The sequence below is a fragment of the Nansenia antarctica genome (assembly GCF_963989245.1).
Source record: "Nansenia antarctica genome assembly, chromosome: 1".
NCBI classification, from domain to species: Eukaryota; Metazoa; Chordata; class Actinopteri; order Argentiniformes; family Microstomatidae; genus Nansenia; species Nansenia antarctica.
Window position 1 is genome coordinate 113,234,090 of NC_137674.1, and position 120,065 is coordinate 113,354,154.

General features: G+C 45.4%; 5 protein-coding genes across 5 annotated transcripts; 2 read left to right on the top strand and 3 right to left on the bottom strand.

The window, feature by feature from the left end:
- Nucleotides 1-4,552: 4,552 nt before the first annotated feature.
- LOC308156877 (N-acetyllactosaminide beta-1,3-N-acetylglucosaminyltransferase 3-like) lies at nt 4,553-6,749 on the bottom strand (the record flags this gene model as incomplete). The annotated part of the gene is made up of 3 exons (XM_080530325.1): nt 4,553-4,568; nt 5,478-6,127; nt 6,429-6,749. The coding sequence occupies 3 exons, from the start codon at nt 6,747-6,749 to the stop codon at nt 4,553-4,555; spliced, it is 987 nt and encodes a 328-aa protein (XP_080386451.1).
- Nucleotides 6,750-39,244: 32,495 nt separating this feature from the next.
- Nucleotides 39,245-40,390, bottom strand: LOC308156887 (N-acetyllactosaminide beta-1,3-N-acetylglucosaminyltransferase 3-like; the record flags this gene model as incomplete). The annotated part of the gene is made up of 1 exon (XM_080530337.1): nt 39,245-40,390. The coding sequence occupies one exon, from the start codon at nt 40,388-40,390 to the stop codon at nt 39,245-39,247; it is 1,146 nt and encodes a 381-aa protein (XP_080386463.1).
- A 15,835-nt stretch (nt 40,391-56,225) lies between these two features.
- On the bottom strand, nt 56,226-104,619 carry LOC308156898 (low-density lipoprotein receptor-related protein 8-like; the record flags this gene model as incomplete). Its single annotated transcript, XM_080530348.1, has 14 exons — nt 104,532-104,619; nt 89,963-90,085; nt 81,201-81,527; nt 75,582-75,701; nt 74,645-74,770; nt 73,498-73,669; nt 71,957-72,172; nt 65,755-65,873; nt 64,259-64,398; nt 60,434-60,575; nt 59,095-59,220; nt 58,082-58,174; nt 56,923-57,062; nt 56,226-56,261 (listed from the first exon to the last, which is right to left on the bottom strand). Exons 1-14 carry the CDS (start codon nt 104,593-104,595, stop codon nt 56,226-56,228), a joined length of 1,944 nt encoding a protein of 647 aa, XP_080386474.1. The 5' UTR covers nt 104,596-104,619.
- LOC308167746 (E3 ubiquitin-protein ligase TRIM39-like) lies at nt 86,506-88,149 on the top strand (the record flags this gene model as incomplete). The annotated part of the gene is made up of 1 exon (XM_080542224.1): nt 86,506-88,149. One exon carries the CDS (start codon nt 86,506-86,508, stop codon nt 88,147-88,149), a length of 1,644 nt encoding a protein of 547 aa, XP_080398350.1.
- An 888-nt stretch (nt 104,620-105,507) lies between the features above and the next one.
- Nucleotides 105,508-111,137, top strand: ndufa7 (NADH:ubiquinone oxidoreductase subunit A7). The gene is made up of 4 exons (XM_080542355.1): nt 105,508-105,584; nt 106,546-106,595; nt 108,124-108,261; nt 110,978-111,137. Exons 1-4 carry the CDS (start codon nt 105,534-105,536, stop codon nt 111,066-111,068), a joined length of 330 nt encoding a protein of 109 aa, XP_080398481.1. The 5' UTR covers nt 105,508-105,533; the 3' UTR covers nt 111,069-111,137.
- The last annotated feature ends 8,928 nt before the right edge of the window (nt 111,138-120,065 follow it).

Sequence of the window (120,065 nt, forward strand, 5' to 3'; positions counted from 1 at the left end):
CTGTAGTACACTGGTACTCTGGTGCTTTAGTACACTGGTACTCTGGTGCTTTAGTACACTGGTACTCTGGTGCTTTAGTACACTGGTACTCTGGTGCTTTAGTACACTGGTACTCTGGTGCTTTAGTACACTGGTACTCTGGTGTGGGGATTTTTTTTATTTGGACCCAGAAATTGCAAAACTTGTTGAGCGACCCTTTGGCGCCCCATTTGATGTGTATTTATTCTCTGTCTGTCCTGATGTCGGTGATTGATAACAGCTGTGAGTGATTAGTCTGGGTCTGTTTATGTTCCCCTGTGTTTCCCTCTGTGTCGGTTGTTCACTTCAGGTTGGTGAGTTGGATGCGTCATCGTTGTCTTAGCGTTCCTCGCCTGTATAGGACGTTAAGTACTGACTGACTGACTGTGGCTGAGGTCGTTAAACTGCTTTGTGCACTTATTGGTATTTTGGAGACTAGGCCTTCTCCTACTTTTGTTTTTGCCGTTTATAGTTCGGTTGAGATATTGCCGATTACTCAATAAAGAGTTCCTTTATTTTTGAATTCTACTTCTGCATTCCTCCTCCTGTGTTCTGCATCTGGGTCCATTACATCACTCAGAACAGATCACCACTCATCTCCTTGTTGCATTATATGGAAGCAGTTTACCATGAGAGGAAGGGGGTTGTGGACTCATTTACCACTGGTACAGGGCTGTGGCACGAGGCAAAGCCGAGTAGGAAAACCCTGTACCGTGGTAAATGAGTCAACAACCCCTGCCCTCCAATGGTACATTGCTTTTCTACAACAGCCACCACATAATATAAAACATAAATACACAGTAGTAACATTAAATTCATGTATTTACATTCATCATTAATCGTTTCAGAATACATATATCCTTCCGCCACAAAATACAGTCCCATAAACAAGATCAACCATTGCATTGTAGGTCAGCACAGGTGTTCTTAATCAGATTGATTGGGAGGCGCATTGATACTGGAAATGTGGTCTGAACTGAAGGTTGTTGGGATATTTACCACTGTTGCTAGCCAATCAGAATCCAGTATCCAAACATGCTGTTGTAGAAATTTGCATTTTCTGTGTTTTTGTGTACGTGTATATGTGCTGCAGCTACAGCGCTGTGCTGGTTGTTATGTTTGCAGTCTGTGCTGAATGCTTTGTTAGTTCCAGTGTTAAACCAGGTCGTTAGGCTGCTGTATAAACGAGAGAAGAACTGAATGCTCAGGTTACTAAGGAAGACGTCAGATGACATCAATAGCCCAGCCCACCACTTAAAGCCTGAGTGATTTATAATTTATGATTTGATATGTTAATGCCTTATATATATACACACATTCTTTGAGTGGTAAAGGAAAACACACCTATCTGTAGTATTAAGCATGGAATGAGTAGTCTACTAACTGGACACTGATTTCAAAGGGTTTAATCTGGTACAGTAACAAAGCCGTTTGTAAATTAGCCTGCCTCCTACACAGAAAAACTGCAAAATAGCTTTATACTAGCTTATCCTGATGTGATGTTGAAAATGTCAGGATACTGGGTGGTAGAATGCACATATCTAGGAAAAGTCATGAAAGGAGGGTCCTGAAATTTGATCGAGTGCAAAGATATAACATGTTTCTTTACTCACACTCAAATGACCCTCATGGCTGTTCTTGTGTTAAACTGAGGGACTCAAAGTGATGAATAGGGTTAGGGTTAGGTGTGTTAGGTTATAGGTGTGTTATAAAGGTGTTACAAAGGTTATAGGCCTGCTGCATTAGGCTACACTCCTACCTCTCCACTTTACACCTTATGACGTTTTTAATGATGGTGGAAAGGTAATTATTCAAATCAAATCAAATCAAATTTTATTTGTATAGTGCATTTCTTACAAGATGCAACTCAATGCGCTTCACATACTGACAGAACCGCAAGCAGGCAAAAGTAAAAACCTGTAAACCTGTACACTATGTAGCCAGGAAAATTCCCTTGCAGCCCTCTACTCATAGAGCGACTACTAGCCAGTTTGCCTACCAGCACCCAGCGGTGGGCCCCCACACCCCCCCCCCGCCGCCCCACACACCCAGCCCGCCCCACCACCAGCACACCCGGCCCAGCCAAGCAAGCACAGACCACAAAGGCCCCGCACAAGGACGGCCAAGCAGGTGCCCCGGCGGCAGAACAGACCAAGCACACGGGGCAGCCGGGGGCCCCCAAGGGGAGGCCCAAGGACCACCGGCGCAAAGCAAGCAAGCAAGGGCACCATGTATCCAGGAAAAGTTCCTTGCATATTATCGGCGTACACACTGTCCATAAATGTAGTGTTATATCTGCATCGTTCTGCATCCAGCATGGGCACAGGTCCTGCCAAAAGAGAATCTCAAGCGCAGTTATGATGCAACAACATACATTATTATGTAATGGAGGTAATTATCGTCTGTCGCTACCTTTGGTACCATTGGATTAGATTAGATTAGATTCAACTTTGGAAAGGCAATATTAGATTAGATTAGGGTAGATTCAACTGTTATTGTCTTTGCAGAGTATAAGTATACCAGACAATGAAATGCAGTTTAGCATTTAACCAGAAGTGCAGATAGTGATATAAAACATAATAGTGAATAGGGATAGCTACTGTATGGCAGGTACAATAGTTAGAGGTATTATGCAAGGTTATCCTGAAGCAAAAGCAAAAGTACAATGTTTCCAAGGTATTGGCTTTCCAAGCAAAAAAAACAAGTTATACTCAAAATGAAAGGCTGTAAAAAAAAAATATAGTACCAGTTTACATTTTGTCACAAAATGCAGTTAGAAGTTAACTAAGACATATTGAACTCTAAATATACAAGCTATATATAATGTGTGAACATTTTCTACCTATAGAAAACAATGCAGGCTTAGTTTTCAAGCAATTCATTGTAAATGGTAAATGGACTGCACTTATATAGCTATGCCTTTATCCAAAGCGCTTTACAGCGGTCTCTCATTCACCCATTCACACACACATTCACACACCAATGGCGGCAAGCTACCATGCAAGGCGCCGGCCCGCTCACTGGGAGCAATTGTAAGACAGGTGTGAGCTCATATGTCTTTGAAACTTTATATTCCTCAAGAATTAATGGTTATAGATCAAATTAGATCAAATTTCATCACATCGAATACATGAACACTTTGTGATTTAAGCCTAATTTCATCCTTCTTTTGTAATTATTCATCATCCACAACATAATTGGGTGGAATTTCAGTTGTGAATGATACTCCATCACACAAATACGGTTATTCATACATCTGCACCCATTAATATTATGTTAGCACTTTTTTCATTTTCAAAAACAGAATATCACAAGAAACTCGCACATAACAATCATATACATGACAATCATATACATGACAATCATATACAGGTGCAACTAAAAAAAAAAGAATATCGTGCAAAAGTTCATTTATTTCAGTAATTCAACTTAAAGGGTTAAACTTAGATATTATATAGACTCATTACATGCAAAGCGAGATATTTAAAGCCTTTATTTGTTATACATTTGATGATTATGGCTTACAGCTTATGAAAACCCCAAATTAAATATCACAGACATTTTTAATATTACATGAAATCAATAAGAAAAGGATTTTAAATACAGAAATGTCAGCCCTCTGAAAAGTATAATCATGCATATGTACAATGCAATGAGTCTATATAATATTTAAGTTTAACCCTTTAAGTTGAATTACTGAAATGAATGGACTTTTGCATGATATTCAAATGTTTTGAGTTGCAAAAAAAAGAAAAAGCATCAAGTCCATCTCCAGTACTTGAAAAACTATTTAACAAACAATACTGTACTGTAGCAATGACAAATAAAGTCCATTCCATTCCATTCCATATTTTTAAAAATACTTACATTTACCCTGTTTACATGACATTTACATTTTTGGCATTTAGCAGCTCCGCCTTATTACTAAGCAACTTACAATCAATACATTTGACTAAGCAAGTGAATCATCAATTCACCAGAATCATCAATTCTGTCTGCAGTTTTGTGGCCAGGGATACTCAGATGGGGGGGGCGGTATAATTGTAGAGACCCCCAGTGTGACACGTCTGAATGACTTGTTGAATCACATTTCACGCTTTCTGAAATACGCAGGCCACAAACAACTGAGAGGTGTTTTATTTCACAGTTTGTGTAGCAGGCCCATCAGAGACCCAGACGTATGTGTGATACGGTACATGTGGGAAAACTAGGGTTAGGTGCTAGGGTGACGTGGTACATGCTGGCATGTCTAACCCTAATCCTAACCTTAACCCTACCCCTAACCCTAACCCTAACCGTAGCACCCTAGCACCTAACCCTAACCCTAGTTTTCCCACATGTACCGTATTCCCACATGTACCGTAACATAACGCACTGAAATATTAGTTGTCCATAACATGGAATGTTATGGCCCATAGACCAGTCTTAACTGGTCTTAACTATGTTTACGCAACTGGCCCCAGGTCTTATTTGCTTGCATAGCAGTCACATGACTTCAGACACAGTTGTATAGGAGGAGGTTGTATATCATAGGCTAATGGGGGTCATCCCTAGGGAGCGGGGACCATAGGACCTGGGGAACATAGGACCCTTTTTCAGGGGGGAGCTAAGGTACCTGGGGAACATAGGTACGCTCCCGGCTAATGCTACCTATGTATCTTCTGATTCCTCCAGTCTTATATTTAGTAGACATGACCCTTTTTTCTTGTTAAGTGTGCTTGCAGTAGCAAGCAGCACTTATTAGGGTGCTTGCAGGATGCAAGGCACACTATGGGCCGGTTTCAGAGACAAGGCTTAAGCCTAGTCCTGGACTAAATCACACTTTCAATGTAAAATCTCCATTGAAGATGTTTTTAAGTCTAGGATTAGGCTTAAGCCTTGTCTGTGAAACCGGACCCAAATGTTCTTGTACATATATATTTATTGTTATTATAGCAAAGTTTGGCCCGGCTACTCGTCCCACAGTTTTGGCACTAGGTAGACATGAGAGGTGTCAAAACGTGCTGCTCATTCCAACTTGCGTTGCTTATGTCCGACGGAAGGTTACGGCCTACGGGTTACCCACAATGCCCTGTTTAGCGGACAAAAAATCCCATGGACAATGAATGGGGCGATATTCAAAACGCCACAGCTCGGCCTCTGAGTGACGTAAAGACACGTGGTCTTCGCCGGGGGTGCAGGGGAGTTAGCTAACTAGCGCTAACTAGTTAGCTAGCGCTAGTTAGCTAGTGCTAGTTAGCTCGGCCCCTGGGTGAGCTTAGAGAAAGGCGATCTTCCACAGGAAGGTCTTTCCACAGGAATTGTCCACAGTCTAGTTTCTAGATAACTTTGTATCTAGTTGTCCACCTTTGGCACCACATTTCAGGTTCGAGTCGTGTATAATATTCCAGATGATATACGTCATAGGTGGCAGATACCGATGCGCTAAGATAATCTCCCTGTAGAAACAAACGCCGTACGTGTCTATCCCTATGGGCAGATACAGAGTATAGACCCCTATATGGTGCCGGGGGCTGAGGCCGGCCTTGCGCAAACACATCCCCATGTAGACGTCATCGATGGGCAGAATCTCAATGCTGTGGGACATCTTGTAGACAACTGCAGCAGTGTACCCTGAGAGGAGGAAGCCCCCCCCACCACAGTAGGGGGGGTAGGAGTCTGACACTTGTACCTGGACAGGAATATAGTACTTGCTGTTGGGCTTTCTGATGGGTCCGACAGATTCGATTAGCTCTCCCACAAAAAGGTGCTTGCTTCCATCGTTGTCCTCTAGACCCTGTAGATACGCGACCATGTTGTCTGTGTTGGCGAAGATGTCGTCGTCACCGTTGAGGAGGAAGCGGGCCTTCGGGCAGTTCCTGTCCATCCATTCGAGGAACAGTATCTGCTTCATGGTGAGGTTGAAGAAGGAGTCTCTGAAGTCCCACTGCAGGATGTCGTTGTGCTCCCGTTGCTCCAGCTCCAGGAGTCTGTTCATCTGGAAGGTTTCCAACCCCGCGGCTGTCGTTCCGGAGATGAATATCCTTCTGATCCAAACGCCGTCCTGCAGTCTCTCCTTAGCCCAGGTTTTGCGTAAGACCTCACGGCGGTCGTAGTTCCAAGGCGAGGTCTTGAATGAATGAATGAATGAATGAATGAATGGTCTTTATTGTCATTAATACAGTACAGGCACCATACAACGAAATGTAGGAGGGGGGGGCTCCCCTGGTGCTTGGAAAAAGACTAAAAACAAGAGGGCCAAGGGTAAAATAAAGAAGGGAAAAGTGCTGGTTTACATAAATAAAGGCTATGTACACTATCTACTATACTATACTACTATACTATACAATAAAACACTGTGCTGTACTCTATGCTATGCTATAAATATCCAAACTTTTCCTATATCTGAACCTATGTTGTAAATTATGTACCTTGATGACGAGCAGCAGGAAGACATCGGCAGATTTGTCACGCCCTCCACATTTATCGGGCACGTCGAGCAGCATGGGGAAGTGGCGACAGTGACGATAGAAGAGGAAGTCTCTGATGTGACCGGGGAGAAAGTAGAACCCTGACACGTTGGCTGCAGAGTCGTTCCGTTGACATGGGGGCCAGAGGTAAACATCTGACTCCTCCCTGGTTGGTTCTGGGGGTCTGCTTTGGTTGGTTACTTGTCTTGCGTTCCCCTTGGCGAAGATCGACAGAGGAATATCTCTCTTACCAAAGATGATGATCAGGTAGAGTCCTGCCATCAGAAGTAAAACCGTTGCCTCTATGTAATGTATCTGTCTCATCTTTGTTGCTCTGTAACGATAGAAAAACAAATACACAGGTGTTTATATTGGCAGTGGATACATGTTGTCACAGTGCCCATGTTAAGTACAGATCATTATCTGGCATGTCAGGTGTGTGTGTGTGTGTGTGTGCGTGTGTGTGTGTGTGTGACAGGTAAGTTTAGGTTTCTCCATCCCAAATAGTAACGGATACGGTATGGTAAGCATGGCCCTAGATCTGCACTTTAGATGTGTGTGTGTGTGTGTGTGTGTGTGTGTGTGTGTGTGTGTGTGTGTGTGTGAACAGGGTAATGTTACAGTGGCCAGTGTATTAGGACATTATGCTCCTAACCTTTTGTCAATAGTAGGACGCTTACCGTTGTTATCAGATGCCAATCAACCTTTACTGAAAGCGGTTTGATGCAAACACACATTTTGAAATGAAAGGCTCTAATATTTACGCTAGTTCCTTATAAAGTTTCCTTATAAAGTTCCATAAATATTTGCAAATTACACTTAGGCCTACAGTTTGTCTCGATTGCTAAAACGCTTTAAATGAAACTGGGGTTCACTTGACCTGCTGCATTTTGTTATCTGACCTTGCTGTTTTTATCCGACAGCTGTGTTGGTTTTATCAGATGAACTTTGAGGTTTTAACTAGGTTTTAATTAGGTCTACGTCTGATAGGGTGTCCTTCAGAGCCTCGAAAGGCGCCCATAAATAAAATTTATTATTATTAGTAGTAGAAGAAGTATCTTTTATTATTAAGTAATTTCTCATCACAACTCTCAAACAAAAGACGCAAAAATCAGTTGAGTAAATCATCAATCAGTAAATCATGTCAAACAGAATTAAAACATTTGGTCACAGCTGCTACCTCTTCTGCACGTGTGCAAAACGTCTTCAATCAACAATCAGTACTTGACATTCTTTCTGCATTGGTCATCTCTGTAAAAAAATAAAAAATAAAGATAATATGTTTACTTGCCTTTTATAGTAGCCTACATACTATAATTATAGTATCAAATGGCACAGAACATAGGGTTAAAATGGCCACAGAAAAGGGGTAGAAAAGAGGGTATATTGATAGCATTTCGTGAGCTTACTGATAAGGAAATGTCCGTTTAGGGCAGTTCAGAGATATTGAGTTTTTACATTCCATTATGTTTTGTGAGATGGAACCTTTGTATTTTATTAATTACTAACTAAAAAATGTCAACATTTAAAAAATAACACCACACAGGCATTAATAAACACCTAATGGGTCAGATTATGTGAAAACCTAAATTTTGACAAAAATTGAGATAGAACCTTATAATTCTAACGTCACGATTTATTGAGTTATTGTGTAAGGACTGATTTAAATAACTGTTAATTAGCTGACAAGTTGTATGTTTTGAAGCAGGTGGTTGATTTTGTCTGATGCATTTAATGTTTTGAGAGTTTTAGTGCATTTTGCAAATGAAATGTTGTAATGTCCTGTAGGTTTGGAGAAGTCTGAACCCTGACACGGAGAGCAGGGGATTATTATATTTACTTAAATGAGCGTCATGCTTATTTAGCAAAACATAAAATACAAAAAAATACAAAAAACATTAAATAGCCTAATGAATAGACATTTCTTGTCAATATGTTTGTATTTGTTTTGATTGAGTGACTGCTTTAGAGTTAGGCGTACATGCTTTATGGTCTGTCAAAAACAGAAATTGGTCGAAACATAAAGACGTTGGTTTGGCCAAAATCAGTAGACTTCCACGCTTTGCATCCTAGCAGGGCCCTATTATAGGCATAATATATCATAATATAATATCATATTGTAGTGCCGGAGGAAAAAGGAAAGACGTAGGCAACGTAATGATAACTGTTTAATCAAAACAACAACTTGTACTCTCAGTACAGGACCAGAAAATGGTTACCAAAACTCGTGTATCTAAACAGGAAGGTGCAACGTTAATAATCCTCCCCTCTGCCCCTAGTGCCAGAACTGGTTCCCTCCCACTACACAACCAACAGTAAGAGGAGAACATGAACCCATAATGTAGTCACTACACCAGCCCCCCCAGTGTTCACCTCAATATTGGAAATCCTCACGGCGAGGAGGGCGTATGGCCCGGCCCCTACGATCGTAGGTAAAGTCAGGAGGTGCGGGAGGAGGTGTGACATCGCCCATCACGTCCTCCTGCAGGGAAGGACGGGGGGCAGCGACGACCGGGGGCTCGCGAGCTGCGGGGGGTTGTCGGGGTCGGAGGGGGGAATGGCCAGGGCGCGGCAGGGGAGGTAGGACTGGAGGCCGGCCTCTGCGCGGTGGCAGGGCCAAGTCCAGGGGCAGTTCAAGGTCCAAGTGGGCCGGTTTGAGGCGATCAACGGACACACACTCAGGCCTACCCCCCATGTCAACCATGAAGTTCTTGGCTCCGGCCTCGATGACACGGAAAGGCCCGTCATAAGGAGGACGTAGTGGAGTCCTGTGGCCATCATGACGAATGAAAACGAACCTCGCTGAGTGCAGCTCCGGGGGCACCCTCGAAGTAGGGACACCATGCTGCGTAGTCGGGACCGGGACGAAGGTCCTGGCGCTGTCCAGCAGGGAGGCGCGCTGAGCGGCGGCGGACCAGGGCTCCGTTGACTTGGGAATGAAGTCACCGGGGACCCGCAGCGGCTGTCCAAACACCAGCTCAGCGGACGACGACTGGAGGTCCTCCTTAGGCGCTGTCCTGAGCCCCAGCATGACCCACGGCAGCTTGTCAAGCCAGTCGCTGTCCGTGAGGCTGGCTCGAAGGGCGGCCTTCATGGATCGATGGAAACGCTCACAGAGCCCGTTCGCCTGCGGGTGATAGGCGGTTGTGCGGTGGAGCTTGACCCCCAGATTCTCCGCCACCGCTGCCCACAGCTCTGAAGTAAACTGTGAGCCACGGTCAGAGGAGAGATCAGCAGGGGTGCCGTAGCGGGAGACCCACACCGCGATGAACGCCCGGGCCAGGTCGGGGGCTGTCGTTGAGGAGAGCGGAACTGCCTCCGGCCAGCGAGTCGTCCTGTCCACCATGGTAAAGAGATAGGTGTATCCGTGCGAGGGGGGCAGCGGCCCTACCAGGTCCACGTTTACATGATCGAACCTCCGCTCAGGCACAGAGAACTGCTCCAGGGGGGCCTTGACGTGTCGATGCACCTTGGCGCGCTGGCAGGCGATGCACGTGTCAACCCAGGCCCTCACATCCCTCTTGAGCCCATGCCAGACGAATTTCTCTGACACCAGCCGTGAGGACGGTTTCCTACCAGGGTGAGACAAGCCGTGTATCGCCTCGAAGGCGGGGCGCCTCCAGTTGGCGGGGACCACCGGTCGTGGCTGACCCATGGAGACGTCGCACAGGAGCGTGGCCCCTGCGTCACCGAAAACCACCTCTTCTAGGCGCAGTCCTGTGTCCGACAACTTGAGAGCCTGGACGGCGGGGTCGGCGGCCTGGTCTGCAGCCATGCGCGCGTAGTCCAAACCCAGTTGGACCGCACCAACCACCGCCCTGGAGAGACAATCCGCGACCTGGTTGGACTTCCCAGCAACGTGCTGGATGTCTGTGGTGAACTCGGATATGTAGGCGAGCTGGCGCTGTTGGCGGTCGGACCACGGCTCCGCCACCTTGGACATGGCGTGCGTGAGTGGCTTGTGGTCCACGTAGGCCGTAAACTCGCGGCCCTCCAGTAAAAAACGGAAGTGTCTGACAGCAAGCCACAGCCCGAGGAGCTCCCTGTCGAATGTGCTGTACCTTTGCTCTCTGGGAGACAGCTGGCGGCTGAAGAATGCAAGAGGCTGCCAGGCGTCCCCAACCCACTGTTCGTACACCGCTCCCACAGCAAAGTCAGAGGCGTCCGTGGTGAGAGCAGTGGGTGCCGAGGGCGAGGGGTGGGCCAACATGGCAGCGCGGGCCAGGGCCGCCTTGGTGTCCTGAAAGGCTTTGACACGCTCCGCCGTCCAGTCCACCGGCTGCTTCAGAGTCTTGCCCTTCTGGGCATCGTACAGAGGCCGCAGGATGTGAGCGATGTGGTGGAGGAAGCGATAGTAGAAGGTTACCATCCCGATGAACCCCTTGAGCTCGCTGATTGTGCTGGGGCGCGGGAAAGCAGCGACAGCTTCCACCTTCGAGGGGAGGGGGGTCACCCCCTCTGCGGAGACCCGGTGCCCGAGAAAGTCGATGGCGTTCCGTCCGAACTCACACTTCGCCGGATTGACAATCAGCCCATGTTGGCTGAGCCGTGTGAAAAGGGCCCGGAGGTGGGACAGGTGCTCCTCCTCCGTGGTGCTTGCGACGAGGATGTCATCCAAGTAGACGAAGAGGAATGGTAGGTCCCGGAGCACCGAGTGCATGAGGCGTTGGAAGGTCTGCGCCGCGTTCTTCAGGCCGAACGGCATCCGCAGAAACTCGAAGAGCCCAAATGGCGTAATTACGGCCGTCTTAGGGACGTCCTCGGGGTGCACCGGCACCTGATGGTACCCCCGTACCAGGTCCACTTTGGAGAAGAAGCGTTTGCCTGCCAGGTTCGCTGAAAAGTCCTGGACATGTGGGACCGGGTAGCGGTCAGGCTTGGACGCGTCGTTGAGGCGGCGGTAGTCCCCACATGGGCGCCACCCGCCGTCTGACTTAGGGACGATGTGCAGGGGAGACGCCCAGGGGCTGCTCGAGCGCCGAACGATGCCCACCTGCTCCATATGCGCAAACTCCGCCCTGGCGATGGCCAGCTTCTCCGGGTTGAGGCGCCTGGCCCTGGCGTGGAGGGGAGGCCCCTCGGTCTCGATGTGGTGCTCCACTCCGTGTTTCACCGTGGGCGCGGAGAAGGTGGGCTTGGTAAGGTCGGGGAATTCGGCGAGCAGCCGAAGGTACTGGTCACTTTCGGCGAGCGTATTGGACCACCCGCTGTAGACCGCCTCCCCCTGCGTACAGGCGAATGAAGCGAAAGTCTGTGAGTTGACCAGGCGCCTGTTCCCCACGTCCACCAACAGGTTGTGGGCGCACAGAAAATCCGCACCAAGGAGGGGAAATGTGACAGCCGCTATGACAAAATCCCACGAAAAACATTGCCCTCCGAAGCACACGTCCACCGCCCTAGTGCCGTAAGAGCAGATAGGTGTGCCGTCCGCGCCTGCCAACTGCGGACCACGCTCCTCCTTCGCCATATCCGATCTCTCTGCCGGAATGATGCTCCACTGGGCACCTGTGTCACAAAGGAAACTGCGACCAGAGGCGGTGTCTTGTATGAAGAGCAGCCTGTTGGTGACGCCAGCGCTCAGGGCCACTACTGAGCGCCGGCCCCGCCGTTTCCCGTCGGTCCGAAGGTGCAGGGTGAGCGGCACCGTTTGGCCTTGGCGCCAAAAGTGGCGTGGTAGAAACAATGGCCCGCAGCGTTACCCTGCTGGCCAGAAGGTCTGGCGTCATCCTTCGCTCTCCTGCGACGGTCGGGTGGCGGGGCGGCCGCGGGAGCGAGCAGGTCGGGGGACCGTTGAGGCATGGCCAAGACGAACCGGTCCGCCTCCCTGGCCAGGGCGCGGGGCTCCATGATGGCGGTGTTGGCCAGCGCCATCCTAACTTGAGCTGGCAATGTGCGCATGAACAGCTCTGTGAAGAGGATCATGGGGTCTTCTGTACCGAGCAGGTTTAGCATCCTCTCCATGCTCGCAGAAGGCCTCTCGTCACCCAAGTCCGACATGGCAAATAGGCGACGCACCCTCTCCGCAGTGGACAGTTCAAATGTCTCTAGAAGCAGGGCCTTGAGGCGCTCATATTTGTTCGTCGTCGGGGGAGCAGACAAAAAACCTACCACTCGAGCCGCGGTGGAGCTGCCCAACATTGCCACAGCATGGTTGTACCGGTCGTCGTCGTCATCGATGTCACTTTTATTGAAATGTGCCTCTACAATAGCAAACCATGCAGCAGGCGTTGAGTCCCAGAATTCTGGTAGCTTGAGAGTGGGAGTGTGCGCACCACGCGTTACCCTGACAGGGGATGGTGATGGCTGCCGCTGGTTTGAACGTCTTCCTCGCCCGGACATTTTGCAGGATTGTAATGTTCGTCGCTGGTTTTCGTACACAATTACGTTAACAAAAATCCACGTCGGGTCACCAGTGTAGTGCCGGAGGAAAAAGGAAAGACGTAGGCAACGTAATGATAACTGTTTAATCAAAACAACAACTTGTACTCTCAGTACAGGACCAGAAAATGGTTACCAAAACTCGTGTATCTAAACAGGAAGGTGCAACGTTAATAATCCTCCCCTCTGCCCCTAGTGCCAGAACTGGTTCCCTCCCACTACACAACCAACAGTAAGAGGAGAACATGAACCCATAATGTAGTCACTACAATATCATATAATATAATATAATACACGGGCATCACGCGCTGTGCGCAGGGCACCACATGCCCGGACGGGGTACCAAGTGATGTCACATGATGCATTATTTAAATATAAGATAAAGCACAACTACAATATTTAACTATTAAAACTACTACGCTATTTCTATATGTTCCCTCTACATCCACATCTTGTAGTTGATTATCCACACATACATACAGACACACCGGTGTTTCTTACCTTCAAAGCGTCAACGAGGGGAAAAGAGTTTGTAAGGTGAATTTCTGATGCCACATGATGTACTAGGGAGGGAGGGAGAGGGACTGAGGCGGGCGTATGCCACTTGTGGCTTCGTTCCTAAATTCCCTCTGAGAGCGCCGGAGCGCACACTGGGTTCAACGTCACAAAGGGAACAGGTCATTTGATTGGACAAGAGGCATTCTATGAGTGCTGATCAGATTTCCAGAGCGAATTTACGAACGCAGCATTTATTAGCGCAACGCAGACAGCACTATCCCGACTGACGCTCTTTCCAACACAGCATGAATACGTTGTTGTGTTAATAATCTTATACTTTGCGGAGATTGTGGGTTATTATTATATTATTTTTGCAGAATTGGTTGAATGAATAAGTGTCGTCATCCTTTAGGCTAATTGTTTAAACATCCCGCCTGTATGCACACTAAGCATTACAATCATCTGCAATTCTCATCATCAATCGTCTTGCATAAGTAGCCTATAACACTGTGATGTTGTTATTGTTAAGTAATATTTACAGTGAAGTACTATGATAAACCAACAAAAATAAAAATTGTAGATTTTGATCACACAGAGTACATTGGACACATTCAGAAGGAATTACAGTACCACATCTTTTAATTCCATTTATTTCGTTTATTTCACAGGAAGTTCCACTACAACGCCTACAAGCAGTCTGTCATGTCGTGTCTATAGGACAAGCATTGGTTGGATGGGTGGATGGATAGATAGACAGACAGACAGACAGACAGACAGAGACAGACACATACAGACACAGACACAGACAGACAGACAGACAGACAGACAGACAGACAGAGAGAGAGAGACAGACAGACAGACAGACAGACAGAGAGAGAGACAGACAGACAGAGAGAGAGACAGACAGACAGAGAGACAGACAGAGAGACAGACAGACAGTCAGACAGACACTGAGACAGACAGACAGACAGACAGACTGAGACAGACAGACACACAGACAGACAGACACAGACAGACAGACTGAGACAGTCAGACAGACAGACCGACTGAGACAGACAGACTGAGACAGACAGACAGACTGAGACAGACAGACAGACTGAGACAGACAGACAGACAGACAGACAGACTGAGACAGACTGAGAGAGAGACAGAGAGACAGACAGAGAGAGAGACAGAGAGAGAGACAGACAGACAGACAGACTGAGACAGACAGAGACAGACAGACAGACTGAGACAGACAGACAGACTGAGACAGACAGAGAGAGAGACAGAGAGACAGAGAGACAGAGAGAGAGACAGACAGACAGACAGACAGAGACAGACAGACAGACAGACTGAGACAGACAGACAGACAGACTGAGACAGACAGACAGACTGAGACAGACAGACAGACAGACTGACTGAGACAGACAGACTGAGACAGACAGACAGACAGACTGAGACAGACAGAGACAGACAGACAGACAGAGACAGACAGACTGAGACAGACAGACAGACTGAGACAGACAGACAGACTGAGACAGACAGACAGACAGACAGACAGACAGAGACAGACAGACAGACAGACAGACATCCATCGATCAATCGATCAATATTGATAATGGCTAGAGGAGAAGTATAAAGATCAATACAATTAAAAGGTTAATCAGTATGGGTATTACTCGGTAAAACCACAGTGACAGGAGAGAAAGAAATGATTTATTATGATCAAAATCAGAAATTGTACATACTTTCCGTTACATCATATTTTAGTGATGTAAAGTTTCGTTTTCGCGAAAACGAGAGCAGACCTCTTGTTGTGGAGCTGGATAGACTTGGGTTATTGTCGTTCAGAGACACACGTTGCATTAAAGAAACTAGTCCACAGCATACAAGACACAAATTAATAATTTAATCAATTAATTTAGTTAATTAATAATAAATTGTCCACAGCATCCAAGACACACATTAATTAAGACATGACTCCTGCTGTGGAACACGGACATGTTCTCGTCACATTTGCGATTTGCCAGCCATAATAACACTTCCGGGTTTCGTATTTTGCTTTCAAAATAAAAGTCCTCTGTAAAACTTTTTTGCAGCTTTGCATAGTGCAAACTACATTGGATTATTTTTTATTTTTTTTAATATTTATATATAAACGAACGACATCACTGGTAAAACATGATGAGCTTTGGATCACAATCCCACTTCTCATGTTTACCCTGTCCCCTCGTGTTGGAGTGGCACTGCACTTGCTTGTTGGCCTTGCTGAAGGGGTATAGTAGTGGTTGAACATCTTCCCCTATGAAATGGGATAACCCTGACGTCATCAGTAGTGTCATAGAAAAGCATGGACGGTCACGATTCCTTCACAACTTAAGTTTCACGCTATCAATCAATCAATCAATCAATCAAACAAGTCATCAAATAAAAAAGATCAATGCTTCATTACCAGGCCAGTTCATGACAGGATAGATAGATAGACTTTATTTGTCATTGTTACAGTACAGGTACCAAACAACGAAATTTAGGAGGGGAGGCTCCCCTAGCAGTGCTCTGTAGGCTAGCAACCCGTGCATAAATAAAGCTGCTTATTATTGTTATTGTTATTGTTATGATTATTATGATTATTATTATATTTGTGTTGGAGTGGAGATTCTGCTGGTGTCGTGTATTCTTATTGGTTATGAATCAAAGAACAGTTAGTTTAAGACAATTTAATCAGACAGATATATACATTACATGCGTTCCCCATGGACTTCGGCTGGAAAGAGCACGCTCTCTCTCTCTCTCTCCCCGTTCCGTTCCAGAGGGGAGGGGCCAGCGTGTGTGTGTCTTTGCCCAACCCCCAAAGGTCCAACATTTCAAGGATTCAAGGATCCAACATAGATCATACATACTACAGAAATATACGACACATCCCCCCTCGGACCACCCAGAGGGTGTTCCGAAACTAAACTACCATAAAACAAAAACAAAAACACAAAACCCCACAAAACATCCCCAAAAATTTTTTTTTAAAATAAAATTAAAAATTAAAAAATAAACAACAACAGACAGAAAAACTACACCAACACACAACACAAGAAGCACAATAACACAGACCAACCCAGGACCAGTATTAGGAACCAAAGATATCATAAACAAAAAATAGAAAACAACCAATAATAAAAAGAATTTTGAAAATAACAATCACAATTAAACTAAACACAGTTCATCATGCACAAATCAATACAGAAACTTCCAACGACCGATGTTTTCTTTGTCCTTGAAGCGTCAGGGTCAGAGGTTACTAGCACTTGTACCCAGTTGGAGAACAGCCTTTACCGCTGTCTCAGATTGATAACACTTTCATAGTCAGGAGCTTTCCATTTTCGTTGCGCTAGGAACAGAACCTCTCTCCTAGCTTTGTATAACCACCACATCACTTCTCAACTGACCTTAATCACACGATATAGAAACAAACAAACAATACACAAATAATGACATTCAGTTATCATAACACATAATTCTCCAACAGTAAGCATAGGACAAAGGGAATGCATTAATGCATAGATCTTCACCTCAGGTGAGGACTAGTCTTCTGAAAAGTTCATTAACGTGGACTGAGTGACTGATTTTCCAAAAACAGTCAATGAGGCCCTGCCTCCTAAGAAAGTCAAAAATCATGTCTGCTATAATAGGTGCTCCTATCTTAGCAAAATAAGTTTCCCATGCCCCTAAGACCGTTTCCAGCCATGCTATCATCTGCTGTCCATTCCCGTCGTTCCCTTTGATCTGCTGCTTCACTACCCTATTCATAGTCTTTAATCTTTTCCTAACTGGTCGTCGTCCGTCAGTGTCATTGAGGTTCAGGCAGCCGCCTGGTCCCCTCCCACGCTGATCAAGGTCTGGGGAGTCGCCCTCAGCATCATCTGAAGCATGGTGCAGGCACTCGCCAGCATCCCCAGTCGCACAGGTGTCCAGGCTTTGGACACCCCCAGGCTGGACCTCCAGACTGTCAACACTCTCTGCTTCGTTGGTTTCTGGTTCATTGGCATCTGGACAGCTTTCCGCTGTCCCCTCGGTTTCAGGCACTGCCGGTAATGTCACTGGCTGTAACACTGGCATTGCCACTGGCTCTGGCAACACCACAGCATCTCCTCGTAGCTCCTCCTTCTCAGGTTCTCTGGGGACCTCGGCACCTGTTGGCACAACATCCTGCCTACTCTGTACATCCACCCCCCTGTCCACCACCCGTGGCCCTATTGGGGTAGGGATATGCCCAGACACCACTGGTGTACCCACTCTGATGTTGTTTCTCCAACAGACCCCACATTGACCTAAAGCATGGTCAATCTGTTCCATCAAATATGGACTCCAAAACCCATATTTCTTGGTGATCTTGCGTCTTACCTCCCCCCTAGCCACATGTGCTAATCCATGAGCTTCCTGTATTAACATGCCTAATAAATCTGAGGGTGCTACAACCAACCCCTCATGATTCCTCCATAGACCTGTGTCATCCTGACTTGCCCCCCTTGCTAGCCAAACGTTCTTGTCTAACGTAGTTACTCTACTCTGTAACATCAATAAATCCTCAAGTGTGACCATGCCCTGTAATTGCTTTTCATGTGTGACCAGAAGACCTTTACCTGCCTTGTCTGCTCCTGTAATGGCTTTGGCTGCATCTTCTGCAGCCCTGTTACCTTGTGTGACATGTGATGAGTCAGACCTGTGTGTGGCACACTTCACTATGGCTAATTCCTTTGGCTTCATCATGGCTTGTAACAGCTTCATGATCTGTGCGTGATGCTGTATAGGCGTACCATCAGTTCTCTTAAAACCCCGCCCCCTCCATACAGCTCCATTAAAATGACAAACATTATGTGCATAGGCAGAGTCGGTGTACACTGTCACTCTCCGTCCGGTTCCCAAGTTGCATGCTTCTGTGAGGGCAATCAATTCAGCCAACTGGGCTGAGCAAGGCTGAGGAACTGCCTCAGCCTGTTCTACAATAAACTTTGAATTCTGTGCTTTAACTAAGGAATACCCAGCGCACAACGTTTCTCCTACCCCGTAACAAGACCCATCAACCCAATATTCTATATCAGCTCCCTTTAAAGGCAAAGCTTGTAGGTCTGTTCTATGCTTAATCACTCTGGCTGTCGATGGAATCTGAGCACCGGATGGCACCGTCACCTGACAGCCGTCAGGTGTGCATTTTACTGTACAGTTCAATTGGCATAGAGCATCTCTCCCTAGCAGCCCTGTTGGCGTGTGTTCTGACACAAGTGTTGACAGAGTTGCTCTCTGTCCCTTGTACTCTAAGTCTACAAGCTCAGTTGTAGGAATCAGCTGTTTAATTCCCTCAAATCCGATTGTCTTCACATATTCTCTAGACATAGGAAGGTGCGTGGCGTCTTCAGGCTTCTGTGTCACCACCAGCTGGCACCTCCCACTCGGATCTTCCGGGCACCCCTATAGGCCAGCTGCTGGGCCTCCGTAAGGGTTCATCACTCCTGGAGCAGGTGTAGCAGGAGGCCAATATCCTCCTCCTTGGCTCCCCCCTGCGCCCCCCTGGGGCCTGTTGCAGCAGGTACAGGCTAGATGTCCATTCTGGTCACATTGGTAACACGGTTCTAGCATCTTCTTCCCTGCTGCTGTCCATCCCCCTGGTGGTGGTCCTTGGCCAGGCTGGTTGTACATCTGGTATGGAACCGCTTGCACCCCTGGTGGCCCTTGTGGGTATGGATACCCCCCTTGTGGCCCCTGTGGGTAGGACTGGTAAGTAGCAGGATACCCCCCTTGTGGCCCCTGTGAGTAGGACTGGTAAGCAGCAGTCTGCACTCCAGGTGGCTGTTGCTGTGGGGCTAAAGCCTGCACTCCCTCTATGTTCCTCTCGCTTTCAGTCAATTGCAAATGAGTCAATATTCTGAGGGATTCTTCGTCTCGTGCCTTCTGTATCTGAATGTTCTTTCGATATAACTCAACTTGATGAGCTACGTGGTCTATATAAACAGCTTTGTTCATGTGTCGTAGCCCCACCACTTCTGCTAGCTTATCCTTAACTGGGGTAGGAAGCCCTTCTTGTATTTTTTCCCTGATTATGGATTTTTCTAAGGGGTTATCTTCAGCGTCTTTCCCTGTCACACTTCTCCATTGAGAGTGCACACGGGCAACATAACCCCTGGGATTCTCATCCCCCCCCAGTGGCTTCACAATGATATTGTCTGGGTGAATGTGAGTAGGGTAGGTCTCTCTGATTGCTTTCCACAGCCTGCCTCTGTTTGCTGCGAAGAGCTCTGGATCATAAACTGATGTATTGATATATCTATGAAGTCCTGCCTTCATCAATATTTCCTGCATTGTATCCAATCCTGCAATAAAAGCTAAGAGTCTTTTCAGGTCTCCCATCGCGGCCTGCGTTCCTGTCAGTATCACGTCGACCTCTCGCGTCCACGAATGTCCTCCCTCTTGAAGAACTGGGAGTTTCTCGATCACTTCAGACAGATCTGTATGATGCCACGGATGATATTCCATCTTGTTACCCCGAATCAGCACTGGACAGTTCTTTAATGTATTTGATGACATTCGGTGACAATCTCCCTCTTTCTCCGGGCGTCTTCTCCCACCTTTCCTTTCGGCTGTGGCTATCATCTTCCTGACCTGCGCGTTGTAGCCTCCATCTGCATTGTCGTCATCACTTGAGTCTTCACTGCCATCTTCGCTGTCATCTTCCTCGTCACTCCTGTCGTCCCCTTTTCCCCTTGGCTCCTTCTTCTTCTTCTGGGAATGATCCTCCAGTGCCTTAGCATATGGAGGGGGACTGGAGGCAGGACACAGGTCTGGGGATGAAATGTTCAGTTTCTGTTCCAGTGTTCTGGCCAATTCTTTTTTCTTTTCCGGTTCCATCTGAGCTATTTTCTGTCCCTCTACCTTAAATAGATCTAAAATAGCTAACTCTAACTTGCGTTTCTCTGATCTAATCTTTCCTCTTTGATGTGCTTTGTGCCCATTGATAAGTATCTCCAATGTTGCAATTAATTGTAAATTAAGGCTGCCCTCTTTCGGCCACGGCTGTTCAATGTATGCCCAACGGCTATTCCATTTCGTAGACATTTTGCTAATTTCCCTAACAAGAGGATTCATTTTTTCCACTACAGCCATAGGGGATAACGTAGCCAACATTCCACGATGTTCACTAATATCTTTTAACAGCTTCGTGGAATTCGACCCCATTCTACTTGCTCAATATGCTGACAATATTCTATATTAGATAAGGTGTACGCTTCTTACAACCCACCTTCCTATTGTCTTGTTTGCTAAACAAATGCTAGTCCAATATAACTGTATTAACCATCCCCACAAAAACCCTGCAACTTCAGAATAACAGACTTGCCTCTTGTGTATGTCAGTGCAGTATTAACTTAAATCTAATAGCTGTGTAAGTACTTTATACTTAAATGTGTTTCCTAATTGTTTATGAATATGTGTCACTTAATTACTCATTCAATACTAATTACAGTTCTGGTCAACACAATTATTAAATCACAAAGGCTGATCAACACCTAAGTATTCACCGATCCACAAAAACCCTTTTACTGCTCAACTATCAAATATGTACTATTCTGCTATTCCTTAATCAAACACTGTGGAAATGACCTAACTAAAATAAAATATGTAAATTACAAATATTAATTACAACCTGTAAATAAATCGACTTGTTATTTGGAAAAGAATGAATGATTAATTATTAATTACAATCTGTAAAGAAATCGACTTGTTAAGTGAAAGGAATGAATGATTAGTTAGAATTATTCATTGACACTTCATTGATGTAAACCTGTGGAGTCAATTAGCTATTATCAACATATCATTAGATTGTCACAAAACAATTGATCAAAGTTTTGTGAAAACAGAGAAATAAAATGATCTGAATAATTAATTCAATCAATTTGTAATTAATTAAATTAATTAAAGTAATGTAATACATTACAATCATCTATAACCATCTATTTATTAATGTATCGGACTGTTTCATCGACCTCAGCTGTATCTCCCTGAGGATTTAGTGTTTTAAAATGTCTCGTCGTATTTTGTCCAGCAGGCGGCGCCAAGCAACCGACTTGCGTATCGATTGCGCATGCGCCAGCGCCTCCGTGTAAAATGAAGTAGGGGAAGGAGGGGCCTTCTCCTCTGAGGGGAAACCCGCTGTGGACTCCCAGATCAATCCTTACAACATAACATTGCTTTTCCACAATAATGCCATCTTCCACGACACAACAACCTCACGATTATCCCTCAATCCAGTTAGACTATTATTTATCTCATTCAAATATTCTACAATGTATTCACGTTTCCCACACAGAGATGGCCTCTGTGTGTGTCCTTCCCCAAGGACAAAGAAAAATGGCGTCTAAGAATGGACTCTCTGACACAGTTCCGAAGAATCGACTTCTTAGTCCATAACAACAATGCTCTTTTCAATGCAATTTAACCATTAGTTACCAAACTAATTCTCATTCAACAATTTATATGCTTCTACACAGACACGCACGATATTCCAATACCATACAACCAAATCACATCAAACACTATACTTTACAAAAAAACGGGCTTCAAAGTCCGGCTCTCACCACCCACCCATCAAAGATTATGAAAAGTTTGTTTCTATTCCAACAAGATTACCGTTACACAGATTCTTTTGACTATAACTTATCTGAGATTTACAGTCTATTTTAAACACACCAATCGACTAGAGAGCGATCTCTGCAGAAACCTACCTTCTTCGTTAGATTGAAGTTTGCAAAATACTGTAAATTAAGCTATATTATCTCCGTTGCTTGCTCGCCATTACTGTCGTGTATTCTTATTGGTTATGAATCAAAGAACAGTTAGTTTAAGACAATTTAATCAGACAGATATATACATTACATGCGTTCCCCATGGACTTCGGCTGGAAAGAGCACGCTCTCTCTCTCTCTCTCCCCGTTCCGTTCCAGAGGGGAGGGGCCAGCGTGTGTGTGTCTTTGCCCAACCCCCAAAGGTCCAACATTTCAAGGATTCAAGGATCCAACATAGATCATACATACTACAGAAATATACGACACTGGCAGATGTTAAAGTTAGATTGGTGGTGGGGTTCGATGGTCAGGGATGAGGATCTTCTGGCATAATATCCACTGCTCTACTGAATCCACTGAATTACGGTATGTGGAAAAAGACACAAAAAATAAATAAAAGAAAGTATGGGGGCCTAATTAAGGTAGTGCTGGGGACACATGGGATGGGGAGGGGGCGAGAGTTAACTGGTGAAGTTTAAAAACTGTCTGATGTGGTTGGGGAGGGCGTTCCAGAGGGACGGGGCTGCGGCTGAAAAGGCCCTATCACCCCAGGTCCGGAGCTTGGTCCTGGTGGTGGTTTGGTCGTCAGACCTGAGGCAACGGGAGGGGGTGTGGAGGGGGACGAGGTCGGGTCTTGCAAGCCCCCCCCAGCACAGCTTTCAGGGTCTTGGAAGCACGCAAGCCTCTCCACCATGACAAGGTCACAGCACAGGGAGAAGGGAGAACCTGTCTAGAGATTCCTACCAGCTCACAGCACCAGACAGGGATGTGGCATCACATTATGTTAATGTTGAGGTGCTTTTGTACTGTGATGGATGATGGCTTTGACACGTCGGTGACACACAGCTAGAAACAGGATGAACTGGTCGATACGATTACTTATTATTTCATATCCTCTACTAAATCCTGGTTATCTGCATAGCTCAATATTTGTACATGAGATGACCAAGTTCTGGCCAAGTCATTCTTCAGATTTAATGCAATGGATTGGGTGTGTAATCCCCACTGCTACCTAGCTAACTAGAACACTACTTTACATTGTTAGCAGGCTCACAAAACAAGCTGTGTTAGTTGACTAGCGATGTGTCATTGATTTTTAACAACGCAGCAATGTGTTCACTTTTTTTCAAAAGAAAAGAATCCTATGATGAGCGACTATTTCAATAAAAACGGCAGCTGAATTTGAAGTAAGAAACTGAAATTGAAATGTGTGCACCAGTGCAAAGGGTTATCAAATAACATTCATTTGTCGTTTAGCCCACTGCCAAGGGAAAGCCACCAAGTGTCTGCCTGTGTACTTATTGTGCTGTGTACAATAGCTGGAATGTTCCATGCTTTTGAAAGGTCAGTTTCTATCATACCTGTTAAGTGGGATTAGATTGTGAAATCTAATTGGGACTGCATTGTGTGCAGGAAAGATTTCACAATAAGACACATGTTCTGTGGATAGTTTTGACAAACAAAGACACTCCTAGAAGGTCCTGGATGTGTCGGGAAGCAATGAGTCAGCTTGTGTCACTTGTCAAACTCACCTGATTTAAATGGCCTGAAAGTGCTTTACAATGGCCTCTCGACAATGGCACGACGACTGCCAATGGCCCCGGGCCTGAGCTAGATTACTCTTCCTGCTACGACTGGTGAACTGATGATTCACTTGCTTAGTCAAATGTATCGATTGTAAGATTGTAAGTCGCTTTGGAATAAGGCGTCTGCTAAATGCAAAAAATGTAAATGTAATGTAAATAAATGCCTCTCATTCACCCATTCACACACCAATGGCGGCAAGCTACCGTGCAACGCGCCGGCCCACCCATTGGGAGCAATTTGGAGTTCAGTGTCTTGCCCAAGGACACCTCGACATGCGGCCAGCCAGGGTTTGAACCGCCACTCTGCGATCATTAGACGCCGGCTCGACCTCCTGATCCACAGCCTCTACCTCCTGAGACACAGCCTCTACCTCCTGAGCCACAGCCTCTACCTCCTGAGACACAGCCTCTACCTCCTGAGACACAGCCTCTACCTCCTGAGACACAGCCTCTACCTCCTGAGACACAGCCTCTACCTCCTGAGACACAGCCTCTACCTCCTGAGACGCAGCCTCTACCTCCTGAGACACAGCCTCTACCTCCTGAGACACAGCCTCTACCTCCTGAGACACAGCCTCTACCTCCTGAGACACAGCCTCCACCTCCTGAGACACAGCCTCTACCTCCTGAGACACAGCCTCTACCTCCTGAGACACAGCCTCTACCTCCTGAGACACAGCCTCTACCTCCTGAGACACAGCCTCTACCTCCTGAGACACAGCCTCTACCTCCTGAGACACAGCCTCCACCTCCTGAGACACAGCCTCTACCTCCTGAGACACAGCCTCTACCTCCTGAGACACAGCCTCTACCTCCTGAGACACAGCCTCTACCTCCTGAGACACAACCTCTACCTCCTGAGACACAACCGCCCCTCACTTTACTGGTTCTGTACAGTCCAGTTTATACCAGTGGTGTGCCGTCAGGGCCAGCAAGGCCTTCTCTGCTGGCCTAAACATCATCAGAATATACATTTTATTTTAATATATATTTTCCACAAATATGTATTAATGATTCCCCATAGTCTATTCTCTTCATTTCATAGCTTTCCTCTTGGTTGCGCTGCTTCCAGTCTCCGATTGAGATTTGGAGGGCTGGCCTTTATGTTAGAGCTTTTATCCAATCAAAATGTGTTGCTAGGGGGCTCAAAAATCTGCCCGCCTTCACATTAAACGGTGCTGCGGATTCGACCTGTAACTTAACATTGGAACGAGAAAACCTGTGGCGTACCTAGTAAACCTACGTAGATGCGAGCAAAAGCAACAACGGCGCCTGCTGTAAGGCTCAATGATGTCAGCACCCAGCACGTCTTTTGATTGGATACGCACTATTGCTACGCACTATTGATACGCACTATTGATATTCACTATTGAGATGCGGAACTATGCCGGTAGATGTGAAACTTTTGAAAGTGCGCAGGGAAACGGAGCCTCACAACGAATGCTTTCGTTGACTGATCGATAATACTGATCGATTGTGTCCTGTTTTTGGGTAAACAATAACTTTCATTTAGGGGACACAATGAAAGCGCCAAGTCCACAAACAGAGGAAACTACGTTGAGCTTCTTTCTTTTCTGGCTGAAAACAACCCAGATTTACATTACCACCTGTCCACAAACAAAGTGTTTACTGGGACGTCAGGCAAAATACAAAACGACCTGATTTTTGCTATTGCTGAAGTGATGGAAGAAGAGATCAAAATGGAGATTAAAAAGGCACCCTTTGTCGCTATTATGGTGGACGAGACGACAGACGTGGGTAATGTAGCGATCTTAAAGATGTTAGTTTAACACTCTTCATTGTAAATGCGGATTTATTGATTAAAAATGCTTCGGAAATATTAATATAACTCTGTTGTACTTGTCTGACTATGTTAAGGTGATGCAACGCCCGGTTATACTGTGTTTCTGTCTAGTTTCTAGAGCCATGGCGTCATAACGATGGTATTAAGAGGTAGAATAATTCAGGTAGGAATGTGTCGGACATCACTGAAGGCCTAGGTGTGAAATGCACCGCCCGCCACTGGTTTATACAAATATAATAAGTGTATAAATGTGTAAAAAAGTATTAATTAATGTAATTCCACACATTTCAAAGCTCACAATTACTTCCTGTTACGTAATTTGTGCTTGTTTCTGAAGGGTATACCGCCTGTCCACTAGGTGGCAGTATCTCGTTTGCTATGCTGTCCGGCTCAGTCAGGAGTCGGCCATGTTATTATTTGTTTAGTGTCAGACGTTCATGTTACGGTGGCCGTCTATTGAGCTGCCCACTTAATTCCTGTAAGTTGGTTATTCGAATGTTTCTGGTTAAGTTATATATTTACCCTGCTTATACTTTATCTCAATTCATGCTTCTATTGTTTGTATATTTGCAGGGCGTTTTCATCTTTGTCATTAAACACTTCATTGACATTGAGGAGCGTATTTCTTCATGAAAACGCCAGGAAGCCATGGTCGTCGTTGCATGCTCTGTCCCTGGCTGCGCTTTCGGAACTGAAAACGTGTCCGAAGCACTCGCCATTGCCCTGTTGACTAATCATGGATTTGCCCATCAACGCACATCGCCTGTCACAGCCGCGCCGACCCCCCGAGGCCCGAAACTGGATCGGCCTAAAGTCGACGTAGGCGTATCGATTGAGGAATGGAACGTGTTCATCCGTCGTTGGGACGTCTTCTGCACTGGCTCAGGCATAGGAGCCGCCGAGGCCCCTTTCCAGTTGTTTCAGTGCGCTGGGCCTGAACTTGGTGACAGCCTGTTGAAAGTCAACCCCAACGCCGCTTCCGAACCTTTGCTACACCTAATTGCCGCCTTACGTTCACTAGCAGTCATCCCAGTCGCCACATGTGTCCTGCGCACCGAGCTGCTCCAGCTACGCCAGGAGCGTGATGAGACATTCCGCGCCTTCACTGCCAGAGTACGGGGGAAAGCGGAGACATGCGCCTATGTTACAGTATGTGGGTGTGGCGAGGATGTGGACTATACCGACCACATCATCCGCGACGTTCTAGTCAATGGCATCTCTGATTCGGACATTCGCTGAGAGGTACTAGGGACGCCAGACATCCTTAAAATGCCAGTGAATGACGTGGTTGCACTCGTCGAAAATAAAGAGATGGCCCGCAATGCTCTCCCGTCATCCGCCCTTTCGGCCATGTCGTCATTCCAGCGCTTAAAAAAGAGTCCACAGGCAAGCCCCACCCCGACCCCAGGCCCAGCGGACGTGGCTAAACGAGCCCCGTGCCCAGAGTGTAAGAGAACCTTTAATGTCTTCACAGAGGGATCCCGCGGATGGAATACCAAGCCCCACCAGCTTTGTATCGACTGTTATAGGGCCCGCCGACGCAAGGGGCGACCGCAGCCATCTGCCAGCAGTCAACAGGCCGCCGTGGAGTCAGAACCGATCTCCCAGATCTCGTCGGTTCAGTCTGATGCCCGCCCTGGCCAACGTCGTGGGAGTCACCACCAACGCCACGCCCCCACGCCCATCAGACTTGAGCACCACATTTTCTCCAAGGGCGAATGGAGAAGGGCCAGGCAGAGAGACCATCCCTGAGCGCTGATCACTATCTCGGTTGACATGCCTGTCGGACTGAGTGCAGGCACCGGCGACCGTGGCTCGGTCAACGGGGCGAGGGTATCCGCCATCGCGGACACTGGTGCACAGTCGGACCTTTGGTCCCTAGAGGAGTTCATTGCCTGCGGATTCTCACGTGACGACCTGCGTCCCGTCCATCTCAGCATGTCGGCCGCCGACCGCTCCCCCATAGCTGTCGAAGGCGCATTCTTCGCTAGACTCTCGACAGCCTCCAGCAGCGGTGGAGTGGCGTCCTGCCGCTCCATGGTGTACGTGAGCAGCTCAGTCCGGGCCATGTACCTGTCCTACGAGTCGCTGCTCAACCTCGGCCTCTTGTCTATGGACTTCCCATCAGGTGACATCGTAGGGGGGCCCAACGACGAGCGTGGGTCTTACACGCCAAACCAGCCCCTGTCCGTCAATGCTACGAGGTCCACCAACGGCGGCTGCGGCGACCCGAGTAACCCCCACAGCGCCCAGTGCTCATGTCCCCAGCGTACGGTCCCTCCGGAACGCCCTACGGCGCTACCTTTCCCTGTCACACCAGAGAACAACAGCCGGATGAAGGATTGGCTATTCGGGAGATACGCCTCATCCACATTCAACACTTGCCCTCATCGGGCGCTGCCGTGCATGGAAGGGCCACCCATTGAAATGCATGTGGACCCCGCAGCCACGCCGAGAGCATGCCACACCGCGGCCGTTGTGCCTCTACACTGGCAGCAGAGAGTCCACAATGACCTTCTCCGGGATGAGGCCCTCGGTGTCATTGAACGTGTGCCATACGGCGAACCAGTGACATGGTGCCATCGTATGGTGGTCACTCGGAAGCACAATGGCTCCCCCTGCAGGACCGTGGACCTCTCACCTCTCAACAAGTTCTGCCTACGTGAGACTTTCGCCACTGAGTCCCCATTCCACCTCGCACGTCGTATCCCAAAGGACACCTGGAAGACTGTCACGGACGCCTGGAATGGCTACCACAGTGTGCCCCTGCGTGAATCGGATCGTCATCTGACCACATTCATCACGCCCTTTGGCCGCTGGCGTTACACCAGGGCGCCACAAGGTTTCCTATCGTCGGGGGATGGCTACAACCGCCGTTTCGATGCGGTCCTCTCGGACTATGAGCGTAAGGAACGTTGTGTGGATGACACCATCCACTATGACACCGACCTGGAGCAGCACTGGTGGAGGACCATCGACTTCCTTACTCGTGTCGGCCGGGCAGGCATCGTGTTGAACCCGGACAAGTTCCAGTTTGCGGAGAGGGACATCGAGTTCGCTGGCTTCAGGGTGTCGGACACTACTATCGAGCCACTCCCCAAGTACTTGGACGCTATCCGAGACTTCCCCACCCCGGACTCCACGACGGATGTCAGGAGCTGGTTCGGCCTCGTCAACCAGGTGTCGAACTATGCCCAGCTGCGCGACACGATGGCTCCATTCAAGCCATTCCTCAGCCCACGCTGTAAATTCTCATGGTCACCCGAACTGGAGGAAGCCTTCCAAACGTCCAAAAGTGCTATTGTCGGGGCTATCCGTGAGGGCGTGGAGATCTACGACATGCAGAAGCGCACCTGCCTCCGCCCTGACTGGTCCAAGCGCGGTATTGGTTACTTCCTGCTCCAACAACATTGTAGCTGCGCCTCGGGCATACCAGACTGCTGCCCGGGAGGATGGAGGATCACCCTCGCTGGTTCACGCTTCCTGTCCCCGGCCGAACAGCGCTATGCGGCCATCGAAGGAGAGGCCCTAGCCGTGGCCTGGGGTCTGGAGCAAGCACGGTACTTCACGCAGGGGAGCGACAACCTCGTCGTAGTTACAGACCATAAGCCCCTGGTGAAGATCTTTGGCGACCGTACGCTAGATGAGATAACAAACTCACGCCTGTTTAGACTCAAGCAGCGTACCCTCCCATGGTGCTTCGACATTGTGCACCTGCCTGGAAAGAGCAACTATGCCGCTGACGCAACCTCAAGACATCCGTCTCCATCAGGCTCAGCGAACGGCCTCTCACTGGGATTGCCGGGCGTGCCTGACGCCGTGGAGTCAGCACTTATGGCTTCCATCCGCGCCGATGCACAAGAGCTCGGAGCCGTCTCTTGGACCGTCCTTGCACGAGAAACAGCAAGTGATGCATGCCTCAGCCACCTTCTGCACCTGATCGAACATGGGGACAGGGTTGATATGAACGACCCCGCCCTGGCGAGTCTATCACCAGTCTGTGAGTCCATTTACGCACAGGACGGCGTCCTGCTATATCATGACCGCGTCGTGGTCCCTCCATCCCTCCGCGACAGCGTCCTTCGACACCTCCATGCCGCCCACCAAGGGATCTCGGCGATGGGGCAACAGGCCCGTGCCATAGTCTACTGGCCAGGGATGTCAGAGGACATCCGAGCCGCCAGGTACGGATGTGCGGACTGTAACCGGAACGCTCCGTCACAAGCAGCCACGCCCCCCCTACCATCCTCGCCACCGTCCACCCCATTCGAGGCAGTGTTTGCTGACTTCTTTGACTATGGAGGTCGTCACTTCCTAGTTATCGGAGATCGACTATCGGGCTGGGTGGAGGTCCTATGCTCCACAGCAGGCACTGATATGGGAGGCTCAGCTGGGCTGGTTCGCCACCTCCGAGCGTTCTTTGGCTCCTTTGGCGTGCCGGAGGAACTTTCGAGCGACGGTGGTCCGGAGTTCACAGCAGGCCAGACACAGGACTTCCTCCGTTTGTGGGGCGTCAAACACCGTGTGTCCTCTGTTGCTTTCCCACAGTCAAACGGAAGAGCGGAAGTTGCAGTGAAGTCTGCGAAGCGCCTCCTGATGTCCAACACTGGCCCGACTGGCAGTCTCGATCATGACCGCTTTCTGCGTGCCATGATACAGTTACGCAACACGCCTGACCCCGACTGCAACCTCTCACCGGCGCAGATTATCTTCGGTCACCCCCTTCGAGGTTCGCTTTCCTTCGTCAACAGGCTTGAGAAGTTCTCGAACCCACATATCCGACCGCTCTGGCGCCAAGCATGGGCGGCAAAGGCGGATGCCCTTCGGACTCGGATGTCCCGTACCACTGAGTCCCTGCAGGCTCACTCGAAGCCACTCCGCCCATTGGCACTTGGTGAGAGGGTGTTCCTCCAGAACCAGCAGGGCCCTAGCCCTAACAAGTGGGACAGGTCAGGGGTGGTGGTGGAGTCACGTGATCACGATCAGTATCGGGTTAAGGTTGATGGGTCTGGACGCCTGACTTTACGCAACCGGCGGTTCCTCCGTGGCTACACCCCCTATGCTCCTCAGCAGCCAGCTGCTATGTCCCCTCCACCCAGTGGCGTGTCCAGACCTTTTTCACTGGGGTGGCCCAGGTGGGGCACCTTGTTATGCATGGGTGGCACCATTTTGAGAATTTAACACTTAATTCCCTGCATTCTGGTGAATTTGTACACACCATTTTGTGCTTTTTATTACCATTTCTGTCTCCACTCCCCATTGTATACTTTAATTGGGCTACTAAGGTCATGTTCTTACATGAACATCTGAATCATGACCCAGAGCAAGCGGATGAGTTTGCAACATTTAAACAAAGTAACATAGGCAATTGAAGCAACAGACGTGGTAGTTGATTGGTCAGGAAAATAGAAAACTGCCCGTTCGTCCCCCTCTTATCCAGATCAACACGCATGCGCTGTTGTTTTACTATGGACAGCCTCGATGTGTCGTTTCTAACCGGAGCGAAACCACCCTTTTTAAGCGGAGCATGTGTTGGTTGTTTGCTCCGGGAGTGACTTCGAATGTGCGTTCTCACAGCTCCAAACAACGCAGAGCAAAGCGAATGTTATCCTAAACTCTGATTCCAAGTTAAGCAAAACGTTTTAACCACTAGCACAACACCGTAGCCTATATGTAGCTATGCAAAAGTCTAACGTTATTAATGGTACTCACATTTCTTCAGGAGCGCCAAGACCACACCTCACCGCTGATCAAAAATGTGTTCTGTTCGAAAAGTTCGTCTCGTGGCGCGAAGTGGCCTCTGCTCTGAGTGACTAGGCAGATAGCCAATCAATCAGGGTGGCACCTAGGGTGGCCAATCAGATTTCAGGGGTGGCACGAGCCACCCCTGGCCCCCCCCTGGACACGCCCCTGCCTCCACCTGCGCCCTTGGTACACCGCTCCCTACCTGTCCAACCGTGCCCGGTGGTGCCCCAGGGGATCGTCCAGCAGCTGGCGGATGGACCCTGTGGCGCGGCCCTGGGTTCCTCCTTGCCGGCGTCTGCTGGTGAGGCGGCCCCTGGCCTCGGGTCCCAGGGCGACCCTGTACCCACTGATGCCACCCCGAACGCTTCGCTTCTAGTGTCGCAGTCGCCACTGTCGCTGCCCCGTCCTACGCGACCTAGCCGTACAAGGGAGCCACCCAAGCACTACGAGCCCGAAACAGGCCGTTGGACGCGGGACTGAGTCCGGTTACCTATTTCAGTTTATAGCTTTCCGGACTGGGGGGCATGAAGGGTATACCGCCTGTCCACTAGGTGGCAGTATCTCGTTTGCTATGCTGTCCGGCTCAGTCAGGAGTCGGCCATGTTATTATTTGTTTAGTGTCAGACGTTCATGTTACGGTGGCCGTCTATTGAGCTGCCCACTTAATTCCTGTAAGTTGGTTATTCGAATGTTTCTGGTTAAGTTATATATATTACCCTGCTTATACTTTATCTCAATTCATGCTTCTATTGTTTGTATATTTGCAGGGCGTTTTCATCTTTGTCATTAAACACTTAATTGAGGAGCGTATTTCTTCAGTTTCAGCAAACATATTGGGATCCCATCATTTTCCATTCTTGTTTTAACTCGCGCTTTTATTTTGAAGCCGTGAAAACGACGATAAGCGAAACCAGAAGTGTTAATTGAGCTTGATGGAGCTCAGAGAACACAGAACACCTTAAATCCACACGTTGACGCTTAATAAAATGAGATTACATCATTTGATGAAAGTACAGACCATATTATATAATATTATTATTATTGTTATTATATAATATTATTATTATTGTTATTATATAATATTATTATTATTATCCGGTTTTTAATCCCCTGGGGGCCATTCCACTAAAGGTGGATCAGTATAGCGGCGATTGAAATAAATGCGGCGATCAGGCAACTCGAGGTTGGAATTCAAGCCTCAGGTGATTCCTCGAACGAGGATCAGCCTTGTGTCATCAGTGTTCACAGACAACCTGGTCTCACACGGCAGCCGTCAGGATTCGACGTCTGTCGTTCGTCTCCAAACGTCGAATTCCAACGAGAAAACGAGCTCTGAAAGCGCAGGGGTGTGCCTGTTATGTGCGCCTGTCGGGCTGCACGCCACATTTTGAGATACAAGCGCTTCAACGTTCATTCATTTGGAACTGCGAGAATGAGTAACGTTAGCCCGATTGCACTTGCATTAATAAAGCGTTATATAAATATAATTAATTATTATTATTATTGCCTACAGCTAATTGTTACAAGGTGAGAGCTAAAATAACATACGTGTAACGTTAGCCAGCAATAGCTAGACTAGATATATATAGCTAGATATAGTCACTATATAGTCTAAATGCAACCTGGTCTCACACGGCAGACGTCAGGATTCGGATGTAATATTAAACTCCCATATTTATTCTTTAAACAAACAAATCTGGGGGAGTGGTCGGAGTTAACGAGATATTGTTCCAATCCATTACCTGGCCATTACCTGCCTGTGAAAAGTATGAAAAGTTTGCATTGCCTAGCGTGTAGGCCCGTGAGAAATTGAGAGCATATAAATCACTAGATGCCTACAACTACGCAATCTGTGGTCATGTGCAGTACATCAAATACCATGACATAGATTCTAAATAAGAACAATATTCCATTTGCTTACAGATTCCGGGGTGGCGTTATTTGCCGATGTCCGTGTGAGTCGTCCGCGAATACATGCGTCTTCCTCTTTGCTGGATTTGTCTGCTTGACTGCATCACGTTGTTTAATTATAAATAAGAACAATATTCCATTTGTTCATTTGCTTTAATGAAATGACAATAATTAAACAAGTCCTGAGCAGGGCGAACGCAGGTGTAAACATTAGAACAGTAGTCTATCTATTTCCCTTTCCGGTGCGTGCACCTAAACATAATATGACCGTGTAATATTAGTGCAATAGTAGTGCAATATTCCCTAGATTCAGACTTTTATGTCTTGAAATCAGAAGTCCTCCCAAGCCAAAGACAAGATAGGTTGTCTTACAATCCGTGTGTTTAATTGCAAACTAATTGCTCTCCTTTCCTCAACGCAACACCCGCCCCCCCCGTGACCTCCACCAATCACAGGAATGCATTGGCACACAACACAGCTCACAGTAACAGTGCTAACATTGAATTTCTGAGCATTAATTGCAACATTAATGAACATATTATTACACGGTTGCTACAATACTTTACCTGATATAAATGGGCGGCACATGCACAAGCATTTTTTTGGATCTTGTCCTCAGTCCAGTTGACGCCGCCTGTTGCTCTGAAATGGTCTGATCCTGATGGAATTCGGTAGAACTTGAGTCCGATAGTCGTGGAATATCGATTCTGACAACCGAACACGCAACAATCAGACATTTCTTTATGCTAGTAGCCGTTGTAAGCTATTTTAAGCGTACCTAACTCTATGGAGGGTGGATCGTGCCACATTTAAATGCAATACACACATCGGAATGCAATACACACATCGGAATGCAATACACGTGTAACACTAAATACAATGCAAAAATACGGCATATTTGTGCCAAAATAAAATCAATGTGTATTACATTTGAGCGCAGCGTATTACATTTGGTCATGAGTGTATTCCATTGAGCATGTGTATTACATTTGGTCACGAGTGTATTCCATTGAGCATGTGTATTACATTTGAGCGCAGCGTATTACATTTGGTCATGAGTGTATTCCATTCGAGTGTCGGTGGAAGAGTTTGAAGCAGCGGAGACAGGGTTGCCAGATGGGCTGTTTTTTTGTGGATTTAGCTGTTTTTAGACTGGTTAGGCTCGAAATTGTCAATCCCATCTGGCAACCCTGAGCGGAGAGTCTACAGATAGTATGTTTACAGATATCGCACTGCTGGAGATGCACTCCACACGTTCTTAAAATAAATAAAGCTTTATTGTACTTAAAACAATATTTCGTATGTGTTTTTTGAGAGTTCTTTACATCAAATTATATACATCATGTCAGCTGTGTGCCAATCAATCAGGGGGGTGGCACCTGGGGTGGCCAATCAGATTTCAGGGGTGGCACGTGCTACCCCAGGCCACCCCCTGGACACGCCCCTGGCTGCACTTGCATTAATTAGTTAGGCCACATCATTAGTTAGGCCACATCATTTTGAGATACAACCAACGGAGAACAGATTTTAATAGGCCACATTTTGAGATACAACCAACGGAGAACAGATTTTAATAGGCCACATTTTGAGATACAACCAACGGAGAACAGATTTTAATAACAACAGCAGAAACAATTGTCATCTTCACTGTTTTATTCGCTGTCAATAGGCCTATCAAACTAGGCTATTTTACAACCCGACGGCAGTGCCCCTCCATGTTCATTCATTTGGAACTGCGAGAATGAGTAACGTTAGCCCGATTGCACTTGCATTAATTATAGGCTACATTTTGAGACCGGTCGGATCTATTCATACAACAAGGGACACAGCACTTTCCCGTTTTCCCCATATTGTCAGGGTATTTGAGCCTCGGAAAAGCGCTATATAAATATTATTTATTTATCAAAGTGGGTGTGGCTTAGACAGTTAGGGGGAGTGGCTTGTATCAAAGTGGGTGTGGCCTGTCGGTGGGGCCGAGTCGAGTCGGAAAATATCTGAACCGTGTCTGTGGCACCTACGGTTGCGACGCTAAAGTCCTTTAACCTTTAATGTCACACTAGACTAGGCCCAAAAGCCTGAATTAAAGTGCTGGGGTACGTTTGGGCCCAGGGAACGGGCTGCGAAAGAGTCACACTCACCAAACTTGACACACTCCTTCCCCTTCATGGGACATTGTACCATGTCAACTTTCACCCTCCTAGGCCATTCCCTAGAGGCCTTCATAGGTCTGTGCCCTTTGACTGAAAGGTGCTCCTGCTGGGGTACGTTTGGGCCCAGGGAACGGGCTGCGAAAGAGTCACACTCACCAAACTCTACACACTCCTTCCCCTTCATGGGACATTGTACCATGTCAACTTTCACCCTCCTAGGCCATTCCCTAGAGGCCCTGCACGCGACTGCTATATATTAGCAGGGACCTGCTATGCTAGGAAGCAAGTTGCCTAATGGCATGAAAATGCAACATGTTGTACTTGTTGTGTGCCTGTACGTGTGAGAAGATGTCTTTTTACAAACGGCACTTCCAATCAAGCACTAGAGCTCCCTACAGTTTTCCACTTCGTCGCGTGCAGGGCCTCTAGGGAATGGCCTAGGAGGGTGAAAGTTGACATGGTACAATGTCCCATGAAGGGGAAGGAGTGTGTAGAGTTTAAATATTCATTTGCTAATATTGCTTGATAGAATTCCCTCCCTACCCTTCATATGTAACTTTCTCTGAAACTATTTTACTGAAATAATAACAAAGAGAGCATCATCATCATCATCATCATCATCATGAACGAAAAGGAAAGACAAACTGTACATACTCTCAGTAACACTCTCAGTATACAAGCTCGGCCGATATAATGTGTGAAAGCTGTGTTTGTCATTTACTCAAACCACAAAGGAAACGTGCGCCGCTGCAGACTGTTGGTGTTGAGGGCTGTGATGCTGTGCAGACTGTTGGTGTTGAGGGCTGTGATGCTGTGCAGACTGTTGGTGTTGAGGGCTGTGATGCTGTGCAGACTGTTGGTGTTGAGGGCTGTGATGCTGTGCAGACTGTTGGTGTTGAGGGCTGTGATGCTCTGCAGACTGTTGGTGTTGAGGGCTGTGATGCTGTGCAGACTGTTGGTGTTGAGGGCTGTGATGCTGTGCAGACTGTTGGTGTTGAGGGCTGTGATGCTGTGCAGACTGTTGGTGTTGAGGGCTGTGATGCTGTGCAGACTGTTGGTGTTGAGGGCTGTGATGCTGTGCAGACTGTTGGTGTTGAGGGCTGTGATGCTGTGCAGACTGTTGGTGTTGAGGGCTGTGATGCTGTGCAGACTGTTGGTGTTGAGGGCTGTGATGCTGCTGCAGACTGTTGGTGTTGAGGGCTGTGATGCTGTGCAGACTGTTGGTGTTGAGGGCTGTGATGCTGTGCAGACTGTTGGTGTTGAGGGCTGTGATGCTGCTGCAGACTGTTGGTGTTGAGGGCTGTGATGCTGTGCAGACTGTTGGTGTTGAGGGCTGTGATGCTGTGCAGACTGTTGGTGTTGAGGGCTGTGATGCTGTGCAGACTGTTGGTGTTGAGGGCTGTGATGCTGTGCAGACTGTTGGTGTTGAGGGCAGATGCAGACTGTTGGTGTTGAGGGCTGTGATGCTGTGCAGACTGTTGGTGTTGAGGGCTGTGATGCTGCTGCAGACTGTTGGTGTTGAGGGCTGTGATGCTGTGCAGACTGTCGGTGTTGAGGGCTGTGATGCTGTGCAGACTGTTGGTGTTGAGGGCTGTGATGCTGTGCAGACTGTTGGTGTTGAGGGCTGTGATGCTGTGCAGACTGTTGGTGTTGAGGGCTGTGATGCTGTGCAGACTGTTGGTGTTGAGGGCTGTGATGCTGTGCAGACTGTTGGTGTTGAGGGCTGTGATGCTGTGCAGACTGTTGGTGTTGAGGGCTGTGATGCTGTGCAGACTGTTGGTGTTGAGGGCTGTGATGCTGTGCAGACTGTTGGTGTTGAGGGCTGTGATGCTGTGCAGACTGTTGGTGTTGAGGGCTGTGATGCTGCTGCAGACTGTTGGTGTTGAGGGCTGTGATGCTGTGCAGACTGTTGGTGTTGAGGGCTGTGATGCTGTGCAGACTGTTGGTGTTGAGGGCTGTGATGCTGTGCAGACTGTCGGTGTTGAGGGCTGTGATGCTGTGCAGACTGTTGGTGTTGAGGGCTGTGATGCTGTGCAGACTGTTGGTGTTGAGGGCTGTGATGCTGTGCAGACTGTTGGTGTTGAGGGCTGTGATGCTGTGCAGACTGTTGGTGTTGAGGGCTGTGATGCTGTGCAGACTGTTGGTGTTGAGGGCTGTGATGCTGTGCAGACTGTTGGTGTTGAGGGCTGTGATGCTGTGCAGACTGTTGGTGTTGAGGGCTGTGATGCTGTGCAGACTGTTGGTGTTGAGGGCTGTGATGCTGTGCAGACTGTTGGTGTTGAGGGCTGTGATGCTGTGCAGACTGTTGGTGTTGAGGGCTGTGATGCTGTGCAGACTGTTGGTGTTGAGGGCTGTGATGCTGTGCAGACTGTTGGTGTTGAGGGCTGTGATGCTGTGCAGACTGTTGGTGTTGAGGGCTGTGATGCTGTGCAGACTGTTGGTGTTGAGGGCTGTGATGCTCTGCAGACTGTTGGTGTTGAGGGCTGTGATGCTGTGCAGACTGTTGGTGTTGAGGGCTGTGATGCTGTGCAGACTGTCGGTGTTGAGGGCTGTGATGCTGTGCAGACTGTTGGTGTTGAGGGCTGTGATGCTGTGCAGACTGTTGGTGTTGAGGGCTGTGATGCTGTGCAGACTGTTGGTGTTGAGGGCTGTGATGCTGTGCAGACTGTCGGTGTTGAGGGCTGTGATGCTGTGCAGACTGTTGGTGTTGAGGGCTGTGATGCTGCTGCAGACTGTTGGTGTTGAGGGCTGTGATGCTGTGCAGACTGTTGGTGTTGAGGGCTGTGATGCTGTGCAGACTGTCGGTGTTGAGGGCTGTGATGCTGTGCAGACTGTTGGTGTTGAGGGCTGTGATGCTGTGCAGACTGTTGGTGTTGAGGGCTGTGATGCTGTGCAGACTGTTGGTGTTGAGGGCTGTGATGCTGTGCAGACTGTTGGTGTTGAGGGCTGTGATGCTGTGCAGACTGTTGGTGTTGAGGGCTGTGATGCTGTGCAGACTGTTGGTGTTGAGGGCTGTGATGCTGTGCAGACTGTTGGTGTTGAGGGCTGTGATGCTGTGCAGACTGTTGGTGTTGAGGGCTGTGATGCTGTGCAAGTCTGTCCACATGCAGCTTGCAGGACTTCTTCGCTAACAGGCTAACATTATGGTAAAAAAGAAAAAAGAAAAAAAAGGCAAATATCATTGAGTACTGTACAAAAAGTGCAGGCTTAGTTGTTAAGCATATCACATCTTATTTAAGAAGCAACATCATCCCATCCCGCTTGGTAATTATTCAGGGGGCGGCTGTGTCTCAGGAGGTAGAGCCGGTGTCTAATGATCGCAAGATTGGCGGTTCGAGCCCCGGCTGGCCACATGTCGAGGTGTCCTTGGGCAAGACACGGAACCCCACATTTCTCCCACTGATCGGGCCGGCGCCTTAGCATGGTAGCTTGGCCGCCATTGGTGTGTGAATGTGTGTGTGAATGAGAGGCCATTTTGGAACAAGGCGCTATATAAGTGCAGTCCATTTATTTATTATTCACACAACTTGATTGGGTGGTATTTCAGTTGTAAATGATACTGTATCACACATTGTACACAATACATACAAAATATTCGTTTATTTACCATGAATATGTATGAACACACAACACAGTACCCTGGGGATCATTCAACATCTTTTTAGAGTCTTGTTGTATCCTTGAGGTTCGTGAAGATATTGAGGATCCAGTTTGATCCATCTTGTATGACCTTTTCACCAGGATCTTAGAAACATCTTAGAAGAATCAAGATCTTAAAATCCTAAAACTGCCACCAGGATACACCCCTCATAGTAAACTTCAACGCTTGAAAAAATAAAATAATAATAAAGAGAGAGAAGGAAAAGAACCCCAGAGTTCATGCCAGAGTGGCGAAGGACTAAAGCGAGGTTAAGGGTTTTGACGCTCCACATTTGTGGTTCGGGTCGCGTATTCCATCCCACATGACGTATATCATATGGGGCAAGAACCTGTGTACCAAGATGATCTCCCTGTAATAACAAGGGTCGTACGGGTCTACGTTCCCAGCGGGGATGTGCAGTCCTGCAGTCCTGACGCCGAAATGGGACTCAGGTCCGAGTCCAGCGCTGGCCAAACACATCCCCATGTAGACGTCATCGATGGGCAGAATCTCAATGCTGTGGGACATCTTGTAGATAACTGTAGCTGTGTAGCCAGAGAGGAGGAAGCCCCCCCCACCACAGTAGGGGGGGTAGGAGTCTGACTCTTGTACCTGGACAGGAATATAGTACTTGCTCCCTGCCTCTCTAATGGGTCCCACCCATTGGATGAGATGACCCGCAAAAAGGTGCTTGCTTCCGTCGTTGTCCTTTTGACTCTGGAGATACGCCACCATGTTGTCCGTGTTGGCGAAGATGTCGTCGTCACCGTTGAGGAGGAAGCGGGCATTAGGGCATTTCCTTTCCATCCATTCGAGGAACAGTATCTGCTTCATGGTGAGGTTGAAGAAAGAGTCGCTGAAGTCCCACTGCAGGATGTCGTCGTGCTCTCGATGCTCCAGCGCCAGGAGCTTGTTCAGCCTGGCCTTTTCTACCCCTGTGCTTGTCGTCCCGGAGATGAATATCCTTCTGATCCAAGCGCCGTCCTGCAGTCTCTCCTCGGCCCAGGTTTTGCGTAAGACCTCGCGGCGCTCGTAGTTCGAAGGCGAGCTCTTGATGACGAGCAGCAGGAAGACATCGGCGGATTTTTCGCGCCCTCCGCATTTACCGGGGACGTCGAGCAGCATGGGAAAGTGGCGACAGTGACGATAGAAGAGGAAGTCTTTGATGTGATCGGGGAGATCGGAAAACCCCGACACGTTGGCTGCAGAGTCGTTCCGTTCACAAGGGGGCCAGAAGTAAACATCCGACGCCTCCCTGTTTGATTTCTTGGGTCGGTTGTGATTGGTTAAACGTCCCGGTTGCTCTTCTGAAGGATTGTCTTGTTGGTTGAAGATGATGAGGAGGCAGAGAGAGGCGATCAGGAGTAGGATCATCGCCTCGAGGCAACGACAGGACCGCCTCATCCTTCCAGCTCTGTAAGGAAAAACAAAAACAAAAGAAACATTTCAGAAATAAATACAAAGATACTGTTTTTGTTTTTATATCTGCAGCAGATCCATGTTGCCGCAACCATGCGGATCGTCAAACAATATGTCAGGTCAGTTTAGCTTTTTCCTTTGAAATGATAAAGGGTACAGGGGCGGCTGTGGCGCAGGAGGTAGAGTCAGCGTCTAATGATCACAAGGTTGGCAGATCGGCGGTTTGAGCCCCGGCTGACCACATGTCGAAGTGTCCTTGGGCAATTTGGGACACTGAACCCCAAATTGCTCCCAGTGAGCGGGCCGGCGCCTTGCATGGCAGCTTGCCGCCATTGGTGTGTGAATGTGTGAGTGAATGGGTGAATGAGAGGCCGTTGTAAAGCGCTTTGGAATAAGGCGCTATATAAGTCAGTCCATTTACCATTTACATTTGAGGTATCAAATCAAATCAAATCGAATTTATTTGTATAGTGCATTTCTCACAAGATGCGACTCAATGCGCTTCACATACTGACAGAGCCGCAAGCAGGCAAAAGTAAAAACCTGTACACTGTGTAGCCAGGAAAACTCCCTTGCAGCCCTCTACTCATAGAGCGACTACTAACCAGTTTGCCTACCAGCACCCAGGACACCAAAAGAAATTAGACAATTGGTGTTTCTGGTAAGTCAGGTGTGTACCATCACATCATTTGTGCAGGCGTAAGAGAGCTCTCAATGTCTAGTGTTGATTCTAGATTGCCTTGAGTCTGCTATTGGTGTCTGTCAACATGAGTACCAAAGAGTTGTCAATTAATGATTAAACTTTATTGAGCTGAAAAATCTGAAAAATGTGTCAAATCTGAAACATAGCCAAACATTTTGGAACATCATTAAAAAGAAAACAAAAAAACACTGGTTGGAACAATTGCAAATGGGCTGGTACGCCAAGGAACAGTAGATGACTGAAGAACGCTCACCTTTGTTAAGTAAAATCCCCAAATAACAGATCAGTAACACTGTTCAAGAGGTAGGAGCGATTGTGTCATTGGACGGTGCTTCATCATAAAGTACGACAATGAGCAACTCCCTCAAAGAAAATGTGGGCGTTCTGTGCACGCACAAGATCAACCACCAAGCCCTCATTCTGACCCAGGAAAAACCCTGGTATGTATAACACGATAGCCATCTATGAGCAATGCACTGTGTATAAGATGATGACCAAGGGTCTTTCTGCTGCTGACCAAGGGGCTGAGTCCTGTTGATGGGGCCCAATTTTCTTTTAGAGTCTGTAGGCTACTGTATTTGTTTATTAAGATTTCATAAATATATAATATATTGTCTGAATTTTTGTCTTGTTTTATAAAATGTTAATTATTTTCATTTCTTGTGCTGGTTTATTATGAACAACATGTAAAATTGCAGGAAACTAGCACAAATAATTGGGTACTTTTTGTAGTAGCCTATAGAGCTCAAAGAGGAAGAAATGTGCACCATTACTTATGCAGGAGGGCACTGTATGAAATTAGCCTACCAGCAGCTGCCCTTAGTGAAACCAGTTTGATCTGGAAATATGAGAAATGAACGGCTCTAATATTTACACTAGTTCATTTGCAAATGACAATGGAAGAAGTGATTAATGTTCTACGGTTAGCCTATGTGGGTAATGTGAACAAGAAGTGAAAGTGTGCGGTGGCGTTAATCCTGTGGAACATTTATTTTACTTGTTTGTTCTCTGTAACCATGCACTACTGAAGAGGAGAACACGGTCTTCCCTGTAGAAATAAACCTTAAATAAACATATAATAAGCATTTTATATATATATATATATATATATATATATATATATATATATATATATAATATGTATATACAAATAAAAATATGTACCGGTATATGTATATGTAAACAAAATATACATATTATATAAATGCTTATTAATGTTTAAGAATACAAGGATAACATGCTGTGTATTCATGATGAGATTGAGTAAGCTTATTTACCATCAAAAACGGACCATAGACTCAAACTCAAATTTCAATCTTTGAACAATTAATGTTCAGTTTGGCCAGAGACGAACGTAGAGTGTTTCACTCCAACAACACGGAGATTAAGAGGAGATTGAGTTGGCTAGACATAGACATGGGCTACAGTATGTACATTGTCACTTTTGCATCATAGAGCTGTAGTAGTGGAAAGTCACGGGGAAAAAGGGTGGCAACTAATGAAATGTTGTCATGTCTGGTGAGAACGAGTGGAACAAGCTATGCAACAGTCCTGGACATTAGGGTTGGGGTTGGGGTGGGACAGGCATGTACGATCAAAAGACACATCTGAACAAAAGAAGTACCGGTTCTATTTGTCAACTCGATGACTTAAGAATGACAAAAATGTTCTTATACCAAAAATTACATTGTGAGTTTTGGGAGAAAGCGTGTTATTTACAGTGGATGACTTTGACAAAGTTGGATCGTTGTGATTTTTTTTTTTTTTAAACGACAGATTTCTGTCAGATTTCTGTAGGGTTGATTTCTTGTAAAAAGATCCGGATAGTTTATTATGTAGCCTAATTAATCTGCTTTGACAATAACAGCACAAATATGTCAGCTTTAATAGGACTACCTATAACCTTAACTTGTAAATTGTCTACCTGCTCTAAAAGGTGTTAAATTGAAAGTTACATTTGCCCTAAAAATCATCAATAATCATATTTCATGTCCCTTCTAAAAATGTAACACAGACAAATGCATGATAATGATTAGGATATCAATTACGGTGACTTGTGACAACGGACGGTCAGATTCAGTCAATTCAGACATCGACAAGTTGACTAAAGTTGACTAAACTAAACTCGTGATATTTCTCCAATAACACGCGGTGGAAAACAGGCACAATGTTTATTATACCTGTATTGCTTTTTTATGTAGGTTTAGGCGGGCTATACAAATAAAATAAATAAAAATAAAGCTATCGACAACATAGGCCTATCCCACAAAATTAAAATTAAATTAAATTAAATTAACATAACATTTCATTTACCTGAAGACTTTGGAGTCAAACATCTTGATTTGGAGCTGTCGGCACCGGTCCCGGGTACGCACCACGGCCAACTCACTAACGCACACCAGGTAACGCATCAAGTCCATTAATACATCCATATCCTCACACCCCCCTGTCCTGGGACATCACGGTGTACTGGGACATTACTACGGTGCCACTGGATCCACTCTGGTTACGGGTGGCACTGGTTACCCTACTTCTGGCTGCGTTCGTAAATCCGTTCTCCACACTCGGGTTCAACGTCATAAAGGGAACCGTGTAATTTGATTGGACCAGAGGGCCTCCCATGAGTGCTGATCAAGATTTCCAGAGTGACTCTACGAACGCAGCCTTTGTGTACTGAAGCCTGGGCGTTGTTGACAGGAGTCATCAAAGTTCCTGCTCGAGCGACCCTGACGTCACCACCGGGGGGGAGGTATTACCCAATTACTATTACCCAACTCAGTGACTTAGTGATACAGAAATTAAAAATTCAGTGACTTAGTGATACAGAAATACAGAAATTCTAACTTCTAACTAACTGTTTTCCTTTATTTTAAACATGGTCAAACATCTCCATCAAGGATGTTGATATGGGTTATGGATATATTGGTCATGGGCTGTGATATCTTCCTCTGCCCCCAGTGAGATACACACCCTGGGTAGTGCATGGGAGGCTGTTATTGTTTTGGTGTCTACTTTGGTGTCAATGGGGCACTTTTTTTTTTTTTTATAGGTGGAAAAAGGGTAATTATAGCAACAAGATAAGATCAGAATGCCACATTCGAGTCTGTTGCGACACGGTAATGTTGACAGAAGGTACGAACATTTTGCAATGTTTTATTACTGTGAAGCACAAGGAAACTAGTTCTACTGGAAATGAAAGACTGCTGTAGTAGGAATGTAGTAGGACCCGTTTCCATGTCATTCCTGTATTGCAATGCCTCCATGTTATTACTGTATCGCCAGCAGTACGAGTGTGGTGTATTGCCCAACTGTATTACCCTATAGACATGGTAATACATAATCAGTATTGGAAATAGGAAGCATTTCTCTCCTCTATACGCCAACAGTGTGGATATTAAATCAAAACAATTACTTTGAGGTTAAAGTAAAGATTTTAATTCTCGGTTTTAATTCAGTGTTTCCAGATCGGTTTCACCATTTAGAAATGACTACCCTTATTATACCCGATCACGTCTCTTCACAACACTGGCTCCCCGCTGGTGGAATGAGCTCCCCACGGCTGTCAGAACGGCTGAGTCACTACCCATCTTCCGTCGTAGACTGAAGACCTCCATCTCTTCAGGTTACATCTTAACTGCTCCTCCTGAGACATCTACTACCCCCCCAGCACTGTGTCTCCTGAGACATCTACTACCCTCCCAGCACTGTGTCTCCTGAGACATCTTCTGCCCCCCAGCACTGTGTCTCCTGAGACATCTACTACCCCCCCAGCACTGTGTCTCCTGAGACATCTACTACCCCCCAGCACTGTGTCTCCTGAGACATCTACTACCCCCCAGCACTGTGTCTCCTGAGACATCTACTACCCCCCAGCACTGTGTCTCCTGAGACATCTACTACCCCCCAGCACTGTGTCTCCTGAGACATCTACTACCCCCCAGCACTGTGTCTCCTGAGACATCTACTACCCTCCAGCACTGCGTCTCCTGAGACATCTTCTACCCCCCAGCACTGTGTCTCCTGAGACATCTTCTACCCCCCAGCACTGTGTCTCCTGAGACATCTACTACCCCCCAGCACTGTGTCTCCTGAGACATCTACTACCCCCCAGCACTGTGTCTCCTGAGACATCTTCTACCCCCCAGCACTGTGTCTCCTGAGACATCTACTACCCCCCAGCACTGTGTCTCCTGAGACATCTACTACCCCCCAGCACTGTGTCTCCTGAGACACCTACTACCCCCCAGCACTGTGTCTCCTGAGACATCTACTACCCCCCTGTACTGTGTCTCCTGAGACATCTACTACCCCCTGCACTGTGTCTCCTGAGACATCTACTACCCCCCAGCACTGTCTCCTGAGACATCTACTACCCCCTGCACTGTGTCTCCTGAGACATCTACTACCCTCCAGCACTGCGTCTCCTGAGACATCTACTACCCTCCAGCACTGCGTCTCCTGAGACATCTACTACCCCCCAGCACTGCGTCTCCTGAAGACACCCGCTTTCCCCTCCAATGTGTCCCTAAGAACTTCTATTGCCCCCCTTGTACTGTTTCTCTGTTTCTCCAGTGTAAAAAAACAACAACTAGGTTTTAGAAGAAGGTGATAGGAGAAGGTTTTTCCTTCTATCAGTGGCCCCGGGCCTGAGCTGGATTACTCTTCCTGCTACGACTGGTGGACTGATGATTCACATGCTTAGCATTCAAATGTATTGATTGTAAGTCGCTTTGGAATAAGGCGTCTGCTAAATGCCAAAAATGTAAATGCCAAAAATGTAAAATTATACATAATCCCCTGACCTCAGGGAACCCGTCGTATTGGAAAATTGGCCTGACAGGTGTTTGACAGGTGTTTCTGGTTCGTCAGGAGTGTTAAGTCACATAATCTGGCCAGACATAAGAGAGCTGTCAATGTCTAGCCTCTATTAATTCTACCCTTTACATTTTCCTTTGTAGTCTGCCCAATTGGTATCAGTCAACATAAAGACCAAAGTGTGTTGTCACTGCAAGTCAAGGAAACCATTATTGGGCTGAGAAATCAGGAAGAAAGAAAGAAATCATGAACATATCCAAAACCTTCGACTTGCCAACAACAACAACAACAACAACAACAGTTTGGAACATCATAAGGAAGCAAGGCAGAAAGGCCCTCGTAAGGCCTGGTACCTGGTAGGCCAAGGAAGACTTGGGTAAGACTATCCCAGTGGATAACGGAAGAATGCTGTTAATTAACACCATCATTAAGAAAACACCCCAAACGACTGTCCCACAGATCAGGAACCCCAGGACGTAGTCATGGGCGCGTGGTAGACTAACTGTTATAGAGGCTACACTACAGGGTGTAAACCACATAAGCAACAGAAACCGTAGGACCAGATTACCTGAGCCAGCTGAGGTGTGGAGAAAGGTCTTGTGGACAGACGAGACAGATGAACATGTACCAGAGTGACCGCAGATATGAAGTGTGGAGGAAAGAAAGCAGCTGCCCTCGTATACCACCGTCTGTTAATTTATGGTGGAGAGTGTGTTATGGGTTGTTATGGCGGAGAGTGTGTTATGGCTTGTTATGGTGGGGAGTGTGTTCAGACTGCTTCTGAACCTAAAACTCTATGGCTGACACTTAAAGTCATCACTGGTGAAAATGAGAAGAAAAAGAATGACAACATTCAAATTCCTCTACTCACTCTGATCACTGAAGCCAATAAAATTGCAAGAGCTTTGAATTATTATTTTGTTACGTCTGGTAATGAACTAGCACCTAAAGCCCGGTACACACCTACAAGGATTTTCAAAATCTTAACAGATTTTTTTTTATCTGAGACAGACCCCACACATGAAGATAACATCTCCCTCTCACTCTCTCTTAATCTCTCTCTCTTACTCTCTCTCTTACTCTCTCTTACTCTCTCTCTTACTCTCTCTCTTACTCTCTCTTACTCTCTCTCTCTCTCTCTCTCTTACTCTCTCTCTTACTCTCTCTTACTCTCTCTCTCTCTCTCTTACTCTCTCTCTTACTCTCTCTTACTCTCTCTCTTACTCTCTCTTACTCTCTCTCTTACTCTCTCTCTTACTCTCTCTCTCTTACTCTCTCTCTTACTCTCTCTTACTCTCTCTCTTACTCTCTCTCTTACTCTCTCTCTTACTCTCTCTTTTACTCCCCTACCGTTCTCTCTTACTCTCTTTCTCTCTCTCTTACTCTCTTTCTCTCTCTCTTACTCTCTCTCACTCTCTCTCTCTCTCTTACTCTCTCTTACTCTCTCTTACTCTCTCTTTTACTCCCCTACCGTTCTCTCTTACTCTCTCTTACTCTCTCTCTTACTCTCTCTTACTCTCTCTTACTCCCCTACCGTTCTCTCTTTTCCAAACACCAGGTCTCTATCTCTGAGATCACACAGAAGCTGTCTGATACTTTGAACTCGTTAAAAGATTCCTTGTGATACTTATGGTTTAATTATGCATTTTAAGGTCCTGACAGCTTCACGCCTCCTCTGCACCGTATGATCAGGCGTTCCATCTTTCCCCCATACACACTCCTCATATACAAAGTTTCATGTCAAATACTAAACTTGATTGCTGTATTTGGACATTATATGATTTAAAACATGTTGCACTGTTCACTAAATGGTGAAGCCAATCTGAAAGGGGAAAAAAACCTCCATAGTAATTGTTTGTTTTCAAAGCGATAACTCAATGTGACAGTCTTATTCGTTTACATCAAATAAATAATCAGTTGTTTACTACTGTATTTGTATCACAAATAAGGACGTTTCCAGAATTCCAAACTGTTTTATTATGTCTCTGAAATGAGGCTGGGATGCGGATGTGTACTAAACGTTTTTTACAATGAAAGCAAAGTCCATTGAACCAAATTGTTAAAATTAAACATTGATTTTTTAAATAAATATTTCACTAGTATCATGGATGGCATGAAATCAAACAATGGTAATATCAAACCATTTATTGATAGATAATCTATTGCATAATAATATGATATTGTAAGGAAGGGGCAGGACCAGATAAGCTTTGCTTCTTTCTGTCCCTTCTCGAACAAAACCATTGTTGACTATTACTTCCATGTCTAGGAAGATATATTTTATTTTAATTTATATCTTATTTTATTTGTATTTGTATTTTATTTTATTATTATTTTATTTATTTTTGGTTATTTTTTGTTATTACAAATTTGTGTGTTTTTATGTTTGAAATGTTCGAGATAAATAAAGATCAAATCAAATCAAATCAAACCATAAGAATACTGCTTCTAGTCTTTGATGACGCCTTTAAAGGTTTGTTCGTTGGGTCATCCACCAACATCTTCAAACAATCATAGGCAATCACTTATTATATCACCACATCTTTCATATGTCAGTTATATTAACAACAACCCACAAGTGAGATAACACACACAGTGCCGGTTTACAGTATCGCTGGATACAAGATAATGTATCTAATATAAATCTAAATCTAAAACATCACACATGCCCATGTTATTATGACGTTTGGACTGGTTGTAACTGTCTGGTTGTCCAATAAAGTGAAATAGTTTGGATTGGAGATTGATATTGATGTCATTCAGGTCTTTAACATCTTTATGGAAAATAAAATTAGATTAGATTAGATTAGATTAGATTTATTGTCCCCAGGGGGAAATTCATTTTCACACCACTGTACAGTATACACATATACAACACCGTATAACACAGACAACAACAGACAGTACTACACACGACAGACACACAAGTACACACACTCAGCGCGTTCTGTTATTTAAGGCAACAATGGCACCATTTGCAAATCAAATTCTATGCATATTCTACAGTTCAGTGATAACTAGCCCTCTTGTGTGTAGGTTAGCCTGATGCATTTACATACCTGTGTCAATGACGTGTTTGTGGAGAAAAGCCAAATAACATGTTGAGAGAAGTGGACAGCAGCCTGTAGAACCATGTACATCCTTATATACTTCTATACGGCAACATCTAGCAGCTTTGTCTGCACTGTGTGTGCGCAAACAGATTGAACAAAGATTGCTCCATGATGCTCTGTGTTTGCAATGCGGTTTATGACCATCTGTTCGGTAGACTTTAAACAATGACACACCACTACCCTTAAAACTGTGTCTTTTGCGGGAAGTGCTCCTCGGTAAGAGGAAGTGTTTCCAGATGGCTCTATCTGTCCCTGACCTTAGGGACACCCACATCCTCCACTGTACATCCTCTAGTCCAGTTTCCATGCTCTGTGTTTTTTATGCACTTCTGGCAAATAATTCCCGACTTATCGCACTTGGGGAAAATGACACCCTCTGGTGATGAGTGAGTTAGACAGCGGCTCTACCTCCTCCTGAGACACAGCCTCTACCTCCTGAGACACAGCCTCTACCTCCTGAGACACAGCCTCTACCTCCTGAGACACAGCCTCTACCTCCTGAGACACGGCCTCTACCTCCTGAGACACAGCAGCTCTACCTCCTGAGACACAGCCTCTACCTCTTGAGACACAGCCTCTACCTCCTGAGACACAGCCTCTACCCCCTGAGTCACAGCCTCTACCTCCTGAGACACAGCCTCTACCTTCACCAGCCTCTACCTCCTGAGACACAGCCTCTACCTCCTGAGACACAGCCTCTACCTCCTGAGACACAGCCTCTACCTCCTGAGACACAGCCTCTACCTTCACCAGCCTCTACCTCCTGAGACACAGCCTCTACCTCCTGAGACACAGCCTCTACCTCCTGAGACACAGCCTCTACCTCCTGAGACACAGCCTCTACCTCCTGAGACACAGCCTCTACCTCCTGAGACACACCTCTACCTACTGAGACACAGCCTCTACCTCCTGAGACACAGCCTCTACCTCTTGAGACACAGCCTCTACCTCCTGAGACACAGCCTCTACCTCCTGAGTCACAGCCTCTACCTCCTGAGACACAACCTCTACCTCCTGAGACACAGCCTCTACCTCCTGAGACACAGCCTCTACCTCCTGAGACACAGCCTCTACCTCCTGAGACACAGCCTCTACCTCCTGAGACACAGCCTCTACCTCCTGAGACACAACCTCTATCTCCTGAGACACAGCCTCTACCTCCTGAGACACAGCCTCTACCTCCTGAGACACAGCCTCTACCTCCTGAGACACAGCATTTACCTCCTGAGACACAGCCTCTACCTCCTGAGACACAACCTCTATCTCCTGAGACACAGCCTCTACCTCCTGAGACACAGCCTCTACCTCCTGAGACACAGCCTCTCCCTCCTGAGACACAGCCTCTACCTCCTGAGACACAGCCTCTACCTCCTGAGACACAGCCTCTACCTCCTGAGACACAGCCTCTATCTCCACCAGCCTCTACCTCCTGAGACACAGCCTCTACCTCCTCCTGAGACACAGCCTCTGCCTCCTGAGACACAGCCTCTACCTCCTGAGACACAGCCTCTACCTCCTCCTGAGACACAGCCTCTACCTCCTCCTGAGACACAGCCTCTACCTCCTGAGACACAGCCTCTACCTGTCTCTACCTGTACTAGTAGAAGGAACTACTGGCCTACAATATACTCCAATTGAGACACACACACACACACACACACACACACACACACACACACACACACACACACCGTAGAACAAAGTGAGAGTGAAAGAAATGAGGAAGGCGCAATTACCAAATGACATCTGAGAATCAGGGGAATAATTCCCACTTAGCTTTCCCACGTTCTCAAGTCCAGAACACTGTGACTGAAACACCGTCACAAACATTCAGATTGTGTTTCACGTGTCCTCAGATTACAACTGACACAGGACCTTCAAAGTATTTAATCTGAACTGAATGTATGTCGGAGCAACATGCAAACATAATAATGATGATCCAGTACGGTGTAATGGATTTGTTCATGTTGTATTCATTTTCACACAGAATGTGACAGTATGTTTCCATGGGGTGAGTTCCTGTGGGATTGTTGTGAGTCTGACTGTCCTGTTTGTGAACACAGAGCTGTTTGGGCCTTGTGTTCGTAGGCAGTTCGTTTAGGACTCGCTGTCGGTCCCACAGGAACTTACTCCATCAGCAGACTCGTTATCAATGTTATGACTATGTCGACAATATATCAAATGTACTATGTGAGAGTTTGGTGTCAGTCCTCGAAAGCCTTCCCATTGAGAAGTTGACTGTCCGCTCGAGCTGTAAAAGATCATTTTCTTTTTTTAAATATTATACCTAGATTTAAAGCAAGTTCCTATCTTGAGTCTCGTTAATAATCCACGACAACGGTCACAAAAGAGAAACACTTGATATGTGACATATATAGGGAGAACTGTTATGTAACAGGGCAATCTGGGATTCAAACAAAAGACAAAGCAGTCACCCTGCCTCTTATGTTTTGGTAAATAGACGAGGGATGAGACTGCAGAAATGTAACCAGTCTCAAAGTCAGAGGCCTAGAGATGACCTATGCCCTAGAGTCTAGACCATTCTATTCTAGAGCTATGACCTAGTCCTAGACCATTCTATTCTAGAGCTATGACCTAGTCCTAGACCATTCTATTCTAGAGCTTTGACCTAGACCATTCTATTCTAGAGCTATGACCTAGACCATTCTATTCTAGAGCTTTGACCTAGACCATTCTATTCTAGAGCTATGACCTAGACCATTCTATTCTAGAGCTTTGACCTAGACCATTCTATTCTAGAGCTTTGACCTAGACCATTCTATTCTAGAGCTTTGACCTAGACCATTCTATTCTAGAGCTTTGACCTAGACCCTTCTACTTCTGGTAAACAGCAGAGCGATGGGGAGAGAGAAATATAATTCAAACAAATTCATAGACAGAGCTATGGATGCGAGGACCGACCATCCATGAGATCAAAACGATAGTTTGAAGGTATCACAGTGTTTGTCTACAATCACATTGATTAAAAACAATGGAGCGTGTGAAGTTTCCGCAACGTTTGTGTTGCAACTTGAACAATGAACAATGTTTATCTGTTCTTTGTTGTGTTTGTGTTTTGTGTTGGCAGGTGCATATTTCCCCTTTCGTGTTCCTGGTTCCTGTTCTGTCTCCGTCTCGCTGTTGTGTCTGTGGTTGGTGGACGCAACCCAGTTCCACTTTTTGGGAACAATAAATGAATGACCGTCTGTGTGACACACTGTCGAAAGACAAGAGCTCGACTGTGCTGCAAAGACGAAGGTGGGAGGCAACCAACTCTGTGTAATGATCAAGTATTGGTCCCGGTGGCCTGGGGTGGTCCAGTGGTCTAGCACCATGGCCTGGGGTGGTCCAGTGGTCTAGCACCATGGCCTGGGGTGGTCCAGTGGTCTAGCACCATGGCCTGGGGTGGTCCAGTGGTCTAGCACCATGGCCTGGGGTGGTCCGGTGGTCTGGCACCTTCTCCACCTTCTCTTCAGGAACACGATCCTGCAGCAGAGCCGGGGGGTGTGTCTCCCCAGGTGGGTGTGTCTCCCCAGGTGGGTGTGTCTCCCCAGGTTCACGCCTCCTCTAGTATCGCAGCATCTCCTCCTCAACGTTAGGGTTACCGTTATACGGTATAAATAAGGGAGGTTGGATTACTGCCCAAAGTTGATTATATTAGAGATTCAGATTCAGATAACGTGTATTGCCATTATGCTTGACACATATAGGAATTTGTTTTGGCATTACAGTAAGTGTGTTTATACTTTTTTCACATGTACACATGAACACAAACAAATGCAAAAACAGGACAACACAGGACAGACAGGACAGTGCATTGAATAGTGCTATATATATATACAGAGTTTTTCAAAGGTCCAGTGCATATTCAGTCCTGAGCAGACTTGGGGGCAGGGGGAAGCCAGTCATTTAGCAGCAAAATTTAGAGATTTTGAAGAGGGAAAGGGAATGCTTGGCTGACTGCTTGGTGCCATTTGGTGACAATGATGACTCATCAACCGAGTGAATCTTTTCTCGTTGCACCCCAGTGACATACTTTTCACTTCTCACATCCTGTTACAGACCACAAGCTCTTTCTCTTTCTCCACACATGATCTTATCATTCTGATTGGGTAGCTACACCGCATTTCAAAAGGTTTAACGTGTTTTGCACCAGAGCAATGGAATGGAAATACGTTAAATGTTTTCCGTAAAATGATGTTTTCCCACTGATCTACACAGCCTACTGGACACTTTCAAAGTGAAAGAAACATTACAAAATTGTTATAAAAAATGTAAAAGAAGATAAGACTTGCTATGGCTCACTAAAAATAGCTTGTGTTTGATGTCACACCTCATGAACAGAAGCAGGAAGTACTCAGGCGTACTCACAATGCGGTGAAGAAGAAGAGGATGTGATTGCAGACCCCAGCCTCAGCCTCGCAGCTCATAACAGGAAGAGTCATACTTCACAATACTTTCGTGAATTCACGAGAGCTGCAGACCGGAGAGGTTAGGTGCCCTCCTGCTTCACTTTGCACACTGACAATGGGCCACAAACAGAACTACAGTAACAAGTTTGGAGGTCTTGGCAAGCGAAACACAAAACAGTAATTTGCTAATATTGTTGTCTATAGTGCGATTAAACCAGAACCGTACGAGTTGCAAAGCAAGCCGTTAATCATGGAGGTTAGACAGTATCAGACATTAACTCTGAGTAGTTACGGCAGGTCACTGTTGATCCTGAGGCAGACAATATCCACTATTTATTCAACAGTTAGTTCCGACCAAGTAATTTGATTGGACAAGAGGCATTCCATGAGTGCCGATATACAGTATAACAGCACTGGGACTTTTAACTGTATGTATCACTCCGCCGCACAGATGTTCTACTAAATGACCGTTAATTAGACGACATGTTTGTGTTTAGGTTACTAGGCAACAGTCCATTTGAAGTTCAGTTGCGGAACAATTTTTTGATTATTTTTATGATTAAATAAACAAACAAATCATAATCTGTTGTCGCTTATTACTGTTAACTAATAAATCGCGCTGTAGAACTGTTGTATGAAAGCAATATCACACTGGAGGTCGTGCTGTTATACTGAATATCAGAAAGGCTGTGATCGTCTTCGGTACTCGTCCGACGACCCAATCACAGCCGTGCTGATATTCAGTATAACACACTCCCTCTCGTGTGATATTGCTTAAATAAAGCACTTACAAAGACACAATCAAAGCAGGACCTCGGCCCTTATGAACCAAAGCGCTAAGATGGAGATGTGAAGGTGTGGCCTAGCACGGTTGCACGGCAATGAAAGTCAATGAAACAGCTCATGTATATGGAAGACACATTTCTTTTTATTTCATTCAATTTCAAGCGTTACTCTGTCGACGAGTAAAGATTCAAAGAAAGAGCACCAACAAACTATGTCAGGCTTCGATAACCGCAAACCTACAGAAAATAAATACAATCTCTTTTCGTAAATAAATAATATAGCTCACTCGATATTCAGTAGTTTCAAGGTTCCATGGATTTAAGCTTCAATTTAGACAGTTCATAACCATTTTATCATCGAAAACATACGTACTTCTCACCACGACAAACAGAAACAAAAACATTAAATAAAGACATTATCTAGAAATTCCTAAATCAAACAATTTCAACGAACAAATCATTTACAGTTCTCAAAGAAAAAGGCAAATAATTATTGGTCAACGAAGGTATAGCAACCTATCTAAGCAAGGCAGACCAGTCACAAGAATGACATTTGACCTGTCAGGATAATTACAGTGCTCGATTATTATTCAAGTGTCAGAGCCACATTGTGGCCCTTGGTGTCCATTGTACAATAAACACAATTTTCACCTGCTGTTTCAATGACAATAGATAAGAGCAAAACAAAAGTGCATTTATATTATAAACTCCTCCCAAAAAGTTCGGAAATGTTATTTCGGTCGATTATTCCTCCCCTTTAATAATATCCTTTCCTTATGACTGTGGGAGAGTGCAATCATCCAATCCACCAAGCAACTCAATACCAACAGAAGAATATTGCAGGGGATTTTGGCAATTTTTTTGGGGGGGGGGGGCGCTACCCACAAGTTTAGCTGTGTCGCTCATTTCACGAATGCATGATCCTTACAAGTCTTACCTCGTTGTAAAGGTGACTAATCAGGCTTTCCAACGATATAAAACACAATACCAATTGGTATTATTAAAGGGGAGGAATAATCGACCAAAATAACGTTTCCGAACTTTTTTGGAGGAGTTTATATACATATATATTTATATAACCATTTAACAAAAGGCAGTAAGCACAGCCCATGTACCTCGAGTCAGCAGATTTAGATTTTGTGCACATCTAATGGAGCAATATGGATGATGCCTCTGAAATCATAATACTGAATGTTTAAAGGGAGTCATGTCATGGAAAACAATCTAATCGGAATTAGTTTAAACAAAGCTCACAGAGTGCAAACAGACATCAAGATCATGTCACGATTGGGTTGAGTGCTTAAGTGGGGCAGGGCACCACTGAGGACCTTTGAGATGTGTGTCTTCAGATCTTGACAGACGCAAACTGATGATATGATACAAGGCCACCAGGATAGACTAGAACACTGTCCATGCTCCATGTTCCATGTTCAACTCATCAATTACATTTCAACTAGTTTGCCGTGACTAATTGTCAGATGTCTACCAATCACTTACCCCCCTATTTTTATTTATATCCCCCCCTATTTATGTCTCATTCTTGTTTTTGTTTTTTTTATCTTAGGACTGTGTTTGTTTGTTAGCACCTAGGGTTTGCATTTACATTTAGTTGTACCTGTTACAATGACCATAAAGATCATTCATTCATTCATTCATTCATCCATCCATCGTGGTGGAATTGACCCAGGGATGTATAGGGCACCGTTCAAATAAAACCAGAGGCAAGGAGATAGGACAGGGGTGTCCATAGGTCACAGGGAAGGCCTGGCAGACTTACTCCTCTCACATGCTTGCCAGGGGGGTATTCCATCAACGTCGCAAAAGGAAAAAAATCCAGGCTTCATTTTGATCTGAAGTCTCGCGAGGCTTTCCTTTAGCAACGTTGATGGAATACCCCCCTGGGCTCTCCCCTCATACACTCTGAGCAGAGCAGTGCATGCTGGGATAGGGGGAGGCTGCTGGTCACCGTGGCGTCGTACGCAAGGCCTGGACTCAGTCACGGTCCACGTCCAGCCTGGGCAGAGAGTCCTGAGAGGGGGAGGGGACACAGATCACATGACACATTGAAGCCTTTTGATTGGACGTCACTCTGGTACCTGTGGCCAGGTTGACTCACCTGTGCAAGGTTGTTGGGGTCAATGAAATATATTAATATGGCATTCATAAATACAATAATTAGCTAATTACTTTTTAATTAGGGTTGAAATTCTAGAATTTCTAGAACTTCTTAGAATTGAAATACCCACACTAAGATCTTTCACAGAGGGGAGTTATTACTGCTACATATACAACACGTAGTGTAGTGTAGCTGTAGTGGCAGGCAGACAGGTAGACAGGTAGACAGGTAGACAGTGGAAGGTAGACAGGTAGACAGGTAGACAGGTAGACAGGTAGACAGGTAGACAGGTAGACAGGTAGACAGTGGAAGGCAGACAAGTAGACAGGTAGACAGGCAGACAGGTAGACAGTGGAAGGTAGACAGGTAGACAGGTAGACAGTGGAAGGTAGACAGGTAGACAGATAGACAGGTAGACAGGTAGACAGGTAGACAGGTAGACAGGCAGACAGGTAGACAGTGGAAGGCAGACAGGTAGACAGGTAGACAGATAGACAGGTAGACAGGTAGACAGGTAGACAGGTAGACAGGTAGACAGGCAGACAGGTAGACAGGTCAGGAGGCAGCAGGTACCTTGCCCCCCCCCCTGGCCTGGATCAGAGGGTCCTGGGACTCCTTCAGAGAGATGTCCTGGGAGGTGAGGGTCCTGGCGGGGCGGAACTCCTCCCTGCACCACCACACAGCCACGCCCCCCAGCACCACGCTCAGGAACACTGCAGCACACAGACACAAACCAGTAAACAAGTCACCTTTCAACAGACGCCTTCTCAGCAAACCCTTCTACTCTCCCCGCCTCTACAGGGACGCTAGCAGTCGCACACCCTCTGGAACTCTCTCTCTGGAACTCTCTCTCCCCACAGCGATCCGCAACGCCAAGGCCTTTGGCCTCTAGTCTAGTTTGTCACTCTCACTGTCTTTGTTTCTTTGCTTTGTTTCTCTGTTCTGTCTGTCTGTCTGTCTGTCTGTCGATGAAATCTGTTAAGCGTCCTTGGGTTTGAGAAAGGCGCTATATAAATCTAAGATATTATTATTACCACCTGATCACGACTTTTTGCACTCTTTTTTTACATGTCTTTTATACTAAGACAAAACAAAACAGAAGCAAAAAATAAATAAAAAATTTGCAAAAGTTTCATTACACAATAATGATCATACTTCAGTTTTATATGTATTAATCGTTATTTACTTTGACTTTAAGTTTTTAAAATGTGCATATTGAAAAGCGTATTAAACATAGCATTCGCACAGTCGTGCTGCCCGATCACGTCTCTTCACAACACTGGCTCCCCGCTGGTGGAATGAGCTCCCCACGGCTGTCAGAACGGCAGAGTCACTACCCATCTTCCGTCGTAGACTGAAGACCCATCTCTTCAGGTTACACCTTAACTGCTCCTCCTGAGACATCCACTACCCCCCAGCACTACGTCTCCTAAAGACACCCGCTTTCCCCTCCACTGTGTCCCTAAGAACTTCTATTGCCCCCCTTGTACTGTTTCTCTGTTCCTCCAGTATATATATTTTTAAAAAAAACTAGGTTTAGAAGAAGGTGATGGAAGAAGGTTTTTCCTTCTATCAGTGGCCCCGGGCCTGAGCTAGATTACTCTTCCTGCTACGACTGGTGGATTGATGATTCACATGCTTAGCATCCAAATGTATTGATTGTAAGTCGCTTTGGAATAAGGCGTCTGCTAAACGCCAAACATGTAAAAAAATGTAACAGAACCAGACCCACCGATAAGCGAAAGGATTCCAGCAAACGTCGTATCAGACAGACCTGGCGCTCTGACTGGACCTGTCTGAGACACGCCTGTGTGATCTGCATGATCTGGAAAGTTATGAGGAAAAAAGGAAAGTTAAATGGCATTTCAAAACTCCAAAGAATGGCATTGTTTGTAAACAAACACTGTACAGCTTCAAACCATGGTTAAAACTCATCACTCTGATCTAACGGACGGGACATTCTTTGTTTTTACAAGGTCTCTAATTTGCATAGGAATCAGTTACGTCAGCGGTTCCCAAACTTTTTCAATCAGGCCCCCCTTGGGTAATTGGAAATATTTTCGAGCCCCCCCTAACCCGGTCCCCACCTAGATTGATATAATTAATTGTATAAAGTTGTACAAACATTACATTTTCTCTTCTAATAATAACAAGACACATATATCCAACTATAGTTTTATATGTTATTATGGGTTGAAAAGGAACATAAGTGCTTGGCAAATGATCCTGTGCCACTGAAATATTCAACATATCAACATTAACTAATTTCTACTGCATCACTATTCTTACTCCACACATTCCTATCACAATTACGATCAATGACTTGTGTGTGTGCTTGCTTTGCCTTGCAAATCTTCTCAAAGCGGGGTTGTTGTTTTGAGACTGCCACTCTCAGTTCATTCTCAATGTTCAACTTCGACCTGTATTTGCTTTTGATAGCAGCAACAGCAGAAAAGCCTATCTCACACAGGTACGATGTTGCAAAAAGCAGCAGTATTCCCACAGTTTTAATTTATTTTTATTTATTTCTGCGCCCCCCATGCAGTACCCCCGCGCCCCACTAGGGGGGCGCGCCCCACAGTTTGGGAAACGCTGAGTTACGTCATGGAAGAAGTGACGCGATCTGAATACTTTCTGAAGGCGTTTTTGTGTCTTTCTGTAAAAGGGTGGTGGGTGACTATGGCCTGAGGCACCGCTGCTGTCAGGTTCTAGTAAGGAGCGTCTGGGTGGAGCATCCTCACTCACCACGGCCGTTAGCGTCACCTTTGACTCTGGGTATGCAGATGAACTGGGGTTGGCGCATCTCAGCAAACAGGTCTGGCTCACACCGCTGTGAACACACCGTCTGCAGACTGCCACACGCGGCGGGACCTGGGAGAAGAACACAACACTGTGTCTTAAACAACAACACAGACAGAGACACAGACACAGAGACAGAGACAGAGACACAGACAGACACAGAGACAGAGACAGAGACACAGACAGAGACAGAGACAGAGACACAGACAGAGACAGAGACAGACACAGAGACAGAGACAGACACAGACAGAGACAGAGACAGACACAGAGACAGACAGAGACACAGACAGAGACAGACACAGAGACAGACACAGACAGAGACACAGACAGAGAGAGAGACAGAGACACAGAGACAGACACAGAGACAGAGACAGACACAGACAGAGACAGAGACAGAGACACAGACAGAGACAGACACAGAGACAGAGACACAGACAGAGACAGAGACAGAGACAGAGACAGAGACACAGACAGAGACAGAGAGACAGAGACAGAGAGACAGAGACAGAGACAGAGACAGAGACAGACACAGAGACAGAGACATACACAGAGACAGAGACACAGACAGAGACAGACACAGACAGACACAGAGACAGAGACACAGACAGAGACACAGACAGAGACAGACACAGAGACAGAGACACAGACAGAGAGACAGAGAGAGACAGAGACAGACAGAGACAGAGACAGACAGAGACAGACACAGACACAGACACAGACACAGACACAGAGACAGAGACACAGAGACAGAGACACAGAGACAGAGATAGACACAGAGACAGACACAGAGACAGAGACAGACACAGACAGAGACAGACAGATACAGACACAGACAGACACAGACACAGACACAGACAGACACAGACAGAGACAGACACACAGACAGAGACAGACAGACACAGACAGAGACAGAGACAGACACAGACAGACACAGACAGACAGAGACAGACACAGACAGAGACAGACAGAGACAGACAGAGACAGAGACAGACACAGATAGAGACAGAGACAGACACACAGACAGAGACAGAGACAGAGACACAGACAGAGACACAGAGACAGAGACACAGAGACAGAGACACAGACCCAGACCCAGACCAAGACACCCCCCCCCCCCCCCCCCACACACACACACACACACACACACACACACACACACACACACACACACACACACACACACACACACACACACACACACACACACACACACACACACACACACACACACACACACACACACACACACACACACACACACACACACACACACACACACACACACCTCGTGGTTGGAGGACGGGGTGGACCAGTGCCAGCCCCCCTGGGGAGGCCAGGCTGGGGAGCAGCACTCTGAACAGGCTGCCGTTGTGTTTGTCAGCATTACAGAGGGACTGGGTGACTGCATCTGTCCAGTACACATGACCCTGGGGAGAGAGAGAGAGAGAGAGAGAGTCATCTACTCAGCCTTAAGAGAGAGAGAGAGAGAGAGTCATCTATTCAGCTATGAGAGAGAGAGAGAGAGTCATCTATTCAGCCATGAGAGAGAGAGAGAGAGTCATCCACTCAGCCATAAGAGAGAGAGAGAGAGAGTCATCTATTCAGCTATGAGAGAGAGAGAGTAATCTATTCAGCTATGAGAGAGAGAGAGAGAGAGTCATCTATTCAGCCATAAGAGAGAGAGAGAGAGAGTCATCTATTCAGCTATGAGAGAGAGAGAGAGAGAGTCATCCATTCAGCTATGAGAGAGAGAGTCATCCATTCAGCTATGAGAGAGAGAGAGAGTCATCCATTCAGCCATAAGAGAGAGAGAGAGAGTCATCTATTCAGCTATAAGAGAGAGAGAGAGTCATCTATTCAGCTATAAGAGAGAGAGAGAGAGTCATCTATTCAGCTATAAGAGAGAGAGAGAGAGTCATCTATTCAGCTATAAGAGAGAGAGAGAGAGAGAGAGTCATCCATTCAGCCATAAGAGAGAGAGAGAGAGAGTCATCTACTCAGCCATAAGTGAGAGAGAGAGAGAGTCATCCATTCAGCTATGAGAGAGAGAGAGAGTCATCTATTCAGCTATAAGAGAGAGAGAGAGAGAGTCATCTATTCAGCTATGAGAGAGAGAGAGAGTCATCTATTCAGCTATAAGAGAGAGAGAGAGAGAGTCATCTATTCAGCTATAAGAGAGAGAGAGAGAGAGAGAGAGTCATCTATTCAGCTATAAGAGAGAGAGAGTCATCTATTCAGCTATGAGAGAGAGAGAGAGTCATCTATTCAGCTATAAGAGAGACAGAGAGAGAGAGTCATCTATTCAGCCATAAGAGAGAGAGAGAGAGAGAGTCATATATTCAGCTATAAGAGAGAGAGAGAGAGTAATCTATTCAGCTATAAGAGAGAGAGAGTCATCTATTCAGCTATGAGAGAGAGAGAGAGTCATCTATTCAGCTATAAGAGAGAGAGTCATCTATTCAGCTATAAGAGAGAGAGAGAGAGTCATCTATTCAGCTATGAGAGAGAGAGAGTCATCTATTCAGCCATAAGAGAGAGAGAGAGAGAGAGTCATCTATTCAGCTATAAGAGAGAGAGAGAGTTATCTATTCAGCTATGAGAGAGAGAGAGTCATGCATTCAGCCATAAGAGAGAGAGAGAGAGTCATCTATTCAGCGAAAAGAGAGAGAGAGAGTCATCTATTCAGCTATAAGAGAGAGAGAGAGAGAGTTATCTATTCAGCTATGAGAGAGAGAGTCATGCATTCAGCCATAAGAGAGAGAGAGAGAGAGTCATCTATTCAGCTATAAGAGAGAGAGTCATCTATTCAGCTATAATAGAGAGAGTCATCTATTCAGCTATGAGAGAGAGAGTCATGCATTCAGCCATAAGAGAGAGAGAGAGAGAGTCATCTATTCAGCTATAAGAGAGAGAGTCATCCATTCAGCCATAAGAGAGAGAGAGAGAGAGAGAGTCATCTATTCAGCTATGAGAGAGAGAGTCATGCATTCAGCCATAAGAGAGAGAGAGAGAGTCATCTATTCAGCTATAAGAGAGAGAGAGAGTCATCTATTCAGCTATAAGAGAGAGAGAGAGTCATCCATTCAGCTATAAGAGAGAGAGAGAGTCATCCATTCAGCCATATGTGGAGAGAGAGAGAGAGAGAGAGTCATCTATTCAGCCATGAGTGAAGAGAGAGTGAGAGAGAGAGAGTCATCCATCCAGCCATAAGAGAGAGAGTACATTGGGGTCATACAAATAAAGGGGTCATGCCAGCATTAATGTTTTGATTCAAAGGCATGATTTGCCAGATTCTCTAGGCATGACAACATACCCCGCACTCCCCTACTCAGCGGACATAGATTGTTTGACAAGGCAGCTACATGGACAAGGCAGCTACATTGACAAGGCAGCTACATTGACAAGGCAGCTACATTGACAAGGCAGCAGACATGGACAAGGCAGCATACATTGACAAGGCAGCAGACATTGACAAGGCAGCTACATTGACAAGGCAGCCACATTGACAAGGCAGCTACATTGACAATGCAGCTACATTGACAAGGCAGCTACATTGACAAGGCAGCAGACATTGACAAGGCAGCTACATTGACATGGCAGCTACATTGACAAGGCAGCAGACATTGACAAGGCAGCTACATTGACAAGGCAGCTACATTAACAAGGCAGCTACATTGACAAGGCAGCTACATTGACAAGGCAGCTACATTGACAAGGCAGCAGACATTGACAAGGCAGCTACATTGACAAGGCAGCAGACATTGACAAGGCAGCTACATTGACAAGGCAGCAGACATTGACAAGGCAGCTACATTAACAAGACAGCAGACATTGACAAGGCAGCAGACATTGACAAGGCAGCAGACATTGACAAGGCAGCTACATTGACAAGGCAGCAGACATTGACAAGGCAGCTACATTGACAAGGCAGCATACATTGACAAGGCAGCAGACATTGACAAGGCAGCAGACATTGACAAGGCAGCAGACATTGACAAGGCAGCAGACATTGACAAGGCAGCAGACATTGACAAGGCAGCTACATTGACAAGGCAGCATACATTGACAAGGCAGCAGACATTGACAAGGCAGCTACATTGACAAGGCAGCTACATTGACAAGGCAGCAGACATTGACAAGGCAGCTACATTGACAAGGCAGCATACATTGACAAGGCAGCTACATTGACAAGGCAGCATACATTGACAAGGCAGCTACATTGACAAGGCAGCATACATTGACATGGCAGCATACATTGACAAGGCAGCATATATTGCCGGGGCAGCTACATTGACAAGGCAGCTACATTGACATGGCAGCATACATTGACAAGGCAGCATATATTGACAAGGCAGCTACATTGGCAAGGCAGCAGACATTGACAAGGCAGCATATATTGACAAGGCAGCTACATTGACAAGGCAGCTACATTGACATGGCAGCATACATTGACAAGGCAGCTACATTGGCAAGGCAGCAGACATTGAAAAGGCAGCATAGATTGGCAAGGCAGCATACATTGACAAGGCAGCATAGATTGGCAAGGCAGCAGACATTGACAAGGCAGCTACATTGACAAGGCAGCTACATTGACAAGGCAGCTACATGGACAAGGCAGCTACATTGACACGGCAGCTACATTGACAAGGCAGCTACATTGACAAGGCAACAGACATTGACAAGGCAGCAGACATTGACAAGGCAGCATACATTGACAAGGCAGCTACATTGGCAGAACACCGGCAATAGTGCTGGTGTTTCGTCCGATGACATTTAGTGTTTCCTGGCTTTTCCTGGCACCTGGCCAGTTTTAGGTGCTTGAAGGAACATCGTGCTTTGCTGGCTTGAGTAACGTGTCGGTTTCTTTCAATCTTTCTTCAATCTTTTCCTTCTATCACGGAGACTGCCAATGGCCCCGGGCCTGAGCTGGATTACTCTTCCTGCTACGACTGGTGGATTGATGATTCACTTGCTTAGTCAAATGTATCGACTGTAAGTCGCTTTGGAATAAGACGTCTGCTAAATGCCAAACATGTAAATGTCGATGTTGGGAGCTGCATGTGGAGGTACCAGTCAGTACCAGTCAGTATCAGTCAGTATCAGTCAGTACCTCAAACACGGCCAGGCCAACGGGCCGGTCCAGGTAGCCGTTGGACTCCAGGACGGTCTTGCGGTGCTGCCCGTCGTACCCCACCCTGGAGATGCTGCGCAGGCCTGAGTCAGCCCAGTACAGGAGCTGGCGGGTCATGTCTGGAAGAAAAAAAAGAAGAAAAAAATACATTTCTATAAATCAAATCAGGGTTCCCACACCTTCTGAAACATCACATTCAAGCACCTTTCAAGGACTTTCAAGACTCAATTCCCTCAAATTCAAGGACCCAACATGGCATAGTTTGAGACAGAACTAGTTGACGAGCTAAGTAAAACATTTTAGAAAAAAAAAAAAATTGAGAGAGAGAGAGAGAGACAGAGAGAGAGAGAGAGAGAGAGAGAGAGAGGGGGGGGGGGAATTCAAGCACTTCCAAGGACCCGTGGGAACCCTGCCAAATGTTACAATCAAAGCATTTCCCAACCATCTGCCTTTGAAAGTCCCAAAACAAAAAACAGTTAACCAGTTGTTTCATTTGTCTAGGACACGTGTATAAAAACAGCCAGACATACTGTAGAGGATTTTATCCTATTATGAATTCTGTAAAATGCCTATGGGCATTAAATCCACAACAGTAAAAAATAAATAAAATAATTCATTGTATTTATAAAGCGCTTTTCCGGGGCTCAAAGACGCTGACAATATGGGAAAAACAGAAAACACAGAAACAACAAGAAACAGATAACATGAGCACATAGAACACAGAGTTAACGAACAGGCACAGGGAACAATTAACACAGCAATGTCCAGGGGGGGAGGGGGGGGGGTGGCAGGGTTAGGGGAGATGGTTAGGGGTAGGGGAGGTAGTATGCATGTCCAGGGGGGGGGAGGGGGGGGTGGCAGGGTTAGGGGAGATGGTTAGGGGGTAGGGGAGGTTGTATGCATGTCCAGGGGGGGAGGGAGGGGGGTGGCAGGGTTAGGGGAGATGGTTAGGGGTAGGGGAGGTTGTATGCGTGGGAGAACAGGTGGGTGTGAGGGAGAGAGTTCCAGAGGGGGGGGGGTGAGGGAGAGAGTTCCCGAGAGGGAGGGGGGTGAGGGAGAGAGTTCCAGAGGGGGGGGGGTGAGGGAGAGAGTTCCAGAGAGGAGGGGGTGAGGGAGAGAGTTCCAGAGGGGGGGGGGTGAGGGAGAGAGTTCCAGAGAGGGGGGGGTGAGGGAGAGAGTTCCAGAGAGGGGGGGGGTGAGGGAGAGAGTTCCAGAGTCTCTGATAGGGCTTTCACACCGGCAGTTCCGAACGCCGGTTCCCGTTCGCGTTCGGAAACCTCCGAACGTTGGCGCTGTCTGGCGAACGATACACTGGTATGAACGCGGGCACGTTCGCCAGACAGCGCCAACGTTCGCAGGTTTCCGAACGCGAACGCGAACGCGAACCGGCGTTCGGAACTGCCGGTGTGAAAGCCCTATGAGTGGCTGAGGGAGAGAGTTCCAGAGGCGGGGTGCAGCGTGAGATAAGGCCGTACCCAGAGAGATGGCGACGGGGGTGCGTATGGCGGAGGTGACCAGCGCCTTGCTGCCCTGCCCATCCAGGTACGCACGGCCGATCCTGGGGGAGCCGCCACCCTCGGCCCAGAACAGCAGCCTGCAGAGAGAGAGGAGTGCTGCGTTAAGGCCCTTGCACACCAACGCGTTTTTTACGCGCGTTTTTTACGTCCGTTAAAAAAATAAATTAGAACTCATGTTGTGTCAACCACGCTTGCACACCAATCCGTAATTATTCGTCTGTCAAAAAAAAAAACGCAACAGGTTCGATTTTCTGCGTTTTCGCGTCCGTCAAAAGCCTTTTGAGAGTAGTTTTTTATTTTTTACTCTGGCCAACTCTGGCCACCGTACGAATGTACACTGAGGTAAACAGTGAGAGACATCTCTGAGGTAAATAGTGAGAGACACACATCTCTGAGGTAAATAGTGAGAGACACACATCTCTGAGGTAAATAGTGAGAGACACACATCTCTGAGGTAAACCTGGAAACGATCTGGATAATTCCTCAGATATTTTATTAGCAGTTGAAACTCCCCTTGCTGCCGACGAGTTCTGAGGATGGGGTGGATCCAATATTTCCTTTTCCTTTTCCTATTTTCAAGAAGTGAGAGGAGCACAAAATCATCCTCACTGCTTGAAGACTCCATGTTGCGTATTGCGAAAGGGTTAGGAGAGGAGAGGAGAGTAGGAGTGTCAACTGACCCTGAAAGTTCGCAACGTAAAAAAACGCAACGGACTCCGCAACGGACCGGTGTGCAAGGTCTCTGTGCGTAACGTTTTTTTTTCGGATGACGGATTAAAAATACGCAGGCGTAAACGCACGCATTGGTGTGCAAAGGCCTTTAGTCCAGGACAGAACAGCAGCCTAGAGAGAGAGGAGCGCTGCGTTAGTCCAGGACAGCAGCCTGCAGAGAGAGAGGAGCGCTGCGTTAGTCCAGGACAGGACAGCAGCCTAGAGAGAGAGGAGCGCTGCGTTAGTCCAGGACAGAACAGCAGCCTAGAGAGAGAGGAGCGCTGCGTTAGTCCAGGACAGGACAGCAGCCTAGAGAGAGAGGAGCGCTACGTTAGTCCAGGACAGAACAGCAGCCTAGAGAGAGAGGAGCGCTGCGTTAGTCCAGGACAGAACAGCAGCCTAGAGAGAGAGGAGCGCTGCGTTAGTCCAGGACAGAACAGCAGCCTAGAGAGAGAGGAGCGCTGCGTTAGTCCAGGACAGAACAGCAGCCTAGAGAGAGAGGAGCGCTGCGTTAGTCCAGAACAGGACAGCAGCCTGCAGAGAGAGAGGAGCGCTGCGTTAGTCCAGGACAGCAGCCTAGAGAGAGAGGAGCGCTGCGTTAGTCCAGGACAGAACAGCAGCCTGCAGAGAGAGAGGAGCGCTGCGTTAGTCCAGGACAGGACAGCAGCCTAGAGAGAGAGGAGCGCTACGTTAGTCCAGGACAGGACAGCAGCCTGCAGAGAGAGAGGAGCGCTGCGTTAGTCCAGGACAGAACAGCAGCCTAGAGAGAGAGGAGCGCTGCGTTAGTCCAGGACAGGACAGCAGCCTAGAGAGAGAGGAGCGCTGCGTTAGTCCAGGACAGAACAGCAGCCTAGAGAGAGAGGAGCGCTGCGTTAGTCCAGGACAGAACAGCAGCCTAGAGAGAGAGGAGCGCTGCGTTAGTCCAGGACAGAACAGCAGCCTAGAGAGAGGAGCGCTGCGTTAGCCCAGGACAGAACAGCAGCCTAGAGAGAGGAGCGCTGCGTTAGTCCAGGACAGGACAGCAGCCTGCAGAGAGAGAGGAGCGCTGCGTTAGTCCAGGACAGAACAGCAGCCTAGAGAGAGGAGCGCTGCGTTAGTCCAGGACAGCAGCCTAGAGAGAGAGGAGCGCTGCGTTAGTCCAGGACAGGACAGCAGCCTGCAGAGAGAGAGGAGCGCTGCGTTAGCCCAGAACAGCAGCCTAGAGAGAGAGGAGCGCTGCGTTAGTCCAGGACAGAACAGCAGCCTAGAGAGAGAGGAGCGCTGCGTTAGTCCAGGACAGAACAGCAGCCTAGAGAGAGAGGAGCGCTGCGTTAGCCCAGGACAGGACAGCAGCCTAGAGAGAGAGGAGCGCTGCGTTAGTCCAGGACAGGACAGCAGCCTGCAGAGAGAGAGGAGCGCTGCGTTAGCCCAGGACAGAACAGCAGCCTAGAGAGAGAGGAGCGCTACGTTAGTCCAGGACAGGACAGCAGCCTGCAGAGAGAGAGGAGCGCTGCGTTAGCCCAGGACAGAACAGCAGCCTGCAGAGAGAGAGGAGCGCTGCGTTAGTCCAGGACAGAACAGCAGCCTAGAGAGAGAGGAGCGCTGCGTTAGTCCAGGACAGGACAGCAGCCTGCAGAGAGAGAGGAGCGCTGCGTTAGTCCAGGACAGAACAGCAGCCTAGAGAGAGAGGAGCGCTGCGTTAGTCCAGGACAGGATAAGCAGGGTTCCTACAAGTTTCAACAAGTCAGATTTAAGACCTTTTTAGACCTTTTTTAGACCTCTTTGAATAGAATTATAGCTTTTTGTCATCCTCGAGGTGATGAAATTAGGGATTTCACTGCCATACAGACAAAGAATTGGCATTTTTTTGGTTCCAGCTTGATTCATTTCCGCGTAAATACATGTGGTCGGACTGATTTCCTTACAGGATCTCAGCAGGGTTCCTACAAGTTTCAACAAGTCAAATTTAAGACCTTTTAATACCTTTTTAAGACCTCTTTGGATATGGTTTTTGACCTGTTCGCGACACCATATGATAGCTTTTTGTCATCCTCGAGGTGATGAAATTAGGGGTTTCACTGCCATACAGACAAAAAAAGTCTGAAGGATAATTAATATAAAATAAATAAGTCCCATCATAATAACTCAAAAGTAAATGTATTAACATTAACATATCATATATTCCATATTAACAGTTAACTGTAGAAAGTCACTTCACCGTGAAGAGAACAAAGTGGACAAAAGCTTCCTTGCAGGACAAGCTAACCTTTTTGGGCCTTATAAATCGGATCGCTGGATTTTAGACTTTAAGGCTTTTTAAGACCAGCGTGGGAACCCTGGATAAGGCTCCTATCACATCCTGCAGACCTCTCCCAGGTCAGAACAGTGTCGCCAGATGGACACAAAAGGCCCTAACTTTCCAACAGGTTTTTGACAGTTCAAAGTTCAACCTGTTAAGAGCTCTACAAGGTCTCTGCATGGCCATGTGGTGATGTCATTTGTCTGGTACTCTGAGCACACGCAGCTGCAAAGACAAATGTGTCCTTACCTACCGCCTACCTGGAACCACATATACTGAAACATGTCTGCATTCACTGCAACGTAAGTGGCTTTGGATAAAGGCGTCAGGTAAAAAGGTATTATGGTAAATGGCGTTTATTATTACCTCAGCCATTAGCTAGCACCCTTTATGGATTCAAAGATACTTTATTTATCCCCGTGGGGAAATTCATTTTGCCGCGCCACTCCACTAAAAACCACACATAACAACACAACACAACATAAAGGACAGACAACAACACTGGGCCAGCCATGTACAGTATATAAAAAACAGTGAGATCATGATATAAAAGTGGATTAAAAAGATGGCTATAGTTATTATATTAAAATACTAAAAAGTGATGATGATGATTAAAATAAATAATAAATACAAATTCAGGAGCCTTGACCCCGACTGCTACTTTAGTTGCCATTGAACAGTCTTAGTGCAGCCGGGATAAATGATTTTTTATATCGCTCCGTCCGGGAGCGGATCGTAATGAACCGCCCTCTGCGGCGGATGTGTTGGTGTCCTCTGTAAGTAATGGGAAGAGAAGCATTTTGTTCTTATTTTGGCTCTATACTTTTTCACTCGCTGTATTTTTTATTGACCGCATTGGATGCAGAGATATACGCATCATTTGTTATTTTCTTGCTTTTGATCGCTTATATACTTTTTGGATCCCAGCGAATTGTTTGGCGCGTCATACATCTACTCTCATGACCCTCCTATGACCCTCCTCCTCTCATGACCCTCTCATGACCCTCTCATGACCCTCCTATGACCCTCCTCCTCTCATGACCCTCTCATGACCCTCCTATGACCCTCCGAATGAATTGTTAGGCGCGTCATCCAACTACTCTCATGACCCTCCTATGACCCTCTCATGACCCTTCTATGACCCTCCTCCTCGATTCCCTCAAGCGACTATTACTTTCTGGTTCCATCTAGTCTACAAGCTACAAGCTTGACTGGCGTTTCTGGTTAGTCAGGTGTGTTCCGTCAGATGAGTTGTGCGTTCAGACAGATGAGTGGTGCAGCGTTAAGACAGCCGTCAATGTCTTAGTATCTATTCTAGGCTTCGCGGTTGACCTCTGGGGTCGGCGATTGACGTCTGCCAACATGACGACCGAAGAGAGGTGTGAAGAGAGGTGAGAAGAGAGGTGTGAAGAGAGGTGTGAAGAGAGGTGTGAAGAGAGGTGTCAGTGAAAGTCAAAGACGCCGTTATTAGGACTAAAAACTGAAAATATAGAACCAGAAAATAGTTTGGAACATCATTCAATACTTAAAAATAAAAAGCCAGTGAGCTCAGCAATCTCAAACTGTCTGGTCGGCCTGCGGGTATGGGTGTACAGTACATGAGGGTTTGGGGGTACAGTACCTGAGGGTTTACAGTACCTGAGGGTTTGGGGGTAGCTGAGGGTTTGGGGGTACAGTACCTGAGGGTTTGGGGGTACAGTACCTGAGGGTTTGGGGGTACAGTACCTGAGGGTTTGGGGGTACAGTACCTGAGGGTTTGGGTGGACAGTACCTGAGGGTTTGGGGGTACAGTACCTGAGGGTATGGGGGTACAGTACCTGAGGGTTTGGGTGGACAGTACATAACTAGAACCTCCAGTATCTGGAATGTTCCATTGTAAGAAAGTCCGCAATCCCTTAATTATGACTTATAACGACGATGATGATGATGATACCGGTTTAGTGAGGGCACGACACTGTGGAAACTGAGGAGGAGGATGAACTAGTTTCACCAGTAAAAACCCACAGGAGGCGTAGAGAACACATTCTTACATGATTACACAACAACACACTCTCTATGCTACCAGGTCTACCCCACTGAAGGCTCTGAGGAGGGCAAGGAAGATCATGGCCGACCCCTCCCACCCCCGGCCACGGCCTCCTCACCCTGCTTCCCTCTGGGAGAAAGTAAAGGCCCGCCACAGGCTCAGGTTCTTCCCCTCAGCCGCCAGGCTGATAAATGACTCTGGCTTCCCCCTCCCCCAAGTCTACCCAGGACTGAATATGCACTGGACTCACTGTAAAAACTCTGCACTGCACTTAATATACAGTATGTATCACTATCCAATGCACTGTTGCCTGTCCTGTGTTGTCCTGTTTTTTTGCATTTGTTTTTGTATACACGTGAAAAAAAGTACCGGTATAAACGCACTTGTAAGAGCCAAATATGGTCCTGTCATATGTGTGGTAATTCACTGTGTGGGCATGGGGTGGCGCTGTCACAATACCTGAGGCAGGTCTTTATAAGGTAGTACAATTGTTGTTATCGTCAGGTGTTGACCCCGGAAGGGCAAATAGGTTTGACCGCAATGGCGCTGAGTTTGTTGTTGTTATCGTTTTTATACCAGTGATTAAGCCAAATGGAATGTGGCACATTCGTAACGTAATAAAGGTTTTTTGTGCAGCAAACCAATGACTACGGATCGTGTATAACCAACAGAACACATCAAACTAGAACGCACGGCGCGTCAACCAGAGTCCGCGGGTTAGCATCTCAGTAGCACAGTATTAGACTGTGCTCCTTTAACAGCACTTACTGTAAGTGCTGTTATCTGAATCTGAATCTGAATCTGAACTAACATGCTCTTCGTCATTCCTACTGTGTGTTTCTGTGTGGGTTCGGTTTGTTTCTTGTGTTTCTGAGGAGGAAGGTGAGTGTCCTTCATCATGCCAATGAAAGGGTCATGCCTCGTGACATTACATGCCTCGTGCTGCTGGTCTAATCTACACGTGGCAACCCGTATCTCTGCATGTCTCGCTGACATTTCAACATGGATGGCTGACCACCATCTCAAGCTCAATCTTAACAAGACCGAGGTCAAGGAGTGAGACAAACAGTTTAAAATGAATGACTTAAAAAAAAATAAAAAAAAATCCTTTAGCGACGTTGATGGAACACCCCCCAGGAACTCACCCCAGTAAGGGCTCCACGGCCACCCCGGTAGGCTGAGCCAGCCCTCCAATCAGAAGGCGCCGTGTGGACCCGTCCAGCGGAGCGACGTTGATGGACTGAGTGTCGGAGTCGGTCCAGTAGAGGAGGTCGTGGATCCAGTCCACCGCCAGTCCTGAGACGGACCCACGGCCTTCTAACACCAGAGAAGGCTGCTGGGAACTCACGTCCATGGAGACCCTGGTGTGGGAGACGCAGGGGTGGGTCAGACGTACGCAGGGGTGGGACGTATGGGAGCTGAGAGATATGTCTACAGTGTGGCAGTAATAGGGGGCCAGATATAGAACGTTTTTAGAACATTGGAAGCAGTTTATATGACTTATATGTTTATGGGCCGGTTTCACAGACAAGGCTTAAGCCTAATCCTAGACTAAAAAACATCTTCAATGGAGATTTTACATTGAAAGTGTGATTTAGTCCAGGACTAGGCTTAAGCCTTGTCTGTGAAACCGGCCCTATATGACTTATATGTCTCATGTAAGTTGAAAAGGCTAGCTAAGTTGAAAAGGCTAGCTAAGTTGAAAAGGCTAGCTAAGTTGAAAAGGGTAGCTAAGTTGAAAAGGCTAGCTAAGTTGAAAAGGGTAGCTAAGTTGAAAAGGAAGTTAAGTTGAAAAGGAAGTTAAGTTGAAAAGGGCTCATCCCTATGTTCCCACAGCACAGAATTCTTAAGAATGTTGTTACAACAGTGTTGCAGCACACAAGGGTTGTTAAGCTGAGGAAACACCACCACACAGGGCTGTGGGGAAGAAAGCTATCTAAGAAGTGACCCTCTCAGGTGTGTTACCTATAGATGGAGCCCCGCCCCAGCCCAGCCCAGACCCGTACAGAGTGACCTCTCAGGCGTGTTACCTATAGATGGAGCCCCACCCCAGCCCAGCCCAGACCCGTACAGAGTGACCTCTCAGGTGTGTTACCTATAGATGGAGCCCCGCCCCAGCCCAGACCCGTACAGAGTGCCCCTCTCAGGTGTGTTACCTATAGATGGAGCCCCGCCCCAGCCCAGACCCGTACAGAGTGCCCCTCTGAGGTGTAGTCAAATGTATTGATTGTAAGTCGCTTTGGAATAAGGCGTCTGCTAAATGCCAAAAATGTAAATGTACCTATAGATGGAGCCCAGTGACCCTCTCAGGTGTGTTACCTATAGATGGAGCCCCGCCCCGGCCCAGCCCAGTACAGAGTGACCTCTCAGGTGTGTTACCTATAGATGGAGCCCCTCTCAGGTGTGTTACCTATAGATGGAGCCCAGTGACTCTCTCAGGTGTGTTACCTATAGATGGAGCCCCGCCCCTCTCAGGTGTGTTACCTATAGATGGAGCCCCTCTCAGGTGAGTTACCTATAGATGGAGCCCCTCTCAGGTGTGTTACCTATAGATGGAGCCCAGTGACTCAGGTGTGTTACCTATAGATGGAGCCCCGCCCTCTGAGGTGAGTTACCTATAGATGGAGCCCCGCCCTCTGAGGTGTGTTACCTATAGATGGAGCCCCGCCCCTCTGAGGTGTGTTACCTGTAGATGGCGCCCCGGCCCGGCCCGGCCCAGTACAGCGTGTGGTTCCTGGTGTGGGCGGCCAGCGGCCCCGGGCCCAGCAGCTGCGGTGCCACCTCCCTGTACCGGCCGGCAGACGTGGAGACCTGCCGCACCCCCTCCCCGCTGCTGAACACCAGCTGAGGCACGGCCCCTGGGAGCAAACACACACACACACACACGGGAGCAAACACACACACACACACACACACACAGGAGCAAACACACACACACACACACACACAGGAGCAAACACACACACACACACACACGCACACACACAGGCTGTTAGAAACACACTCACCCCTGACTGACGTCTCAATACGGTTCAGCGTGTTGACATTAAGACGCTTGCACCACCACAAACTGGGCACACAGCACACACACGCAGGCGTACACACACACACGCAGGCGTGCACACACACACGCAGGCGTACACACACACGCAGGTGTGCACACACACACACGCAGGCAGGCAGGCACACACAGACACGCAGCTATGAGTCACACACGAAATACTATCTGACGCTACGATATCTCAACCTTGAGGAAGTACATTCCTCTCCACTGATGAAAGAAAGGTCTCAGCAATTAAGAGATAACCGACTACTACGCAGACAGACGGCCCTTCCCTAACGAGTTAGACTTAAACGCACCTGGTTTTGGGTTAACAATGCTACAATGCTTTTTGGCCGATCTCCACCACAGCTAGGTCGTACTTCTTTATGCCTTTGATGTTCTTAGAAAGGTTGCTACGCTACATGTTTCACGCTTCGATCAGGCGTGATGACAAGGCCTATTATCCTGCCAGGGGTGTGTCAGCATTCAGCAAAGTCCACGTCGTCTATTCATCTGTGCCAAGCGGAGAGCAAACACACACAGGTGTGTTACCTGTTACCGTCGGTTGACATTGCTCTTCAAACTATTGTGTCTTTCCTCAAGTGGAGACAGTTTACAATACTACTATTTGGCATCGACTTCTATCAAGTTCTTTTAATGCATGCTAGGCTATTTGATATCTGTGTGGGGAAATCCCAATGGTTCGAGAGCTGCTGATAATCGGCTGGTAATCAGTTGACTTGAGATTTGGAAGCAACTCCAAAGAATAGAATTTAGAATGTCACCTCACCTTTGGCCTGACACTCCCCTGTCCGGGGGTTCAGCAGGTAGCCCTCGTGGCAGAGGCAGGACAGGACCCCGTTGTCATGGACACACAGCTGACTGCACATGTCCGTGTCTAGGCACTTGTCAATGTCTGGGGGGAAAGAGCAGATATTTATATGTATGATTTTTTCAGAGGTTCTAAGACCGGCAAAGAACCGTGCCAGTTCGCGTTCGCGTTCGGAAACCTCCGAACGTTGGCGCTGTCTGGCGAACAAGCCCGCGTTCATACCAGTGTATCGTTCGCCAGACAGCGCCAATGTTCGGAGGTTTCCGAATGCGAACGTGAACCGGCACGGTTCTTTGCCGGTGTGAAAGCCCTATGATTGAACCTGCCCGGGGTGACAGACAGCGTTTCCACTTAGGGGACTAATCCACTGTTACCACTGCGGTCAGGCAGGCTTAATCAACCAAGAAAACAAATACTATTTCTATTAAACAAATACTATTTCTATTAAACAAATACTATTTCTATTCCTCCAGCTGCACCACATGATTTGTTGACTCCCAAGTATAACAGAGTAGTGAACAGCAGAGTCATGGTGGGGCAGGTGCTCCGGTCCGACCGGCCCCTCCTGAGACATCTTCTGCCCCTCAGCACTACGTCTCCTAAAGACACCCGCTTTCCCCTCTACTGTGTCCCTAAGAACTTCTATTGCCCTCCGTGTACTGTTTCTCTGTTTCTCCAGTGTTAAAAAAATAAATATATAATAATAATAATAGTGATAGAAGAAGGTTTTTCCTTCTATCAATGGCCCCCCGGGCCTGAGCTGGATTACTCTTCCTGCTACGACTGGTGGACTGATGATTCACATGCTTAGTATTCAAATGTATGATTGTAAGTCGCTTTGGAATAAGGCGTCTTCTGCTAAACGCCAAACATGTAAATGTAAATGTAAACTCACGTTCACACCGGGAGTCCCCCAGCAGCCTCATCCCCGCGGGGCAGTCACAGAGGAAGCCCAACGGCAGGTCCACACACAGGTGGGAGCAGCCGCCGTTGTTCTCCAGACACTCGTTCTGATCTGCCATGGGAGAGTGAATACAGACGGTGAAAGTTGGGGTTAGCATAGGGTTAGCGTAGGGTTAGCGTAGGGTTAGCGTAGGGTTAGCTAGGGTGAGCGTAGGGCGTAGGGCGTAGGGTGAGCGTAGGGTTAGCTAGGTAAGCTAGGGTTAGCTAGGGTTAGCTAGGGTTAGCGTAGGGTTAGCGTAGGGTTAGCTAGGGTTAGCGTGTGACCAGGGCCGGTCCTAGGCATAGGCGAACTAGGCGGTCGCCTAGGGCACCAAATGCCTCGAGGGCGCCAAATGCCAATTTCTTTTTTTCTTTTACATTTGAATAATTGTATGTCTCTATGAATTTCATGTCTCTATGAAAATATGTCTCAGCCTACTCTATTAGCCGTCTGTATTATGCTTCGCGATTAGTCCCTCCGCCTCTTGCGAACCTCCCCCCCCCCCCTCCCGCCCACCTGCCCGCAACTATAACGTGCGTGCCCTCTCTCGAAGGTGGCTTACTGTTGAATGTGTGGGTGGTGATGAGGCAGTACTGGTGGTGGCGCTAGGGATGGGACGATTATCGTGTTTATCGTTAATCGCGATAAAAACACCCGCGATAACTTTATCGTGGAGAATTTTAATTAGTTGAATAATCGTCATAATCGTTTTTTTTTAGTTTTTTTTAATTATTATTTTTAAATGACTGGACTTTTTAAATAGGCACTACATTTTATAAACACTGCTTTTTCTGTCTGTTTTTATTGTATGTATTAATGTATGTGACCTATGTGTGTTTTTTTGGGGGGGGGTTAATATTTTTATTGAGTTTCACAGAGACATGTACACAACAGGACATAACAACAACAACTAGTATCCGTGGGGGAGGTTATTGTCCCATTAATAGTAGAAAACTAGTTTTGCACTTTGTTATGCAGTACATTGTCCATAAACAGAAAATGTTTAAAAACGAAACAAAAACAAAAAAACAGTGGGGGAGGAGGCAATGTCACATATCAGAAATAAACAGAAAAGAAAATGACACAACAAATGCCATAATATATGGGGGGGATCACCCCCATCGGAGACAGCATCCATGTCTTACAGTCCTAAACACAGCGGCAGCACAACACCAGCACAGTAAATAATATTGTGACCCATACATTGTAGATCTGTTACACATTAGTCTTGTGTACTTTCTTGAGTGTAATCCACCAAACCTTTCATTACAATGGCAGCCAGTCTGGTACCAATATAATCTAAGAACGGAGACCAAATCTTATAGAATGTCTTTATCTTACACTTAGACCTATATGTCAGATATTCCATAGGAATCATATAAAAAATTACCTTGTACCATCCAGCTATTGTAGGCGGTTTGCAGTCTATCCATTTCAGCAATATATTTTTCCTTGCACAAAAAGTGAAGATACACAGAAGTCTTTTGGAATGCATACTTTTAAGTTGTTTGTCTGGCAACCCAAACAATAGACACATGGGGTCCTTATCCAATGTAACATCTAGAATTAGATGAATTTTATCCACTATACCTTTCCAGTAATCATCTATATATCTACAAGTCCAAACACAATGAACAAAGCTCCCAACCTCGGTAATACACTTTGTACACATTTCCGATTTGTTATGATCCATTTTATGTCTAAGTTGGGGAGTAATCTGCAAACGTTGTAGTAGTCTAAATTGCGTTTCCTTCGTCCTATTACAGATTGAGATGTCGTTTGCCGATTGCCATATTAGTGACCAAGTTGCTTCATCAGTATTAATGTTCAGGTCATTATTCCAGTCTTTGGGCGTAAATGCAGGTTTGCCTTTATCATATTTTGAAAGTGCTCTATACCCAAGCCCCAGAATGCCTCTCGTCTTTCCAGCAGAGACTATCTCCTCCAGCGGAGAGGGTTGGTGACAGAGGCCAGTGTCTTTTTGGCTATTTAAAAAACTTCGTATCTGAAGGTATCTGAAAAACTCATTTCGTGGTAGGTCATATTTCTTACATAATTGGTCAAATGAAAGTAGTATTTCCGTATCATATAAATGTCCGATAGTAACCATCCCTTTGCTGTCCCACCGCTTGAAACCCCTATCCGTGGCACCAGGGGAGAAGTCTATGTTGCCCCAAACTGGCGAGAGGGAGGATGTCATAATCGTATGTTATAAATAAATAGTAATATAATTGAGATTTCTCACATGAGCCGCGCGCGAATATCCTCACAGAAATGTGTCTTGCGTGATTGTTCAGCCTGCATGGGTAACGTGACTGTCAAGTCAGCCTTGTCAGTCAGTCACTAACGTATGCTAGCCTTCTCACCATGGCTGCATCGGCCCCGTGTCCATTGCCTCACCTTTCCAGGGTTGCCCGCAGGCTTCTATGCATACCTGCAACTAGTGTTCCTTCAGAGAGAGTGTTTAGTGCCAGTGGGCACATTTTAGTGCCAGTGGGCACATACTCACACCTCTCCGAGCACACCTCTCCGAAAAAGTGAACATGTTGACATTTTTGCACTTTAACCTATCTTGAAGCTTTCAAGTCTCTAAGCCACAAGGCTAGCACTCAGTTTGATGACAGAAAAGTGTCAGTGTTCAAGTTTTGTTTGACAGTATTTTTTTCCTTTATTTATGCAGTGATACCTTATAATTTATCATTACCTTATTTAAGATTTTATTAAAGATTTTGATTTTTGTCAAGATGTTTTAAAAATGATGTTAATGTTATTAACATGATTCAATAAAAATACAACAAAATCTAAGTTAAAGTGATTACAGTGTGTTTTATTGGCATTCTAAAAAACTTTTTTTTTTTAATTTTTTTTTTTAATTCTCGCGATAATATCGTGGATCGCGATTATTTTGCCCTCGATAATCGTGACATGACATTTTCTAATCGTCCCACCCCTAGGTGGCGCCAAAAAGAATTGGGGGGAGGGGGGGCATCAAATCATACTCTCGCCTAGGGCACCTAAATGCCTAGGACCGGCCCTGCGTGTGACAGCTCAGAAACATTGGACCGACACATCAGTAAGGGGCTACGTTAAGATAGTGTTATAGTTTTATATCGTTGTATACTGAGAAATGGAAGTCTCTCTACAGTTTGGTGAATCTAGCAGCACTCAAGGAAGGCCCATTTTCTTCCTGTAAGGGATGGGCCAAGATCTGTGGCGCAATAAATAATTCTGACTATGGACAGAGCCCATAACTTGTGTAATCACAGATTTGTATAATATGATTGGTTCCCAAGAGTAGTGACCTCATGACCAAGGACAGTTCTATAAATATGAGTCCCACCCATCGTTGGGGGCTTTTGGCTTTTGGGCTTTCGCTTCTTGGTCTGCTCGTTTCTCTCTGCGCTCATGTAACTTTGCTTAATAAAAGGCCTCTTTGGAGACAATTGATTTAAGCTCTTCGTGCTTTATACGTTTTACTCAATCCAGTGTTTCCTCCAGGAATTTTGACAATGGTGGCGGATAGCCCTGGCCGCGAATTTTTTCGCGTGCACGCGCATGAAACGCGCACGCGCGCTCAAAACAACGATCTAATCACAGCCAAAACTAGAGGATGGCCCAAAAAAATAATATGAATATACAGAATATGAACTTGTGACTGACAGTCACATACACACACACAAAGATCATCAGCTATAATATAATACGAAGTAGGCCTACATGAGCACAAAAGCGGGGTTAGGAAAATAATTCCAACGTGTCCGGATACATGGGAGGACAGCGAATCCAAAAGTTTTTGAATGGAGTCGATCCTCCACTCCCATCACCGTGGACACAGCAAGGAGCGAATTCCCGGGTAGAAATATCCCCTCGACCCGCTGTCAGCGGGAGTTCCGTCCAGCAGCGGTAGAACTCCCGAACGCCCGGTTGATCGAGTTTCGTATTAAAAGTATATGTTCTCGGGGTGTCAGCGCGGTGGGTAAGGGCTCAAAATGACCGTATACCGATGGTGAATTTAGAGAAATTAAAACTGTGTTTGTAGCACCTCCATAGCCGGTGTTATTCACGGTCCAGCCCTTGTGTCACGTCGTCAACTGAATGTCATTAATCTGATTTTGGATCAGCGGTTAGAGAGAGATGGGCGTGGATTTAGGTGCACTTTTAGTCAACATCCATTATAGCGCTGATCTAGGATCAGATATATTTTAATCAGCTAAAATGTTCAGATTATTATTTTTATTTTTTTTAGAAGTTTTTTTTTTTTTTTTTGTGGACTGAATCAATTCGTGGCGGAGGAAATTCATTCGTGGCGGCCCGCCACCAATAAATGCATGTAGAGGAAACACTGCAATCTATTAAGAATCAATTATATCCAGACAATAATATCCACGGTCAACAATCTATATACGGTCAACAATCTATATACGGTCAACATAAAAGAAGATCCCTACATTATACATGTATGTCAGTGCCTACCATTAGTAACATTACAGAGTGCATTTTCTTTCAAAGAAATCTTGTAAGACACACCTTTGCAATACTTGGCATGCTTGTAACACTAATGTACCGACAAACAAACAAACAGCACTCGCTCTTTCTCAAATGTCGTCATCCATCAACAAAAGCAACAACTACGACTGTAAACAATCTTATGAAATAAGAAAGCAGGCAGGTAGGACCACTTTCTGTAACAGAACAAAAACCAAATGGAAAACAAACAGCGCTACTTGGCGCTCTATCGCCCTCTGCTGGCCGACCACAAGAACTACTGCGCCAGACAGGATACACAGGGTGCGTTCATAAATTTGCTCTGAGTGAGCCGGAGCGCACACTGCTGGGTTCAACGTCATAAAGGGACCCAAAGTAATTTGATTGGACAGGAGGCATTCCATGAGTCAGGGTTCCCACACCTGAAACATCACATTCAAGCACCTTTCAAGGACCTTCAAGACTCAATTCCCTCAAATTCAAGGACCCAACACGGCACAGTTTGAGACAGATCTAGATGAGAATGTATATAATAGGAACTATCCGTTCACAGACAACAATTACAAAGAGAGGCTTGAATGTGTGACTAGATGGTCTCTTCTCTATCACAATTCTTTTTTTATTATACATATATTTATTTATTTTTGAGAGAGAGAGAGAGAGAGAGAGAGAGAGAGAGAGAGAGAGAGAGAGAGAGAGAGAGAGAGAGGGGGGGAATTCAAGCACTTTCTATTTTCAAAAACTTTTAAAGACCTTGATTTTTTCTTTATCAAATTCACAAACTTTCAAGGATTTCAACGACCCGTGGGAACCCTGATGAGTGCTGATCAGATTTCCAGAGTGAACTTACGAACGCCGCAGCCTTAGTAGCACAACAACAACAACAGAGTAGCCTAGCAACAACACTAGCATCTTAGTAGAACAACAACAACAACAACAACAGAGTAGCCTAGCAACAACACTAGCATCTTAGTAGCACAACAACAACAGAGTAGCCTAGCAACAACACTAGCATCTTAGTAGTACAACAACAGAGTAGCCTAGCAACAACAGAGTAGCCTAGCAACAACACACACGTCGTCTCACCACAGTCGTCCTCGTCGCTGGCGTCGGCGCAGTCGGGGGAGCGGTCGCACCTCCAGGCGTGAGGCACGCACTGGCCGTCGCCACACCGGAACTCAGAGGAGGCGGAACACAGGGTGGGGGGAGGAGGAGGGGTGGGAGGGGTCAGCGGCCGAGGAGGGGCGGAGTCCCCACAGGAGGCCTCGTCACTGCCTCCGTCACCGCAGTCGTCCACGCCGTCGCAGCGGAAGCGCAGGGACACGCAGCGCCGCATGCGGAGGCAGGCGAACTCATCCTTCCTGCACTGGAGCGGTTCTGGTTCTGAGACGGTCCGTCTGAGGTCGTCTTGGTCTACGATGGGAGAGATGAGGGGGGGAGAGAGGGAGAGATGGAGAGATGGGAGAGATGAGAGAGGGAGAGATGGAGAGAGGGAGAGAGGGAGAAAGGGAGAGAGGGAGAGATGGAAGAGATGGGAGAGGGAGAGATGGAGAGAGGGAGAGAGGGAGAGATGGAAGAGATGGGAGAGATGGGAGAGATGGAGAGATGGAGAGATGGGAGAGATGGAGAGAGGGAGAGATGGGAGAGGGAGAGGGAGAGAGGGGAGAGGTGACACGGCCGGTGAAAACACAGGCTTAGTGTGTGACAGTTGAGAAACATTGGAACAATACATCAGCATTGTGGATGTGACCGCTGACAGATTCAGAGACGTCTAAATAAACTCTGAAACATCTTTGAGCTGCCACAGACTGGCATGGTCCAGGTCCTGCAGACTTGGCTTCGGTCCAAAGGCTATAAAGCTGCAGACTGTACTCTGGCATTGTGATGACGGACATAACAAATGTTTTGGTGAGAGGTACCTGTCTCATTATTCATTGTTTATGCATGACACAAAAGCATGAATACAAAGGCAACCGTTCACACCATGGACTTCTTTAGAATCTTATTTATTTATCTTGGAGAAACTATTCATTGTGAGACTGAATAGCTTCATTGAGAAACACAACTTGTTAACTGACAACCAATATGGATTTAGAACAAATAGATCAACAACTATGGCACTAATGGATTTGACAGAAGAAATAACTAACTGTATTGACAACAAGGAATATGCATTAGGAATATTTATAGATTTGAAAAAAGCCTTTGATACTATTGACCATAACATCTTACTGTATAAATTGGAAAGATATGGGATGAGAGGTGTGGCACTGAGCTGGTTAAAAAGCTACATTTCCAATAGACAACAGTTTGATAAGATAGGCAATCATACTTCATCTAGGGATGTCCCGTTTCACTACCGATACCGATACCTGGGCTTCAGGTATCTGCGATACCGATATCAATCCGATATTTGTATTTATTGTTTTACTCCTGAATAATAACAAATACTTCCCCAGTATATAGTCCACAACAACAGTTGGCTATTAAAGACTGCCAGCCTTTATTCAAGCAACAAAAACAGTACTCTGCAGTACTCAGTGACCAACTGGTTAAAACAATTTAGACAGCAGCATTCAGCATTGTAGAAAAAAAGAGTTACTGTCTGATTTCTAGTTTTAGTGCCTTCAGGTTTTTATTCTATTTATCTTCTCTTACAAATGGCAAATCAATTATAGGACCCTTTTTAAAAGTGTAGCCTAGTGACGCCCGCTGGTGAGACCAGAAATCGAAGGGGTGTCAACAATATCTGGTTTTCTTTTTTTTCCAACTCAAGTTTTAAGTACCCAGTCCATATAATAAAAAACAGTTATAATCTGTGGATTGGATTAACTATTCTCGTTTTTCGGAGGCTACCAGTAAGTGATAATGACTTGTAAACATACTCTCGTTTTAGGACGTGTTCAAAAGCAAGGACTGTGTGTTCATCTAGTTATGTGTAGTTATGTGTTTTTAGCATGTCCATGTTTTTAGCATGTCCATGTCCATGTCCATGTTTGTAGCGATGTACCACTGTTAGCCGCTAGCAGCGTTTGTTGTTGTGGTTTGGTCAGTCACTTTTCTCCTGTCGCATTCCCATTCGGTGCACCAACATTCAAATACTCGTGTCACCTTGAATTTGTTTCCGATTTCAATGTCTGACGCATAATTTGAAAGCTTACCATCTGTAGTTTCAGACTATGTAAATAACGAAAAATTACTAAAGCAAATGGTTTATGATTTCACCAGCTAGCATCATGACATTGTCAGACTTATTACAAACAGGTAGCAACTAGCCAACTCTACTGTTGTCATCACGTGAGTGACACGCCAGATCGGCCACGCAGATCGAAGCCTATTTTTTTTCTGGTGCGATCTGCGATCCAGCATTCAGGACCGATATCGCAGCGATATCCGATATCGATATCGGATCGGGACATCCCTAACTTCATCATACTTGACATTACCTGTGGAGTCCCACAGGGGTCAGTGTTGGGCCCGTTATTATTTATTTTGTACATAAATGACATCTGTAAGGTATCAACTATGTTTAAATGTATTATTTTGGGGACGACACAAACATCTTCTGTTCTGGAGATAATTTAAACAAACTCTTGGAGATTATTTCAACTGAATTGTCCAAATTAAAACTATGGTTTGACATTAATAAACTCTCACTGAATGTGGACAAAACCAAACGGATGGTCTTTGGAAACCGCAAAATAGATACACAAGTGCAAGTAACAATAGACAACGTCAATATTGAACAAGTATATGAGATCAAATTTCTAGGAGTAATATTAGACAGTAAATTCTGTTGGAAATCTCATATAAGATACTTTAGATTCAAAGTACGGTATCAAGGAGTAATGCAGTATTGTGCAGGGCAAACAGTCCCACTCATATTTTCCTTTTTATTGTGATAGAGACAGTAGAGATTGACAGGAAGGATAGGTGAGAGAGAGAGAAGGGATGACATGCAGGATATGCCCGCGGCCGGAATCTAACCAGGACGCTTAACCCGCTACGCCTCCAAGCGCCCCACACCCTGGATCTCACGGTAGTGATCGTTCGCAACAACTCCAGCTAGCTCTGAAGGATGTTCATATCGCTAAGATGAATGAATGAATGAATGGTCTTTATTGTCATTAATACAGTACAGGTACCAACGAAATTTAGGAGGGGGGGCTCCCCTGGTGCTTGGAAAAAAGACTAAAAACAAGAGAGCCACGGGTAAAACAAAAAAGAGAAAAGAGCTGGTTGACATAGATATGGCTATGTACACTAACTACTATACTATACTACTATACTATACAATAAAACACTGTGCTGTACACTATGCTATGCTATAAATATCCTAACTTTTCCCTATATCTGAACCTTATGTACACATGGGTTGTCATATTGCACATAATATTTGTTGCACATTCATTAAAGTGTAAGATCAGATCGTTTTGATAATCTAGATCCACACTTTCTGAAACTTGCTGCAAATGCTATTGCTGCACTACTAACTGATATTGTTTACCTAACCATATAACTTAATACTACTCTAGAGGTATGGAAACCTGCTTTTGGAGAGAAATTTAAAGTCTCCACAGATTGATCCAGACCCTCCAGACCCTGCAGACTGAGCTCTGGTCCAGAGGATTAAACAATGCAGCCTGTAATTACTGTACTAGGCTCCATACCTCAAGGCATTACGATGACATCACAGGTTTTCCATAAGCTGTACTTTTCCCCTTATAGTTTATAGTTGAATAGTATAATTGTTTTTTAAACATGGCCTGGGGTGGTCCAGTGGTCCAGTATATTGACAAGGCAGCTACATTGACAAGGCAGCAGACATTGACAAGGCAGCTACATTGACAAGGCAGCAGACATTGACAAGGCAGCTACATTGACAAGGCAGCTACATTGACAAAATGGTAAATGGACTGACTTATATAGCGCCTTATTCCAAAGCGCTTTACAACGGCCTCTCATTCACCCATTCACACACACATTCACACACCAATGGCGGCAAGCTACCATGCAAGGCGCCGGCCCGCTCATTGGGAGCAATTTTGGGGTTCAGTGTCTTGCCCAAGGACACTTCGACATGTGGCTAGCCGGGATTCGAACCGCTGATCTGCCAACCATGTGATCATTAGACGGCGACTCTACCTCCTGCGCCACAAGGCAGCTACATTGACAAGGCAGCTACATTGACAAGGCAGCATACATTGACAAGGCAGCATACATTGACAAGGCAGCATACATTGACATGGCAGCATACATTGACAAGGCAGCTACATTGACAAGGCAGCTACATTAACAAGGCAGCAGACATTGACAAGGCAGCTACATTGACAAGGCAGCTACATTGACAAGGCAGCTACATTAACAAGGCAGCTACATTGACAAGGCAGCAGACATTGACAAGGGAGCATACATTGACAAGGCAGCTACATTGACAAGGCAGCAGACATTGACAAGGCAGCTACATTGACAAGGCAGCATACATTGACAAGGCAATATAGTTAGGTTATGTAGGTGCTTGAAGGAACATCGTGCTGCTGGCTTGAGTAACGTGTCGGTTTCTTTCACTACGGACTTAAAATGTCCACAAGCCAACTTTGCGGTCAAGAGGGTTGGCACTTTGGCGGGCAGTGGAGTTAATAACGCGCACGCAACAGCATTAGAACTTCTGATACAAGATATGCCGAGCCTCATAGGCAGCAAGATTGAGGTGCGGCATCGCTCGTTAAAACATTTATTACTTTACAACTTAAGTGGCTTCAAACACGGTGATCCATGCCAGAGGAAGTGTTTACTCTGTAGCAACCTTAGTCCTGATCACACATATTATTCTGATTACAGTTTATACTGACTGGGAACAATATGATGATTGGAAATGACAGGTAAGAAGAGGGTGTCTGTAAAAGCACATGTTAGAAACGGACCAGCCTGTAAAGGGTTAACTCTGTTCCAGGGAGGAGAGCTGTACTGCGAGAGGAGGAGCATCTCAACGTCAGGCAGCTGAAATGAAACTAAACTGTGTAGAGACGTAAAGTGGAGAGCAGACTCTCTCAAACTCCTGAGAAATCGTCCTCAAACAGGTATCTATCACACATACAGTAGAAAGGACAGAGACATCTATCACACTCTCACAGAATCACAGACAGGTGAGTTGAGAGACTTACAATGACAAGTCAAGATAAACTATTGTGTTCACTCTCTCAGAGTTTTTTATTTACAGTTCAGTATGTAAAACGTTTTGATTTGGTTGAAGGACTATTTTCTATGTGATACAAAATATTATAATGATATCATTCTTGATCCCTGTATAATCTCTAAGACAGTCCCTATCGAGATCTGATTGATTCCAGGAAATGCTTTATGGTGTCTGTCTCCTCTGGTCTCTCTAGATATGGCTTCCTCCAGCAGTCTCCTGTCTGAGGAGCAGTTCCTGTGTTCTGTCTGTCTGGATGTGTTCACTGACCCTGTCACTATTCCATGTGGACACAACTTCTGCATGGCCTGTATCAGAAAGTACTGGGACAGCAATGACCTGTGTCAGTGTCCAATGTGTAAAAAAGCATTTGATAAGAGACCAGATCTCTTTGTCAATACTTTCATCTCTGAGATGGCCGCTCAGTTTAGGAAGTCAGTTGAAGTGAAGGCAACCAGCAGCCCAGCCCCAGACACACCTGTCAAACCTAGAGAAGTGTCCTGTGACTTCTGCCCTGGGACGAAGGTCAAGGCTCTGAAGTCCTGCCTGGTGTGTCAGACCTCTTACTGTGAGACTCACCTGGAGCCTCATCAGAGAGTCGCAGCCTTAAAGAGACACAAGCTGATCGACCCTGTGGAGAACCTGGAAGACAGGATGTGTAAGAAGCACGACAGACTCCTGGAGCTGTTCTGTAGGAGTGATGAAATGTGTGTGTGTTGGCTGTGCATGAAAACAGACCACAAGACCCATGACACCGTCCCCATAGAGGAGGAGTATGGAGAGAGGAAGGCTCAGCTGGGGAAGACAGAGGCAGATGTTCAGCAGATGATCCAGGAGCGACTGCAGAAGGTTTCAGAGATCAAACACTCTGTAGATCTTAGTCAGAAAGTTGCAGAGAGAAAGAAAGCAGACAGCGTACAGGTCTTCACTGCTCTGGTGGACTCCATGAAGAGAAGCCAGGCTGAGCTCCTTGACGTGATCGAGGAGAAGCAGAAAGCAGCAGAGAGGCGGGCTGAAGGGCTGATTAAAGAGCTGGAGCAGGAGATCACTGAGCTACAGAGGAGAAGCACTGAGCTGGAGCAGCTCTCACACACTGAGGACCACCTCCACCTCCTCCAGAGCTGCCCCTCCCTGTCCACCCCTCCACACACCAAGGACTGGTCTGAGGTCAGCGTCCGCAGTGATCTGAATGTCGAGTCTGTGAGGAGAGTTCTGTCTGAGCTGGAGGAGACGCTGAATACAGAGATGGAGAAGCTGCCTGAAGTCAAGCTGAAGAGAAGTCAGCAGTATGCAGTGGACGTGACTCTGGACCCTGATACAGCACATCCTAATCTCATTCTGTCTGAGGATGGGAAACAAGTTAGATTAGGAGCCACAAGAAAGAATCTCCCTGATAACGTAGAGAGGTTTTCCTTGTGTGTCTCTGTCTTGGGAAAGAAGGGTTTCTCCTCGGGGAGGTTTTACTATGAAGTGGAGGTGAAGGAGAAGACTGACTGGACTGTAGGAGTGGCCAGGGAGTCCATCAACAGGAAGGGGCTGATCTCACTGAGCCCTGAGGATGGATGCTGGACTGTAGGGTTGATGGATGGAAATGAGTATGAGGCACTCGATGACCCTCCTGTCCGCCTGTCCCTGAGAGAGAAGCCCCAGAAGGTGGGGGTGTTTGTGGATTATGAGGAGGGCCAGGTCTCCTTTTATGATGTGGAGGCCAGGTCTCTGATCTACTCTTTCACTGGCTGCACCTTCACTGAGAAACTCTATCCATTCTTCAGCCCTGAGCTGAATGCTGGTGGTAAAAACTCTGCCCCTCTGATCATCTCTCCTGTCAATCACACAGACTGATTTTCAACCTTTAATTCTGACCACGCAGTAAAATATGCACCTTTAGAATTATCTTTATCTGTAGTCAGTCATTAGGGAAGGTATTGATATAATTGGGTGTTCACATTATTATAAACCAGATGCTCTCATACTGTGTTTTCATTATTAGCTACTGTAGTTATCATTGTAATGTTTACCTATTTTGGGGACTTTGAGTGTAATGAATACTGGGTGTGTATAGAGGGACATTGAGGATGTTCAGACAATTAAATTCACTTGGATCGCTCAGATCCATTGATCACATTAATAATCAGTCTAGTCCAGGTCCCAATGCTGTAGAATGGTGGTGGTGAGGTAGCAGACTGGCTGTCTGGCTTATTAAAACACAAACACAAGTTGTCCTTCAGTCTCTGTATGTGTGTGACGTAATTACATTTAACAGAATGTACGTTTGATAATAATGTTATTGATTTAATGGCTTGCAAAGGGAATCCGATGCTTAAAAACTGTTTGATAAGGTTGACTGTGATTGTAATATGACAGATAGATTTTCTGTATGTGATATTGTAAGTTAGTCTAATGGTCTGTTTCTGTGGTGGTTTTATCATCACTGCATATCAAACATCAACACCTGATGAATAAAGTCCCTGTTACCTGACACCTGTGAACGATGATTCATTCATTTATCACAGAGGTGAATAAAGTCGCCCACATTGTCAACATCCTAGACTGCCAAGGGAGACTTTATTCACCAAGAATGCATCAATTATGATGCTTCATCGTGTATCCAATCAAAGTGGTGTTGCTAGGCAGAAACCACATAAAACACTTGGCACTCTAGGTGGTGAGAGTTCCGGAATTCAGTCAGTTGTTAAGTTAAGCCTCATTAAACACTGAGATCTGTGGCAGAGGAAGACTTTACTCTGTAGCATCTCTGACCGGATACACTCTCCTGATTACAGTTCACCCCTGAGAGAGAGAGAGAGAGAGAGAGAGAGAGAGAGAGAGAGAGAGAGAGAGAGGGAGAGAGACAGAGAGGGGGAGAGAGAGAGAGAGAGAGAGAGAGAGAGAGAGAGAGAGAGAGAGGGGGGGGGGGGAGAGTGTAGGAGCCATGAATATGATTTAAGGAGTATTTAGTATACTAGGCTAATTGGTTTATTGTGACTTTATTTTCGATTGTTTTTTATTCAATAAATGCTTTAAACGTTCCTTTTATCTCAAGAGATTTGTTTTTAGCGCGTCATACAATTTTAACCCAGACCCTGCTCACGTCTCTCAGCGACTTTGGATTTTTGGCTCGATCTAGTCGCTACAGAGAGTATGAGTGTTTAAGGAGGAATTCATTTTTTGTGGATATTAATACATTGATTTATTTATTTTACTCTTTGTTTTGACTTTGTCCGTCGGACAACTGCAGGAGGAAGTCCACTTGTCCCAACATAAAATGTACTTGTCCCGGACAAGCGGACAAGCCTTAATGTCGAGCCCTGGGATAGATAGGCTTAGGGTGTGACAGTTCACTAACATCGGACCAACACATCAGTAAGGGGTAACGTAATGTTAGCATCAGTACAATATATATGTTTCGGTACATGTGGGAAAACTAGGGTTAGGGTTAGGTGCTAGGGTGCTACGGTTAGGGTTAGGGTTAGGATTAGGGTTAGACATGCCAGCATGTACTAAGTCGACGTAGCACCTAACCCTAACCCTATTTTTCCCACATGTACCGTTTTCCCACATGTATCGTAACATCTATATCATAATGCAGGAATGCCCTATGGCCTGGTAACCATAGTAACCATAGAGCAGGGAGACCCCTGGCAGGGAGACTCACGGCAGCCCAGTTCATCCGCTCCGTCCTCACAGTCTCTGTGTCCGTCACACAGCAGCAGCAGAGGGACGCAGCTCCCGTTCCTGCAGCTGGCCTGAGACACCCCGCAGGCTGGGGGGGGGAAGCCTGGAGGACAGACAGACAGACAGAATCATTCAGACAGACAGAATCAGGCAGACAGAACCACTCAGACAGACAGACAGACAGACAGAATCACTCATAGGGCTTTCACACAGGCAAATAACCGTGCCGGTTCGCGTTCGCGAACCAAGTCTGGAACCGGCCGGCGCGTTCAGACCGAAGCTCAATTGGTTCGGAACCTGAAAAGTTGGTTCGCAGCGGGCACCAAAAAATAGTGGTTCTCAAGCGCGAACCAAAACGTAGAACAGTCACGTCGTCAGTGGGTGTGTCCTATTCTAGGCTGCAGAGACCAGCAAGGAGGAAGTAGACAAAATGTAATCTAATCTAAATCTAATCATTAGTGATCAAAAACAATATCAAAAGTGTCATTATTCTCTCTATCTTCCTCGCATGCTCAGCAAACACACACACGCACACGCGCGCGGACATGCGCGAACGCGAATTTCGTAAGCCATTTCTATTCCAGTAATGGAGCAGCTGATTAGTAAAAGAACGCATATAGAAAGTGTATTTTGTTTTGTTTCACAGAAAATTGTGTTTATTTCAGATACTGTAGTAGTGGAAGATATTATCAGGGGTGCACATAACTGGTGCGCCAGTGCGCATGCGTCGCCAAAATGCATCCTGCGCGGCAGATCAGCCGCATGAACGCGCTCTTGCGCACCTGGGAGAGGAATTTACTTCCTCAAAATCCAACTGCTGACTGCTGACTGCTGCATCACTGCAAGCCTAACTATTTGCCATCCCCGACGAGTAATCCATCACAACAGTCGACCGACGACGACCACGGCGAAAACATTCGGAAAGTATCGTAAATCGTACTTTCATTCCGCGTATCGCGTATCGCACGGTTATCACGCCGCGGCGCCGCCACGTGAAAATTCAGTCCCGAACGACTCGTGGCTAAAAGGAAAAACAACACCAAGGGACTTCACGTTTCTTTTCTCTGAAGCTTTCAAACGTTCAGACGTTTGTTTTACAGCTTCATTATCGCACATAGACCCCTGACCCAGGATATGGTTGGGAATTCTATTAGAAAAAAGAAAAAAAAGACTTTGTTGCACAATCAAAATAATGAGATATTTAAAGTGATAGCCTGCCCTACAACATCCTCTACCATGGTTGAAATTGAGGACAGTATTAACAGCAGTCAAGAGAGCAGTGATGAAGATGATTAAGCTTGTAGCATAAATAAATGCTTAGGCTGTAACTTTTTGTTGAAAAGTTGATTTCAGTGTTTACAGAACAGAGCAGTGCTTAAAGAGATGTCAGTTGATTTCATTGTGTTTAAAGGAGTCTGACAGACTTTCATGCTTAAAGAGCAGTCATTTGATTTTGCATTTGTTTATTTTGTTTTGCACACAATCATTTGTTCGTTCATCTTTATTTATGAATAAATGTCGTTTTGCTACTATAAGTTATCCATGTATCCCTTTTTTATCCATCCTGTGGGACGGGTCGTGACTCGCGAGCTCGGGGAGCACCAAGCAGCATCCCTAGGTGCTCCTCTGAGCACTGGCCCCAAAAAGTTATGTGCACCCCTGGATATTATCCTCTTTTCCAGTGAAGTAGCCGCCATCTAGTTGTGAATTGTTTTGTTTATCCCGCCCCTTCATCACCCAGCGTTGATGACGCGGATGGTTCAGGTTACACTGGTATGAACGCGGGCTCGTTCGCCAGACAGCACCAAGGTTCAGAGGTTTCCGAACGCGAACGCGAACCGGCACGGTTCTTTGCCGGTGTGAAAGCCCTATCAGACAGACAGACAGAATCACTCAGACAGACAGAACCACTCAGACAGACAGACAGAATCAGACAGACAGAATCATTCAGACAGACAGACAGAATCACTCAGACAGACAGACAGGCAGACAGAATCACTCAGACAGACAGACAGAATCAGACAGACAGACAGAATCAGACAGACAGAATCATTCAGACAGACAGACAGAATCACTCAGACAGACAGACAGGCAGACAGAATCACTCAGACAGACAGACAGACATAATCAGACAGACAGAATCACTCAGACAGACAGACAGACAGACAGACAGAATCACTCAGACAGAGAATCAGACAGACAGACAGAATCATTCAGACAGACAGACAGACACACTCAGACAGACAGAATCACTCAGACAGACAGACAGAATCATTCAGACAGACAGACAGAATCATTCAGACAGACAGACAGAATCACTCAGACAGACAGACAGAATCACTCAGACAGAGAATCAAGAGAGATAACCATAGTCCTTACAGATACCAATGCTACGTATGTCCACTGAATACAGTGCCGTTTTTCACTGAAACACATTATATCTTTGGGAGTGAGGTGATGGGGGTGGGATGTTATATAGCCTAGTCATATAGGTACTGATAACACTAGGGATGCTCCGATCTGGATTTTTGGGGCCGATACCGATCACCGATATTTTTCCTCAAGATCAACCGATACCGATACCGATTTTTAAAAAAATACATAACTGTAGGCCTACTGACTGGATAGCCTACATATTTTTTGCTTTTTAGACAAAAGTTTTGATCCATTAGGCACCAAGCAAACGCAGACCCATTTTTATGGCATAGTAAAAGTCTGGCCTATCACCCAGTTAGGGCCTGAAGCCCAAGTCAGTCGATATGGCTGTATAAAAGACATCATAAACGTGGCCTTCATGGTTTACATACTGTTACATCCTCCTATGTTTTCTGTTCAGTTATCTGTCTTCCCCAGGTTTTTGCGATCGGCCATTTTTGCCGATCACCGATCGAGTCATTTGGAGTGAAATCGGCCGATTTAAATCGGTGGCCGATAAATCGGAGCATCCCTAGATAACACCATCTATGACATTGGGATGTTGTGTGTGTGAATAGTTTTGGGGGCAGCAGGTAGTCTAGAGGTTAGAGAGGCAGGTAGCAGGTAGCCTAGAGGTTAGAGAGGCAGGTAGCAGGCAGGTAGCAGGTAGCCTAGAGGTTAGAGAGGTTAGAGAGGCAGGTAGTCTAGAGGTTAGAGAGGCAGGTAGCAGGTAGCCTAGAGGTTAGAGAGGTTAGAGAGGCAGGTAGTCTAGAGGTTAGAGAGGCAGGTAGCAGGTAGTCTAGAGGTTAGAGAGGCAGGTAGTCTAGAGGTTAGAGAGGCAGGTAGCAGGTAGCCTAGAGGTTAGAGAGGCAGGTAGTCTAGAGCAGAGGTTCCCAAACTTTTTTGAACCAAGGCACCCCTGAAGCTTTCCCCCTTCTCCAAGGCACCCCAACTCTACGAAGATTTTAAAAATGCCTCGGAGCTTAAACTAAAAACAATACACGATGAATTGGTTCGAAAATGTGTGTTTATATATAATACATAAGTATTGCCCCAATGAATTTTAACAAGATAATAAAAGTCATAAATGAACTGTAATGGATGGGCAAGAATGCATAGGTCAGTCAAACTATCACTAAATTAAATAAAATTGTGGCCCTCAAGGATTGTACAATATGGGAGGAGACTCAGAGGGAATTCTTCACACAAATAAAATATCAAAGGCCTGTATAATCAATCAATGGAACAATGCTTTTTTGGGGGGCTTAAAATAATGCCTTAAAATGTAATTCTCATTTCAATGCTCATTCTGAGATTATCAGTGTTTCCTCTACATGCATTTCATCGTGGCGGGCCGCCACGATGGAATTTCCTCCGCCACCATTCAGATTTCTCAAAAAAAAAAAAAAAAAAAGATTTAGGCCGCTTTTCAGACCTTCACATCGCTAGACACACCCACAAGCGCGAAGCGACGCGCTTGCAAAACTGTTTTGTGATTGGTCGAATACATCTAGGCTGCGTGTAGTCTACAAACTACTTCAAATGTTACAATATGCGCGACGACGGTGCTGGATCCTGGATCTGTGCATCGGTGTGCAGGAAGAACACGGAGCAGGCGCCAGACCAGACTAGATGATCGTGGAGTGAAGATATTATGAAAGTGTACGTGCTTGTCGATCACCCGTCGCATCGCGTACGCTTTAATAATCTCTTCACTCCACAATCATCTAGTCTGGTCTGGCGCCTGCTCCGTCTGTTTTTCTTCCTGCACACAGGTAAACAGATCCAGGATCCAGCAGCGTCTTCGGGCTCGCGCAAACAAACCCGGCGAATTTTTTTACTTGCCCCAGGCAAGCGTTACTGTTGAACCCTGCTGATACATGATTCTTCCCTGCACATTGACAATGTTTTCTCTCTCCTCTTTCTTCTGCGTTGTGAAGGGATCCACTGCAGCGTACACGAAAAGCGGCTACTGTGTCAACCGCTTCCCATAATAGTTACAACAACCATAAAGCCTCCATAATGATAATGAAAAGAAGGGGAGACGAATTTTTTATTGACAACGGAATTACATGCTGGAAAAACATGCAGACACAGACAATAAGAGACACACGGGAGAAGTACGGGAAAACATTTTATTTTTTTTGGCCATCCTCGAGTTTTGGCTGAAATTACGTCGTTGTTTTGAGCGCGCGTGCACGCGAAAAAAATCGCGGGCGCGCGCTGCGTGCGCGCGGTCAACGCTACCCGCCACCATTGTAAAAATTCCTGGAGGAAACACTGGATTATTATTTCACATCTGAACCAAACGGGTATCTCACAACTATAATAATTTAACAATAATAATCATGACAGAATTGTAAAAATGTAGAGAAATACAAAACAAAGAAATATGTTGTGCGCATTAGTGGGACACATGCGCCTGCTTTTGGGAGCAGAGTCTCTTTATGCGGGGAGAGAGGTCCTGTTCCACTGACAGTCGCGTGCGTGTCTTGTTCTTGACGTATGCTAGAGAAGAAAAAGCCAGCTCGCACAAGTAGAGGTTGGGAAGGGTAAAAGCACCTTGATGGCGCTCTCTGAGAGAGATGGATATTCATGTCCCACAAGCAGTCAAAACCTATCCAAACCTAGCTCACCATGTTTGAGCTTCAGTGTGCGGTCCATAATGAGCTCTGCCAGTTCATCTTGAGCTTTGCTGCTCAAACTAGCGGCTGATGCTGATGAGAGGGGGTTGAACGGATCCCGGAGCCAGTCGAAGTCTTCGTTCATTGGAGGGAAATAGGACTCAAATCTCTCCTCCAGCATACGTAGGTGCGCAGCGATCAGATTCAAGAAAGACGCTGACTTGTGTGCTGCGTCATTGACCGTCAACGTAAACATTTCAATGTTTTTCTTGGCCACCTCGTCTTGCCACCGTCTCAATTTGGATCGGAATCCGTTCAGTTTGTCTGTCGCTGTCAGGATATTCTCAGCCTTGCCTTGTATTTTTATGTTGAGGTCATTAAGGTGGCTGAAAATATCTGCCAGATAAGCAAGCTTAATCCACCACGATTCATCTTCCAATTGTTCTTTGTATGGCAAGTCGTGCTCACTGACAAAAGTGATCAGTTCATCTCGGAGCTCATAGACACGGGATAACACCTTGCCCCGCGACAGCCAGCGGACCTCTGTGTGTAATAAGAGCCCCTCATGCTCGGACCCCATCTCATTGCACAATGTGCTGAACAGCCGTGACTTCAGCGGGCGTGATTTTACATAATTAACCATTTTCACCGCTTGGTCCAAGACTTCAGTGAGGAGTAGTTAGTTAGTAACTAGTAGCAGGGTTTCCGTTAGAAAAAATTGCCGCCGGACATCGTGTCCGGGAAGATTTCGATTTACCGGACAAACGTGATATATTCCGGTCATCATATTAAAATATAAAAAAAAAATAAATAAATAAAAATATAGCTAATATAGCTGTTTGTCGCGGTCATTACTGTTGTGTAGCGGCCTATATATGCCATTTAATGTCTATTTCTCATCCGATACGATTAGATGCGAGCTATATAATATATAATAATATAACATGATTCGCATGCGCGCTATGCCATTATGTCCAGCGCTGAACGGGCGCCTCACTGGGAACTGAACAGACAGCATCGATCAATGAACAGACTCCACATTACGTTAACTGAAGTTTGTTAAATTGTTTGGGATTAATGTGAGTTTTCTATTTTCTCTTTCCAGTTTTACCCTTTTTTTTATCAATAAAACAACGTCATTTCTATAACCAGGTCTCGCTGGTTGGGAAGGCATTTCGTTTAGCTGCCTGTCAAATCATACTTAATCGGACTCGGGAGTATGTCAATGAGGAGAACATAACTGTTTATTGAGAAACAATAGGCAGGCTGGGATACGTATATAAAGAAATACCACAATGTCTAGATGTATAACATTTTATTGAACAGTGCAAGCATGTAGGCTTCTGGCGTGACATCGTACCCCTAACGTTCTTAGGGCTTGTTTGAAAAGCTTAGACTGAAAGTTAGTGCCCTGGTCAGATTGTATAACAAGAGGAAGACCGAATGTGGAAAAACACGTTGTTAAAGCTTTCACCACTGAGCTGGCTGATATGTTACGCAACGGAACAGCTTCGGGAAAACGAGTAGCAGCGCACATAATAGTAAGCAAATACTGACTTCCACTTTTAGTCCTAGGCAAAGGTCCAACACAATCAATTATTACACGTTCAAATGGCTCCCCTATAGCAGGAATGGGATGCAATGGTGCGGGTGGAATGGATTGATTAGGCTTACCCGCCATCTGACAAGTATGGCAACAGCGGCAGTGCTTGGCAACATCCGCCTTCAGTCCGGGCCAAAAGAAATGTTTCAATATCAGCTGATAAGTTTTAGTTATACCTAAATGTCCTGACCACTGGCTCTCATGTGCTACAGATAACACCTGTTGTCTATAACCCACAGGCACAACCACTTGTTTTACAGTATTCCACTCACAACCATTTGCATTAGGAGGAGACCATTTACGCATTAATATCCCATCGTTAAGGAAATAAACTACGTTGCCCCCTATTTCAGATTCCTCACTAGCTGCATGTAAAAAACATTTGTTTAATGACTGATCAGCTACTTGAGCGACACGCAATCGCTCGCCGGTTACAGGCAGAGATAGGCTGTCAGCGGATGGTATGGTAGGACTCGGGGAGGATGGTAACTCTACCACTTTCTCCCTGGGAGAAGCTGAAACAATCGGGTTCTCATCCCTTTCAGAAAAGGCTTGCATAATCACACTATCACAGAGAGAAACATCGCTATCCTCCTCTCTGCCTCGACTCGATTGTGCACGAGTTATAGCGCACACCGGAAACAACCGCTGTTTCGCATAGGCAGCCTACACATTAGGAGTCATCATCATGCCGGTGTCAAATCATATCATAATAAAATAAATACATAGCCTATATATTCGTCTTTTTTAAAATAGAAGGAATCAGAATGTGAACTTTAGCGAATTGTATTCAAATTGTGCTTAGAGGGAATTATTTTCACCGGACATTTATGTCCGACGAGTTTTCAATTTGTCGGACTTCCAAAACAAATACCGGACAAAGTCCGGGAATTACCGGTTAACGGAAACCCTGACTAGTAGGCCTAGTTAGTAAATTAATATCTTTCAAATCTGAGAAATATATATTTTATTTGCTTATGAACTCCATTGCACATGTAATAAACAAACGTTTATTAATGTATTATTATTATAATTTTATATTATATTTTTTATTTTTATTTTTTACGAGCAGATTTGGCGGCACCCCCGGACAGGTGCCGCGGCACCCACTTTGGGAACCTCTGGTCTAGAGGTTAGAGAGGCAGGTAGCAGGTAGCCTAGAGGTTAGAGAGGCAGGTAGTCTAGAGGTTAGAGAGGCAGGTAGCAGGTAGTCTAGAGGTTAGAGAGGCAGGCAGCAGGTAGCCTAGAGGTTAGAGAGGCAGGTAGCAGGTAGTCTTGAGGTTAGAGAGTCAGGTAGCAGGTAGTCTAGAGGTTAGAGAGGCAGGTAGTCTAGAGGTTAGAGAGGCAGGTAGTCTAGAGGTCAGAGAGGCAGGTAGTCTAGAGGTTAGAGAGGCAGGTAGCAGGTAGTTTAGAGGTTAGAGTCAGGTAGCAGGTAGTCTAGAGGTTAGAGAGGCAGGTAGCAGGTAGTCTAGAGGTTAGAGAGGCAGGTAGCAGGTAGTCTAGAGGTTAGAGAGGCAGGTAGCAGGTAGCCTAGAGGTTAGAGAGGCAGGTAGTCTAGAGGTTAGAGAGGCAGGTAGCCTAGAGGTTAGAGAGGCAGGTCGTCTAGAGGTTAGAGAGGTCAGGTAGTCTAGAGGTTAGAGAGGCAGGTAGCCTAGAGGTTAGAGAGGCAGGTAGTCTAGGGGTTAGAGAGGCAGGTAGTAGGGATGGACGGTTTTTCGGTTAAACCGAAAACCGGGGTTTCTAAAAATAGAAACGGTTTTTTATCAAAACCGTCTGAAACCGTTTTTTTTTTTTTTTTTTTTTCTTTTTTTTTGAAGAATAAAATAGAATAAGAATAAAACTGGAACATGTCACATGTTTGTCGTGTGTGAAAATAACAATGATACAGTCTGAATCTGCCGCGCAATGAGTGAGAGGTTTGGTCAGTTGTGAAGAATAATTGAGGATTAATATCTAATTGGGATTATATTTAAGGGTAACGAATCACTCTATGGGAAAGATAGTTGCCTTCAGTTATTGGTAGATAGGAAAGGTTTTTTACAATTACTCGCTTACATTTAATAAGATCATTTTCGCTGCTCTCTGTAAAGCGCATTGGGTCACTTTTGTGAGAAATGCACTATAGAAATAAAATGTGATTTGATTTGATATCAATCAATCAATCAAACTTTATTTATGTTCTATAGCACAAATCATGCATTGAATGTAACTCCAAGTGCAGTATTTACTAAACCACAATATAATAAAACAAGAGCTATACGGATCAAGAGTGTTTGTGCAAAGCGCCACTGTGTGTGAAGGCGCTACTGAAAGTGATGACAGAACGCATGTCTCAGAAGATACGCGGTCACTTAGTGACGCAAAGGTAGTTCTGTATTTATCTCTATCTGTATTAGTACATTTATTTTGAAAGCTCTATTTTGACAGCTCTACCATGGGCACTTTTATTTTGATGGGGCATTCTTTGTTGATTGACTTACGACAGTTCAGGACGAGTCAGTCTCGCGGCATGTGGTTTTTATGAAAAGCTTTAAGTATGTTCACTGCATAATTCTAAGTCTAATATTTCAGTGATTATTGAGCAGTATTCAAATATTTAAATACATTGAGCAGCAGCTGAAACTTTGTCTAAGAACCAAGATATTGAGAAAGCAGTTCATTCAATGAAGACGCTGTTCCAAGAGATGATCTTCCGTGCAGGCGTGCACCCTGGATCAGCGGAGCTGGTGTGTTAAGTGTTCATGTGTTTTCATGTATGGTGTAGCTTACAAAAGTCTGCCTTTCCACTTATATTTGTGAAACTAAGTAGCCTAAATGTGTTGCGACTGTGCTTACGATGTTTTAATGGTGTTCGACATGAGTGTATTGTAGCAGTAGGGCTCAATTATTTGAAAAAAAAAAATTTAACTTTTTTTTTTTTTTTACTGTATTTTTCGGTTAACCGGAAAACCGCGGTTTTACTCTCTGACGGTTTTTCGGTTTCAATAATTGGAAACCGTCCATCCCTAGCAGGTAGTCTAGAGGTTAGAGAGGCAGGTAGCAGGTAGTCTAGAGGTTAGAGAGGCAGGTAGCAGGTAGTCTAGAGGTTAGAGAGGCAGGTAGTCTAGAGGTTAGAGAGGCAGGTAGCCTAGAGGTTAGAGAGGCAGGTAGCCTAGAGGTTAGAGAGGCAGGTAGTCTAGAGGTTAGAGAGGTCAGGTAGCCTAGAGGTTAGAGAGGCAGGTCGTCTAGAGGTTAGAGAGGTCAGGTAGTCTAGAGGTTAGAGAGGCAGGTAGCAGGTAGTCTAGAGGTTAGAGAGGCAGGTAGTCTAGAGGTTAGAGAGGCAGGTAGCCTAGAGGTTAGAGAGGCAGGTCGTCTAGAGGTTAGAGAGGTCAGGTAGTCTAGAGGTTAGAGAGGCAGGTAGCCTAGAGGTTAGAGAGGCAGGTAGTCTAGGGGTTAGAGAGGCAGGTAGTCTAGAGGTTAGAGAGGTCAGGTAGTCTAGAGGTTAGAGAGGCAGGTAGTCTAGAGGTTAGAGAGGTCAGGTAGTCTAGAGGTTAGAGAGGCAGGTAGCCTAGAGGTTAGAGAGGCAGGTAGTCTAGAGGTTAGAGAGGCAGGTAGTCTAGAGGTTAGAGAGGCAGGTAGTCTAGAGGTTAGAGAGGCAGGTAGTCTAGAGGTTAGAGAGGCAGGTAGTCTAGAGGTTAGAGAGGCAGGTAGTCTAGAGGTTAGAGAGGCAGGTAGCCTAGAGGTTAGAGAGGCAGGTAGTCTAGAGGTTAGAGAGGCAGGTAGTCTAGAGGTTAGAGAGTAGGGATGCTCCGATCTGGATTTTTGGGGCCGATACCGATCACCGATTTTTTTCCTCAAGATCAACCGATACCGATTTTTAAAAAAATACATAACTGTAGGCCTACTGACTGGATAGCCTACATATTTTTTGCTTTTTAGACAAAAGTTTTGATCCATTAGGCACCAAGCAAACGCAGACCCATTTTTATGGCATAGTAAAAGTCTGGCCTATCACCCAGTTAGGGCCTGAAGCCCAAGTCAGTCGATATGGCTGTATAAAAGACATCATAAACGTGGCCTTCATGGTTTACATACTGTTACGTCCTCCTATGTTTTCTGTTCAGTTATCTGTCTTCCCCAGGAAAAAAAAAAAAAAAAAAAAAAACGGTTTTTGCGATCGGCCATTTTTGCCGATCACCGATCGAGTCATTTGGAGTGAAATCGGCCGATTTAAATCGGTGGCCGATAAATCGGAGCATCCCTATTAGAGAGGCAGGTAGTCTAGAGGTTAGAGAGGCAGGTAGTCTAGAGGTTAGAGAGGCAGGTAGTCTAGAGGTTAGAGAGGCAGGTAGCCTAGAGGTTAGAGAGGCAGGTAGTCTAGAGGTTAGAGAGGCAGGTAGCCTAGAGGTTAGAGAGGCAGGTAGTCTAGAGGTTAGAGAGGCAGGTAGTCTAGAGGTTAGAGAGGCAGGTAGTCTAGAGGTTAGAGAGGCAGGTAGTCTAGAGGTTAGAGAGGCAGGTAGCCTAGAGGTTAGAGAGGCAGGTAGTCTAGAGGTTAGAGAGGCAGGTAGCCTAGAGGTTAGAGAGGCAGGTAGTCTAGAGGTTAGAGAGGCAGGTAGTCTAGAGGTTAGAGAGGCAGGTAGTCTAGAGGTTAGAGAGGCAGGTAGTCTAGAGCAGGGGTGCTCATTACGTCGATCGCGAAGGTAGTGTGGGTAGATCACACGGCATTGGGAAGAAAAAAAAAAAAAAGAGAAAAAAAAAAGTTTTTTTTTTTTTTTTCCTGTGTGGTCCAGACGGGACGCCTCCCGTCTGGACCACACAGGAGAGCACCGCTGGACTGGCCATACAATCTTTCTGCCCGCTGGCAGATGGGCCGCGCTAGTTTTGGGCCGGTCGGGCCGCCTGACCCCCCCCCCCCCAAAAAAAAAAAAACTATCTCGGCCCAAAATAGCGCGGCATCAACTAGCGCGGAATCAAGCGGCGGCCCCCGTTTATACTAACACATGGGCTGGCCCAATCACATGCTTAGGCCCTGCTGTCCATCGGCCCCCTCCCCCACTCTGATCCCTCGGCCGACAACCCAAGTACAGTGTCATGTTCGTAGATAAGATAGTGAAAGGGGGTGCCCAGAAAATTAGGGAGAAAAAAAGTAAGAAGCTAGCAGAGGATGCCTCAAAATGTCAGAAACTGACAGATATGTTCTCTGCATCGACTGTGGGGGCTAGGCCTACTACAGCTGCGGCTGCCACAGCAACATCTTTACCGCTAACTAACGTTAGCACTGATGTGCCGTTAGCAATTGAGGAGGAGACAGAGGACACAGCTAGAGAGGTAAGCAATGTTGTTACTTGGTTTTACAAAAGCAAAGTTATGTTAGTCGCTTGCATTGGCCAGATTAAGGGAGCAGCAGCAGAGAATGTCTTATGACTTATGCTAACCCGTACAGGCAGCATGATTGCATTGTGCTTCACCAGGACTTGGCTGGAATTCATGCACACACAATGATCTCTCTCGTGGTGTAACGTTAGTGCTGCTTGGCTGTGGACTCTATAGCTAACGTTAGATGGGGGTGTTCTGCATTTTGTTGCTAGCTAGCAAGTTGAGGTATCACTGTCACTGACATAAATGCAATACCAACAATGGGTGTTAATAATACTTTTTATTTGGAAAAAAAAGATATAAAAAAAAATCTACACTAGCCTAGTTCAGAACTAATGAATGCTTTTTATTGCATGGAGAAATAAAACTCATGCAGTCTGCAACCCAATAATGTTGTCTTGCAACCTTCCATTTGAAATGACTGGGCTTCTGGTGTAACATAATGCAATCATGCAGCCTGTGTGTACATGTAAATGAGAACTTTGCTGATTTTGACAACCAGTTAGTTTACTTCTCTGTCCATGTCTTGTTGAACCAGGTTGAGCTGCTGCTGCCCTCCCCAGAAAAGCAGAGTGTCAGGGAAAGAGAGGAAAAGGAGAGAGAAAAAGATGAAACAGAGGAAACAGAGTGCCACGTTCAGGACTTCAATTACTTTGCCTGTCCTGAGCCTTCCATGCTAGATCACTTTTTAGATTAGGTCGATAGATTTTTAGATTATTAGTCTTTCAGACTGCCAGCATGTTGATCGGTGGTGTCGGACCGATTGTGTTGGGCCGGTCTGAGCCACATGGCAGGGCCTCATTTTTGTCCCAGTCCAGCCCTGCAGGAGAGGGCATCACTCAGCCCCGCGCCGCCTCACAACACACACACACACACACACACACACACACACAGACAAGCACACACACACACACACACAGACAGACAGACAGACACAAGCACACACACATGCACACACAGACAGACAGACAGACACACACACACACACACACACACACAGACAGAGAGACAGACACACACAGACAGACAGACACACACACACACACACACACTCCGCCGCCCGGAGACGTCGATGGCACCTGGCTTGGCACTGGCCAGTCTGGTGTAAACCACTCAGAGCTCCTGAGTTAATGTTAATGTTAATGGACTACCAGTGTGAATATTTGTTATATAGTTTAATAAATCTCTTCTTTGATTTTAAAACAGTGTAGCGTGGCCTTAATTTGTTATTATTACAGTACATTTTTGTGTTCGCAGCAATGGCAATATGTTTTATTTGGTTGGTAGATCTTGTTGAGCTGGTAATTTGAAAAGTAGCTCACAAGCCTAAAAAGTGTGAGCACCCCTGGTCTAGAGGTTAGAGAGGCAGGTAGCCTAGAGGTTAGAGAGGCAGGTAGCCTAGAGGTTAGAGAGGCAGGTAGTCTAGAGGTTAGAGAGGCAGGTAGTCTAGAGGTTAGAGAGGCAGGTAGTCTAGAGGTTAGAGAGGCAGGTAGTCTAGAGGTTAGAGAGGCAGGTAGCAGCTCGGCTGGTTCGATCCCCACCCCAGTAGGGAGCCAGATGTGATGGTCTCACAGTTGGTGACTGGAGAGTTTCTACACTGCCGTTGCGCCCTTGAGCAAGGCACCTAACCCCTAACAGCTCCAGGGGCGCCGGCGACTATGGCAGGAAAATCCCAGATTGCAAACAGTTGATTGGCAAATAAAACATTGTTGTTTGTTTGTGCAGGACCACATCCACATGTAGGCTGAATAGAACCCTGTACTAGTCTCAGGAGAGTGAGGAGGTGGTCGCAACTGGATGAGACAAGATGTTTCACAAGAAAGAAACGGTCCCTCATCCAGCTATGCCTCACAGACCATAAACGTGGTGTTTCATCCATCATATTGACGTCCAGCTGCGTCATCATGGCAGAAGCACTACGTCATCATGGCAGCAGCACTACGTCATCATGGCAGCAGCACTACGTCATCATGGCAGCAGTACTACGTCATCATGGCAGCAGCACTACGTCATCATGGCAGCAGCACTACGACCTTTTCACAGATTATTTGTTTATTTACATTATCTGTTTTCTATTGTTGGTAAATATGTAAATACATTTGATTTAATAAAAAAATTGTTATACTAATATTGAAGTTAACTGCAGATTATTAATTATTAATCTCTGAGTATTGGAGAAGGGGTAGGATTAAATAAAATTAAATTATGCTTCTTCCTACTCCTTTTCGGACAAGTGAAGTTAATAGTGTTTTTTGTTTTGTTTTGTTTAGTTTTTTCTTGTTTTTGTTTTGTTTTTTGTTGTTATAACTATTTCTTTTTTCACATGTTCGAAATAAAGCTTTCATTCATTCATTCATTCATTCATCCTTAAATCCCCAGGCGAGGGGAGGCGCTAAATGTAGCACGCCTGCACCTTCATGAGTCTACTTAGTAACCAAGTTATCAACATAGCGGCGCGCAGAAAACCCCTAATACAAACAGAACACACACGTCAATAAGAATGTGACTGACAGTCTAACCTAACCTAACCTTAAGTATAACTTAAGTCTTACCCCAAACGTGATTTAGGCAGTTTAGCAGGGGGATAAACAGCAGTATCATGCCAAGGTGTCCCATGCTCGGTGCCTTCAGCTGTCTGCACGGTACATGACGGCGCGTAAAGATGACGTCATACCCCTTTTTTTTCTCCCAATTTATTTATTGATATTTAAGCAGATCAACATTGAGACACTCATCTCTTTTTCAGATGAGCCCTCGTCAAGAGGACAGACACACGACAGGTTTACAGACACAGACACACAACAGTGTATGGAACATACTGTATAGTTTTGCAATCTTTTAAATATTGCCTTTAAATGACTGTATTCTTTTCTAAATGTATCTTTTAATGTTAATTGATGAATCTATATATTTGTATATATTGTATATATTTGTATTTATATTTACTTGTTTAAATCTTATAGTAATTCTTATATGATTTAGTTATTTAGTTTATCTTTGTTCTATGCCCCTTGGATTGTATGGTTTATTCTTGTTTTATTATGTAGTGATTGTATTGATGATGCCTTTGCATCATGGACATGCAAAGTTGGTAATTTATCGTCAAATGTGAATAATAGGGAGAAAGGTGCCTCTTACGAAAAACCTGTTATGTCATCGCAATGCCTTGAGGTATGAAGCATCGTACACAACCAACAGGTATATCACAGAAGGGCTATTTAACGCATTCTCAGTTTATGCACCCAGATTGTGGAAGGCACTGCCAGTTTACATTAGGGATGCAACCTCAGCACATATTATGTTCAAGTCAAGACTAAAAACCCTAAATGACTAAATAATTAAATTAAGATTATAAAAACCCATCCTTTTAATATTGCATTTAAGTTACAACATAATTAAATTAAGATGATATAATGATTAAAGCATTATTATTATTATTATTATTATTATGCCTCCACCGCTAGGCGGCAGTACACCCCAGCATAAGCAGGACTGACCGTCGCTCGTAGAACGACCACAGAAGAAGAGGCGCTCTGCCCTTGACAACAGCAGCAATGGCGTCTGCGACCAAAATCATCCAGAGGCTCCGAAACTTATTATCCGGGGTGAGTCAAACCTTACTAAATATATATATACTTAACTAACTTAACTTAGACATACAATAAACATCCACACCAACATAGTACTAACCCTAACCCTCTATCTATCTATCTATCTATCTATCTATCTATCTATCTATCTATCTATCTATCTACAATAAACATATATAAACCTGTTATCCGGGGTGAGTCACAAGTCCTGCGTGTCTACAGACATACAATAAAACATTCACATGAAATAACCTTTATCTAGACAGACTGGCCCTCAAACACTCGTTGTAATAGTTGACAGCCTGTGGACACGAGTCCACACCAATGTGTGACAGCAACATCGCACGACATCAACTCGTTTTGTTGTTCACTGTTATTATTATTATTATTATTATTATTATTATTATTATTATTATTATTATTATACTGTTATTATTATTATACTGTTGTTGTTATTATTATAATGTTGTTATTATTATTATTATACTGTTATTATTATTATATTATTATTATACTGTTATTATTGTTATTATTATTATTATTATTATACTGTTATTATTATTATTATACTGTTATTATTATTGTTATTATTATTATACTGTTATTATTATTATTATACTGTTGTTATTATTATAATACTGTTATTATTATTATTATTATACTGTTATTATTATTGTTATTATTATTATTATACTGTTATTATTATTATACTGTTATTATTATTATTATACTGTTATTATTATTGTTATTATTATTATTATACTGTTATTATTATTATACTGTTATTATTATTATACTGTTATTATTATTATTATTATTATTATACTGTTATTATTATTATTGTTATTATTATTATTATTATTATTATACTGTTATTATTATTATTATTATTATTATACTGTTATTATTATACTGTTATTATTATTATTATTATACTGTTATTATTATTATTCATCTGCTCATCTTCCTCCTGCAGCACGATCTCCAAGCAAAGCTGCAGTTGCGGTATGGTGAGATTGCAAAGAGGTAAGTGGTGAGAAATGACAATTATTGCGCGTCCTTGTGTGAGCAAGTTACTACATTACTCCATTATGTGATGCCCTGGCTAACCAGTCTGTATCCTCATTGCCCAATACAAATATATATATATTGTGTGTGTGTGTGTGTGTGTGTGTGTGTGTGTGTGTCCGTGTCCACCTTATGTAAACATAAAAGCTACATTTGATAAATAAGTAAGCTAGATTTGATAAGTCTGCAATTAGCATGCTAGCTAGCAGGTGTTTTCATATAATGGCCATGTCAACATAGAAGCTACAGCTGACTCGTGAGCCTGCACCAACCTTAGTGCTGTTGACGTGCAGGAAGATTAGATAAGTGCAGAGCAACGGCGTTGGAAAGACTTTGATTACATCAGGCCGACACTATTTGGCCAGGCGGACTTAGTCTGGCGTGACAGCACACCTGGTTGGACCAATAAGGACCTTGATCGTTGTGCAGAACCTTTAACTAGACGTCGATTGACCAACAACAGTACAGATATTTGTCTTCACTTAGCAGTTAACACAGTTCCCCAGATTGGTTGGATAGATAGTTCACTGATCAGATTTGAATCCACAAATGTAAGAGATACAAAAGCCTGATGAGTCGGTTGTAATTTAAACTGGAGGTTATACACCAGTTAGTTCCGACCAAGTAATTTGATTGGACAAGAGGCATTCCATCAGTGCTGATATACAGTATAACAGCACTGGGACTTTTAACTATATGTATCACTCCGAAATGACCGTTAATATCAAAGTAGCTAGCCTGCAGATGTTTGTGTTCAGGTTACTAGGCAACAACAGTCCAGTAGCGGAACTATTTGTTGTTGGCGGAGCCAAAATAAATGATTAAATAAACAAACAAATCATAATCTGTTGTCACTTATTACTGTTAACTAATAAATCGCCCGCCCCGCGGTGGTGTAGCGGTCTAAGCACTGGCCACTAGTGCAAGCTGCCCACCGGGGACTGGGATCGAATCCCAGCTCGCCAGATCCGGATATGGCCGGGGCACACACGGGGAGCGGCATATTGGGCGGCCGCTCCCGAGGGCGGTATAGGAGTATTTCCGGACAAGGATCCGTCGCGCAACACCGCCCCCTGGGTGCCGGAATAACGGTGCTGGGCTCGAGGAGCCAGTCAGCTAGTCTGCCTGGCGGCCTCCTCTGGGGCTGCCGGCCACGGGGTCGTGCGGCGGATCCTACGCAATAGGCAGGGGATAATTGGATGCTAGGTTGGGTTCAATTGGCTACCAAATTGGGTGAAAAAGGGCTAAAATCAGAAAAAATAAATAAATAAACTAATAAATCGCGCTGTAGAACTGTTGTATAAAAGCAATATGCGGCCGAGTACCGAAGACAATCACAGCCGTGCTGATATTCAGTATAACAGCACGACCTCGAGTGTGATATTGCTTAATTAGCCTTTGTGTGAGAGGTTTAAGTGTCACAACAGTTGATACAGTTTGGTTTAAGTGTCACAACAGTTGATACAGTTGTGACTCTTCGTCTCAGGACCCAGCCACCACCCAAGCTGCCGGTCGGCCCCAGCCACAAGTTTGCCTTCAACTACTACGTCCACAGAGACGGGCGCAGGGAGAGTCAGCCCGCCACCGTGGTGATGTCAGCCCAGAAGGCCCTGCCTGCTGTCAGGTCAGTCAAGCCCAGTCAACGGACCTATCGCTAAGCCACGCCCCCTCCTATCGCTAAGCCACGCCCCCTTTGACAACTCGGACAAACAAACAACGCTTCACTGACAGTGACAGACTGACTGACCGACCGTGACTGAACGACATTCAATGACTTACAATGCTGGGAGTTGGCAAATTTCTGATTTCTGATTTACCACAGCAAGTAATAGACATTATTTTTATTTTTTTAAGATGACAAGAATATTTAGTCTAGAGAAGCTTTTCACTAGTGTTGTTCCGATACAGATACTAGTATCGGCATGGCCACCGATACGCACAAAAATGCTGGTATCGGTATCGGCGAGTACTAACAAATAATAACACTCGATACCAAACTTGTGATGCGCGTTTTGCACAGGCTGCATTCGTAATTCGCTCTTAGAACGCTGGAGCGCACAGTGGTATCAACGTCATAAAGGGACCAAGCAATTTGATTGGACAAGAGGCATTCCTTGAGTGGTGATCAGATTTCCAGAGCGAATTTACGAACGCACCCACAGCGTCCCGCAACTCGGTGAATGAATTGTCTCCGGTGACGGTGTGAAGACACGAGAAACATTCCATTTTTAAAGTTGAGCAAAGTAAATAGGATTTTACAAGTCCCGTTAACAAGTATATCATCACCTGTGATCGGCAAGCATGGCCCCTAAGGATTATGTGGCAGAGAAAGGTACGTTTTGTTTTACCGGCGTTACTCATACAGACAGTGTGTGGTTGAGTTGCTGCTACTGTTCAATGAACAGAACATGCAAAGCGACAGGCACTGCTGGGGATGAAGAGCTATGTAATGTTATACGCGTAACTAATAACTAGCTATCGTTCTTGACTTTTGATTTCAACAATGGTGCCACGTTTGCCCACTTTTCACCAGGGTAACTAATTCTGTTGGCCAATGCATGGTAGCTAAAAAACCAACCCCGTTTCATGAAGCACACACCGGACTGTCAAAGGTATAAAAACCAGTGTCTAGAACTTTTAAGTCTACTTGCGTTTAGCTAGAAACTTTGCTAGGAGTCTCCGACTAGAAGGTTTAAACCCTAGCAGCATTCTTTGCTTGTCAGGCTTCAAAACTACCCGGATGGAATAACTCGGAAGAAGTCCGGGCCAGTCTCCGTGTCAAACCTAGTCGAATATGGAAGTGATTTCACAAATTCATTGAACTGCACTTTGACAAATCGTGTGCCTTCACATATATTAGTACCTGGCCACATTCTTCTTTTGATGGGCGACATCGCCTTCACTCCCCAGTCCCACAGGCCGGCCCTGCTGTTATGATTAGTTACAGAACCAAATGGTACCTTGATTGAGTTGGTTAATTGATTTTTGTTGATACTTTTCACGATACCAAACACCCGATGCCAGACTAAGTGTTAGCAATAATTTTACATCGAGGTGAGTATGCGGCTCAAAAAACATGTTTTTTTGTTTAGTTTTTTCAAACGCCGTGGTATCGGATCGGTACTCGGTATCGGCAAGTACTGCACGGTCAGGTATCGGGATCGGTATCGGGATCAAAAAATGGTATCGGAACAACACTACTTTTCACCATCAGATATTAGCGAGTTGTTTGTCCGAGTTTTCTGCCTGTAGTGACTTTTGCTGTGATATGATTGGACAATTTCTATTTTGGGGCGTGGCTTAGCGATAGGTGCATTGATGTACTTATTCAATATGAAATACTGTATGTGTCGTTGAAAAGGAAAACAAACAGTATTGTTGGATATACAGCACCAGTTCAGCTGCATGGGGAAGTGTGTCCAAACGTTTGACTGGTACAACCATATTAGTATTCAGCATCTGTGTGTGTTTTGGCTGGCCACATGTGGAAGTGTCCTTGGGCAAGACACTGAACCCCAAATTGCTCCCAGTGAGCGGGCCGGCCGGTGCCTTGCATGGCAGCTCAGTGTTTCCTCCAGGAATTTTTACAATGGTGGCGGGTAGCGCTTACCGCGCGCTCGCAATTTTTTCACGTGCACGCGCGCTCAAAACAACGACGTAATTTCAGCCAAAACTCGAGGATGGCCCAAAAAAATAAAATGTTTTCCTGTACTTATCCCGTGTGTCTCTTATTGTCTGTGTCTGCATGTTTTTCCAGCATGTAATTCCGTTGTCAATAAAAAAATCGTCTCCCACGACTCTTTCCGGACACGTTGGAATTTTTACCGTAACCCCCGGAGAACCAAAGTTATTAAGCCGCAAAGGGTGCCTCATTTACCGCTGCTGGAGGAAAGTACCGCTTACCGCTGACAGCGGGGAGAGGAAATATTTCTACCCGGGAATTCGCTCCTTGCTGTGTCCACGGTGATAGGAGTGGAGGATCGTAGTTTGTAGACTAGACGCAGCCTAGATGTATTTGACCAATCACAAAACAGTTTTGCAAGCGCGTCGCTTCGCGCTTGTGGGTGTGTCTAGCGCTGTGAAGGTCTGAAAAGCGGCCTAAATCTTTTCTTTTTTTTTTTTGTTGAGAAATCTGAATGGTGGCGGAGGAAATTCCATCGTGGCGGCCCGCCACGATGAAATGCATGTAGAGGAAACACTGCAGCTTGTTGCCATTGGTGTGTGAATGTGTGTGTGAACGGGTGAATGAGAGGCCGTTGTAAAGCGCTTTGGAGCAGCAAAAAAGGCGCTATATACTAAGTGCAGTCCATTTACCATTTTACCATTTACTCTTGTTTCAGTCAAGCTGCGGATGTGCCAGCAAAGCTCGCAGTGACGCCTGGGAACGTCCCCAGGGAGCTGACCCTCTCTACTGACCAGCCCTACCTCTGATCACCACGAGCACAACATGGCTGTTCACCACTTTAATCCTGTAAAATATCAGTGTTTAATAAATTATGGAATGTATGTTTTAGTATTATTATTATTCCTCCATTGTTCATGTTATAAGCAGGTTCCTTTGTTCGTTTGTGGTTACAAATGAGATGGCAGGTTGCTTGTTCAGTACACTAAAAATAAATAAATAAATAAGCCACATTAAACGCACGTTCATCTGGGACAGGATCACTTTGAATGATCTCCAGATACACTGTATATATATTCAACGTCACTAACAAGTTATTGATCAATAGGACGTTTATTTCAAAATAGAAAACTTAACACTTCATAACGTATTGTATTCATACACACAGTGTGGGCCGGGTCTGTACTGACTTGCAGTTTGGACTTTGAGAAGCCCTGCAAGATAGGCTCCTTCAATGCTAGTCCTATGTACTTGCTGTGCTACTCCTGGTTTAACTTTTTTCCCCTATTGTTCATTGAAATATTTAATTCATTGACTAGAGTCCATAAACCAGGTTAAATCAGTTAAACCAGGTTACACCAGCTGCTTATTCAAAAGAAGCAGATCATTGTTTGGAGTCAATCAGAAACTCTCTTGTGGGGAATCTGACGTTACACAAAACATAGATGGAAGTGTCCAATATGCGAAGGAACCACAACAACATCAACAACAACAACAACCACACCTCTACAGCCTACAGACACCCCATCAACAACAACATTAACTGGAACATATCCTGAGGTACGCTATGAGTCATCATGGCAGCACCTACAGATCCTGTCATTTATCTATTAGGGGTATCTATACTATTATTATAGTATTTTTATAGATACCCCTAATAGATACCTCTAATATACACCTCTAATAGTCTAGAAGGGGCTGAAACTGGATATGCCAAAGGCACAAGTACATCTGTTTCAGACATGACCACTTATGCCAACTGTTCTTTCCTGTTTTTCTGTCCTAATAACTGAAGAGCTGCTCTACGTGTGTTCACAGAGAGAGAGAGACAGAGAGACAGAGAGAGAGAGAGAGAGAGAGAGAGAGAGAGAGAGAGAGACAGAGAGACAGAGAGAGAGAGAGAGGGAGAGAGACAGAGAGAGAGGGGGGGGGGGGGACGTGCCTTGGGAAAACACTTCTGTTCCAACCAGATTATCGCTCACAACATTTCCTCTAAGCCCAGGTGCCCTTCCTCTATCTACATTTACATGTTAGTCGTTTAGCAGACACAGTAAGAGAACCCTTCAATAAGAACCTAGTACTGTTAGTAGTTACAATGCTGCTAGAGAAAAGGGTTGATACCGATACCGATAAAAATAATAAAATAATGTTTACTCTTTGCTACTAATTGTACCATCTGTCTCTTCTTAGAATGGTCTATCCATATTATTATTTAAGTATTTAGCCAGTCCAGACTTTACCTAAGAGACAAAGACAGAAACATTCAGTTGAATGGGGAAAGTGTCCAAACGTTTGACTGGTGCTGTACTTCAGTTATGTTCTACATATTGATTTAAACCCACAGCACTTTGGTTTAGAGCCAAACTAGTTTGTATCAGGTCTGCATAGAAGACTCAGATAACCACACACACGTCCTTTACAATCGGAGGCAGAACAGGGTGACTAAATACCAAAAGACTGTTGACTGTGCAGCACCCCCCAGGAGATGACTGTGTGGGGCCCCTGGAAGACAACAGGACACAGAGATCACCAGGGGAGTCAGGCAACAGGACACAGAGATCACCAGGGGAGTCAGGCAACAGGACACAGAGATCACCAGGGGAGTCAGGCAGTTGGTGTCTCTCCTCCTCCTCCTGAAACACTCAGCAACATGAACACAGCAGGACGGCTGCGTCTCACTCTACTACTCCTGAGGTCATATCTCTCTAATGTAACTTTCTATCCAGACTATAGTGTATTATATGACTTATCATATCGTATTGATATTAATCTCATAACTACATATCATTTTCATAACTGTACATATCGTATTTATATTAATCTCATAACTGTACATATCATTTTCATAACTGTACATATCATATTTATATTAATCTCATAACTGTACATATCATTTTCATAACTGTACATATCGTATTTATATTAATCTCATAACTGTACATATCATTTTCATAACTGTACATATCATATTTATATTAATCTCATAACTGTACATATCATATTTATATTAATCTCATAACTGTACATATCATATTTATATTAATCTCATAACTGTACATATCATTTTCATAACTGTACATATCGTATTGATATTAATCTCATAACTGTACATATCCTTTTCATAACTGTACATATCGTATTGATATTAATCTCATAACTGTACATATCATATTGATGTATATTCATTTTATATGTATTAGTCATACTCACTGTAACAGCTATACTGTCATCTCTGCACAATACCACTAGTTGCCCTTTCTGGTTAGATGCTAAACTGCATTTCGTTGCAAAGTATTTCTACTTTGTGCCAATGACAATAAAGTTTAATCTAATCTAATCTAATCTGATCTGTCATAACTGTGTTGTTGCAGTGGTGTGAGGATAGGGACCACCCATGGAGGACCGCGCTCTCCTGACAGAGTGGTGTTCAGTGAGGGGATCCAGCTCTTTGTGGAAGGTGAGCAGCAGAACGTTGGGACAATTACAGTCGTTCTGGATTTGAATAACAGAAATGTGGGTGAAATTGACCTCAGGCCTAAAATACACTGGAGGAGGTCGACCCTCCTGAAGGTTGGGTACACTTTGGTCTAACACACCTGACTCACCTGGTTCAACTAACACACCTGATTCTAACTGATTCTAATTGACTCTACCTGACTCACCATCAGATATATTTTCCCAAATTCTTTTGGGACATTTGAAGAAATATTTCTCCTTTTGAAACTGAGATAAATTGTAGCTCAGACTCACTCACTCTCCCTCCCTCCCTCCCTCCCTCCCTCCCTCTCTCCCCCCCCCCTCCCTCTCTCTCTCCCCCCCTCCCTCTCTCTCCCCCCCCCCTCCCTCTCTCTCTCCCCCCCTCCCTCTCTCTCTCCCCCCCCTCCCTCTCTCTCTCCCCCCCCCTTCCTCTCTCTCTCTCCCCCTCTCTCTCTCTCTCTCCCCCCCCTCCCTCTCTCCCCCTCTCTCTCTCTCTCTCCCCCCCCCCCTCTCTCTCTCTCTCTCAGGTTCGCCCCCCTCCCGTCCCTCCGTCCTCCTCCTCTCTTCCATCCCCCCCTCCCACCCCCCCGCCCTGCTGTGTGTGGTCAGCGGATTACCCACAAGCCTCGCTGACCTCACCTGGTGGATCAATGACACGGCGGTCACCCCGGCAGCGGGGGACTACGCTGTCTGGACGTCCTGGGAGGGCGACGGCTCGTACACGGCCACGGGCCTCTGGTACGTGTCCCCCCAGGCCTGGGACCCCCGCCTCAGATACGGGTGTGGAGTCAGACACGCAGGGGAGGTGTACAGGACGGGAACGCAGCCTTCTCTCTGTGGGGATTTACACTGACGGGGTTCAGATGTTCACACGGAGACTATCTGCTGACTCTCATCCTCAATAAACACCCTGCCTTCTGATAGGCCTGGGGACATGTCCATCATCTGGCTTTTACCTATCCAGTCTGTTGAGGGACTAGAGCAGACCTGGGCATTGTACGGCCCCCGGCCCTATGGCTGTCCCTGGCCGGCCCTGTGTGAGGTAAAAAAAATCATACTGTTTTTTACGGTCGCTAAGTCACAGTGTTCAATACTGAAACCACAGATTCACAACTCTTCATACAGTCAGCAGAGCAGAAACCCATGTTTTGTATTGTAGCCCTGGAATTTCTGTTTTTCTTTTTTGTTTGAACTTTGCATCTTCCACTTTATGTTTCACTTTTCAAGTAAATGTAGTGTACTTTGAAGTAAATGTACCTGTTCTGCAAAGATACTGAAAAAATAAAAACACTAAAGGATAGAAGCAAATTGTGGCGTTTCTAATTCATTCTTGTTGCCTAATACTTTACAGTTTTACAGTCAACTATTCTGTCTATGATTACTATAAATCAAACCATTTTTATAACGAAATATTCATTCTTGTGAAAATCATTCAAACTATGTAATGCTCCCTGTTGTTAGTGTTTTGTAAGTCAGAATGTTATGAATGACAGTGTATGCTTCGGAGTGAACATTGTTGCCAGTGTGGTTGAACGAGCTTCTTTTGAGACATGAATGAAGTCATTGGCCAACATGCGTGTTACGAATGCAGACTGTATGGAGAGTTGTGAAACTGTGGCTTCAGTATTGAACACTGTGACTTAGCGACCGTACAAAACTGTAATTGAACGGTCAGGATTATCTATTTAAATGCCAATAATGTTATTTCATAATGTGGCTCCCTCTACTATGTGCAGTATATTTGTCATGTGTTCTATTTAAAAAGGTTTAACAGAAGAGAGATGAGCAGTGTTGCACTTGAATACTAGGACATCACTGTGTTCCTGTTGTTTTTGTTGAAATTATAATAATAATATAATTATGTTTGAACAAAAAAAGAAGCTGCCTTGAATACTATTTTATTTTACCTTGGGTGTGCCGTGCAATGTGTCAAATATGAACTAACGCAGCCATGGGGATGATGCATGTCATTAATGTACCAGTAATGTTCATCTCATGTAATCAGAGCACTGAATTCAGGCAGCTGATAGTCTGCAGAATATTGTTGCATACTATATTTGGTTTCAAAATAGATATACCCCATTGGAATACAACAATTATATATATATAATTAATAATCGCTAGGTAAAGGGTATTGCCAAAGCATAGAAAATAACAAAATATGTCTGATTTTGGTCAAGTTTAAGGTCAAATCAAATGTGGTGCCCAGCTAACTCCTCGTCTCTCAGCCTTCAGATGTAAACATGTGACGGGGTCTGGTTAAACGTCCTCAGGTAGGGCTAGGGTCATGTTTAAGTCATAATCGCTGAACAACATAAACTTGTTTAAATGCTGCTAAGGATGGCAGACATGAGGCCCTTTTCACCAGACCCTGTCACATCGTTGTCCCTCTGACACAACTGTCTGTACTTCCTGTTTCTGTTATGTCTGTCTGTCTGTGTGTCTGTGTGTCTGCCTGTCTGTCTGTACTTTCTGTTTCTGTTATGCACTTTAGTGGTTTTGTTATTGTCAGCTGATGTTTTACAAACCCAATCATTGTTGAAAAAAGTCATAAATTCAATTAAACTGATCAAACCCCTGACGTGTGTGTGTGTGTGTTCTACTATTCTTTGTTTGTTTGCTGTCTAAATGTCTACCTGTCTATCTGTCTATCTGTCTATCTGTCTATCTGTCTACCTGTCTAACTGTCTAACTGTCTATCTGTCTATCTGTCTATCTGTCTATCTGTCTATCTGTCTAACTGTCTATCTGTCTAAATGTCTACCTGTCTATCTGTCTATCTGTCTAAATGTCTACCTGTCTATCTGTCTAAATGTCTATCTGTCTAAATGTCTATCTGTCTAACTGTCTAACTGTCTATCTGTCTAACTGTCTAACTGTCTATCTGTCTAAATGTCTAACTGTCTATCTGTCTATCTGTCTAAATGTCTATCTGTCCACCTGCCTACCTGCCTAACTGTCTTCCTGTCTATCTGTCTATCTGTCCACCTGTCTATCTGTCCACCTGTCTATCTGTCCACCTGTCTACCAAACACTGCTTTTTGGAAAGTAAGGACTATTCCTTTTGATCCAAGATGTTGTGTGTTTCAGTTCACCTGAGGTCATCTGCTAGTCCTCTAGATACCTGCGGTTAGATCACGACTGGCACTGCTCCCGCTTTGATAAGGATGTTCTTGGTGTTTTTCTGTTATTCTGTCAGTGTGTGTGTGTGTGTGTGTGTGTGTGTGTGTGTGTGGTATGTATAATATGGTTGAATACCAAATCATGTTCCTAGTGCACTGCACATGGCGAATAAAGTTGAGTTGAGTTGAATTGAATTGTATGTATATATATATGGCACTGAATCATAAGGCAAGCTAGACATGATGATGTTCCGGACCTTTGCTTGAGGACATTTTCTCTAACTGGACCTTGTTGAATGTTAGTTGAACACGTCTTCCTGTCAACCTGTCTAAATGTCTACCTGTCCACCTGCCTACCTGTCTATCTGTCTAACTGTCTATCTGTCTATCTGTCTAAATGTCTACCTGTCCACCTGTCTATCTGTCTATCTGTCTAAATGTCTATCTGTCCACCTGCCTACTTGTCTAACTGTCCACCTGTCTACCTGTCTATCTGTCCACCTGTCTACCTGTCTATCTGTCCACCTGTCTACCTGTCTATCTGTCCACCTGCCTACCTGTCTACCTGTCTACCAAACACTGCTTTTTGGAAAGTAAGGACTATTCCTTTTGATCCAAGATGTTGTGTGTTTCAGTTCACCTGAGGTCACCTGCTAGTCCTCTAGATACCTGCGGTTAGATCACGACTGGCACTGCTCCCGCTTTGATAAGGATGTTCTTGGTGTTTTTCTGTTATTCTGTCAGAAACACATGTTAAATTCTCATGCAGTGGCTCACAAGACTGCATGCGTGTCAGTGTGTGCTTGTGTGTGTGTGTGTGTGTGTGTGTGTGTGTGTATGTGTGTGCGTGTGTGTGTGTGTGTGTGTATGTGTGTGCGTGTGTGTGTGTGCGTGCGTGCGTGTGTGTGTGTGTGTGTGTGTGTATGTGTATGTGTGTGTGTGTGTATGTGTGTGTGTATGTGTATGTGTATGTGTATGTGTATGTGTATGTGTATGTGTGTGTGCGTGTGTGTGTGTGTGTGTGTATGTGTGTGTTAAATGAACTATACTTTTGGATGCTGAATAGTCATTCCCTATAAAACTAATAGTCCTCATTTCATTGCTTTGAGTCATTACATACAAAAATGTTGAACAAGTTGTCAAAATCTGTCAAGCTAATTTTACACATTTCTTTCAAAAAAAATCCTTAAAAAAACAATTTCTCTCAGGTGAACCTCAGCTTTCACTGATGTGAGGAGTGTGTGAAGCATTACATGTAATTGTAACCAATGATAAGCCACTTCTCCACAGTCACTCAGAGCTGAATCCCATGAACCCTCAATTGGCAAGCATATATGAACCGAGCAGGACATAGTGTGTACCATTTTGACAATACTGTGACACAGAAATAGAAGGTCAGCATCGTGGAAGAGGGGCGAGGATGCAGGGAGGGGACAAAACAGGGGAAGAGGAAGAAGAGGCCAAGTACATAGGCAGATTCCTGATGAAATTAGGGCTACAATTGTGGACCATGTTGTCAATCACGGCCTCACAATGGCTGAGGCTGGCCGAAGGGTGCAGCCAAATGTTGGGAGAACCACTGTAAATTCAATTATTCAAACATTTTGTCGGGAGAACAGGTGTGTATATTGGACAGTAATTCAGCACTAAAAAATCTGCACTGCACTACTGTCATTGTGTCACACATGAAGCTTACAGTGGGACAAGAACTTTTTACATTTTCACCTTTTACATTTTACATTGAGACTTACAGCTTTACTGCAGCACAGATTTACTGTATTGTAGTGTAAAGTAGTGTTACAGTAAAGATTTGCCATATTTACAGTATGGTACTGTACTGCAGCATTTTACAAGTGGGAAGCACTGTTATTGTACACTACAGTAATATGGGTTAAAGCAGTATATCTCATGTTTACTGTACATTACTGTCATTTTACTCTGCACCACATAGACAAGACAAGGCAAGACAACCTTGCAGAGGTGGAAAAGGGCCCCTTTTTACTCCACAACAAGAGGAAGCCATTTGTGCAATGGTGATTGCAAACAATGCCATAAGGTTGAGAGAGATACAAAGCGCTGTTATAGAGGATGACACTATCTTTGGGAATATTGAATCCGTTTCAATCGCTACAATTGACAGAGTGCTCAGGAGAAATTAAATGCGCATGAAACAATTGTACAATGTGCCATTTGAACGGAACAGCGACAGAGTGAAGGAGATCCGTCACCAGTATGTACAGGTAAAACATCGCATTGGACAGAGAGCCATTGATGTCCCAGGCCAACGAGGAGGGAATTATTACAATGTGTGCAGCCATCTCAGAAAACGGCGTCCTCACCCATATACCCTGTCTTGGTCCATATAAAACACAACATCTGCTGACTTTTTTAGACATTCTTTACAGGGACATAATCCCTGAGAGGCAAGGCAAGTTTATTTGTATAGCACATTTCATACAACAGGGGCAATTCAAAGTGCTTTACATGCATTATTTAAAAATACAGCAAGAGGAGCATAAGAAAATAAAAATTACAATGAATAAAAGCAAATATAAGAAGTAAATAGATAAAACACTTAAAAAGACAATAGTTAATGGAAAAAAGACATTGATAGAAGTGTTTGTGTTTAATCATAACTGGTGCAAAACATGAAGGTGTTTAGCTTAGATTTAAATATTTTAAGGGTTTGGGCCTGTTTGATTTCTTCAGGGAGTTTGTTCCAGGAGCATGCAGCAGCGTGACTGAAAGCTGCTGCACCGTGTTTTGTTTTTACTCTTGGAATTATTAGCTGATTTGTCTCAGCTGACCTTAGGGACCTTGCGGGATTGTCTAACTGTCTATCTGTCTAAATGTCTATCTGCCTATCTGTCTAAATGTCTAAATGTCTACCTGTCTACCTGTCTATCTGTCTAACTGTCTAACTGTCTAAATGTCTACCTGTCTATCTGTCTAAATGTCTACCTGTCTACCTGTCTAAATGTCTACCTGCCTATCTGTCTATCTGTCTATCTGTCTATCTGTCTAACTGTCTATCTGTCTATCTGTCTATCTGTCTAACTGTCTAACTGTCTATCTGTCTAACTGTCTAAATGTCTATCTGTCTATCTGTCTAACTGTCTATCTGTCTATCTGTCTACCTGTCTATCTGTCTAACTGTCTACATGTCTACCTGTCTATCTGTCTAAATGTCTACCTGTCTATCTGTCT

What these genes read in the sequence shown, in the direction of transcription:
- ndufa7 (XM_080542355.1), top strand. Translation starts at nt 105,534, where the DNA reads ATGGCGTCTGCGACCAAAATCATCCAGAGGCTCCGAAACTTATTATCC. An exon ending in TCCGAAACTTATTATCCGGG is followed by an intron (nt 105,585 to 106,545) that starts GTGAGTCAAACC and finishes TTCCTCCTGCAG; the next exon opens with CACGATCTCCAAGCAAAGCT. An exon ending in TATGGTGAGATTGCAAAGAG is followed by an intron (nt 106,596 to 108,123) that starts GTAAGTGGTGAG and finishes TCTTCGTCTCAG; the next exon opens with GACCCAGCCACCACCCAAGC.